This window comes from Sciurus vulgaris (assembly GCF_902686455.1).
Source record: "Sciurus vulgaris genome assembly, chromosome: 3".
Taxonomy (NCBI): domain Eukaryota; kingdom Metazoa; phylum Chordata; class Mammalia; order Rodentia; family Sciuridae; genus Sciurus; species Sciurus vulgaris.
This window is the reverse complement of record NC_136463.1, coordinates 90,443,080-90,562,138: the sequence shown is the minus strand read 5'-3', so window position 1 is coordinate 90,562,138 and position 119,059 is coordinate 90,443,080. Positions and strand designations below refer to the sequence as shown.

Here is a 119,059-nt window from a genome sequence, read left to right as displayed (position 1 = left end):
AACTTCATCATGGCAGCCCTAGGAAACTAATGCCACAGCTAAAAATTATTCTTTTAGGAGACACGGCAGATAAGCACCGCAGACAAGGATCAGCTCACCCGACTCCAGCCCAGCTGGCAGCTTCTCTGGTGTGATCTAGCTCAGCCCCGTCTCTGCACCCCTCACTCACCCCCACCTTGTTCTGTGTCAAGATGAGGACAAATCTGTAAACAGAAACAAAACCAAAGATTCTGTCTGGTTTTGCATAAAATAAATTCCATCTTGACCCAGCATGACAGAAGAAATGTTAAAAAAAAAAAAAAAGAGGTTCCCCCAGAGAGGCTCATTTGACTGGCAGCAGCAGGGAGCCTCTGAGCTGAAGTGACATCTTGGCCAAGTGTGGCCCAAGGCCCTGTGCTGCTGGACCCTGAGCCTGAGGAACCAGGGCCCAAGAGTGGGTGTGCCTGTTCACTGCCTGCCTTGGCTGAGGAGCCAGCCTGGGAATGCCCCCCACAACAGGTGCGATTGCTTGCCTGAGAGGGGTTTTCCCTGAGCACCTGTTAGACCTCACAAGCTGCTGGGAAGAAGACCTGCAAAAGGGTTTGTGATCACATGACCCAGATTTAGTTTGTGTTCCAAGAAGTGGCCAAGTCCAGCTTCACAGGCCGATGTCAGGTCCCATGCCCCAAAGCTGGAGAAGTGCCACAGCAGCTCTTTGGATTTAAGGAGATGATATTCTGAGGCGTTCTAGTTCCATGGTGCCCAGTGGCCAAAGATTAAAGAGGCTAGGAGATTCAAACACAGCGGTGGCCTTCTTTCTCCACAGAGGCATCCATTACAGCGTGCCCAGAAAAAAGGAGCTGGCAGCCAGAGTAGGGGCCCTAGGCAGGATTATATGTGAGTTTGAAACAGACTGGACAGTGGCTTCCCCTCTTCCATACCCTTCCCGCTGGTTCCTGGCAGGGAACAGTGCACAGCAAACGAAAGCAAGGTGCTAGCTTCAAGTGCGCCTGCCAGAGCCAGGAGAGGGCCTAGGGCATGCCAAACTTGCCCCTCAGCAGCCACTTCTCTATTCTTTCCAGTAAGAACTTCAGTTTATTGCTCTGAATGGATTTCTTACTGTGTTACACAGGTATGAAACTGTCATTGTTGGTCTCCATCTTGATGTCTCAGTGGCATTTGACACAGTTGATCTCCCACATTCCTGAAATATTTTCCTCTTGGCTTCCAGAACAACACACTTAGGGTTTCCCACATTAGTGGCCACTTCCTCTGCTAGACCTCGTCCTTGTCCCTGGCCCAAACCTCAGCACTCTTCCCTATGAGCTTACTTCTCAGGTAATCTTAGACTGTCCCTTGCATAATTTATAACAAGTCATAACCTTTTCCTTAAACTCCAAACTTGGGACAACCAACCACTTGGGTAATAGTTATTTAGTGCTGAGCAACAAATTACTCCCAAATTTAGCAGCTTGGAATTAATATTCCACAATTTCTGAGAGTTGGTAATCTGGGAACAGCTTAGCTGCATGGCTCTGGTCAGTAGACAGAGTCATTCAGAGACCAGAGAGGTTCCTCTTCCAAGCTCACAAACAGGGCTTTTCCAGGAGCCCTTGATTTCCCATCACATGGACCCCTCCCTAGGGTTGCTTGTGACAAGGCAGTTAACTCCCCCACAAGTGAGGGAGAAACTAAAACAGAAGTCTGTCTTTTCAACCTGATCTTGGAAGTGATATACCCCACTTTTTTACATATTCTGTTGGTCACAGACAACCCTGGGACAATGGAGAGTGCAGGGGTACTGCAGAGGCAGGAGGAAGGGACCACTGAGTCACCATAGAGATCTAGTTGATAGCTCATAATTAACATGTCCTAGCTCACAATCTCAAACCAGCCCAAACCTGCTCCCTCCCCGCCCCCTTTCTTTTCTTTTTTAGTACTGGGGATTGAACTCAGGGGCACTCAACCTCTGAGCCACATCCCCAGCCCTATTTTGTATTTAATTTAGAGACAGGGTCTCACTGAGCTGCTTAGGGCCTCGCTGTTACTGAGGTTGGCTTCTGGAGATCTTCCTGTCTCGGCCTCTCAGTCACTGGGATTACAGGCATGCACCACCATGCCTGGCTCTTCCCTGTCTTTATCTCAGTAAATGACAGCAACTTCACAGTAACTTAGGACCCAAAGCTCTAAGTCATCTTTGACTTGTCTCTCTCATGCCCTTGTTGAACCCATCAGCAAACTCTGTGCATTCTGCCTTCAAACACATCCCACATCCCAGCACTCTGACCCTCCCACTGCTGCCACTCCAGCCCGAACTGTCGCCACTTCTAACTTGCTTCATTGCACTTCTGCAGCATATTCTCCACACAGGAGCCAAAGTGCAGGTTTTTAAAATGTCACATCATGACCCCTCATGCCCTATTCAGATCAATGTGTTTGCTGCCCCTTTTAGCCAAGAAAACAGACCCAAACTCCCAAGGTGTGATGTAATCTGGCCCTGTGCACCCGTCCAGCTTGCTTTCCTGTTCCCTTCACTTAGCGTGCTGCTGCTGCACTGGCCTTTGCTGTCCTGCAGCACACTACCTGAACTCCCCGCTCAGGGCTTTACGTCGCCATTCTGTCTGTCCTTTCACAAGGCCTGCTGCCTCACTCTGTTCAGGTCTCTGCTCACGTCTTCAGCGCACAAGCCAACCCTTCCATCTGACGAGTGCCCTCTCCTCCCTTCCACAGGGTTTAGCCTTGGCTTCCCTCACTGTCAGCCCCATGAGGGCAAGGCTTTTCATGTGTTCTGCTCACGCCAGTCTCCCCAGTGCCTAGAGCAGTGCCTGGCACATAGCAGGCACTCGGTATCTATGGGTTAATGAATGAAATAGAAATATAAAGGGTTAGGGTTTAGTAATTCCAGCCTGAAGAAAAATCTGAATTATTTTGGTGGATTAGGGATGCTTGGGTGGAGAGTCCCAAAGTGAGGACATTCCATGTTGGTCCCAGAGCATTTGTGCACCTCTTTGGAGCACAGTACAAAGCATATAGGAAATTAACAAAATATATAATTAGTATCCTCTTTCCAGGGAGCTTATAATTTAGTGTAAGATCTTAACCTTTTCACTCCATCTGCTTGCTAAATTGTTAAAACCCACCATGTTACCCTCCTGCTTGAAACCCTTCAGTGACTCAACACTGCCCTGAAGATACAGCCTGAATTTCTTGCTAGAAATTTCTTTCATTTCTTGCCAATTCCTACTCTGGATAGTACTCCCTGCTGAAATGCTGGCTACTTCCCAAACATGCACTTTCTCTTGTTTTGGGGTTTCCTCTGCTTGTGACTCCCCTAGCACTCCTGCTGGTTCACTCTGCTGCAAAATGCACCCCCTGGCTCTCACTTCTTCAGTGGGCTCTTTTGGCTGGTGGTCTTGGGGTTCTCAGTGGGAAGATGAGCCCCAAAGTGCAAGTCCTTTTTAAGTGACTGCATGCATCACACTTGCTAATGTCCCACTGACCTAAGAAAGACATGGCTAAGTCGAGATGGAAAGGGTGGAGACATAAACATCACTTCTGAAGGAAGCAGCAGCATAATCACAGGGAAGAGGGGCAAGCATAGCAGATGGGAGAGTTACTGCAGTTCTCCGCAAGGCTTTCCGTGCTTCCCACTCCTTTGCAACTCCTACTTGTCTTCTGATTTTAATCCAGAAATCACATTCTCTGGGATGATTTTCCTGATCCTCAGAGCCTGAGTGAAAATGGTTTCTCAGAATAACTTATACTAATCATGGCACATCTCTAATGAATGCACAAATGGATTTATGATACGCATCAGCCCTCCCAGTCAAACCCTCCTCTGTGTTCTCCATTGTATGGCAGCATGTCTTCTCTATATGGCAGGAAGGTCATGGAAAAGGGGGTATTGTGTTTTTGCCTTATTGCTGAGTATGGTACCTGATACAAAGTAGGTACTTTAAAATGTCTATGAAATAAGGCACATAATAATAAAAATGGTGTAATCACCTTTAAAAAGGCATAATGTTCTGAGACCAGGGCTGTGTAACACTAAATACATTGCACTTTTTTTTTGGGGGGGGGGGTGGCTACTGGGGATTGAACTCAGGTGCTTTCCTGCTGAGCCATATCCCCAGCTCTTTTTATTTTAAGACAGGATCTAAGTTGCTTAGGGCCTCACTAAGTTGCTGAGGCTGGCCTCAAACTTCCGATCCTTCTGAGCTGCTGGGATTACAGGCATGTGCCACTGCGGCTAGCAATAGGATGCAAATCTTAATGAAGGACCTGACATAGCACAAAACTAAGGAAACTAACACTGAAGTGCTCCTCAGAACAGAGAAAAGAAAGTTAGCCACAGAAGCACCATTCTCCTTTTATTAGATTCACAATACTCTTTAAAGTCCATCCTCTACATTACAGTTTTTGTTATTAACACTCTTTGAAAGTAGACACATTCTGTCCTAAAGAGAAATGTCTTGTACTTGGTCCAGTCCTCAGGTCTGTGTCTGTGTCATTTAGTGGTAGCAACAAAACCCAGCATCTCAGATAAGCACTACAAAGGTTGGGAGGTCACCCACCAGGCCTTTCCTCCTTCCTCTTCACATACAGACACGTGTGGAGACACACACTATATATATTCATATATATAGACTTTTTTTTTTTTTACAAAAATAATGTAACAGTTTGCACAGCTCTATCAATCCTTTAAAATTACACAGGAACAATTTAGGCTTCAGTGTAATAATCTTTTTTACTTTGGATTAAAGTGGGAATTTTAGACCTAAAAATAATTTAAGATTGCTAAACAGAGGCCATATAGCATCAGAGACTGAATACATCCTAATCCTCATAAAACTAGAAATACATTGGTGTTATCCTTACCCTGGGTGCTATACATCCCCAGAGATTATTTTCATTTTAACTAAAATGCAAAAGCAAAATAGTGCATTAAAGTAATCCTCTACTCATTACATTAGCACACATATCAAATTAAACTAACTGCATGATCGTCTCTATGTAACAAAGCTCTACTTTTAGCATGTGCTCATCTCTACTTCATTAAATACAGTACCCAGCAGCAACTGCCAAAGAGGACAGCATGCTGCACGGCAAGAGAAAGGAGAACTTTACAGGCTGGTAACTTAGGCAACCTAAAGGAGAACCAATGACAAAACAAATCTTACAAGATATATGCAGAACTAATGTACAGTGACATTTAATGTACATTAAATGTACATTATCAGAAGGAGTACATTTAGGTTAGTCACATGGAAAAACAAATTGAAATTTTAGGCTTTCTCCTAGAATATTCTAAATGTTCATCAAAAGTTAGTTAGTGGGGCTGGGGATATAGCTCAGCTGGTAGGGTGCTTGCCTTGCATGCACAAGGCCCTAGGTTCAATCCTCAGCACCACACACACATACACAAAAAGTTAATCAGTATAATACAGATGACCACCAGATGATTGAATAAACAGAATATGGTCATGTAGGTAGTAATTTAAAAACACAGATTCTGGGACTAGAAGCTACCACCAAAATACCAGAAATTTGAATTAACAGATACTCTATTTTGCATACTTGATCCTAATAAATACAACCATTAAGTGTTTATACAGACTATGAATGCAAGTAATGGCCCAGAGGACAGTCACAGAGGAGAAAGAGATAAACTATCCCAGAAGAGTGAGGACAGAGCTCCTCCTGATTTCTGGTTTCCCCCATATACAAAGTCCATCTTTTGAGTCAGAAATCTTTCAACAACTCAAGTCCATTCCCTCTGCCCCACCAGGTACAAGAGAGCCTAAGCTTGGTGCTGCAGAGTCCTTTGGATGCTGGTGTGCCTCCTGATCTCAGCTCAGTTGGGCAGGGCCATCTGCTGTAAGGCCTTTCAGATTTTCCCAGCATTCCTTCCCACGGAAGCAGGCGGCAGTGCCTCTGAAGCCCCCACTGAGGTAATGCTGGGAGACTCAAAAGAAGGAGGTATCAGATGAGAAGGCACCTGCAAGTCTAAAGTCCTCTTTGGTGAGAACGCTGTACATCCGCTGAGGCAGAGCTTTGGAGTAAGGTGCAGGGCGTGGCACGGTGGTGCGCAAGATGAGTTCCCGGCCAGCAGGAGCAGGGAAGTCGGACACTGAGTTGTGCCTTCTTTCCTCTGGGCAGCCCGCTCTCTTCAGTTCCTCCTCTGGTGGAGCCATGGCTGCAGCCTTGAATAGAATCAAATGCTAAATTCAAAAGCAAGTCGAATGCTAGACTCAGGTACTTTTGAAGGACAGATGAAAAATGTGATATATACATAAAAATGTCCTACATTACTCAGTAATGTAGTCAGCTGTTATTATGATTGCTCAAAATATATAACACAGAAAATGCCAGAAGCTTGAAACACTGAATGAGCCGGTATTGGTAACAGGCAGAAAGGAAACGACCGCCAGGCAATCAATCTGCTTTGAAAAGTGAGGGCTATGCTCAGACATCTTATGAAAAGGAATTATGGAGCTGTGCCGGTTTCTATGTTTCTTCAAGCAATGACCCAAGTCCAAGTCAGAGACCTGAGTCTGTAAGGAGCTATTTTCTCTCCAGAGTCTGGAAAGAAGATTTTTATCTACACTTTCCATCAATTCTTTGTAAGCTTAACTCACCAAATGAAAACTGGGGACACGGTTTTGTTTGCTGGGTAGTTAATGCAGTCAATACAGGGGTGATAGAGGTCCATATAGCAATGGCCACAAGAGAGTAGCTCTCAAAGGCATCAATTTTTTCATTGTCATTGCACAAAATATATTAGAGCCTTTGTTTTTAACTCTGGTTACTATACTTTCATAGTACCATTGCTTTGGAAAAAGAGTAATTGTTTTGTCAATGGAAACATGAATTATGTTAAGCTAAACACCAGCAAGAAAGCTATGCCAAATCCAGACTGTTAGATGGTTAGTTTAAATGACCTTATGAAGTTAGAGGAATGGGAAGGAACAAGGAACTATGAGGGACAAAAGCTATTTTGTTACCTCATCAGAAGATTCAGTCAGCTTGAGAAAGAGTGAGAAAAGAAACAGTGATGAAAGGGAACAAGCAAGATGGTTTAAAAAGAGCTAGACAAGAGCTTTCCAAGATTATTTCAGAGACAGCATGCACTACATTAAGGAACATGATCCTATCAAAAGAATATTTAAGATGAATAAAGTCACACCACATACGACACACCTCGCTGTCAAATAGAGCAGACACATCTCACTACTCATGCATCTGATGGTTCAACAGATGACATAGGGTGTCATTTAATGAGGAAATGATTTAACAAAAACCTAGCTCTTTCTGAAGAATTAACTGCCTAAAAAAAGTGTGCACAGCTTGAAAGATAGATGTTCCAGTGAATGTGAATGTTCCAGATGATTGGTTGGTACATTTTTAAACTTGGCTCTTAAATATCTGGCTAAACTGCTGAAGTTTATTCATGTAAATTCTCATAATTGACACTTCATATCAATTTTACAAATAAATCAAGATTTTATTCTTTTAAAAAAATTGTGATGACATTTCACTGAGAATTCTATAGCCTATAATATGTATTTAAAATTTTTCTTTAAAATTAAAATTTTAGGGCTGGGAGATAGCTCAGTTGGTAGAGTGCTTGCCTTGCAAGCACAAGGCCCTGGGTTCAATCCCCAGCACTGCAAAAAAAAAAAAAATTGAAATTTTAATAAACTTAATTATAGGTATGGACATATTTAAATGGAATTCAGCATAAAATGATTGGATTTTTGCTTCAGTCTTGCTAAATCCAATCTTTTTTTTAAATGATCAAAGAGTTGCTATATGAGAAAATTCATAGTAATGGTTAATAAGGACACATATGCCTGTAAACTTCTGTATAGGCAGCTGATGAAAGATGTGAAAACCAACTCCACTGGTTTTCATGCCAGAGAGGAAAACAAAATAAAGCAAGCATCTATTGTTTTCTAGATGTTTAATTTAAAAGGAAACAGAATATTTGGTTTTTAACTTGAAATTATTAAATCTAGGGAGCAACTCCATAAATAATCTCAGTTGTTAGCTCTTGCTAACAATTCAGAGCAGAATATTTGAACATGATTTTGAATATTCTAACTAGATGTACTCCAGACCAACTCAGCAGGAATTATTCTATGTGTAGACCAATGAAATCTTTGCTTATGAGCACTACATTCTCTAAACTGAACTGGTTTGGTTTCCACTCCCAGGTCAGGGGAACCTGTATTTAGTGCACATCATAATACTTTAATAGTAGTATGCCCTGAGATAATAATCATTTTGGGAAGCCAGTACTTCTTAACAGTAACCAAGGCACTGTATAATTATAAAAACTTACTTTCACTAGCGGAGGTAATGATGATGATAATTTTTCAAACTGGGCTTCCTTTCTGTGCTGAAGCCTAAATTTCCATAGTCCTAAAAAATCTGCAATAATTGTCTTCCTTTCTAGGAAATCTCTAAAGTTAGATCTCTTCACCATTATTAGACTAGATTTACAATTCAGATTGAGTTATGAATCTGTTTTGAAGTACACAGGGTTTAAAGATGGTAAAACTGAACTGTAATTTGAAAGTAGGATGCTTTTGTTTCCCGTAGCATAGTTATGTCCAGTTTCTATAACAATGGATTTCAGACTTTTATTTTCTGAAATTTAGTTCCTAAGATGTACTTATCTTACTTAAATATGTAGGAAGCTTCTGAGTTCACTCAGAAGTCAGAATCATTGTCTCTTTAGCATCCAAACCCAATGCCCAGACTTCTCAGCAGCTGTGTCATCAGCCGCAGACAGGACTCAAAACGATGTCTTCCCAAGCAGAGGTCTGGTGAGATCACCATAGTCAGTAAGCAGTCTCACGTACCCTCTGAGCATTCACGAACAACTTGTGAATGATCCTGCCAGCATGTCCTCTTCCTGCCCCGGTGACTAACACTTCAGGCTGTTCCAACAGGCAACTCACAAACCTAGAAGAGAAAAGTGGTGAATGGATGCGGTACAGTGGCTCAGGGTACTGTTTGCATTGTCTCAGATGAATTTTGTTGACAAATCTTCAAATTGATATTGGTTAAACTCATTGAGGCTAGAGTGGAAATTTCACAGGCTAGACAGGACATTTAGAATTAAAATTGACAATCTTACTGCTCTTCTGTTTTCATACAAACTTTAAAAAGCTTACCCCTGTCAATGTAAGAAATATTAGCTGTTTCATACCAGAAATTTAGAAAATGCTACATTAAAGATCGGTATAAAGATTTTTAGACAATAGAAACCAAATTTTATTTATCTAGCAAAGCAATGATTCTTATTATTTTTGTTTTTTTAAAGGAATGTGTGTGAGCTTAAAAATCTATGTTTTTAGTGGGCAGAGCTACAGTTGTAAGCTGCGTGATAATGTGCAGGAAACACTGAATTTCCAAGCATGTCACAGTATATGGTGGAACTAACAGTTGAAGGCACAGAGCCACCAAGCAGCACTAGCTGCTCACTAATTCATACTGCTATTTTAGGAATGATTCCTTTGATTAGAGCTTGTTCTGCTCATTTAAAAGGAAGGATTTTCAAGATAAAGTAGGCTGAGAGAAATTTTCACTCAACAAAAGATACGAAATTCAAACAAGAACTTGTTAAAAGCTATAGCAAACGCCTTGTCACATATTTAGCATCAATGACTTTTCTTATGAAAAAGCTGTTTGAAAAATTTTAAATGTTGACAGGTTCAGACTTCTAGACAAGTTAATTTGGAAACACTGTCACATTAAAACAACAATGTGCTTTCAAGAAACATGGGCAGGAGATCCAAGATGGTGGACTAGAGGGAGGCTGCATTCCTTGTTGCTCTGTAACGCCGGATTTAAGCAGAGGATATCTGTTTCTCAGTGAGGCAGTTTTTGCTGCTTATCGATCCCCTGGTGTTTACCCATTTATCTGCTGTGATGACCTGCAGTCTGCCAGCATATCGACGCCTTTTTTGAGAGCAGATTGCTCACTGTCAGGCGTCTGTCATCCGCCATTTGCCTGCCTCTCGCCTGTCCATCGTCTGCCTTACTCCTATCCATCACCCAACGCTCGAGGTTCACCTCCCGATCGTCCGACAACAGTCAGCAAACTGCCAACTGCCAGTGGAGCACCAGCTGCCTACTGCTGCCTGGAAGTTCACTGTCACAGTACCTGCAGGTTTGATTACACATGGCTGCCACCATTTTGAGACAACAGCCAGGCCCCGTAGGACCCCTGGCCGGACTGACTGAGCCCCATCTCCAGGATCCCTCAGCTGGACCGATCACTCCCTGCCTCTGGGGCCCTCACATCGACTAACTGCTCCCTGCTGCCAGGACCCCCAGACCAACTGACTGCGCCCTATCACCGGGACCCCAGACGGACTGATTGCATCCGGCCTCCAGGATCCCACAACCACACCAAACACACGGGACCTCCAGGACCACTGCTGGTCCAACTGCATCCCGTCTCCAGGACCTCCAGCTGACCACGTCCACCCCTGAGCTGCAGCTCCCCATCTGCCAACACATTTCAAAGCCAGAGCAGCCATCTTGGATAATCCTGGAAGCCGTAGCTCTGATCTTTGGGTGGGGCAAATCCCATCTTGAGACGCCTGCTGGAGGCTTGAAGCTCATTGTCAGATACTTCTCATGCATCAGGCTACTGAACGCTGGGAGGATTCATTAGTATATGACTGTTATACAGTAGATTTTCTTTTTTCTCCTTTTTTTAAAAAATTTAAGTTTTTATTTCTTTACTTTTCTTGCTCTTTTCCTTTTTTTACCTGTTCCCTCAGAGTCTCTTTCTCCCTTTTTTGCATGCTAACATCCGATTTATTTTGATTACACTCTCACCCTATTTTCTAGAACTTCTGTATATTCTTTTCTTATCCCATTAACAGCCACATTCTACATCCCTCTGCATCCTCTTTGTCCTCCATTAGAAACTGCAGACCTTATTGCAAACCTGTTTGTTTTACCGAAGATAATATTTGAACTCACTTTGTTTATTATGACAATTTTGTTATTGTCCCCATAGGGGCTATTTGGTCTAGGATTGCATAGTGTCTGATTTGGGCACTGCTAATATTGATCTCCCCTTAAAGAAAGGGTTTTGGAAACCTATAGGGCCACTATAAGCTTATAGGGGGAAATCTGCAATACCCCAGATCTGCACTGCTAGAGGGGAAGATACATGAACAACATGAAAAAACAAGGGAAGAAAATGATCCAAACAAATCTAGATTCTAAAGTAATAGAATCCAATGACAGTATGTTAGAAGAAATGTCAGAAAAGGACTTCAGATTATACATGATTAAGATGATTCACGAAGCCAAGGATGAGATAAGAGAGCAAATGCAGGCAATGAATGATAATACCAATAAGCTGAAAGAGCACTTGCAGGAAGCAAAAGATCATTTCAACAAAGAGATAGAGATTCTCAAAAAAAAAAAAAAACAAACGGAAATCCTTGAAATGAAGGAGACAATAAACCAAATAAAAAATTCACCAACAGACTAGACCACTTGTTGGAAAGCATCACCAACAGACTAGACCACTTGGAAGACAGAACCTCAGACAATGAAGACAAAATATTTAATCTTAAAATAAAGTTGCCCAAACAGAGAAGATAGTAAGAAATCATGAGCAGAATCTCCAAGAACTATGGGACATCATGAAAAGACCAAATTTAAGAATTATTGGGATTGAGGAAGAGATACAAACCAAAGGAATGAACAACCTATTCAATGAAATAATAGCAGAAAATTTCCCAAACCTGAAGAATGAAATGGATAATCAAATACAAGAGGCTTACAGAACACCAAATGCACACAATCTCAACAGATCCACACCAAGGCACATTATAATGAAAATGCCTAACATTCAAAATAAAGATAGGATTTTGAAGGCCACGAGAGAAAAGCATGAGATTACATATAGGGGGAGACCAATACGGATAGCAGCCGACTTCTCAACCCAGACTCTAAAAGCTAGAAGGGCCTGGACCAACATATTTCAAGCTCTGAAAGAACATGGTTGCCAACCAAGAATCCTATACCCAGCAAAACTAACCTTCAGATTTGAAGATGAAATAAAATCCTTCCATGATAAACAAAAGTTAGAAGAATTTACAAATAGAAAGCCTGGACTACAGAATGTTCTCAACAAAATATTCCATGAGGAGGAAATGAAAAACAACAATGGAGGTCAGCAAAGGGAGGAACTGCCTTAGAGAAAAACCACTCAAAGGAGAAACCAAGCCAACTTAAAAACCAAAAATTAGCCAAATGACTGGGAATACAAATTATTTCTCAATAATAACCCTCAACGTTAATGGCCTAAACTCACCAATCAAAAGACACAGACTGGCAGAATGGATTAAAAAGAAAGACCCAACAATATGCTGCCTACAAGAGACTCATCTCATAGAAAAAGACATCCACAGACTAAAGGTGAAAGGATGGGAAAAAACCTACCACGCACATGGACTCAGTAAAAAAGCAGGGGTTTCCATCCTTATATCAGATAAAGTGGACTTCAAGCCAAAGTTAGTCAGAAGGGATAAAGAAGGACATTTCATACTGCTTAAGGGAACCATAAATCAGGAAGACATAACGATAGTAAATATTTATGCCCCAAACAATGGTGCATTCCTGTACATCAAACAAATCCTTCTCAATTTCAAGAATCACATAGACCACAACACAATAATTCTGGGCGACTTTAATGCACTGCTGTCACCACTAGATAGATGTTCCAAACAAAATCCAACCAAAGAAACCATAGAACTCAATAACACAATCAATAACCTAGACTTAATAGACATATATAGAATATTCCATCCATCAACGAGCGGATACACTTTCTTCTCAGCAGCACATGGAACCTTCTCGAAAATAGACCACATGTTATGCCACAAAGCAGCCCTTAGGAAATGCAAAAAAATAGAGATACTGCCTTGTGTTCTATCAGATCATAATGGACTGAGAGTAGAAATCAATGACAAAATAAAAAAGGGAAAGTACTCCAACACTTGGAGGCTAAGTAATATGCTATTAAACGAAACATGGATAACAAAAAACATCAGGGAGGAGATTAAAAAATTCTTAGAGGTCAATGAGAATGATGATACAACATATCAAAATCTCTGGGACACTATGAAAGCGGTACTAAAGAGGAAAATTCATTGCATGGAGCGCATTCCAGAAAAGAATGAAAAGTCAACAACTAAATGACCTAACATTACAGCTCAAAGCCCTAGAAAAAGAAGAACAGAATAACAGCAAAAGTAGTAGAAGACAGGAAATAATTAAAATCAGAGCTGAAATCAATGAAATTGAAACAAAAGAAACTATTCAAAAAATTGACAAAACAAAAAGTTGGTTCTTTGAGAAAGTAAACAAAATAGACAAACCCGCAGCCACACTAACAAAGAGAAGGAGAGAGAAGACTCAAATTATTAAAATACATAATGCAAAAGGAAATATCATGACAGACACCACTGAGATACAGAACATAATGAGAAGCTACTTTGAAAATCTGTATTCCAACAAAATAGAAAGTACCGAAGACATTGACAAATTTCTAGAGACATATGCTCCTCCCAAACTGAACCAAGAGGACATACACGATTTAAACAGATCAATATCAAGCAATGAAATAGAAGAAACCATTAAAAATCTACCATCCAATCCCAATGACGTACCTTACAGAAATAGAACAAGCAATTATGAAATTCATCTGGAAGTATAAGAAACCCAGAATAGCTAAAGCAATCCTTAGCAGGAAGAATCAAACAGGGGGTATTGCAATACCAGAACTTCAACTATACTACAAAGCAATAGTAACAAAAACGGCATGGTATTGGCACCAAAATAGAAAGGTAGATCAATGGTACAGAATAGAGGACATGGACACAAACCCAAAAATACAACTTTCTAATACTAGACAAAGATGCCAAAAATATGCAATGGAGAAAAGATAGCCTCTTCAACAAATGGTGCTGGGAAAACTGGAAATCCATATGCAACAGAATAAAACTAAACCCCTATCTTTCACCCTGCACAAAACTCAACTCAAAATGGATCAAGGACCTAGGACCTTGAAATCAGACCAGAGACCCTCATCTTATAGAAGAAAAAGTAGGTCCAAATCTTCACCTTGTTGGCTTAGGATCAGACTTCCTTAATAGGACTCCCATAGCACAAGAAATAAAAGCAAGAATCAACAACTGGGATAGATTCAAACTAAAAAGCTTTCTCTCAGCAAAGGAAACTATCAGCAATGCGAAGAGAGAGCCTACAGAGTGGGAGAATATCTTTGCCACTCATACTTCAGATAGAGCACAAATTTCCAGAATATATAAAGAACTCAGAAAACTCTACACCAAGAATACAAATAACCCAATCAACAAATGGGCTAAGGAAATGAACAGACACTTCACTGAAGAAGATCTACAAGCAATCAACAGATATATGAAAAAATGTTCACCATCTTTAGTAATAAGAGAAATGCAAATCAAAACTACACTAAGATTCCATCTCACCCCAATTAGAATAGCGATTATCAAGAATACAAGCAACAATAGGTGTTGGAGAGAATGTGGGGAAAAAGGTACACTCATACAATGCTGGTGGGGCTGCAAATTAGTGCAGCCACTCTGGAAAGCAGTGTGGAGATTCCTTAGAAAACTTGGAATGGACCTACCATTTGACCCAGCTATCCCACTCCTTGGCCTATACCCAAAGGACTTAAAATCAGCATACTACAGAGATATAGCCACGTCAATGTTCATAGCTGCTCAATTCACAATAGCCAGACTATGGAACCAACCTAGATGCCCTTCAATTGATGAATGGATAAAGAAACTGTGGTATATATATACAATAGAATATTACTCAGCCATAAAGAATAATAAAATTATGGCATTTGCAGGCAAATGGATGAAATTGGAGAATATCATGCTAAGTGAGATAAGCCAATCTCAAAAATCCAAAAGACGAATGATCTCACTGATAAGCGGATGATGACACGTAATGGGGGGTAGGAGGGGGGCAAGAATGGAGAAAGGAGGGACTGTATAGAGGAAAAAGAGAGGTGGGAGGGGTGGGGGGGAAGGAAAAAAATAACAGAATGAATCAAACATCATTACTCTATGTAAATGTATGAATATGCAAATGGTATGCTGTTACTCCCTGTATAAACAGAAACAACATGTATCCCATTTGTTTACAATAAAAACAAACAAACAAACAAACAAACAAAGAAACATGGGCAAAACATGGACACGAGCTTACAGTGATAGACTCTGCTGGTAAAAGAATTGAGTCTCATAAAACTGAGAGGCTGCCCCAATCATTTGCCTCATCTGGGACAAGCTCTCTTCACGATTTCAAAACATATTTGTAAGATACATAGGATATATGCCTTTGTTATGATAAGTATTGTTTAAAATAACTAGGAATAGAGAGCAGGTGTATAGTTCCAGAACACTGCGTGATGGTTGAGGAACAGGGACTGCTGAGAACCAAGTGTGGAGCACTATGAATAATGGAGTTAACAGTTCCACCACAGGAAACCTCAGGCACCACATCTCCAGAAGGAAAGGACCCTAGAAAAGAGAGGCTCTGCTAGACCAGTTCTGAAAGTGGGAGAAATGGAAACACCCGGCAGAAACTTGGAGCTGAGTTCAAACCCTAGGATGATTATTTCTCTCTCTAGTGAATGCTTGTTTCAAATAAAGTAGGAACACCACAAAAGAATCTCACTATTCTAAATTTTCAAAAGAGAATGGTGGCTAAAGGGACAAAACTGAGGTAAACAAATTGCAATTACCGTTCAAGATCTTCCTTTTCCTCCTCTTGTTCACATTTCTCAGTTCCAAATTTGGCTTTCAGGGACCGGGCTCTAGCAATTATAGCTTCCACATTAGTAATTTGATGAATGATCTCCTAACAGTGGAAAAGAGAGAGACATACATTGAAAAACAGCAAAAAGCAAAGTCATTTAAAAACATGTCTTTAAAATAATTATTGCCAAGTAAGATGAACATGTGGCAGGATTCTGAAACTACATTAAACTTACTTCCAATTTCTTGTCTTCTGGATTGGGGAAGTGCAAAACTTTACTGGAATGAGATATGATCTGCTTTATAATCTTCTTAACAGAAGAAATATTTTCCAGAGTTTCTGGTTTTAAAAAGATCAAAGTCATTGTTAAATAAATTAAGCCTAATATACTTCCATTTTAGAAAAGAAGTAACGACTCATCAAATAAGACATTTACCTTCTTCCTTTACCTTGAGTACAGCTGCATGAATCACACAAGGTAACAGGTGCCGAGCGAGGTCTGCAGGTTTCTGGAATGCTAGGTAGTGTAGCACCTGCAGGAGGCACAAAGTTACATGATGATCACTGCAGATGCCAAAGCATGAAGCAGCCACCTACCAAAGTACAGAATTCTCCACCTCAACCACATCCTGGCAGGAGAGAACAGCTCTCTTCTGTTGCTACCTACCACTACTCACCCAGGTAAGTACCACTCCCAAAGGTAAGCATGTTGTCACTGAAAACACTTAACTTCATCTTTAATAATACCAAATATTCTCAATTTTTTCCTGCTTCCAAGTCATACATGTGAATTAGGAAAACACAAGGAGAATGACACAGCATTTTCATTCTAGGATTTTTTTAAAGGAATATATAAAGGACACTAGTATTAAATATGTAAAATACTATTTTGTAACCTGCTTTTTTCAGTATTTCTAAATATTAATGACCTTCCCCAAATTGTTTTAGTTGTTTTGGTATTGAGTTTTTTCCCAAAATGAAACTGCTTTATTTTTTTCTCATTATAAAAACATGGAGAAGTATGTACAATACATGGACTCTACCTTTAAGCTACTTTTAACCAACAGTGGTAAAAACAAAGAAGTATAATTTTTTAAAGTAGCCTAACTGATAAAGGTCAGATTTCAAAAATAAATAAATACAGGAAGCATAATGTGGAAATTCTCCTTCCCCAAAACAACACATCTTTGTGTTTATCTTCCTAGACATGTTTCTATGCCCATTTAAACAGACATATGGATGCATATGGGATTTAGCACACTTATAGGTTTATACGCTACATGTACATGGATATAGGTTTTCAGCATATTTTTAAGGTTAAATAATTATCACTATTATCTAATTCCAGATAGTTCCACTAGATAATTTCATTATCTAAGTTTGTTCTGGAAGTAGTAGCCATTCCCTCCACCCTATCCCCATTCCCTGGCAACTACTTGTCTAACTTTCTGTCTCTTTGATTTCATACAAATGGAATAATGTGGTATATGACTTTTTTTCTGGCTTCTTTCACTTAGCATAATCTTTCTGAGGTTCTTCCATTGTTGCAACACATATCAGTACTTTGTGTTTATGGTTGAAGATTCCATTGTTTAGAGAGATCATTTTTCTTTCTCCATTCATCAGCTGATAGACACTTGTGTTTGTCTGATCTTTTGGTCATTATAAATAATATTGTTAACATTCATATACTCAACTTTCTTAGACTTTATCTGTCCTTTTCTTGTTACAGGATCCCATCTAGGGTATCATGTTACATTTTATAGTCATTTTTCTGGGCTCCTTGTGGCTATGACAGTTTTTCAGACTTTCCTTGTTGTTATCGACCTTGACAGTTTTGAGGAGATCAAGTTGGCTATTTCATAAAAAGTCCCTTAGTTGGGCTTTACCTGATATTTCTCTCATGATGAGTTACCTGTTTTGGGGAGGAAGACCAAAGCAGTAAAGTGCCATTCTCTTCATATCACATCAAGAGTGTGATATGTGGCTTATCCTTGTTGTTGATAACCTTCATTACCTGGCCAAGGTAGTGCTGTCAGGTTTATGCACTATAACTCTCTTCCTTTTGCACACTGCATTCCTTGGAAGAAGTCACTTTGTAAAGTTTGCACCTGGAGTACTCTACCTCCTTAAGATTGCTTAGAAATCTGCACAGACCTGTCTCTTCTAACTCATTTATTTATATCAGTATGACTCAAGGATATTTATTTTCTACTTGGACCTGTATTTGTTGCTCAAATTGCTCATGTGATGGCCACTGGGAGCTCTGTCAATTGGCTCCTGTGTCCCTTTAACATATCCTCAAAATTGTATGGAGTCTTTTTTTAAAGCTCTTTTGAAAACAGAATGTTTCTCATTTTGGGTTTATCTAATGTTCCCTCATAATTGGATTTATGTTATGCATTCCTGGACCAAACAGTACCCTAAGTAGTATTGGGTCTTTCAGAGCATTACAATTCTCATGTACATGATCTCCATCTGCTCTTTACTGGTGGTGATAGTGTGATCATCCTTTGAAAGTACTGTTCCATTTTGTCAGAATATAGCCACTATTTATTTCCTTGCAAAGCAGAAGCAATCTTAAGGAAAACACTTTAAAACCATGCAAGTATGGTGCTCTTCACCCAAACTTTCACTTAGACTTAAAAGTTAGTGATGACTCTTGCCTAAACCAATCATCACTATGCATATGGTTGTAAAATGAAGTTTCCAACTCCAACATATCCTCCACCTTTACCAGTTTTCTTTGTTCTACAAGAAATGCTCTCCCTTCTTCCCCATTTCTTTATATATATATTCAATGGTTTATAATTCATTATTGTCCTTAATTATTTGGCAAACTGCCCCAGATTAGCCAATAAGAGTCTCTTCAATCTAGCTCCTTATGAAATACCTCCCTCTTTTTTTTTTTTTTTTTGAGTACTTCCTTACTTTCTAGCAATATTCATATTCCAGGCTCATCTTATACCTTCCCTGCTCTACCCATAAAACCAGCAGTTTTCCCCACCCCCTACTTCATTACTGGAAATCAAACTCAAGGCCTCTTGCATGCTTGGCAAGCACTCTTACATTAAGCAATATTGGCCCTTATATTTATTTTGAGACAGGGTCTTTATAAGTTGCCCAGGCTGGTCTCAGACTTGTAATCTTCCTGCTTCAGTCTGCCTAGCTGGTATTACAGGTGTGTGGCACTGTGCCTACCTAACCAGTCATTTCTCTGAGAAAAAGCATGGTAACTTTTAATAAACAGTGTTTTAGATATCAACATATATGTACCCACTGTTAATGTGGTGCCAGTGCTTTTAGAAGAGATCTAGAAAACATGCTTGTATATCTACATATACCTAATTACATATTTGCATACACTCATATCTATCCTTATTTTAGAAACCTGTAAGTCTACATTAATACCTCCCAGTTCCAATTCATTGCCAATGGGTTCTTCCTTGCCTTTTTCAATCCCATATTTGCATCTCATTTTCACAGTGAGAATTGTGGCCTCCAATAGCACCAAGGTATTTAATTACTCATTTACTCTCTAATACATTGTTTCACTCATGTCATTACCCAAAAAAAAAAAAAAAAAAAAAAAAAAAAACAAACCTAGAAAAAGAAGGGTTCAAGATTTATTTGTGTCCTATCCCCTACCACATCCGTGGGTATACAAACATATCTTGGATGTCCATAGCTCACATGAATTAGATATTTTTCCTCCCACCTCAAGCCCCCTTCAGTGTGGTTATACTGTGCATGTGAAATACAGCTGAGTTAATTTGTCTCTGTTTGCTTTCAATTTTAGTATATTTCTCTTCTTCCTAACCTTATTATTTTAATATTTTAATACAAAGAACATTAACATTATTCTGTAAGTCAAAAGCATACAGAAAGTACACTCTTTTCTAAGTATCATTCCCTTTCATATTCCTTCTATTTTTTCTCCCTTCTAGGTAACTAACCTCAATATTTTTGTTTATCCCTACTGAATTTCTTCTTGCAAAGAATATATATGATTTCTTACTGCTCCTTATTTTACACAAAATGTAGCATACTATATATGTTCTTTTGTTCCCTTTTCTTTTAAAAACATATCCTAGAAACCATTTCCCATCAGTTAGTAGAGATCTCTGTGCCCCTGCCCTCCATTTTTTCACAGCTACATAGTATTCCATTATGTAGGTGAACTATGGTTTATTCAACAAAACGGTGTGACGTTTAGGTGGTCTGATATTTTACACTTTACAAGTAATGCAGAAATGAACAACTTATAAATGAACCTAGTACATTTGTATTTTTGTATTTTTAAAAGTACTGGGGTGGAAAAAAAAAAAGTACTGGGGTGGGCTGAGGGTATAGTTTAGTGGTAGAGCGCTTGCTTATTAGCACGTGCCAGTACAGCCCCAGCAAAGGGGGACGGAAAGGGGCTAAATTTGTAGGAGTGGGATTCCTAGGTAGATGAGTAGATTTTGTAAGATATGGCCAAATTCCCCGCTATGGGGGTTGTACCATTTTGTCTACTCATCAGCAATGTATGAGTGCCTGTTGCTGAATGGTCTAATAGAATTTGTTAAGCCTTAGAATTTTTGACAAACTGGTGTGTGAGAAATATTAATTTACTGAAGTTTTAATTTACATTGCTTTTATTATGAAGTAGAACATCTTTTGATAGGTAAGGGTAATTATTTTGGGTGAGTTATTTATTCATATTTCTAGTATTTTGGCCCTTTGTGATATGCAAATTTCTCCTAGTTTATAAATACCTGTTTATCATTTGCCATTTAACTTGTTTTTCTTTGTCATGCAAGAGTTTAATTTTATATAAATTTTAAATTTCAATGTGGATGTTAAAATCTAATCAGAAAACCTTTCCCTAGACCCAGGTTAGATTTCATCCATGTTTTCTTCTAGTACTCACATGATTTCATCTTTAGTCCATTCTTGAGTGTGGTGTGAGAGATATAATTTAACCTGTATTAACACCATTTATTAAGAAGGTAATTTTTGTCCCAGTGACTTGAGAAGCCATCTTTATCACATACTAAATTTCCATAAATATTTTTAGACTTTCTAAACTGTTTCATTGGGCTATACTATGTACCATTAACACATAATTTAAATATCAAGTATGCTTTAATATCTGGTAGGACTAGTATCTCCCCTACCCTCACATAGTTCTTCCTTTGCAATCTGTTCTCAGATAGTCTTGTATGTTTTTTAAAAATAATAATTCACCCACTTAAAGCAGAAAATTAAATGGTTTTAGGTATATTTAGAGTTGTACAACCATAATTAACTTTAGAATATTTTCATTACTCCAAAAAGAAACTGATTAGCAGTCACTATTAATGTCTGTTTTTCCAAATGAACATTAGTATAAACTTCTCTGTCTCCATAAGAAAGCCTCTTGACATTTTTTTTTTAAATTAGGAATGCACTAAATTTATAACTTAATTTAAGGAGAGCTGACCTTAATGATGTTGAGGCTTCCTAACTAAGAACAACAGGTATCTATTTGTTCAGATATATTTGGGTAGTGCTTCATTTTTCCTTCCTTCAGATTTCAAACCTTTTATTCCCTCTTGTAAAAAAATCTTCTGACTTATGCATATCAATCTAGTGAGTGCTGTATATTAGTTTTATATCCTGCTATCTTGGCAAATTCTTTTGTTAGATTTTTCTAGGTACGTACACTGTCACCTAGAGAGTTCCTCTAGGTAATTTTAAGTCTCTGCCTTCTATCTAATTACATTGGCTGCTACCTTTAGAATAATGTTTAATGGCAGTGGAGGTAACAGGCATCCTTGTTTCTTCCTTAGATCTCTGGGGTCTCCCCTTATCAGAGGGTTAAGGACCAAAGTTCGTATATATTTTATCAAAGATTTTTTCAGCACATATGAAGATAATGATATAAAGACCCATTAATGAAATGAATTATGTAAATAGACTTCCACATGATCATCCTTATATTCAGTCAACATGTATCATCTTCTAAACGTTCTATTAAGAATCTGTTCACTTGGGATTTTTGAATCAATTTTCTTAAGTATTACTGGCCTATTCTTTTAATATGCTATCTGTATCAGTTGATTAGCTACCAGTGTTAACAATTAGTAAAAATTTGGAAATTTCCTCCATTGCTATGTTTAAACAATTTATGCAGTGTTGGGACTATACGTGGTTTTTCAATATTTAGTTCAATTTCTTTTGGAAGCAATCTGGGCCTGGTGCTATTTTATGTGGTAGTTGATAACTGTTCTCTATTTCTTCTATGTAAACTGGTCTCTTTACATGCTGTCTGGTATACTCTATTTTCCTAGGAAATCATGCAATTTGACTTGGTTTTCAAATTTTTTATACAGAGAGATGTACAAAGCAGCTTTTAAAAACAAATATTTCCTCTATCAGTTATTTGTCCCTTTTGTCATTTATTTTGTATGTGTGCTTTTCTTGATTCAAATAGTTAATGGTTCATCTTTTTTTTTTTTTTTAATTTAGAAAGAACTAAGTTTGTTAAATCTGCTTTTCTGTTTTTGTTTTTGTATTTTTTCTTTAGGTTTTACTTTGTTGTTTTCTTAGGTTTTTGAGTAAGGAATTCATTTGTTTTAATTCATTTCTTTTTAGTAATTTACTATGTGGAGCAGGGAACCAAAACTTGACTTGTACATGCTAGGCCTCTGAGTTATATCCCACCTCTAAGTTATATCCCAGCTCTCTTTCTTTTGCTCTTATTGGTAAATATTTATTGTTTTTTTCTTTGCCGTCTAAAAAAATTTACTTTGATATTTGGAAGGGTTTACATTTTTATTCTAATGGATATCCTTGTCTTAATAACTTTTGCGATGCTCTTAATTCCTTTATACTTTTAAGTCCTTTATAATATAGTCTAACAATTTTAAATGGTATCCTCTGATTACCATCTATTTTCTGTGTAAGAATCAATGATTTTTCTATTTATTTCCTCTTTTAGTACCATTTTTTTAAGTTGTTTTCTATGTCCTCACCTTGAGTCTTAGCTCTAAATTAAATAAGTGACATGTTCACCATCAGTCCTTTGCTGAAGTTTTCTCAGTCATCTCTTAATTGCACAAGATTCATTCTTCTAGACTATATTATTCAATAAGGTTGTCAATGGACACATGTGGCCATTTAAAAATTCAGTTACTGTGATTTCAAGTATTCATGGAAGCCATGTGGCCAGAGGCTACCATTTTGGACAGCATAGATACAGAACATTTCTAATACAGAAAGTTCTGTATGACTGTACAGCTCTAGTGGATTCCTTAGGAAGGATTCAGTATGTAGTACTGAATATGCAAAAACTCAGGAAAACGTTTTTTACAGGTTTGGTAATAGTTAGATATTTTGGCTGGATATAAAATCCTTAGTTCACTCTTTTCCCTTAAATTTCTTGGAAAGGTTGCTCCACATTGCCTTTCTTTGTATGCTCCTTTTGAGAAATTTAATGTTCTTCTTTTATTTTTTTACCTGGAGATCCTGAAGATTTTTTAAAAATACAATCTAGTAGTTTTATAATGCTGTCTTTTGGATTTATTGCTTCTGGTCAGTTTCTCCCTGTCCCTAGTGAACCCTTTCAATATGTAGATTCAAATTTTCTGGGAAAATATTGTTTCTTAGGATTGTGATTTTTCTTCAAGAAAACTAATAAAATGAACATAAGGACACTGACAAAAATTGTTATATTCTAGCCTTTCATTTCACTTCTACTTTCTCTCCAACTCCTTTATCTCACTTTGATTCTCTTGGGCTGTTTTCTAGCTTTTTCTTAATGCCTTTGATTAAATATGAATCTATTCTTTCTAGTCCCCTATAATTGTCATTTTTGATATGATTGTCTTTTTCTTTTATCCCAAGTTAAATTAATTTAAGTTTCATTTCTTTGTGGTTTTTTTTTTTTTTTTTTTTGGGTCCATTTCTGCTCTTGAATTTAGTATTTCTTATTAAACATCCTCCATACTTGTTTGAAGTGTAATGGTATAATTTTCTTCTGCTTTGTGGCTGCTGAAATGATCTGCTTTGCATATTTTGTTTTTTAAAGTAGTTCTGTATGAACATGATCTGTTCTTTTCTTTTCTATTCCTGGCAATGTCAGTCAATTTAAAAATGCCCTCTTTGGCATGGCTTCTTTAATGGAAATGGGGTTGGGGAGGTTCATAGTCCTCTTTTTCTTTCATTTTTGCAGGATCCTTAATTTTTGCTTATTTTTTTATTTAATTTTTCAGTGGATGTCATTCCTTCTCTGTATACGGTCATGCATCTCTTAATGACAGGGATACGTTTTGAGAAATGCATCATTAGGCTCTTTCATTGTGTATGAACATCAGACTTGCACAAACCTAAATGGTATGTCAATAACTTGACAAGGCCTCTTGATGCAATCAAGAGACATGGTAAACATGAGACATATGAGGTTGCTACCTGTGTAACATGGCTATTTTACAGTAACTTTTATTTTTTTTAAGCTAGGAGTATACTAGCAAAGTACATACATCTGCAACACAGTGATCTATTATAAAGTACTGTTTGTAATTTATGTGCTATACTTTTACACATGGGCAGCATAATTGGTTTGGTATTAACACCACAAACACGAGAATAATAAATGCCTTGCACTACAGTGTTCTCATGGCTATTAACACTAAGTAATAGGTGTTTTTTGACCCCATTATTATCTTATGGGACCATATTGGTATATGTGATTCACTGATGACTAAAACAACATTATGTAGCATATGACTGATTCTCTCCAAGACTCCCCTTTCAGTCTTTTTTTTTGGGGGAGTGGTTCCAGGGACTGAACTCAAGATACTCAACCATTGAGCCATATCCCCAGTCGTTTTTTTTTTGTTTGTTTGTTTGGTATTTTATGTAGAGACAGGGACTCACTGAGTTGCTGAACACCTCACTGGCTGAGGCTGGCTCTGAATTCGTGATCCTCCTATCTCAGCCTCCTGAGCCTCTGGGATTACAGGCATGCACTACTGCGCCTGGCTTAGTCCTGTTATTTTTAAACCTCTTCCTTGTAGCCAGTGCTATAAGCTACCAAGTCCTACCTGGTTTTAGTGTTTTGGCACCTGATTTTAAATCTTTCTCTTTGGGAATGACGTTTAATTTCTGTTTATCTCTTGGCTCTTCTTCGTAAGACTCCCTGTCCCCACTTGCTATATTCACAGGCTTACAGCAGCAGGAACTCCACTGGAATTTGGTTTATTGCACCACTATTAATTTGAATGTTACTGTAATTTTTACCCCCTAGTAAGGCTGAAGGCATAGATTTATTTAATTGCTGAACTCATGGGTAGTGGAGGATGCAAGATGTGCAGGGCAAGCTGTTATCAGGCAGGTGCCACTATTCTCCAGAACCCCAAATATGTTTTAATGGTTTGCAAAGCACTCTCCTACATGGACAGACCATAACTTATTGAAGCCTCTATTTTTGGAAACTTTAGTTGTTTCATTAAAGAACTTTTTTAAAAAAAATTATTATAGTTGTTGATAGACCTTTATTTAATTTATTTATATGCAGTGCTGAGAATTGAACCCAATGTCTTACACATGCCAGGCAAGTACTCTACCTCTGAACCACAATTCCAACGCAAGAACTTTGTTGAACAGCATTCATACACATATATCTTTGTATGTTTCTCATTATATCCTTAATAATTTTTTGGTAGAAATGCTAGGTCAAAGGACATGCCCATATTTAGTATTTGATATATATTTTAATACAATATAATGGTAAGCATTTCATATAAACTCTGCCTTTTCATTGTTCCTCTTGCCACTAGTTCTAAACTTAAATGTGAATACAAGATATATGAAAAGGCTGATTGAATTTCAATGCTTTGCTTGTCACATGTGTCTAAAGCTGTGCCCATGATAAGTTTCTAAGATTCAAGAATAATAATGAGCATGTTAGTATTGGAGATCCAATACTTAGTTACCTTTTCTGCTTCACGTGTATCATCAAAGAGCCTTCTTTGCCTTCTAGCAGGAATTGGTTTAGCTGTTTCCCAGGCTTCTACCCACATATTGCTTGGAATCTTCATTCGGGCACTCAACTCTCCTTTTAGAATCACATCACCCTTTTCATCAATCACCTCCTCTTCAATGTAGTCCCGGGGTGAATACCATCTCACAAAATCTTCCAGAATACATCCTGGATTGGCTGCCTAAAATGAGGCACCAAATTCATCAAAATCAAATAAAAATCAACATTTACTTATAAGCTTGTTTGCAAAATCATACTTTCATGTACACACACACTTCTAAGTTTTAAAATCTAATAAGTCTGGGTGTCACTTTTAAAGGAGATTAGATGTTCAAGTGCCAAAGGCACTCTATTTTTTGCTATCTTGGTTTTATTGAGAAAGAAAATATTTTCAATTGATGTATTTGGAAAATCTTTATGTGAAGTGAAAATAATTTTATTAATCAGATTGTTTCATAACAGTTTAAAATTAGAACTGCTCCATACTTAGGTAAGAAGCAAACTGAAGTAAATTAAATAATACACATCATGATCAAAATAGCAATATAAAAGTTCTGATTTCTTCAATAAATCAATACTGGTTCTGTAATAAATATCACCTAACTTCAAACTCATTCTACTCAGCTATCAAACTCTTGTGCTTTATATAGCGGATTATCATCATATAAATTGCTTTTGTGCTATTAAGGAATTGAAATTCACACTATTTTTCAGGTTTCTGGAGCCAAATGTATTAAAAGTTTTATTTAGTGGGCAATTCTATAGAATTAATGATGATGTGTGCCAAAAATCTTGCAGAATCTACTTTCAAGCAAAAAATAAATAAAAATAAAAAAGACTTCACAGTGCTGTTGGTAAGTTTTCAAAATTGTCAATTGTACTGGAACACTAAGGAGAGGCATGAAAACCAACGTTATGAGAATGGTCTGGGCTAAATATGAAGAACAAAACTGTTGATTTTTCTCACTGGACTCAAGGGTTACCAGTCTGAGGATTCCTACGGCTTTAGGGAATCCTTCTGAGGAATCAGAGGAAGGTCAACTAACTCAACAATGTAAACTCCTAAGGGCTATATCACAGTCCATGGCAGCAAAGAACTGCTGAGAGGTGTAGTGGGTCAAGATTACTTCATGATAGTGATAGGATTCACATACAAAGATCTGGATCTTAACCAAGCAACACCATAGCCATTTGATTGGAGAGAACAACATTAATAAGAAAGTGATATTGAGTTCCTGCATTATGGATTGTTAAAGGTATTTTACCCAGAATTCTTCTTTCTGCTTGTCCTTACTATACCAGGCTGAAAATACAACTACTAAGAGAGGGTGGAGGCTTATTTTAGCTATGACTTGCTTCATAGATATGTTCTACAAGGGCAGGCTCCAAAATAGGTCCTGCCCTTGTGGAATTGTGAGGGGCCTTAGGCACAAATCAGTATTCATCTAACGCTCTGGAGAGCCTCCCAAGGGCCCCTAATACTAAGTCATTCCTATATGAAAAAGGCAACTCATTTATTTTAGACTGACTATGTATTTCCTTAAATACATTATCTTCTTTCCACATGGGGCACATTGGTAGGTTGGCTATTTGAAATACAATCTATTTTCTGATAAAAACAATGTTATGACAGATTTGCTGGTTCCCAGGTTAGTTCAAAGAGTTTAAGGAACCATGGTTTTGGTCATAATCAGTGCTAAAGTGTCTGTACAGAATTTTAACATGAAGGACCAGTATGTTTGTAGGGGGAAAAATTCTTATGGTTCCAATACAGAATCTCTTCCTGTACTTGCCGCTGTAAATGACACAGTAGCAGCACAAGGACAGATAACTAGAAGGCAGTTAGTGATAAGATGGAAAACAATAGCTGTGCAGGCTGCTATTTCCTGCTATGTGCACAAACCCTCAAGTAGTTCTACCCCTCACCTTTTCTTCCAGTACCGAGGATTTTTCCAGGGCCTTGAACATGCTGGATAAGTACTCTACCACTGAGCTACCCCCAGACCTTTTTGACACAGGCTCTTGCTAAGTTGCCCAGGCTGGCCTTGACCTTGTGATCCTCCTGCTTTAGCCTCCCAAATAGCTGGGATTATAGGTGTGTGTCATCATACCTGGCCAATTCCCTTCTGTTACATTTCTGGTTTTCTATCTGCCCTGAGAGACAGCTGGTTTCTCTTTATCCATTGTATCAACCTTTTTTTTTTTTTTCCTTGTCTCATGGCAGAATAAAAGATTTTCTATATCATTTTAATCTCCAAGGAAAACATACAGCCCTTTAGAGGTTTATTAAAGATTTTTTTTCCTTTTAGTAAAGATGTAGAATTTTCCACTGTGTTGTCACGTCAGCACTGAAGTAGTTTTAGATTTTGGAACATTTCAGATTTTTAGATTGAGACTGTTCCATTTGTGAGGGGACCTGCTATTGCTTTCAAATAACACATAACTAAAAAACTAAAGTCCTTTCTTCATTCCTGGGATTTTATACTAGTAAGCCATATTTCACTATGACCTGAATCCTGTGTGTTCCATATACAGGCCTAAACCTAAAATATTCTTTTCCAAGTAGCAAATACATACTCATCGAAAACATGGACTCTTCTGAGAAAACTTTCCTGACCCACTCAGCAGTCACCTTTTTGCCCTTGCCTTCTTATGAAAACTCATCACAATCATTTACACATCTCCCTTGACCTCAGACTGTTACTGAAGGTAAACACTATTTTCTTACTCATCTAATTACAGTGTGAAAAAAACAGTAAGCACCCAAAGGTGTGTTGAGTGAAGTGACCCACATCAAATCCTAAGGGCTTCCTAAAGTCTTGTATTAAATTGGCTGAACATACACAAAGGAAGAAAACATCCCAATACACACAGAGAAATGATTCAATTCTCAACTTTCCACTATTAATATCAGGTTGGTTATTTTCTTTTTTAAACTTAAGAAACAAGTTTGACTATGTCCTTGGGGGGATGGAGGGAGGGTGCTGTAACTATTAATGAAATCCAAGCATTTAAAAAAAACGACATTAGGGTTTCACAATACTTTGTAAAGTGACTTTCACAGTTTCATCCCAGAATAGCTCAAAATAGACCCCAGAGCTTTGCAAATCTGCCTCACCTTAAAAGACTCCATATCTGAGAGCAGACAGGCACTCTGCATGCGTGCTCGAAGGTGAGCCCCTTCTGCCGATGTACCTAATTTAGCTAAGACCTCAGACTGCTCTTCTAGCAGATCTTCTGTCATAGGTGCTGGTTCCTGTGAAGTACAAAAGGACAAAGCTCACGAACAGTTCTTTTTAGACAAAGAGTAACTATAAAAATAGAATAAATACAATTATTTCTGCCCTAGTAGTCACAAGATATGTATTTGAAAGAATTCAGAGAAATGCACAAAAATTTCAGAACCTACATAAAAAAGGTAAAAAGGATAAATATGACTTTCATGTCCCCACCCAAGATCATCAAGGTTTCCCTTAACCAAGTATTGGAAGCTAAAAGAGAAATTTGGGTCTATTGCACATTTTTATGACTATGATACAGAAATGAAGTTCTACTGATATGTCATCAACTAGTTGCAACAAGGTTTTTAAGTAACAGAAAAAATGGGAGTGACTTGCTCTACAGTGATTCCTCTCTGGTTATGGAATGTGAGCTTTTATTTTCTTTGCTCTATGATGAATATGTATCACTTAATTACCTGACAAGTACTAAGCAAGAATCTTGTGCTGATACTCAGGGTAATGGATAATCAGTAAGGACATGTGGCAGTGTTAGAAGTTTGGGCTCCAGAGATAACATGCCCATGCCTGAATTCTGGCTCTATGACCTTGGGTAATACTTAATTTTTTGGAGACTGGTAGTGAATAATAAATCCTGGTACATGCTCAAGAAATACTAACAATTAAAATACTTACAAACTTCATCCCCTTTCTCTTTGACAAAGGTAAACTATGCTTATTAAAATACCTAGTTACTTTTTTTTTAAAAAGTAACATACCTAGTTAAGTTCACAAATTACATGGATTTCTGCTGAAGCACTACACTTAAGAGCAGAGGTAGTCATTCCTTCTATTAAGAAGGTGATACTTTTAATTGTCTTATAGCCCTAAATTAGACGATGGGAAGGAAGAAAGCAGATGGTGAAAGGATACTGACTAACTCTTCCTACCTAGAAATCTCAGCCAAGTGAAACCAGAGAAGAACATGAAAAAGAGAATTAGCAGCATGAGGACCACATATTTTCATATATATTACTTGTGGATATGTTGAAAGTCTTCTCATATACATGATCTCATGTGATCAATGAGAGGGGATCAGGGTGTTTTACAGGTGATTGAGGTGTAGAGAAAAAGGCCTTGCCCAGTAGCAAACTGAAGAAAAGAATCCAATACATCTGTCTGACAAATGCATCTGTCTGACAATACATCTGTCTGACAAATGTCATGACTAGCATGGTTCTGATTCACTGGCTTAAGACTCCGAACCAGATTCCTCCTCTAGCTCTGTCTCTAGAATATTAGGTAAAATCTTTAAGCTTTTCTATCCATACATTTTAGGTCAATCTTCATCCACATGAATGGAACACAGGAGACTATTTGATTTCTTATGAAACAATGGAATATGAAGTCTATTATTATTTGAAGTGGGCAACTAATAGTCATGGTTGTCCAGAAAATAAAAAAGAGGAAATGCAAAATAACAAGGACATTATAAGAAAGAAAATTTAAAGGTCAGTACCTCTCATATATGGGTATAAAAATCCTTAAAAAAAAAAAAAAAATCAAATCGGGCCAGGCATAGTGGGACACACCTGTAAACCCAGTGACTAAGGAAGCTGAAGCAGGAGGATTTCAAGTTCAAGGTCAGTCTCAGTAATTCAGTGAGGACCCAAGCAACTTAGTGAGACCCTGCCTCAAAAAAGGATGTGGATCAGTGGTTAAGCACCCCTGGGTTCAATCCCTAGTACAAAAAAAAAAAAAAAAAAGTCCAGCTATAAGAAAATGGGAAATGCCTAAGTGGGCCTTATTCCAGGAATGTATTATTATTATTATTTTTTTGTATCGGGGGTTGAACTCAGGGGCACTTGACCACTGAGCCGCATCCTCAGCCCTATTTTTTATTTTATTTAGAGACAGTCTCAATGACTTGCTTGGGGCCTTGCTTATGCTGAGGCTGGCTTCAAACTCGAGATCCTCCTGCCTCAGCCTCCTGAACTGCTGGAATTATAGGTGTACACCACCACATCCAGCTGTAAGGATGTTTTAATCATCAAAAACCAATTGCTGCAATTCACCACATTAACAAATAAAGGAGAATAAAATATGGTCACCTTAATATACAGGAAAAGCATTAGATAAAATGAAATACTTATTCATGAATTCCTGGCAAACTAGGGATATAACTTTCATAATATGATATCTACATCAGATAGTCTCCATGATTATCACGCACTTTCCTTATAAGGTTGGAAGCAAGAAAAAGATATCTAGTATTCAACCCTAATACTGGAGGTCCTACTCACTGTAATAAGACAAGAATTAAAAATGAGAATTGAACGTCTTCATTACTAGATAACATGATTTTGAATACAGAAAATCCCAAGTACCCTAAAACTACTAAAAATAATAAATGAATGTATCGAAATTGCTAGATTAAAGGTCAAAACTCAAAAGTCAACTATATATATAAAGGAAAAAATTAGAAAATGAAAAAATTTTAAATACTACTAATAAGAGTTAAAAAACACATCTACTGTAAAGATAGGCAAGACCTTTACATTGAAAACTAAAACAGATGAAATAAAAGTTACTTTAATAAGATCAAAGAGTATTTCAAGGCCTCAATATTGCTAAAATGCCAATTCTCTATAAATGGATCTATAAACTCAATGCAATAAGAAAATTTATACTAGAAACTGACATGTTGATTCTCAACATAAAAATACAAAGGATCTTGAATAACCAACATAGTCTTGAAGAACAAAGGAGACTCATACTATCAGATAGAAAGGCCTATTATCAAGCTGCAATGATAATGACAGTATACTATCAGCACAAGCATAGAAAAACCAATGAAACATAATAGTCTAGAAACAGATGAACACATATAGTCACTTGACTTACAAAAAAAAAAAAAAAAACAAAACAAAAAAAAAAAACACTACTAGCCACTCACTGGGAAAAGCCAGATCTTTTTGCTAATGGTGATAGAGTAGTTTAAAACAATCTTAACCTCTTCCTCATACCAGATAGAGAATTAACTTGAAGTGAATCACAAACATAAATGCAATAGGGGAAACTTTAAAGTTTCCAGAAGAAAACATGAGAGAATATCTTTAGGACCTTGAGGTAAGTGAAGATTTAAATGGAACCCAAAAAGTACTATTCACATATGAAAAACTTCATTAAAATTAAGAACATCTATTCCAACAAAAATCATCAAAAAAGTGAAAAGACAAGCAACAGACTAGGAGAAAATATTTGTAATACAAATATCTAAGGACCCAGAACATATGAGAATTCCCACAAAGGAATAAGAAAAAATACATAAAAACAAAACAAAAAGACTCGATAGAGGCCTTGAGCAGGTACTACATCAAGAAGACATCCAAATAGGCAATAAGAATACAAAAAAATGTGTTCCATAATAATATTCATCAGGGAAGTATAAAAACATGAAGTATTATTTCATTCCCACCAGAAAGACAAAATTAAAATGGTTGTAAATATCATATGTTCAGAAGAGAGTTAACAGGAGGACTGGGACTGCTATCCTTGGAAAGGACTATTTGCAAAGTTGGCCCTTGACTAGCATCTGGGAACTTAGATTTTGGGAGGGTCCTCACCATTCCCAGAATTTGTAAAAATGGCTTACTATATCTAAATGGGTTGTGCAAACAAGATGGTTCATGTTGAACACCTGCTTTCCTTCCAAGAGTCTTGAGTTTTGGTATGTAGTAGGTGAAGGGTGCCTACGTGACCAGCCCCTAAAAAAAACCCTGTCCACCTGTTCTCTGGTAGACAACATTTCACACACGCAGTCACAACTCATTGTTGGAGGAAATAAGTACATCCTATGTGACTACACTGGCAAAAGATTCTTGGAAGCTTGTGCTTGATTTCCTTCAATTTTCATCACATGTGACTTTTCCCTTCGATTTTGCTTTATATCTTTTTGCTATTGTCAATTATAGCCATGAGCAGGACTACATGCTGAGCCCTATGAGTCCCCCCAGCAAATTGCTGAATCTGGGAGTGGGCTTGAAACCTGATACATCAAGCAGAAAGGATTATATAGAATAACCACACAACTATACATTGTTGGTGGGCATATAAATTAATTCAGTCACTTTAAGAGACTGTTTATAAATATTTACTAAAGCTAAAATACTTTAAAACATAAATAGGTAACTCAGAAAAAAGGATGGCCAAGAAATACAGTAAAAGATACTTAGTTTCATTAAAAATCAGGGAAATAAAATTTAAAATTTGGAATACTACTTTTGATCATCAAAACTGGCAAAAACTTATATTTATTTAAAAAATAAAATATAAGTAACATGAGAGTAAAATTGTATTGTAAAATTTGTTACTGAATTCCCAAGGTCTAGAATAGTGGTTGGTATACATTAGGTACTCCATACGTATTTTGAAGGGAAGAAAGTGAGGAAGGAAAGTTGGGGAGGGAAGAGTTGTTTCCTTACTCAGATACCACTGATGGAAGTGTAAAATGGGTACACCTTTTTAAAGAACTTGATCTATTTAACTAGCGATTCTATTTCTCATTACCTTAGTGGAACTTACATGTGAAAACATAATATATAAAAACTACAAAGATTTGTATTATAGCACTGCTTGTAACAGTAAACACTTTCAAATAACATGTGCTGTGATCAAGAATGGAATAAATTATAGTTTTTCTATGCCATGGAATATTATGAAACACCATGGAATACTGTATGGCAACTAAAAAGAAATGAAGTAGATCTACATGTAAGGACATGGAAAAATCTTCAAGACATGTTAGGTTAAACAAAAATGTGCATACCAATGAGCACGTTTAAAAACAAAATCCATAAAATTATGCATCATGAATGCATAAAAATAAATATAAGAAATAAAACCCAAATCAATAATAGCAGTTACTTTTATGGTTAGGAGTTGAATTAGTGGTGGTTTGCACTTTTTCTAGACTATTACTTATGCAAAAACAAACCAACAAAAACTATTGTTCTTCCTTAGATATTGCTATTCTAGATCCTAATGGTATAAAATAGCTTCAAATTACATGTTTGAATAGATTCAAAACTAACTGTATAATTGAAGAACTTTTATTTTTCTACATTTTTGGATTTTGTTCTTTAAACACATGAGTATCCAATAATCAATTTAACATACAACCTTGTGCATGATAAACTACTTTCTCCTTAAACTTCAAAATATCTTGCAATTTCAGAAATGGCAGACCTAAAATCCCCCAAAAGTTAATGTATATTTCAAACCTTACATCTTTAACATAGACTTTTTAAAGAATTTCCCCTACCCAAAACAATCATTTCCTTCTAGAATGAAGTTATAAAAATAACAACAAAAAGAAACTGAAAGAGCCAGCACATCCTACCTGAGTAACTGGAATGTAGAGAGGCTCTCCATTATGTAGCAGTGTAAGTTTCCCATGCTGATGGAGGCGTCCTTCTGGCTTTAAATTTGCCATTTCCTTAGGTCCTCCTTTTTTGCCACTCTCTTGTCCATTTCCCTTCAGTTCTTCAGTGTCACTTAGGCACTCAAAAAATTCTTCATCACTGTCACTCCAGGAATCCCAAGATTTCCCCACCTCTCCCTTTTCTTTATCTGTATCTTTACGATGGTCTGGCCCCAACTGGTCTGCAGCTTTCCCAGCATCCCCTGGATATGTGTTAGTTACATTTTTCCCCTCATCACGGGCCTTCTTTCTTTCAATACAACAATTTAACATCTTAAGAAAACAAATAACATTTACAGTTGAATTAGTTACAGAAAACTTAAAATCTAACCACTGCTTGAATACTTCATTTTTCATTCTCTACTTCTCAGGACCTTTTTGTGAACTGCACTAACTACAAGCAACCTATAGCAGCATGATGAAGACAGTCTATGACCTATTATTTTACTCAGCATTAGAATAAACTCCAACTATAGCAAGACCACATTTATATTCCATTACTGGGAAATCTTTACCTGTAGTTTCTGATGCAGTAAACAACATCTTAGATCTGGGGGTCCACTTGTTAACCTATCAAACAATGAGAAAAGAAAGTTTAATTTCAGGAAAATTGCTTCAGATATGTCTATTTTTATGTTACCATAAATTTTAGCTATATTGATAAGAAATCAAAACTAGATTCAAGTTCTAGAAGGCAAGCACATATGATTAAAAGATCAAATTTATTTTATACTCAATTCACCTATACCAACAACAAATATAATACTTGAATTGTAATAGCAAACTAATAATAGCTTTGAGATTAATTAGAAACTTAAAATGAGAAAAAGTCTCTAAATCCACCCCCTGAACTAGCATACAGTGTTTCATACCATATAAAGTAAATCAAGTCTGTGTAGTCAGTTTTCAATTATTATGGTGAATTCTCATAAAAAAACCCTCCATTTTGCCAGTGTGATTCTAGACTCCCTCTGGTTCTAAACTACTAGGTTCTTGACAATCAGCCAAAGATACTCCCTTATATTCAGTATGCCTCTGGATCTGTAGTAAGTTCCAGAATGAAACAGAACCAAGAGAGAATCCAAAGAATGACAGATGACTTAATAGTCAACATTTCTGGATCAATCACCATTACATATCACATCATTATTCCTCTTCCTTAGCATGGGTAAATAAACATTAACGTATGCCATACTGACATATATACTAAAATTTACTTGATTAAATGTCAGTATAAATTAAATAAAATTATAGGTAATGTTTAATGTCTGAACTTATAATGAACTCTAAAGACATTTTCTGTTCAGTAATAAATATATGTTCATTATAGAAAACTTAGGAATTACCAAAGAAGTATGAAGAATAAAATAACAATAATTTCTTACCTGGGAAAACTACTACTAACATTTAGCAGTATTTCTTTCCAATTCTTTTTTTACACATATATCAGCATAATCAAAAGCATTCTGTATACAGAATATTATACCTAATTACAAATATTATAATGCTTTGTTATTAAGGATTCTTGAAGCAAAATTTGTAATGGAGCAATAACTTTCTATTTTTATATTGTAGAAATAGAGAATTATTTATTCTTTATGTGGACATTTAGGTTGTATTGTTTTCTCCCTATAATAAATTTGCTGTAGTGAACACCTCTGATTGTAAGTCATGTCCTAGTTTCTTACAATTTTTTCTGGGCAGATTTCCTAAAAGGAGAAAATAGTCCAAAGTCAAGTGTTGGTTAACAAGCAAAAATTCTATGTAAACAACTGATAACTGAAATTATTACCCTGGAATCAAAAAGTTGTTTTCCCATCTGAAGCGCATTTCAAGAACAAATTCCTGCCAGAGGTGTGCCACCCCTTTTAAGCCTCCATGGTAGAAATTGATCATACAAAGACACAAAGCCAATTTGTATGTTAAACTGTCAGATGGTGCAGATTTGAACTGATTGTAGAGATTCTAAATTTAACAAAATGGAAACAAAGCAAAACTCATTAACAACATATTTATGTGCATAATCAAAAAGAGATTTTAATATTAAAATTAACTTTACAAAAACTAGTTTCTATCAAAATGTATCATGACTACTGCCTACATTGTTCCTATGCAGATCCATATTTTCAAGAGTTCCACTGAGATCCAAAAGTAAACCTATAGTTTAAGTGAAGTTAAAGTTACAGCTTTCATTTTCTTCTCTAGAATCTTTAAGATGCATTTCAAATTTCATGCACTGTTCTACAAATCTTTTAATTATAAAATGAGTACATACTTGTCAAAACAAAAACACAAAACTAGAACTGTATAAACTGAAAATATAAAAGGCTCTGCTTTTCCACTCCATAAAAATCTACTTTTCAAGAACTATTTAGTTTAATCTATATCTATACCTGTCATCTAAATGGTCTCATTTCTCAATTTCTCAGATAAAGAGAATATGAAAATTTTATTTCATTTGTTTCCAACTCACTGTCCAGTTTTGAAATATACACAATAATCTGTTGTAAAACTAATTAAATAATTTCACAAAAACGCTAAAATGATGGAAATCCCAGAATTAGGCACAGTATGTCTATGCTTTTTTCTCATTGTTTCTTGAAGTTCTAGCTACCAAATATGTACTTATGCCAATGTTCTACAAGAAACCACACTCTCCACTTAATTTTCCAAAGATGATTTTTAAAATAAAAAGATACTTAGGCTATCAAACTAGAAATATATCCAATTCCTATAAATTCAATGCATTTAAAATATTTTAATATTGAACTCTAACTTACATAGTCTTCACTCTCTGATGGAGGATTACTGTTGTCTACTGAAGTAGTTCCATCTAATGGTTTCTCAGAAGCAGCATCTGGGAATAAGAACTGGGGGCCAGCGGGGAAGGAAGGGAGATAATCACATAAGACCACATTTCCCATTTTGTTAATTTTTATAACTCATATAGACACTATCTGACTTTTCAGAGGCTTTGCCATTTAAAAATGGGAATGTTTTCATTCTACTGATTACTTGGGTCTATGTTCTCAAAAATTTTAAATATTTTCCACAACAATGCACCAGATTTCTGTGACTAGCCAACTTAAGAAATCAGGTATTTTTCCACAAAAGTAATCACCTGATTCTGTGGGAAGAACAATGCAAAAGCAAAATCTTTATACTGTGATTTCATACTTATCCACTGCTATTAAAAATTTTAACAGTATTAATACTATTAAATGCAAACAAAAATATTAAAGATTTAAAAATACGTATCTATTCATGAGGAAATGTAATAGTATTATCCACTGGTTTTCCTATATGAGATACTAAAGTATATTAAAGATCCATAACTATAGGACATATCCCTAGAAAATGAAAAGCAGCTACAACGGTAATGATCAATGTATTTTTTCCACATTTGTGTGTGTGTGTGTGTGTGCGCGCGCGCGTGCGTGTGTGCACGTGCAGTAGGTAGGTGATAAAAAAAATTCAGTGTGAAAGAAAACTGAGCTTTATAATTTGAATAAAACCTCTAAGAATATGTTCTTAAGGAAGCCTTTTCCTTTTTACTCCTTTTATTAGAGTTCATTTTTTAAAACTGACATTCAACAGAATTTTGAAAATTTGTGGAATGTGCTTAATGCTAATACTAGGCACATTTATAAACATTATCCTATTCTCATACCACTGTGAACTAAATATCACTGCCTATATTTTATAATGTACAAGCTAAAAATTTGGCTAAGAGTCTTCTTCAGGTAAATGGCAAGATGTCTACCAAGATTAACATCATGTTTCAAAGTCCAGTATTCTCTTTGTTAAACTACTCTTAAAATTTTCCCCAAGATTGTCTTAATGCATAAACTGCCAGAAGTATAATTATAATTACAATTACAATAAGACTAGCTATCATTTATCAAAGACCTATTAAATGCCAGGCAGTTGAAGGTCCTTTAATTTTCATGACAATCTCAAAGTTTTGCTAGCCTCATTTGATATGAGGAAACTAAAGTGATTATTAGAAGTTATATGGTAAGTCAGAATTAACCTCTGCCTATGTAGCTCCCAGGCTGAGCCCACTCCAACCACACTATGTCTAGGAGCCATCCTAACCCTCTACATTCTTTTGGTCCTCACTATAAAGATTTCCCTAGACTGTTGTCAAAGAAGCCTTTTGAAAACACATTTCTAATCATGTCGATCATCTGCTTAAAATAGTATTAAAATGTTAAGATAAAGTGTAGCCCTTCAGCATGGCAGGTTACCTGCTACTCTCCAGCCTCATCCCTGATCACTCCCAAGGAAATACCCTACAAAAAAACAACTATTGAACATGCTATTCTTCTGCTTTAAAAGTCTTCTTTAATTCAAGACTCAGTTCAAGCGTCCCTCTTCATGAAGCATTCCCTGATTCCCACTGCTCAGAGACAGATGTACCTCCTGTTGTACTGTCACTGCCCCTTTGCCTGATTTTACACATACCACATGGGATTGCAACTATTATTAACTTACTTTCTTCCCACTAATAAGTGAGAATTCTCCAGGGAGTTTGTTTTATTCATGTTACATTTCCAATCTAGTGCTTGCCACATAGAGGGGACTGAATATATATCGAACAAATGTTATACATAGAGACATACAAAAATAAAATAGTTACCAAAAGAATAGTATTGAGGACATCATTGTTTAATGGTGACTCTTCTATACCTCTGTGTTTTCGTATTTTCTTCTTTGCAGTGTGTACCATATTTGAAACTGATAATTTATGAATTGGAACTGGTGTTGGCTCTGTCAACTTTGACAACGCATGAGTTATATCTGCAATTTCTATAAAAAGAGTAGATATGAATACAAATTATGTTACCAACCTTAGCAGGTTAGAGCGATGAGCAAATCAATCAAGAGTATAGAATATTTCTTTTCTCTATAGTGTTATGTGGTCTCAGAATTACATTTAGTCCACATGGTCAGTTTTGTATGCAAGCATGAATTGCAAAAGTGTCATATAATTTATTTCTCCCTAGAAGACTTAATCTCTGAAACCCTGCTTTTCAAAATATCTTACATTTTTGGTGAATTTATTAAATGCCCTTAATGTATAACAGGCTCTAGATATAGCCTAGAAAAAAATGGCAGCTGTCTAGTTCATTGAAACTTACTTCTCCAACTTAATTCAAAGTAAGAAAAAATAGATGAAAAAAATCAGACAATGTGCTAAAGAAATTGGGTAAGATGTTTGGAATTATGTTGAAAAAGAAAAGTAGGTCACCTCTTCCTTCTTCCTCAAATGTGGATCGTCCAAGAATCTCATCAGTTGATTCCTTTCGGCGGCAAATTTTAAAAAATTCAGTGACAAAATCACCTATATAGAAAAAAAATGTTACTCACGTCTGCTACGTAACTGAAAGAGACCGGTCATATAAAGTACATGTCTTCTCATAAAAGCTATTAACTAAAACATAGTAGAAAAAGAAATCAGTTTTTCCCCCCAAAGAAAATTAAAATTAGTATTATTTCAAAACTAGTCTTATTCTTCCTTCTTGTCTCCCCACCAGGATATTGAAAAGTTTTTCCTTAGAATTCCTTCTAGAATGAAAGGGAAAAAAATTTTACCAAACAACATTAAGTATTTTTTATATGCTTCAACAAGACAAATACTGTCTACCTATCTTAATTATATAAGTAACAATATACTACGTGTATGCAGTTTTCTTTCTTTGTATCTCATAGAACTCTGAATCCATTAAAAAATACAAATTAAAAAGAAACTTTAAAAAAGATATGTTTCTAGTAAGGTATGGTAGTATATGCTTATAATCCCAGTGACTTGGGAGGCTAAGGTAGGAAAATCACAAATTCAAGGCCAGTCTCAGCAACTAAATGAGGCTCTAAACAATTTAGTGAGGCCCTGACTCAAAATTAAAAATTAAAAAAGGGCTGGGGATGTGGCTCAGTGGTAAAGGGACTCTGGGTTCAATCCCTAACCCCTCCCCCAAACAAAAGACATTTCTAGAGGATTAAGAAATCATTTGGGATAAATATTTTAGCTTCTGTTACATATTAATGCTATGCTTTGTGTCCTTGATATGAGAAGGTGGAAAGAGGTTTGATAAATTCTAAAGAGGTTTGATGAATTATGTTTACACCAAAAATTGAAGTTTAATGAGAATCTTTAGTAATAAAATAAGATATACATCTAAGTTTTAGAATTTACCAACTAGTTCTGAATAAATCTAGAACAATTTCCAGATATCTTCAGAAGGGCAGGAAAATTTTATTATCTAGTCATAAGTTAGTCAAAAAGGTAGGATGAAATCATGAAACAGTATTTTGAAATGAGAATACTTTCAATTCTAAGGTCATCTGAAATTATGCAAGTCAGAAGATGAGAAATACTAAAGTATAAGGAAACAATTTAGTAAGTAAATTTAATGAAATAATTCAATGATAAAACAACAGAAATCATTTATTGTACCATTACTGTATGACAGGCACTGTGTTAAGTGGGATACATATACCCATATGATTTGATTTGATCCTCCCAATAATCCTGTGAAGTCTACACTCCTGTTACCTATTTTATTGATGAGGATGCTGAGGCTTAAAAAGATTAAGAAAGTTGGTCAAACTGGTAGCACCAGGATGTGAACCTGTCTAACTCTGAAACTCTTCATATCAACTGTAAGGCCCCAAACTCACCAAGGGCAGGAAATTTTCTTCATTATTAGCACAAATGACAATTGCTAATTATCATCTGATGAACATCATATGATAAATGATAAAGAGCTCAACAAAGAATGCTTTCTAGAGAAATGCATTGTCATTAATAAATAAATATTTACTAACTCCATCAGTTGAATGGTAATATATAAGATGATATGCAGTTTAGGCACCATGATCAAAAAGAATAGAATATTTTCATTTGTACAAATATAAGGTGGAAAACATGGAAAGGTACATGGAGGAGAGGGATTAAGAAGACTTCAAAAAAGAGATGCACCTATAAAAAGGGAGAGAGAGACAATTCCAGACATGGAACCTGAAGAACAATTACTACTTTTTGAAGTACTCCAACTTATTTTAATTCACTTAATTCTTCAAATAACCCTGTGAGATACAAAAGGTATATTTACAACTCTTTTCCCATAAAATAATATAGGTTTGCAGATATGATACAATTCTACAGAATCGAAGGGGCTGTTATCAATGCTTTATCATCACACACCACAGGTCCAGAGGGACAACAAAAGAAAAAAAGGGATCTACTAACTAGGAGATGCAGACTGAGCCACTGAAGGAAGATAAGGAAGTAATATGAAGGAATAAGAAAAATTAAAACAGCGATATAATACTGGAGAATTCTGAGGTATAGATGCATTAAAACAGAAGGATAATCAGAAATCCTGCTACTGCTATTTAAAAAGGATTCAGTACTGTTAGCAAAGATTTTTTTCTACATGGTGTTAACTGAGGAAGTCATAATGTTAAAAAAATGTTTTTTGATAAGTGAAATAAAGTATAAAGAATGTATTCAGTACATTCTTTTGAAAAATGCTGGAATGTATTCAGTACATTTGGAAAATGTTCCTAATTTGGAAAATAGGTAGATTGATGGCATTTCAGAAAAGGAACATATTACATCTTACCTAGCAAACACTGAGGATTATCAGCTTTTCGAACTCTAACAGACCAATGGGGTGCTTGAATAGGATCCAAATCACTAGAATGCGAAATAATAAATACATCCTAATTATGACAATCTGCAAAAATCATGAAATTTTCAAAATACAGTCTAATGAAAACATTCTATAGAAGGAAAAGCAATTTGTTTTGCTTCTCTTAACCTACTGTTATTCAGAAATATGGCCATTTAAATAAGCTTTTAAAAAGTAAAATTTTAATAAATCAAGTTCTTAGATCAAAACAAAAAATTTGGATAAATGGAATACCAAAAATCAAAATGTTGAAATATATAAAAATGATTCTGAATAAACAATTTACACTAATAACCTAATGAGATAAATGCATTTTTAAAAGAATAAAAAAGGAATGACAAAAAAAAAGTATGCACAATTGTCTCAACCTGTTTATCATATCACTGTTTCACAAAAAAAAGAAAGAAAAAGAAAAAAAAAAAAAAGGCCAAAAAAAAAAAAATCTGTACAAAATCAAAAAGTACCCTGTTTTCTCACATAGATCACGGTGGGTCCATCTAATGGGACACTATGCAGCCATAAAAAATAGACTAATTGGCACAAAGGATATAAACTTTATAAAGATAAACATCAAGATATTGTCTATTTTATTAAATAGTAGGATTATAGTAGCTTTACTTTTTTTACACTTAAATAATCTAATTAAGAGCTTTCAACTTAATTTGACCATCAGCAAATACAACACATGTACTTCATTAAAAGAAAAAGTATCCTATTTCTTACTATTTTGCATCTAAAATGAGAAGATATTAAATTGCCTTCTTCTTTGGCTACATTCTTCCTGGAGAATGTCTGCTATAATTTTGAAGTCATTGCACACACAGAAGTAAAGAGCATCGATGTTTTATTATTGACAACATTTAACGATCAAATATTATTCTCATACATTCTGATGATCACCATGTCTTCAAAGTACTTATGAAATCCTTCTTATAAGAAAAATTCAAAAGAATTATACACTGAATCTTAGAGACATCTTTGCTAAAACACAGTGAGATTCAAGTTGTTCATTATTCTTAAACTAAGGAAAACCAGCAACCTAAAATGCTTCTCTAATCCATATTAACAGGTCCAAAAAATGGCTATTCATCAATAAATGGGCTAAGGAACTGAACAAACACTTCACAGAAGATATACAATTGATCAACAAATATATGAAAAAATGTTCAACATCTCTAGTAATTAGAGAAATGCAAATCAAAACTAGGATTTCATCTCACTCCAATCAGAATGGCAATGATCAAGAATACAGGCAATAATACATTAAGTGTTGTTGAGGATGTGGGAGGAAAAGGTACACATTGTTGGTGGGACTGCAAATTGGTGCAATTTGCAGTATGGAGACTCCTTAGAAAACTTGGAATAGAACCATCATTTGACCCAGCTATGCCACTCCTGAGTTCATACTCAGAAGGACTTAAAATCAGCATACCACAGTAGTGATGCAGCCACATCAATGTTTACAGCAGTTCAATTCACACTAGCAAAACTATGGAACCAACCTAGATGCCTTTCTACAGATGAATGGATAAAGAAAATGTGATACATATACACAATACTCAGCCTTAAAGAAGATTGAAATTATGGCATTTACAGTTAAATGGATGGAGCTGGAGAATATCATGCTAAGTGAAACAAGCCAATTCCAAAAAATCAAAGGCCAAATGTATTCTCTGATCTGTGGATGCTGATCCATAATGGGCAGGGGCTATCGAAGAATGGAGGAACTTTGAATTGGGCAGAGGGGAGTGAGGGAAGGGGAGGGGATGGGGGAAGGGGAAGGATGGTGGAGAGAGAGACATTATTACCCTATGTATTATTACACTACTGGTGTGACTCTGCATTGTTTTACAACTAGAGAAATGAGAAGTTGTACTCCATTTGTGTACAATGAGTTGAAGTGCATTCTGCTGTCATGTATAACTAATTAGAACAAATTTTAAAAAAGAATTTGAAAAAACTTAACCAACTTTATTAGAAATAAGTATTATAAAATGGAAAATAAATAACCACTTGGTAGTTAATTTATTCTGAAAGTTTTTAAGTGTACTTACGAGTAAACATCATTATCCACAATGATTCCTTCAGTCAGATGAGGCCATGTAGTTGCCAAATGGAGCTCACTTAAAATAAACAAAACATATCAAATGTTTTGATATTTATAGGTATATCCTCTGACTCAGTAATTCTACTTCTAGAAATATGTCCTTGGGAAATAACCAAGGATGTACATAGAAATATGTTAAAAGTGATGTTATGTATAATAAACAGAAAACAACTGGTTTAGCAAATGGCAGCACATCCACATGAAGTTAATATTTTGCAGATATAAAAATCATCATATATATACATAACCAAAAAGTATAAATAACTCAAATGTCCATTAACTGATGAATGGATAAACAAAATGTGGTATACAATATATCTATACTATGGCATATTTATGGCTATACAAACAATCAAGAACTGATTCAAGCCACAAGATGGATGTACCTCAGAAAAACCATACTAAGTAAAAAAAGCCAGATACAAAAGGTCACATATAGTATGACACCATTTATATGAAATATTCAGAATAGGTAAATCCATAGAGACAGAGTAGATTAGTGTTTCCTTAGAGATGGAGTGGCTGAAATGATTGAAGAGCAGATGATGGCAAAAGTTTTTTTTCCTTTTTTAGGTAATGAAAACATTCTGTCTGATTAATCAGTGATAATTGTTGCAAACTATAAATATCAGAGAACACTGAATTGTATACTCTAAATTGGTGAATTTTATGATAGGTGAATTCTATCTCAATTTTGAAAAATCACGTTATAGTCAGGAGTTGGAAAGCCTTTCTACAAAGGGCCAGAGATTAACTATTTTATGCTTTATAAGACAGGTACACTCTCCAATATATTCTTAGACTTTTTTTCTTTTATATTCCTTAAGAATACAAAAAACATTCTAAGCTCACTGGTCACACAAAACAAACTACCAGTCAGATTTGGCCCATAAGCCAGTCTGCCAAACTTATGATAGAAAAATACTGAATTTCAGAAAGTTTTCATGTAATATTATCAATTAAAGAAAATGGGTAGTTCCCTATTTTCAGTACTACATTCATCCCAGTAGCCTACTATATCAGAAAGTATGGTAAAATCAATATCAATATAAATTTTAAAAGTAAAGTAATCCTATAATTCAAATGACAGTATGAAATTCTCACCTAATAGGATCTTCACAGGCACCAAATGGTAACTTGCCAAACTCCAGGCCTCCAACTTCTCCTCCTACAAGGGCATCTATATCTAAACAAAATAAATATTTTTCCATTATTTGGCAAAAAATAGAGTAACAACAATCTAATCTAGTTAGGCTAAGCCCTTTGGAAGATAACAGCTTTAAAAGTACCTATAAAAGAGTACACAGAATACATTGTTTGCAAGTTAAAGCATGTTACAACACATAGGCAAATATTAAAGAAATCCCCTGAGAACAAGTAAAAAGATTTACTTATTTCCTACTGTGTTTCAATTCATGCATTCTCAATTTTACCAACCTGAAATATTCCTTAACTATTACTCAAGAGAATATTATTACTATACTTTTTTTATATATTCTGAGAAAGCTATTAACATAACCTAAAAAGAAAGAGTATCTGAGTATTAAAAAATGTAATCACCAACCTACATTCATCATTTTTGTTATCAATAATTTCTGAATAACAAATTAGTAGATCTGTCTTTATTAATAAAATATTTTGGTTGACAGTTGATGGAAATATTTGAAGTTCAGAAAAGAATCTCCTTTCTACTATGAATGCTCCCTGAGACCAGGGGAAAACTGAGGGTAAATCACCCTTCTCAGTTCCATTTCTCCTGAGGAACTAATAAATGCTTCCTCTTTTTTTTTTTGGTAGTTGTAGATGGACATCATGCCTTTAGTTGTTTATTTTTTTATATGGTGCTAAGGATCGAACCCAGTGCCTCGCATGTGCTACACAAGCACTCTGCCACCGCGCTACAGCCCCAGCCCCTAATGCTTCTTAAAAAGACATTAAAAGGATTTATTTCTCTGAAATAATACAGATGGTGGGTTTTAATTATTTATATTACAATACAGATTCCTAAAATTAAAGTCTTCCCAGATTTGCTTATCTTTGACAATTATCTATACCCTAAATTACTAAAATTAGTCATTAATATGGTTTAATTACTTGAGTCGGTATGTTTTCTCCAGCCAATTCATTCCACTTTCCCAACTAAAGTATGCTTACAATACATATCACAATGACTAGCTTTATTACAAGATGTGAATTTTTAAGAGCCTCAAAATTGCAAAAAAAATTACAAGAAGCATTTTTTATAAAATTAGTGTTAAAATATTACTAAAATATAACTGTACAAAAGTTTTAACTAAATTACCGATTGAGAATAAAAAATACAAGGAAATTTGAGTTTGACTAGGGTGTCAATGCAAACTTTGTCAACTTGTGACCACATGACATTAGGCCAGTAACTCACTGTTCTTTTTTTCTTTTGGTGGTGCTGAGGATTGAACCCAGGGCTTTGTGCATGCAAGGCAAGTACTCTACAACCTGAGATATCTCCCCAGCCCAACTCACTCTTCTTTAAGAGACATTTTCTAAGAAACATAATACCTACCTCATAGGTAAATGAGAATTACATAAAACATTATATTAAATGCCAAGCACAGCATCTAGCCACATTAAATGTCAGCCCCTTCCCCTTAGAAAAGAAATATGAAGAATTTATATGGTCTTCAATCCTCTGAGGTATTTATTATTTTTATTCCCAATTTTTAAAAATTGTCTTATTCATATTTGTGTCCTTGTTACAGACTGGCCTATACTGGCTAATTCTTAACGATTACTGAAAGAATTAACTACATCGATGAGTAAGCAAGTTGACTTTGAGTATATTTTTATAAAATGCCAAGTTAAAAGTAAAAATATTCTTTTATTTTCCTCTTAAATGTGTGTATATACATACATACTTTTCTTCTTTCCTTTACTTAGTACTCTTCAAACTATACTATGTAAGGTTTTCTGCCTGTTGGTTTATGAGGGTGGCTTCTCTCATACTCTAAAACAGACTTTTTTTTAACATTCACTACATAGTATTTTATAGCACTACATAGTAATTTATAGCACATGGGAGCTTTATAAAATAGCTTTTGAAGACAAACTGTCAAAGAGCAATGCTGTCTCTAGAAAATCTACAGAGTGTTAAAAGAAAAAAAATCATAAAGTAATAAAATCAGCAATATTTAAAATGAATTACAAGTCAGGTACAGTGGCACATTCTTATAATCTCAGCAATTCTGGAGGCTGAGGCAATAGGATTGCAAGTTCAAGACCAGTCTTGGCAACTTAGCAAGGACCTACACAACTTAGCAAGACCCTGTCTCAAAATAAAAATACATTAAAAAAATAAAGAGGGCTGGGAATGTAGCTCAGTGGTAAAGTATCTCTGGGTTCAATCTCAAGTACAAAAAAACCAATTACAAATATTTCCATGTAAAACAATGAAAGCATTGTTAAATGTTTTTAATTTCTGAATATATTTTCTTTCCCATTTATATTCGACAATTTAAATACAGTTCTAAATGATCTCACCTGGAGGTTGCTGAGGCCAAAAGTACTGCTGCCAATCCTGAAGCACATAGGTAAATCGAATAGCAATACTAACTGGAGGCAATGGAGTTAAAGGACATCCCTAGGAGATACATGAAAAGATAATAATATGTCAATGATGAGACCCTTCAACATCAAAATTTCAAACTTACAGAAGAGCTAAAATACTGCCCTTATGAAACCTAGCATATAATGTTAAACAATAGTATGCATAATCTTGTTGTTAAAAAGGAAAATTAAATCACCGAAATTATTAGACCAAAGGTGCAGAATTTAGGAAATCAAGAGGGAAACTGAGGAGTGGGATAACTGGGTCAAAAGGTGGGTCCATTCCAAGTTTTCTGAGGAACCTCCACACTGCTTTCCAGAGTGGCTGCACCAATTTGCAACCCCACCAGCAATGTACAAGTGTGCCTTTTTCCCCACATCCACATCAACACCTATTATTGCTTGTGTTCTTAAAAATATCCATTCTAATTAAAGTAAGATGAAATCTTAGAATTGTTTTAATTGGCATTTATCTAATTACTAGAGAAGTTGAACACTTTTTCACATATTTGTTCATCATCTGTTTATCTTCTTCTGTAAAGTGTCTGTCCAGTTCCTTGGCCAGTTTATTGATTGGGTTCTTTGTATTTTTGGTGTAAAGTTTTGTAAGTTCTTTATAAATTTTGGAGATTAATGCACTATCTGAAGTGCATATAGAAAAGATTTTCTCCCACTCTTTAGGCTCTCTTTTCACATTATTAATTGTATCCTATGCTGAGAAAAAGCTTAAAATTAGCATACTACAGTAACGCAGCCACAAAAATGTTTACAGCAGCTCAATTCACAATAGCTAGATTGTGGAACCAACGTAGATGCCCTTCAACAGATGAATGGATAAAGAAACTGTGGTATATATACACAATGGAATATTATTCAGTCATAATGAAGAATAAATTATGGCATTTGCAGGTAAATGGATAGAATTGGAGAATATCATGCTAAGTGAAATAAGCCAATCCCAAAAAACCAAATGCCAAATGTTTTCCCTGATAAGTGAATGATGATGCATAATTGGGGTGGGATAAGAGAAGAATGGAGGAACTTTAGATTATGTAGAGAGAAATGAGAGGGGGCAGGGGTATGAAAGATGGTGGAATGAGACAGACATCATTACCTTATGTATATGTATGATTACATGAATGGTGTGAATCTACATCGTCTACAACCATAGAATCGAAAAGTTGTACCCCATTTGTGTATAATGAATCAAAATGCAGTCTGTAAAACATAAAAAATAAAAAAAGAGGGAAGACCCTAACATAAGAACAGTACTGGCAAATGTTACAACTGATTTTAAAAAAAGGAAAAGTAAACTCTTCAAAGAATCACGTATATTTGTTTACATATTTGTGCATACAAGGATTTCTACAAGTTCTTCATATTGCTTCCACAAATGTTTTCATTTGATGAAAAGACTGTGTAGCTAAAGAAAAAAAGGGGGAAGGGGAAAAAAATGATTTAATGTGGGTGCACACCCATAGTCTCAGCTATTCAGGATGCTGAGACAGGAAGATTGCTTGAATCTAGGAGAGGGAGGTCCACAGAGGCAACAGTGAGAACCATTTCAAAAAAAAAAGCCAGGAAGTAAATTGCTTTAAAATAAAGTTGCTTACACTTCTACCAGGAAATGAAATTAAGCAAAATGATCTTTCAAAATACTTTTGACAGTTTGTTACTATTGATTTCAGATACTGAATGAGAAAAAAAAAATAACCACCTTTTAAATAAGGTAGGGGTGATCCAAGATGGCGGACTAGAGGGTGACTGCATTTCCAGTCACTCCAGAACCCAAGATTCAAGAAGGGGAGGCATTGAGAGACTCGGACTAAAACAGAACCACGGGGTGAGTCTCCCCCACTGGGTGAAGCTCAGCCTGGGCAGCAGGCCCAGATAGGAGCGGCTTATCAGAGCAGGGCAGGGCAGCTAGAGTCTTCCCCAGGTAGCCCTGCTCACACCAGCGGTGGGCTCCTTCCACATGGCCAGCTTCTTGGAGCAGGCCACCCAGTGAGAACCTTTCTGCACAGAGCCAGCTCCAAGTCCCGCCAGCGGCGAGCTCCGGCGCGCAGGCAGCTTCAGGGACCAGGACAGGGCAGCCAGGGACTTCCCGAAGCAGCCCGACTCCCTCCGGCAGGAGGTGCCTTTCAAGGCTAGCTCCTCGGAGCACACTGCCCAGTGAGAGCCTTTCTACACAGAGCCAACCACAAGTCCCGGAGCCAGCAGAGAGCTCCGACCCACAAGCAGCCTCTGGGACCAGGGCAGGGCAGCCAGAGACTTCTCCAGGCGGCCCTGCACCCTCCAGCCACAGGCTCTTTCCACAGGGTGATCCAAGATGGCAGACTAGAGGGTGTCTGCATCTCCAGTTGCTCCAGAACCCAGGATTCAAGAAGGGGAGGCATTGAGAGACTTGGACTAAAATAGAGCCACGGGATGAGTCTCCCCCACCGGGTGAAGCTCGGACTGGGCGGCAAGCCCGGAAAGGGGAGGCTTATCAGAGCAGGGCAGGGCAGCTAGAGTCTTCCCCAGGTAGCCCTGCTCACACCAGCGGTGGGCTCCTCCCACATGGCCAGCTTCTTGGAGCAGGCCACCCAGTGAGACCCTTTCTGCACAGAACCAGCTCCGGGTCCTACCAGCGGCAGCTCTGGCACGCAGGCAGCTTCAAGGACAAGGACAGGGCAGCCAGGGACTTCCCCAAGTACCCCGGCTCCCTCCGGCGGCAGGCTCCTTTCACGGCCAGCTTCTCGGAGCAGACCGCCCAGTGAAAGCCTTTTCGCACAGAGCCAGCTCCAAGCCCTGGAACCAGTAGTGGGCTAGGGGCAGCTTTCTTCAGAAGCACTGCATTATCAAGTTCCTCCAAGACTTCAGGCTACTGAAGGCTGGAAGGTGATACACTGGAAATCTATAGGGACATTATAAGCCAATAGAGGAAATCTGCAATATCTCAGAGTCCCACAGACATCTGACCAATATGAGAAAACAAGGGAAGAAAATGTCCCAAACAAAACTAGATACTGTATCAATAAAACCCAATGACAGCACAGCAGAAGAAATGTCAGAGAGGAAGTTCAGAATGTACATAATTAAAACAATCAGGGAAGCAAACGAGGAGATGAAAGAGCAAATGCAGGCACTGAAGGAGGAGATGAAAGAGCAAATGCAGGCATTAAATGATTGCACCAATCAACAGTTAAAAGAGCAAATATGGAAAGCAAGAGATCATTTCAATAAAGAGTTAGAGATATTGAAAAAAACCAAACAGAAATCCTTGAAATGAAGGGAACAATAAACCAAGTTAAAAACTCCATAGAAAGCATAACCAATAGGATAGAACACCTGGAAGACAGAACCTTAGATATTGAAGACAAAATATTTAATCTTGAAAACAAAGTTGACAAAACAGAAAAGATGGTAAGAAATCATGAACAGAATCTACCAGAATTATGGGATATCATGAAAAGGCCAAATTTAAGAATTATTGGGATTGAGGAAGGCTTAGAGAAACAAACCACAGGAATGAACAATCTATTCAATGAAATAATATCAAAAAATTTCCCAAATCTGAAGAATGAAATGGAAAACCAAGAACAAAAGGCTTCTAGGACTCCAAATATACAAAATTACAACAGACCCACACCAAGGCACATTATTATGAAAATACCTAACATACAAACTAAAGACAGAATTTTAAAGGCTGCGAGAGAAAAGAATCAAATTACATTCAGGGGGAAACCAATAAGAATATCAGCAGATTTTTCAATCCAGACCCTAAAAGCTAGAAGGGCCTGGAACAACATTTACCAAGCCCTGAAAGAAAATGGATGCCAACCAAGAATCTTATACCCAGAAAAACTTACTTTCAGAATTGACGACAAAATAAGATCCTTCCATGATAAACAAAAGCCAAAGGAATTTACAAAAAGAAAGCCGGCATTACAGAACATTGTCAGCAAAATATTCCATGAGGAAGAGATGAAAAACAATGATGCAAATCAGCAATGGGAGGAACTAGCCTAAAGGAATAGCCAAATAAAGGAGAAACCAAATCATGTCAAAAAACAAAAAAGAGTCAAATGACTGGGAATACAAATCATATCACAATAATAACCCTGTATGTTAATGGCCTAAACTCATCAATCAAAAGACATAGACTGGCAGAATGGATTAAAAAGAAAAATCCAACATTTGCTGCCTGCAAGAGACTCATCTCATAGAAAGAGATACACACAGACTAAAGGTGAAAGGATGGGAAAAAACATACCATGCACACGGACACAGCAAAAAAGCTGGAGTATCCATCCTCATTTCAGATAATGTGGACTTCAAGCCAAAACTAGTCAGAAGGGATAAAGAAGGACATTACATACTGCTTAAGGGAAGCATAAATCAGCAAGGCATAACAATCATAAATATCTATGCCCCGAACATTGGCTCATCCACGTACGTCAAACAAATCCTTCTCAATTCCAGAAATCAAATAGACCACAACACAATAATACTAGGTGATTTTAACACACTTCTCTCACCACTGGATAGATCTTGCAAACACAAATTGAATAAAGAAACCATAGATCTCAATAACACAATCAACAGTTTAGACTTAACCAACATATATAGAATATACCATCCAACAAAAAGCGAATACACTTTCTTCCAGCAGCACATGGATCCTTCTCTAAAATACACCATATTTTATGCCACAAAGCTACTGTTAGCAAATACAAGAAGATAGAGATACTACCTTGTACTCTATCAGATCATAATGGATTGAAATTAGAAATAAATGACAGAATAAAAAACAGAAACTCCTCCAATACCTGGAGATTAAATAATACACTATTATATGATGAATGAATAACAGAAGACATCTGGAGGGAAATAAAAAAATTCTTAGAAGTAAACGAGAACAAAGACACATCATATCAAAATCTCTGGGACACTATGAAAGCAGTACTTAGAGGAAGATTTATTTCATGGGGTGCATTCAACAAAAGAAGTAGAAATCAACAAATAAACGACCTAACACTACGGCTCAAATCCCTAGAAAAAGAAGAACAGAGCAACACCAAAAGTAGTAGAAGACAGGAAATAGTTAAAATCAGAGCCGAAGTCAATGAAATTGAAACAAAAGAAACAATCAGAAAAATTAACAAAATAAATAGTTGGTTCTTTGAAAAAATAAACAAAATTGATAAACCCTTAGCCACACTGACAAAGAGAAAGAGGGAGAAAACTCAAATTACTAAAATTTGAAATGAACAAGGAAATACCACAACAGACACGAGTGAAATACAAAACATAATTAGAAGCTATTTTGAAAATCTATACTCCACCAAAACAGAAAACCTCGAAGACATCAACAAGTTTCTAGAGACATGAATTACCTAAAGTGAACAAGGAGGACATACCCAACTTAAATAAATCAATTTCAAGCAATGAAATAGAAGAGGTCATCAAAAGCCTACCAACAAAGAAAAGTCCGGGACCAGATGGTTCTCAGTCGAGTTCTACAAAACCTTTAAAGAAGAGCTCATTCCAATACTTCTCAAAGTATTCCATAAAATAGAAGAGGAGGGAACCCTCCCAAACTCATTCTATGAAGCCAATATCACCCTGATACCTAAACCAGACAGAGACACATCAAAGAAAGAAAATATCAGACCAATATCCTTAATGAACATCGACGCAAAAATTCTCAACAAAATTTTAGCAAATCGCATACAAAAATATATTAAAAAGATAGTGCACCACAATCAAGTGGGTTTTATCCCAAGAATGCAAGGCTGGTTCAACATCCGGAAATCAATAAATGACATTCACCATATCAACAGACTAAAAGTTAAGAATCACATGATTATTTCAACAGATGCAGAAAAAGCATTTGATAAAATACAGCACCCCTTCATGCTCAAAACACTAGAAAAAATAGGGATAGTGGGAACATTCCTTAACATTGTAAAGGCCATCTACGCTAAGCCCATGGCCAATATCATTCTAAATGGTGAAAAACTGAAAGCATTCCCCCTAAAAACTGGAACAAGGCAGGGATGCCCTCTTTCACCACTTCTATTCAACATCGTCCTTGAAACTCTAGCCAGAGCAATTAGACAAACCAAAGAACTTAAAGGGATACGAATTGGAAAAGAAGAACTCAAACTATCCCTGTTCGCTGATGACATGATTATACATTTATAGGAACCTGGAAATTCCACCAGAAAACTTTTAGTACTCATAAGTGAATTCAATAAAGTAGCAGGTTACAAGATCAATGCTCATAAATCCAATGCACTTTTATACATAAGTGATGAATCTTCAGAAAGAGAAATTAGGAAAACTACCCCTTTCACAATAGCCTCGAAAAAAATAAAATACTTGGGAATCAATCTCACAAAAGAGGTGAAAGACCTCTACAATGAGAACTACAGAACACTAAAGAAAGAAATTAAACAAAACCTTAGAAGATGGAAAGATCTCCCATGTTCTTGGGTAGGCAGAATTAATATTGTCAAAATGGCCATACTACCTAAAGTGCTATACAGATTCAATGCAATTCCAATTAAAATCCCAATGACGTACCTTACAGAAATAGAGCAAGCAATTACGAACTTCATCTGGAAGTTTAAGAAACCCAGAATAGCTAAAGCAATCCTCAATATAAAGAGTGAAGCAGGGGGTATTGCAATACCAGATCTTCAACTCTATTACAAAGCAATAGTAACAAAAACGGCATGGTATTGGTACCAAAATAGACAGGTAGATCAATGGTACAGAATAGAGGACATGGACAGAAACCCGAATAAATACAATTTTCTCATACTAGACAAAGGGGCCAAAAATATGCAATGGAGAAAAGATAGCCTCTTCAACAAATGGTGCTGGGAAAACTGGAAAACCATATGCAACAGAATGAAATTAAACCCCTATCTCTCACCCTGCACAAAACTCAACTCAAAATGGATCAAGGACCTCGGAATCAGACCAGAGATCCTGCATATTATAGAAGAAAAAGTAGGTCCAAACCTTCAACTTGTTGGCTTAGGATCAGACTTCCTTAACAGGACTCCCATAGCACAAGAAATAAAAGCAAGACTCAACAACTGGGATAGATTCAAACTAAAAAGCTTTCTCTCAGCAAAGGATACTATCAGTAATGTGAAGAGACAGCCTACAGAGTGGGAGAATATCTTTGCCACTCATACTTCAGATAGAGTGCTAATTTCCAGAATCTATAAAGAACTCAAAAAACTCTACACAAAGAATACAAATAATACAATCAACAAATGGGCTAAGAAAACAGACACTTCACAGAAGAAGATGTACAAGCAATCAACAGATATATGAAAAATGTTCAACATCTCTAGTATGAAGAGAAATGCAAATCAAAACTACCCTACGATTCCATCTCACCCCAATTAGAATGGAGTTATCAAGAATACAAGCAACAATAGGTGTTGGCGAGGATGTGGGGATAAAGGTACACTTATACATTGCTGGTGGGGTTGCAAATTAGTGCATCTACTCTGGAAAGCAGTATGGAGATTCCTCAGAAAGCTTGGAATGGAACCACCATTTGACCCAGCTATTCCACTCCTTGGCCTATACCCAAAGGACTTAAAATCGGCATACTACAGATACAGCCACATCAATGTTCATTGCTGCTCAATTCACCATAGCCAGATTATGGAATCAACCTAGATGCCCTTCAGTTGATGAATGGATAAAGAAACTGTGGCATATATATACAATGGAATATTACTCCACCATGAAGAATGATAAAATTATGGCATTTGCAGGCAAATGGATGAAATTGGAGAATATCATGCTAAGTGAGATAAGCCAATCTCAAAAAGCTAAAAGACGAATGATCTCGCTGATAAGTGGGTGATGACACATAATGGGGGGTGGGAAGGGTTACTGTTAGGGTCAGAGTTAGGGTTAGGGAGGGTGGTAAGAATGGAGGAAGGAAGGACTGTATAGAGGGAAAAGAGGGGTGGGAGGGGTGGGGGGAAGGGAAAAAATAACAGAATGAATCAAACAACATTACCCTATGTAAATTTATGATTACACAAATGGTATGCTTTCACTCCATGTACAAATAGAGAAACAACATGTATCCCATTTGTTTACAATTAAATAAATAAATAAGGTAAAACTATTAAAGAGTGTATGACTAGCCAGGCATGGTGGCCTACAATCCCAGTGGCACAGGAGCTGAGGCAGGAGGATCACAAGTTCAAAGTCAGCCTCAGCAAAAGCGAGTTGCTAAGCAACTTAGTGAGACCCTGTCTCTACATAAGATACAAAAAAGGGCTGGGGATATGGCTTAGTGTTTGAGTGCCCCTGAGTTCAATCCCAGTACCAACACCACTGTCGCAAACAACCCCAGCAAAAAAAAAAAAAAAAAAAGTAAGACCAGGTTTGGGGAGATAATGTCTTTTTTCTTTTTAAATGAGAATAAACACAAATTAAAGCTAATCTGGAATATTTTGCTGGAATTTTGTATTAAAACAAACTAATGGTAACTTATGCAAAATTGATTATATTAATGAACCAGTTAACAAGACTTAGATTTATCTTTAAGTTCACTAAAAATCATAAAATTAATACCATCACCTAAATATCCTGTGATCTCAGCTTCTTTTCATAATGCTTAATGTACATTAGTGGAACTGGACTAAAATGAATATAAGAATCACTGAGGGATCTCTTGAAAATGGAGATGAATACCTTTCTCCATATGTAAGTATTTTACAGGTGTTGCTAATGCTGCTGGTCTGGAGACTTTAAGTAGCAAAGTAAAAAGTGACATTTAGCTCAGCAGCAGCATCTATAAATGTCACAGGTAGCTTTAACTAATTCAAACTCATACTGAAGTCATGTATGCCCCCACAAAAAATGAATCTAATTTTAGGTTGCTGTGTCCTAGACAAGCAGGGTAAGATTTTGACTGGTCAGGATATATATCATCTTTTTCGTCAGGCCCAGATATCAAATGAACCCATAATAAAAAGTGTAAACTGTCAAAGAAGCCGTAACAAGGTCAGTTTGACAACCTCTGCTCCAGTCACAAAACAATGTGGCTAAATACAAAGAGGCATCCAGAAAGAAACAGCTAGGATCAGACATGACCTAAATATCTCTGTGAACCCTAGAAAAGGTATAAAAAGCCCAAGGGGATAAGTGGAGTTCAAGGCATAAGCCTACTTAGCTATAGGTATGAAAGAAGGTAGTGACAGCATAAGATACAGACTGCATTAAAGGGAAGGAACCAAAGGATTCTACCCAGAATAAGGGAATTGCATGCTTCTTTGCTTAAGTCAGACACTGGGTAGGGCATTCCTGCTTGGTACAATGGCTATGGTATTAGAAGCTATGGACCTGGTAGTATGAGGGTGGGAAGGTGTACATTACCGTGTGACAGGGGGAAAAGCCACTTTCATACATGAACAAACCACCCAGGATTCTTAGGCTAGATATGAAATGCACCCAACATTACCACAAAGCAAGAGGCTCCAAACACCACTTTATGACCTGGTTCTGAACCAATAAGATCATCAGATGGATATGAGTGAAAGTAAAAAAAAATTAAAAAAACTTACTCAGAATGAGTCTACAAACAAAATGTCTCCAGAAATGAAAAAAAAAAAAAAAATGTAGTTTTAAAAGAGACAACTATCCAACTCAATAATCATGTTATAAAACCACGAAATGTAAGGAATCTGCAAGAACTAAGAATATTTAAATTGAAAAAGTTTACAAGTTTTTATATATCTAGAATGTGGTATTAAAAGTTGCCTTTTATGTGATTACAAATAGAAAAACTGGGTCCCTCAAAAAGAAGCCTATTCTAAGAATCAGATCTCAGTGACATGAAATAAACCACCTGTGAAGATGTGGCACGTCTGTGGCACGTAAACAGATGTTGTTTAACATCTGTTTAGTAATTTTTTTTTTTATGGTGCTGAAGATCGAACCCAGGGCCTCATGCATGCCTACTAAGCAAGCATCTATCATTGATCCACATCCCCAACCTAAAAAAATACTTTTCATAAAGACAGTAAAGATTACTCTTTAGTAAAAAAAAAAAAAAAAGTCACAGAGTAACTTTACATAGGAAATTTCAAAGTATTCAAACCAGGTATCAATTATTTTAAGTTCCATTCCTCTCAAATCGATTCTGAGAGAGGTTCCACATCAGAAGAGTGAATTTTGTTAAAATTCTGATAGACTAACAGATGATATAATAAGCTGATTAGGATCACTTTTGAAAGTAAAATCCATAAATCTAAGTCAGGCTCCACAGATCAAGGTAGTCCCTATTAAAACAGAGAAGCTGAACTATGTCAAGGGGTGACAAAAAAGATCTGAAAGTAACATTCATTAATGTTTTCTTAAGATGCAGGAATAAAGTAATATTTGCATCAGACCATAAATTTGACTTCAAAAGTTTAAAAATATTTAAAGATGTCTGATGAGAGAAAAGGAAAACTAATGGAGTTGAAATTAATACATACTTGACTTTTCCAAAAAAATTTTCAAAAATATTCCATGTAAATTAAGCAGTATTTATATATTTCAGAACCCAGAAAGTTTTTGAAAATTACATACATACATGGCATGCTCCAAAATATATGCTACTACAATTTTTATTTATTTATTTTTTTGGAGATAATCACAAGAAACTAACAGTAGTTATTTTGAGAAGAGAGGCGAGGACAAAGGAAGTTTTACTTTACTTAAATTTCCTAACCTGGTACATACATTTTTTAATGTCAAAGGGTTTATCTAGATGGTAGTCATCATACCACTACACTGAAAACACATTTTTCTTTTCTTTTTTTTAATTGGGGGGAGGGGAGAGAGTGTGCTAGGGATAAAACCCAGGGCCTTGCACATACTAGGCAAGTTCTGACACTAAGCCACATCTCCAGCTCAAATTCTAACCCTAAATGTTTTTATAACAAACAATATTTACTAAAAAGGAAATTTCAGTAATTTTTTCATTAAAAATTTTTAAAATCTTCAGAAAGGTTGGTGAACTAATATAATGAACACCTATATAACTTTCACCAAGTTCATTATTTATTAACACACATGTGCCACATCTATTTCCTACCACTCCAACAGCTGACATGGTTCTGTTGGAGTAGAGGATCTGACACTTGACGTGGTTCTGTTGAAAGATCATCTTCCCTCTTGGGGGCCACAGGTGTGGCATATTTCCATGTTCAGTTGCTTTTAATACTAATAATCAATATATCCTTAGATTCAGATTATAGAGAATACTGGGGAGATTTCATGGTGCTGGGATACAAAATAACAAAGTTTAATATTAATACTTAGATGAAATCATAAATAAGCAATTATGATTTGCTCAAATTTGTAAGGAGCCTGTGATTTCTTTAGTATACAAATTCTCTAGAAGTTATATATGAGAATGTATTCCTCTGAGCTTTGATGTGGTGTTTGGTCTTCACTGCTTTCTTAGTGTATATGATTAAGTTTGAGGATATTTTTCCCACTTAATAAAAAAATAAATAAGTTAATCATAAGTACAATTTGTATTCTTCTTATGTCTAGTTCTTTAAAGATCAAAATAGAGTTTTAGTCTGCCATTGAATACATGAAATAGAATAAATATTAACGATAAACTGATTCCTCTATTCTCTGTTAGTAATAACAAAAACTTTCCACTGTTAATAACTAACATTAGAGTTCTTGGAAAGGGTAACTTCTATAGAAACTTAATGATGTATTCTTTCAGGGAAATTAAAATTAAATGGAGCATGGTGCCCTCTACCTTGCTGGGAACTGTTTTTTTTTTTTTTTTTTTTTTTTTTTTAATTTAAACTATCATGCAGTAAGAACACGTTTCTTCAAAAAGATCATTAATTATACTCTTAAACCATGAAATGATGCAATCAATACCAAAGAAAAAAACATACAAAAAGATTCTGTGAATAATAAAGATTTAGATTCAGCCTCAGAACACTTGGTGTCTCTGTGTGCTGTTTCTCCACCACGCCAACGCCTCCCATCCACCTAGGACCCCCAACCGCTGCTAGGATTGGACTCCGGCACACATGCATGAATGATTTTTTTTGGCTGAACTTTTTAAAGTTGTAAGAATCATGATAGTTCATCTTTAGTAATACCTAAGGACAAGGACATTATCCTACACAACCATAACACAGAACACTCAAGTTTAACATTGATACTGTTTTCTAATAGACTGTTCATGTTAAAATTGTCTCAATTATCCCAAATCAGGTTCTTAATGGCTATGTTATTTTGCTCAAGTATTTAATCAAGAATCATGCATTGCATTTACCTATCATGCATCACTTATCTTTTAAACAGTTCCCACTTTTTATTTTTGCCTATCACAGACATTTAGAAGATACTGACATTTTTAAGAACCCAGATCAATTACTTTATAAAGTAGGACTCACTTTGAAATATGTCATGGTTTCCTCACATTAATTAATGGTAAACATTTTGGCAAGAATGCTACACAGGTGATGACGTATCCTGTTCAGTGTTATTATGTCAGAAAACACAGTTCGTTGTTTTAATTTTTTTTTTTTTTTTTTTTTTTTTTGTGGTGCTGGGGATTGAACCCCGAAGGGCCTTGTGCATGCAATGCAAGCACTCTATCAACTGAGCTATATCCCCAGCCCTTAATTAACATACATAGAACATTATTTGATGTCAATTTGTTAACCAAATTTGATCACTTATGTGAGATGGTGTCAACTTTAACAAAACACTAATTTTTCCTGAAGAGCAGCACAGGCAAGTCCTTCATATTTCTGTGTTTTTATAGAACACCAAAGACATATTCAGCACATCCCAGCTAGCCTTGCAACTCTCAGTCATAGAATATAAAAGAGAGTAAACCTAAAAATCAAATCAAGACTTGAAAAAAAAATTCAGGACCCAAAGGGAAAGCTCATAGTCAATGCCTCAAACAAGCAGCCACCTGAAGCCACTAAGCTGGGGAGACTGGCAATGACTCTCAGAGATCAAGGAATGGAACACAGGCAATAAACATTAACAGAATGAATAAACAAAATTAGTTCCTAATTGGGTGTTTTGTTTCTTTAAACATAGTACTTTGTTAGTCAATTATATTTTCTTATAATCAATTACATTATTGATAGTACAGAGCATGTTTCTATAAGCTCAAATTGCTATTACTTTTATCTGGCTCTGAAGTAAGACCGACAATATCAATGCCAACTCACAATCTTTGATTTGAAGATATCCAGTAGACCCGATAAATGAGTGTACTGATTTGGCACTTTTCGAAGATGAACCATTTCAAAATCAGTTCGAACACCAGGACCTTGACATTCTCCAACATACATTCTTCGCCATTTGTGATGAATTTGCACAAAGAGTGGTACTTGACTGCAGGTGATTAAATAGGAAGAAAATGCAAATCATTAAACACTGAATAATTCCAAAACCTTAAAATTTTCCTGTGTTATTTAAATCTCAAATGTTTAAAAGTAGATTCTGATTTACCATAAAGATACTTAAGGGTTTCTGTTCTCTTTATGCTAATAAACTGAGGAAACTATCTTCCAGTGGTACTTTAGTCAGAAACTTTTCTATTTTAACATGAGTAAAAGTCCTAAAAAGCAGCATGAAAAATTTGAGTGATTGTATATTAGTCTTTCCAAATTCATATTAAAACCTGATTCATGAATATTAAACAATACAAATTAAATCAACTTTGTGATAAAATATTTCTGTCATGTGGTATTGATCCTTACCATTCAGATTTCCATAACTGCAAAGTTGCCTACTCACTAAATTTATTTGTAATTCCAAAATCAGTACTCACAAAACATTCATTGATAGACATGTGCTGAACATCAAATTTTTGAGTCATCTAACATGCATATTCCCAGCTGAATTCAACTAAGGTAATGTTGTGCCTTCTTGTTTCACCCAAATGTAAATAAGTATCCTTTTCATGATCTATTTAAGTGCTACTTTTGTGTGTGTGTGTGCGTGTGTGTGTGCACACCCTTTTTGTTGGTGATTTCACTCTTTAAAATGACCCCCAGGCATAGTTCTGAAGGTAGTGCTCCTGTATACAAGAAAGCTGTGACGTATCTTTTAAAAAAATTTTTTAGTTGTATATGAACACTATACCTTTATTTTATTTACTTTTATGTGGTCCTGAGGATTGAATACAGTGTCTCATATGTGCTAGGCAAGCACTCTACCACCAAGTTACAACCCCAGCCCTGTGATAAGTCTTACATACAAAATCATGTGTTAGGTGAGTTTCACTCTGACAGAAGAATCTAGGACTATTGGCTGAGAGTTCAATCCTCCTGAACCAATAATATGTATTATAGCAGAACAATTCACAATAGCTAAGCAATGGAGCCAATCCAGGTGTCCTTCAACAGATGAACAGATAAAGAAATTGGGGTATATATACACAATGAAGTATGACTCACCCATAAAGAACGACTTTATGACATTTGCCAGTACATGGCTGGATCTGGAGACTATTATGCTAAGTGAAATAAGCCAATCCCCACCAAAAAACAAAGGTCAAATGTTTTTGCTGATATGTGGAAGCTAAACCATAATAAAAGGCAGGGGCAGGGAGTTTAGTAGATTAGACAAAAAGAAATGATGGGAAGGAGAGATAGGAATAGGACAGTAGAATGAATTTGATCTAATTTTTCTATGTACATCTATGAAAATACCTAAGTGAATCTCACCAAGAATGGGGTCCTAATTAGAATAAGATATAATCCATGCATGTATAATTTCATCAAAATGGAGTCTACTGTCATGTATAACTAAAAAGAATAAAAAATAAAAATAAACAGAAACAATCATAAAACAAGGTAATGTACTAACTGACAAAAATGTTGTGACCGAGGCTCACAAGAACCTAACTCTAATTTTCCCAGGAGCGATGGTTCAGGTTTTAATCATTCAGTGTGATGGTTTTATAAAACATAACTACCTTGAATAACAAGAACAGGCTATATAAATACATTCCCAAGTTAATACTGCTATGTTAGTAAATATTCTAGCCATTCTTTTCATTTAGAAATGAAAGGGGGAATAATTATTCCCTTAGGCTATACTGTGAAGTATATACACTCTAATACATTAATTTTTCTAGCAAGTTTACATTTAGTCTTTCAGTATATTTGATATGCAAATGAAATACAATTAAGCAAGTTTCATGTTCTTAAATACTTCCATTTTAAAGTAGGGTCTAAAAGCACTTAAAAATAAGTTTCTGAAAAGTTACTCTAAAAATTGTATAAATTTATCCTCAAAATTTAAAATTAGATACTGAGATACAATTTAATAAACTAAATTTGTGAAAGCAAAGCACAAAAATAATACAATTTAGTATTTGTTTCAAGTATACATTGAATATTTTAATATAATTCCCTTTAGAAATGACATTTTAAAAGGTTTTTATTAATTCTGTCCTTATATACCAAATTCCATTATAACAATATGCAAGTATATGTACTAATTCTCTTTTAGTAAAAAAGTATCATTTAATCATTTACCTTCATAAATTATGACTAAAAATAGTTTTCAGCTTATTGTCTAGGTTTATCAAAATGTCTACCTACCAGCCAGTGTTTCCCAAAGCAATAGAGACAGAACTCAGAAGAAGGTTGCACTTAGATTCACTGAGAACTGCATCACTGTGTGCAGCAGGGGCAATCACCACAAACTCACGTAGGCCATACCTTAAAGAAACAATCACTGCATTAAGTAGGAAATATCAAGATACAAAAATCTATTAATTGAAAAACACAAAATTCTCCCTATAGGGAACTGAAGTCAGATTTGCACTATAGGTACCCACCCGGTTTCTACTCACCCACCCAGGGCAATTGAACCTACAACCTCAATTTTCTTTAAGAAGCACTTCCATCATCTATCTACTAATCCTTCTATATTCTTTACAAATTAGAAGCAATTTGCTGGAATCACAAAGATCATTAAATGACATTTTTGCCTTAGAAGTTTTCAACATAAAAAAAGCACTGAAATCTTGCTTTAAATAACTGACAGCAAGTGTCCATCAATGTGGAAAGTAAAGTCTGATTACCTATATGGCAGGAAAATATCAGTTATGATGTACGTATACTGTCTAAAATGAGAACACAGTTACCAAGTATCCTAATTGAGAAATTCTTGTGTTCTTTTACTTGGTAACACACATTTCCCAGGAGTCACACAATTATCAGAAAATAGCTTATTCCTGCTACGGCATCCAAATAAATGAAAACATCTTAATTGCAAGTCATTTAAAACACAAAGTTGCTGCCAAACTTAAAAAAAAAAAAAAAAGAAAGCCAAGTTAGTGACTGTTCTTGCCTACTAAAAATTCATCTCCTAGCAATTCTTCATTTAATAATTTTTTAAAAATAAAATAATTGAGGAAATGCATTATTTGCCTAATTTACTTTAATCTCTGGACATGTAGAGTTATGAAGGCTTATTTTAATGAACATTTTCCTCAAGAAATACCCCAAAGGGCTGTAAGTCAACATTTTTTAAAAGTCTAATTCATAATCTGTTCATTGTTTAGATGAGCCTATGGCTTTGAGATGATTTGAGAGCATCTCTCAAGGGTTCTTCCATCAGGAGCTTGGTTCACAGTGTGGTAGGGTTGAAAGGTGGTGGGACCTTTGTGAAGTAGGGCCTATTGGAAGATCCCAAACTGATCCCTCCCTTCCACTTTGCTTCCTGTCTCTCCATGTAATCTTTCCCTCTCCTATGTGCTCCTGCCATTGTGGTGCCATCCAACCATAAGGTGATATGGTCAGGGAACCCTCACTGAACTGGCATTATGCTGCTGGACTTTCAGCCCCCAGACCCATGAGCCAAACAAGTCTCTTTATAAGTACCTAGCCTCAGTTAGTTCATTATAGCAAAGAAAAGCGGCAGACTTGGGCTGGGGCTGTAGCTCAATGACAGAGCTCTTCCCTAGCACGTGTGAGGCACTGCGTTTGATCCTCAGGATCACATAAAAATAAATAAAATAAAGCCATGCTGTCCATATACAACTACAAAAAATAAAAAAGAAAGAAAAATGGACTAATTCAGATGAAAAAACTTATTTTCATCTCCTCAGTTCACCTTTACCCTTCTACCCCTGAAATCACAAGTATGTAGACATAGCAACAAATAATTGAAGGGAACCCAGAGCAGTAAATTATAAGCTCTAAAGATCTTTAAAAATAGTTTTCTTCAAAGGTTCTTGGATGAAAACATGAATATTCCCCCATGCCATTCCCCACACTAGTGTGAAACCACTATTGATGGTTTCTTGGCATTTTTCCAGAAATGTCCTTCTGTCCATGACTATCCTATTTCCAAGTAAGATCATACTATATACGTTTGTGCCTCTTTTTTTTTAAAATTCATATTTATTGTAAACAAATGGGATACATCTTGTTTCTCTGTTTGTACATGAAGTGGAGGCATACCGTTTTTGTAATCATCATTTACCTAGGGTAATAGTTAATTCCCTCTTTATTATACTCTGTTTCTAGTTTTATGCTATTGTAATAACTATGCAATGAACTATTTCCACAAATATATTTGTAGAGTAAATTCTTAGAAGTTGATGGATATAAGGACATTTGCATTTTCAACAAACAAGTTATTACTGATATAATAACTGTTGCTATCCAGCTATCCAAATCAAACTCCTTTTTAGTTTTTTTTTTTTTTTTTTTTTGGTAATATGCCTTCTATTCCCTGTGCTTTGTTTCCTCTGTTTGGAATGCCCCCTGCCCCCACCAGTCATATACAGTCTCTATTGCCATCACTGAATATCCAAATCCTTTTTAAAAAAATTATCTCAAATACTACCCTCTCATCCTCATTATATATACTCTCTTCTTTGAATTTTAACATCTTTTTCCTGTTATTACAATCTTTAAAGTGTCAAGGTAAGTAATTGAGTAATTTCCTTTGTAGGTCTGTCTACTAGAGACCTAAGGTTAAACCCGCATCAAATCAACAAATATTAGTGGAGATGTTTAAAAAAAAAAAAAAAAAGGCAAAAGTATACAACTAGAATAGGCATTATTCCAAGGAAGATAAATGAATGGCAAATAAGCACATGAAAAGATGTTCAACATCACTAACCACTGGGGGAATGCAAATCAAAGCCATTATAAGACCAAAAAAGTAAGTCTCTTCAATAAATGGTGCTGAAACACACATTAGGATGACTATTGTCCAAAAGCAAAAAACAAAAAACAGAAAACAAGTGCTGACAATGATAGAGAATATGGAAAACTGGAACTTGTACTTTTGCTGGTAAAAATATAAAATGGTACAACTACTGTGGAAGACAGTATGACCATTATTTAAAAAATTTAACATGAATTATCATTTATTCTAGAAATTCTATTTCTGGGTATATATCCAAAAGATTCAAAAGTAGATACTCCCAGGCTTATAGCATGATATTTGCAATAGCTAAAACAGAAATGACCCAAATGTCCATAGACACAAGAATGGATAAACAAAGTGTAATATATTCATCCAATGAAATATTATTTAACCTTGAAACAGAATGAAATTCTGATACATGCTACAACATAAAAGAACCATGAAGACATTTTGTTAATGAAATGAGCCAATTACAAAAGGACAAATATTGTATGATTCTACTTATATGAAGTATCTAAAATAATCTAGTTCATGGAGATAGAAACAAACTCACATAACTGTGTTAATGATATTTGACAAAGGTACAAAGGCAATACATAGGAAAAAAGTAAGTCTTTTCAATAAATGGTGCTGAAACAACTGGACATCCACATGCAAAAAAACAATAAAACTAGACATGGAACTTATATTCTACAAAAAAACTAACAAAATGGATCACAGATGAAAAAGCAACACAAAATTATAAAACTCCCAGAAGATATCAAGAAAATATCTAGATGACTTGCTTTGTCAATGATTTTTCAGATGCAACACCAAAGACACAATCCATGAAAGAATGAATCAATAACTTGGACTTCAGGAAAATTAAAATTTCTGCTCTGCAAAAGACACTGTCAAGAGAATGAAAAGGCAACCACAGACTGGGAAAATGTTCACAAAAGACATACCAGAAAAGGACTATTGTCCAAAGTATATAATTTTTTAAAAAGATCTTCCTTAAAATTAAAAATAAGAATATAGCAGCTGAAGCTGGGCACAGCAGAGCACACCTGTAATCCCAGTGGCTCAGGAGGCTGAGACAGGAGAAACGAGAGTTCAAAGCCAGCCTCAACAAAAGACTGGCACTAAGCAACTCAAGGGAGACCCTGTCTCTAAATAAAATACAAAAATAGGGCTGGGGATGTGGCTCAGTGGTCGAGTGCCCCTGAGTTCAATCCCCAGTACCTCCCACCCCCCAAAAAAAGAATATAGCAGCTCAATTTGTAATAGCCAAGCTATGGAACCAACCTAGGTGCCCTTCAACGGGAGAATGGATAAATAAAATGTGGTATGTATACAAACGAAACATTGCTCAGCAAGAAGAACGAAATTACGGCATTTACTGGTAAATGTTTGGAACTGGAAAATATGCTAAGTGAAATAAGCCAGTCCCAAAAAATCAGAGGCAGAATGTTCTGGTATGTGAATGTAACCCACCACAAGGGAGGGGAATATTAGAAGTTCACTGGATTAGATAAAGGGGAATGAAGGGAAGGGAGGGGAGATGGGAATAGAAAAGACAATAGAATTAACTGAACCTATCTTTCCTATCCTCATACATAAATACACAAACAATATAAATCCACATCGTGTACAACCTCAGTAATGGAATCCTAACTGGAACATGTCATACTTATTTCATGTATGTATAATATTTCAAAATATACTCTACTGTCATGTAAAAAATTTTTTTTTAAAAAAGGGCTGGGGTTGTAGCCTAGTGGCACAGCACTTGCCTAGAATGTGAGACAACTGGGTTTGATTCTTAGCACCACATAAAAGTAAATAAATAAAATCAAGGTATTCTGCTCATCTACAACTAAAACATTTTAGTAAAAATAATGAACAATTCAATTAAAAAATAGATCAAAGACCTTAAACAGGCACCTCACCAAAGACATACAGATGGCAAATAAGCACATAGAAGGATGCTATACATCACATTGTGAGGAAAATGCAATTAGAAAGAGAAATCATTACACTTCTATCAGAATGGCCATAATCCAGAACTCCCAAACATCAGCAAATGTTGGTAACGATGTAGAGCAACAGGAACTCACTGCTAATAGAAATGCAAAATGGTACAGTTGCTTTGGAAGACAGTTTGGCAGTTTCTTACAAAACCACACATTCTTACCAAAATGATCATGTTCCTTGGTATCTACCCAAAGGAGTTGAAAACTAATGTGTACACATACACACACACACACAAACTGCATCTCACTCTATGCAGTTAAAAGTAGCTGTGCAGCAGACTGGCTTTGCTACTGAGAAATTTCTTCTACCAGATATACTCGTTTGTCACAAATTATGCCTTCCACAAAGTCCTAGGGCACAGAATTAATTCTGCAAACTTGTTTTCAACTATATTACAAAGATGGCTTTTATTTCAGTTTCTAATACCTTATTCCTAATTTCCATCTGAGGCCTCAACATGATAGCCTTTGCTGTTCATATTTCTGTCAACACTCTGTTCATGATCACATAAGTAATCGCTAAGAAACTCCAGGCTTTCTCTAGTCTTTTCTGGAGTCCTCATCAGAATCTTCATTAACATTCTGTTCACCACAATACAAGCTTTATAGTTGTTTTTCCAGATTCTTCCAGTTTCTTCCCTTATGTAATTCCAAAGTTACTTCCACATTTTCAGATTTTTTTTAGTAGTTCAGATGTTTTTTTAATAGTAATATTCTACTTCACTAGAACCAGTTTTCTAAGTCCATCTTGTGTTATTAAACAGAATATCTGAGACTGGCACTTAATAAAGAACAGATTTATTTCTCACAATTCTGGATACTGTAAATTCCAAGATTAAGGTGCCAGCATCTGGTGAGGGTGTATTGCTGTGCCAGAATAGGTAGAGAGCATCCATATGATGAGAGTGAGGGAGCACGTTAAGTCCAGGTCTCTTTTCCTCTTTTAATAAAGCCACTAACGTCACCATAGAAGCCCTACCTTCATGATCTCATCTGACCTTAATTACTTCTCAAAGACCCTGACTCCAAATAATGATCTATAGATTAATCTGGGGATTGTTTCCAACACATGAATTTTGGGGGATAAATTTGAACCACAGCACTAAGCAAAATAACTCAAACTAGGAGTTCAGATGTATTGATACAAGTAAAAATCTCACTATGATACTTTTTAATGAAAGAACGGTTTTATCTAATATATTATACATGTATACTAAATTTAAATATAAATGTTCCTTAACATGTCATCCTTCTACAAAGAAACGTAAGATAATAACCATTCATTTTTGGTGTTGTTTGAAAAAGCATTTTTTCTTGCTCCAATAAAGATCAAAGCAACAACTAAAGATTAAACAACATTTGACATGCATGTTGTTAATCTCACATAGGCAATCATAGCACCATACCACCTACTTTGAATGCAACCATTTTACAACCTTGATGTATTACTTTAGAAATATATTCAAAGTCTCTTCAAATAGTACAAAGAATATATGCATAAAATACTATTATCACCAAAAATGGTGGTGAAAAACAATGAATAAAAAACTATTTCTTAGACATAAATACTTAGTACCTATAAAATTCCTGGGAAGTTGGGAGTATTCAGTAAACAATTCCTATTTTTAACTGCATCTTGGGTGTTCTTTAGATATTGCAAAATGCATCTTTAACATAATCTACTCAGGTTAATTCTGGTAAAATCTAACAATTTACAGAATATAGCTCCATTCCCTCTCCTTTTTCTTTATGTAATATTTTCATATGCATTACATATATGTAACAAACCCAAAGTACAGTGCCATAAGTATTGCTTAAGAAATCTTATTTTTTTAAATTAAGAGAATATATCTTTTGAATGTATATATTTCCAATGATTCAAGTTACCATCTTTTTCCTTTAGTATCACCTACAAGGCAGGTCTGCCTGGAATAAATTCTTTCAGTGTTTATGTGACATCAATATTTGATCTTTATTTTTGAAAGTTTTTTGCTGTATATTGAATTCTTGGTTGACGGTTTTTTCTTTTAGCACTCAGAATACTTCAATTCCCTCTAGCCTCCACTGTTTCTAATGGATGTCAGTCAATATTATTGTCTTTTGGATGTAACAATTTTTCCAGTGCTGCTCAAGATTTTTGTCTTTTGGATTTAGAAGGGCCTACACCGTGCCTACGTGTGGTTTTCTTCACGTTTATCCTACTTGGGATTTACTGAGATTTCTGAGGGAAAGTTTTCCATCAAATTTGGGAAGTTTTCAGCTATTATTTCTTTGAATTTGCTTTTTCTTCTGGAATTCTCATTACTTGTATACTTTAGGACACTTAACATCGACCCACAGATCTCTGAAGTTCTGTTCATTTTTCTCTATACTTTTTTCTATTTTTTTTTTTTTTTTGGATTGAATAGTTTCTGTTAATCTTTCAAGTCTACCAACTTTTTCTCACTCGCTATCTCACATTTGCTTTTCAGCTCATCTGATGAAAGTTTATTTCAGTTATACTTCTCAAATCTACAACTTCCATTTGGTTCTTTATTACAGTTTCTGCTTAATGAAATTTCCTATTTGACTCATTATTAGTATATTTTTAATTATCTGAGTACTTTTTCCTTTAATACTTTGAATCTACTTATCATAACTGCTTTAAAATTATTGCTAAATCTGGTATCTGGGATCACTACTGTGAAAATGTGTTCTAGGTATGTTACCATAAAGTGATCTCATGAGGCTAAAAACCAAACTGTCAATAAGACTGCAGCAAATGGAGGACCAAGATAACTGCTGCTATCCAGATTATTCCTCCTTCTGCTTAGGAATGCTAACCAGACTACAGACTACAATCCTTCTATGCAGAGAATAAAATATATGCAGAGAATAATTTGGTAGATTAAAACAGCAACCAGATGGTTTTAACACACAATCGGTGACTTTTTTCCTTTCTCTTATTTTCCCCCCATAGGATAGGAGACTAGACAGGTGGGCACTCTAAGTGGGGAGATCTACCTGCTTTTGCTGCCACCTAAGCCTGCTTAAGTTTCACTTGAATAAATATTTGACAACCTACCAACCTAGATTGGTCTGCCTCTTTCTCTGGTCTGTGCTTTCTCTCTGCTTATGGAGGGTGGTTTGCAGTTCTGAGAAGGAGTTTCCCCAAACCTACAGAGTCAGTTTCTATTGACTACTTTTTCCCCTGTGGGTCACTCTTTCCTGTTTCACTGCATAGTTAGTAATTTGTAGTTGAAAACTGTACACTGAGATAATACTGTAGCAAAATCAGGTTCTATTTAACTTTTCCTAGTTTTTTAAAAATTTCTTTGTATTTAGGAACCTGTCTGGACCTGAATACAGACTGCTTCCCCAGCACTATACAGCCTCTGAGGTCTCTATTCAGTTGTTTTATTCTTACTTTTATTTGCTTGCCTGGGAACTATCCCTAGGAAGCATTCCTCGTCTTTCTAGCTTAGTGGTAAGCCAAAAATTGGGACAACACCTGAGCTCATTATGCTCTTACTTTCTGCTAGTGGATCTGTGTGTGTAGGTTAGGGAATGCATTCAAAGTCACAACCAGTTTTGATGTTTGGTCCTCTTGGGACTCTGATGCACATGTGTAGTTTCCCTGACATTTAAGGATGTGCAGAAAGTATATTTAAGCCCTTTTATGGCTCTCACACAGGATCTCCCCATTAAGTTTGTCACTAATGCTCCACCTGACTTGAATTGGGACGCAACCTTAGCCTAGCAAAGGTATAAGTCTTCCCTATTTGTTCCAACCCCCTTGGCCATTTTTAGTTGGCAAAATCACAAGTTTCTTACTCCCCAGTTAGAATCAAGTCTGCCCACCTTGCAACAGTGCCAGTGGTTTTCACAGCTAGCATCAATTAGAAAGCTAAAGTTCACTACACAGATAACAAAGAAGAGGAGAAAGTGACAGAAACAGTTCCAGGAAAAGGGGTTATAAATGGTTTGTTTGTTTGTTTGTTTATTTATTTATTTATTAGCAAGGAATAACCATCCACTTCATGACACCATTACGAGAAGTCCTCAGAATGGCAACCCTAAAAATAAATATTTTTTAAAAAGTTATAATTATTCAACTATACAGTTTACAAGACTGTGGATTGTTTCTTTATGTTGTTGATATTATTTCTACATGTAACCAAAGCGTGACTGCAGCTAAAGGCGAAAGACAAGGCTGAACAAAGGCAAAATCATGGAGACAAAATCTGTACTGTTAAATCCAGCCATCCTTTCAATGTAGTTTTCTACTCTAATTAGAGCCTCGCCAGACATCTACAGCTTTCATGCTTCTACTTTCTGTATTATTTTGTATTGCTACTATAACGAATTGCCACAGCCTTGGTAGTTTAAAACAACACAGATTTATTATCTTACAGTTCTACAGGTCAGAAATCTGACATAGATCTACCAGTCTAAAATCAGAGTCCTGGAAAAACTGTTCTTTCTGAAGGTAACAAAGAATTAATTCCTATATCTCCCCCTTTCTTTCTCTATACCCAGGGCTCCTATTATATATATGCTTTGGACACTTGACACTGACCCCACGGATCCCTCAAAAAAATTTTTTTTCTTTATTCTTTGGATTGGAGGATTTCTGTTAATCTTTCAAATATGCCAACTCTGGTATATTTGATACCTGGATGAATTTGAGGTTCTCTAGCAAAGAATACATTCCTTGTCTTTCCCAGGTTTTAGAGACTACCCTCATTCCTGGGCTACTGAAGCTCTTCCAAGCCAGTAACACCAGGTTGAGTTCTCATATCACTATTATACTGACTCTTCTGCCCCGCTTTCCCATTTTTAAGAATTCTCTGACTACATTGGGTCTTCTCATAATCCATGATAAATCTCCCTATTTCAAAGTCAGTTTGTTAACCCTAAATCCATCTGCTCCTTTGACTCCTTCTTCCCACTTAACCTATATTATTGGGTTCTGGGATTTAGGGTGTAGACACCTCTGGAAGTGGGAAAGGGAGAATTCACTGTCCTACCACAACTTCCTATTAAAACATTCCCTCAGAAGAGATCTCATAAATTTACATTTATGCATTCATTTCTGCTCTAGCTAAAGTGTTACTGCCCAGGTTACTTATGTTAATATTAGGAATACCAATCAAAAAAATAAATCTCATGATAGCTTTAGGAAACAAAACTTTAAAAGGTGTTTAAAGGGAGATGGAGAGGTATCCAAAAAATTACATCATTAAGATAAATTCCCTTATCTAGACCATAAAACTAATGATGTCAACATATCTTTTAAAAACCCTTTTTAAAAATGTCCTTTAAAAAGTTAAATAAACTTAAAGCTAATATGGGAGGTCCCTGATATAAAAACTGAAACTGGAAGATATCAAAACAGGTATAGGTCAATACATAAATTACAATTACCAAAACTGAACATTTGAAATAAATGTCAAAATTCTATTTTAAGTTTGATTTGAGATGGGGGTGTACCTTAGTGCAAAAATACTGGCTTAGAATGTGTGACACCCTGGGTTTAATTCCCTTGTATGGCAGTGGGGGAGCACTGGGAGGGATAATCTGAAAAATTTAAGTTCACTAAATACTTTGCTTCATTTTGACAGTCGACCTGATATAAATTAGTATTTTTTAAATAAAAACTATTCCATAGCAGTTTTCAAATTTTTACTGTTGTTACTATAATACGAACTTTAATTTAAAAAGAAAATATTTATAGGTGAAAACTTCTGTTGCTAAGAAATATGATACAATTTGTATCCTTGAAAATGTTAAGAACTGAATTTTAACAAGTACAATAAAATATATATTATATAAATATATGTATATATAAAACAGAATTATAAAATCTTTTTAAGATGCCTGATTACATTAGGCCCAAATGCTGAAGTACAGTAAAGGGGTGTTATTCCCAACCCTCTCTGCTGTACTCAGGCTTACCAAATTACTTGCAAGTTTTAAGTGCACTTAGGCATCATCACTCTACTAATGCTCTATTATTTAATGTTTATTAAATAATAAAAGGAAATACATATAATTTTAATATGCTTTATTTTCAAGTTATACTCAAATGCTTGTTGTCTTTCTAATCTTTTTAAAAGATCAAATGAGAAAAACCTGGAAGAAACTACCAGCAATATGGCAGATTGACATGACAAAGACCCCTCTTCCTGATATTTTTAAATACACAACTTGAACCTCAAAGAATAAAAAGGAGATTATTGGGTGACAGAAACAAAGAAGAAACTGAATGGCAGAAGAAAGCACACAAGGTGACTGAAGAATCTCAAAGGATTATCAGTTCTGGATATAGGGCATGACAGCTAAGGACTGGGAACTGGAATTTTTATAGAATAACCCTTTTAGCTGTTGAATGTCTGTTTCTATGACTCACAGAGGTGTCTACAAAACTATGTTGTGTGATGAACAGGGGGACTAAGAATGATGGAAGAAAGGTCTGCTTATTTCTGCAAATACCATGTTTTAGCCTAGCAGTCACAATGTGAATCTATAACTCTAAAATTGATAAGGTGTACCCAGCCCAGGGAAGGGGGTCTCTAAACACATATCCAGGCTGAGTCATGTCCAAGAATGTCCCAGTCTAATAATAAATATAAGTAAGTGTGGGAAGCCATCCTTATCTAGCAGAATCAGACAGAAGAAGCTCCTCCCAGTCTTGCTCCCTTTATCTGTGTGTCTATAAATAAAAGAGAGTTGGGTTACTCCATGTTGTTGTTGTTAGAGGCCAGAGCTGGTATGGCCATATGGCCAGACCTGTCAGGCCCCCTCTCATTTAAAAAGAGTATTGGCTCTTGTGTGTTTATTGAGTAGATAAGTTTTTGGGCAATGGATTGATGAACAGTCAATATCATCCTCCAGCAGTTAATACTTTTCTCATCCTCGCGGGATGTGGCAGAGAGGCCCTCCACAAATAAGGCTAGGCCTAAAAACTATGCTTCCAGAAGCACAATATCAGTCAGATGTTATCATCCACGACTGTGCCCTCTTATGTAGCAGTGATATTAGAAAGCTGTATATCTTTTAGGTAGGTCAACAGTCTCTCTACTATGACCTAAACACACTGGCTTCCCTCTGAATCATTTAAATTTATTCAAGTGTTGTTTGTATATGGACTTCGCACCAATTCAAATCAGTACAAATGTTGTAATGTTCTGAATGACCCCTCAGACAGATTAGTGTATATGAGGCAGTGAACACTGGAAGTGAGACTTCTGCTTAAAGAATCAAGAAAATGAAAACTTCAGGATCAGTTATTTTCAATGGCAAATTCTGGCAAACAATTTGTGCAATCAATTTTATACAATCTCTTTCAGAAAACAGAACACTTCCCAACTCACATTATAAGGCCAGAGAACTGATACCAAAAGCAAAGTATGAGAAAAGAATATAATAGATCAATATTCCTCATAAACATAGAAACAAAATTCTCAAAATTAATAGCATATCTAATCCAGCTCTGTGTATATATATATATATATACACAAATACAAATTATACTATGAAGAAATGGGGTTCATCTTCAGAATGCAAAGCTGGTTAAATATATATAAAATCATTTTTAATTACTATATTAAAACAATCTAAGGAAAAGCTGGGCCCAGTGGTATAGATATGTAATCTCAGCTACTCAGAAGGCTGAGGTGGAAGGATCACAGGTTTGGGACTGGCGTGGGCAACTTTGTGAGATCCTGTCTCAAAACAAAAAAATAAAAAGGCTAGAAATGTAGATCAGTGGTAGAGCACCCATTGTTTCAATCCTCAGTACTGAAAAAAAAAAAAAAACACACACACACACAAACAAAACCAAAAAAACAAAGAGAACAAAAAATAAAGGATAACAATGAATTAATATTAATTTAGACAGAAAAAGCATTTGATAAAAATTCAACATCCATTTAAAAAAAGAAATCAAAACCAAGCCTCTCAGCAAAGTAGAAGTAGAAGGAAACTATCTCAACCAGATAAAGAAAATTTATGAAAAGCCAACAACAAATATCACCATGGTAAAAGACTGATTGCTTTCTCCTGAAATCAAGAACAAGGCAAGACATTCAATATCACCACTCCTATTCAGTATTTTACTGGAGACTCTCTTCAGTGTTAAAAAAGCAGAGAGAAAGACACAAATGGAAAGTAAAAACTAGAACTATGTGGATTCACAGATGACACAATTATTTACATTGAAAATCCCAAAGAAATCACAAAACTCCTAGATTAATTGAGTTTAGCAAGGTCATAATCACACAAAGTAACACAAAAACTGGTCACATTCTTACAAAATAGCAATGAACAAATGGAAATGAAAAATTTTCAATACCACAATTTTTATTTATTTTAGTTAATTAATCAATTTGGGGTGGGTACTGGAGATTTAATCCTGGGGCTCTTTACCACTAAGCCACATCCCCATCCCTTTTTATTTTTTGGTGTTTTGTTGTTGTTTTTCAATCTTGAGACAAGGTCTCATTAATTTGCTTAGGACTTTGCTAAGTTGCTGAGGCTGGCCCTGAACTTGTGATCCTCTTGTCTCAGCCTTCTGAGCCACTGCGATTACAGGTATGTAACCACTGAACCCAACTATAATAGTTCCTTTCAAAAAGAGAATAATTAAGTATAAATCTAACAAAACATTTACAGAATCTATATACTGAAAACTAAAATACACTGATGAAAAAATCAAGGAAAACAAATAGGAAAGACCTATTATGTTCATAAAATAAAACAATCAGCATAGCAGAGATGTCAATTCTCACCAACTGATCTATAGATTTAAGGCTGTCCCAATCAAAACTCCCAGCAGAATATTTTGTAGACAAACCAATTCCAAAATGTAGAAGGAAAAGCAAAGAAACTAGAATAGCCACAACAACTTTGAAACAGGAAGCATAAAGTTGGATGATCCAATTTTAAGATCCTACTATAAAACTAAAGAAATCAAAAGTATCCAAACATATGCTCACACAAAAATGGCCAAATGCTTTTTCAGAAGAGTTCAAAAGGAATTTAAGAGAAAGGGTACATTTTTTAACAAATACAGTTGGATCAACTTAACATTCATGTGCAAAAAAAAAGAACTTTGACCTGAATGCCATATTTTGTACCAAAATTAACTTGAAAAGTAGAATAGATCTAAATATAAAATGTTAAACTTCTACGAATAAAATAAGAAGAATCAGCCAGGTGACCAAAGTTAACAACACCAGGAATTAAGTCACTGATAACATGTACCCTCTGATATCGTGATTAAAAGAAACCCATATCCCCAGTATAATCAAAGAAAAACATAAAATGAATCAAATTGAGGAAGATTCTATAAAATGCATGACCAATACTTTAAAATTGACAAGATGATGAAAAATAAGAGTGAGAAACTTTCACAAAGCAGAGACTAAGGAGACCTGACCAGTAAGTTCAAAGAGGCACCTTGGATTGGGTTCAGTAATAGAATATGAACATTAGTGGGACATTAGTTAAATGGACATTAGTTAAACAGAGCTTAGCAAATAACATACCAATGTTGGTCTCTCATTTTTGGCATATATATCAAGGTAACAAACTGTGAACAGTAGGGGAAATAAATGAGTGGCATATAAGAATTATCTGTAGTATTTGCAACTTTTCTGTAAAACTAATATTATACCACAAATTTTTGTCTTAATTTTTAAAAACAGGAGAAAGCTTTGTGACCCTGAATAAAGAATTTAGATACGCTGCCAAAAGCACAATCCATAACATTAAAAATTGAGGAACTAAACATAAAACTTAAAAAGCCTTTCTCTCTGGAAGATATCATTAAGAGAATGAAAAGAGCCGGGTCTAGGTCACACACCTGTTATTCCAGTGATTTGGGAGGCTAAGGCAGGAAGATTACAAGTTCTAAGCCAGCCTCAGCAATGTAGCAAGACCCTGTCTCAAAATAAAAAACAAGATGGGCTGGGGATGTAGGTCAGCAGTAAGCATCCCTGGGTTCAATCCCCAGCTCCCCCTGCCCAAAAGAGAGAGAGAGAGAGAGAGAATATGAAAATAATGAAAAGATAAGCTATGGTCTGAGAAAAAAATACTTGCAAATCACACGTTCTTAAAAAGGATTTATATCTAGAATATATAAAGAAATTTCAAAACTCCACAGTAAGAAAACAAATAATCCAATTTAAAAGTGTGTAAGAAAACGATCCAATTAAAAAGTGTGCAAAAGACCTGGACATTTCATCATAGAGAGTACATATAATGGACAATAAATACATGAATGATGTTCAAAATTAAAATTAGAATGAGATACTGCTATATACCTATTAGACCGGTTAAAATAAAAATGTTGACAATATTAAACACTGCTTAATGTAGAGCAACTGAAACTAATACATTGTTAATGTGAATACAAAGTGGTACAGGTAGTCTGGAAATTGTTTTGGCATTGTCTTATAAAGTTAAACATATATACTTAATGCATGACTTAGCAATCCCATTCTATATATTTACTCAAGTGCAAAGTGTATTTGTATACACAAAAGCCTGTGTACAAATATTTATAGCAGCTCTATTCATACTTGAAACATCTAGAAACAATCCTAATATCTTTCAATGCATGAATCAGTGAGTTATCAATTGGGGTACACCCTTATAATAAAATACTACTCAGCAGTAAAAAGGAACAAACTGTTGATACAAAGAATAATTTCAAAAAGGATTTCACAATACCATGTTGAGTCAAACAGTCAATCTCAAATGTTTATACATTACAAAAAACTTAAGTACAGTGACCAAAAATAGATCTGTGATTCCAAGAATAACAAGAATGTGTGTAAGGTGTGACTATTAAGTAACAAGAGGTATTTCTTAAGGGGTTAGAGAACTACTCTATATCCTAGTTGTGGTAGTAGTTAAAAAGAAATCTAGCAGGTGTGATGCCTGTAATCCCAGTCACTCAGGAGGCCTCAGCAACTTAGCAAGACCCTGTCTCAAAATAATAAATAAGAAGGACTGGGGATGTGGCTCAGTGGTTAAGTGCCTCTGGGTTCAACCCCCAGGACACCTCACCCACAAAAAAAAAAAAAAAAAAAAAAAAACACCCTATATATGTTAAAATTCAGGAAATATTCACTGCCTTCCCAAAAAAAGGTCAGTTTTACTGTATTTAAAAAAAAAAAAAAAATTTAATAAAAGTACAAAGTTTAAGAAGAAACCTAATAAGTGGTTTTCATTAAAACATAGAAAGACTTATTCATTCACCAAAGACAATGAGTCAAAAATAGTTTTGGGAAATGTCTAATAAAACATTAAACAGAAATTATATCTTAATGCTTACAACTACCCAAAAAGGTGTATATTTTTTATTATTCTGACATTAACAATGTGGAAACAAAGTCAAGAGAAATTAAGTAATGTCCCAAAGTTGCAAAGACAATAAATACCTTTAGCTAGAAATCAAACCTGTTCATCTAATTCAGACCTGCCCAACAGTAAGTGTTCAATTAAGGTGAATAAAGGCATGTGTACGTGGGTGCACAGCCCCTGCTGTCTTCTGATATATTTAGTCATGTTACATGTACATATTCACATTTTAGAAGACCAGAAAAGAATCTGGGAGGATTAAATAAAATGGGTAATTAACTGTATTTAATTTCCTTCTTTTAGTTGTTTAAACTCAATTATAAAAGATTGTACCAAAACAGGAATATTATCCAACTTATATGTACTTGCAAATAGTTCTTTTTTTTAAAATATGTTACATAGTGCATTCCCTACAGTAATTATAATGAAAAGAAAAAAGAAGCAGATATAATTTTCCCCTCCCTTAGAAATTACTCTTTAATTAAAAGGAAAAAAAAATCAAAGGACCAATTCACACCAAAAAGAAAAATGTTAAACCAGTATATAAACTTCCTTCAACTAGATTTCCTTTCTTGACCATATATTATGGTTTTGTGATACATTTTAAACCAACATTTTAAAGTTCAGAGACTCAATTAAAAAGATGAGAGACCTTGTAAATGTGATGTGCCTCTTAATGTATCACATTTAAACTTCCAACAATACATATTAAATTTTCTATGATACTTAAGGGTTCTATGTTAGTCATCAGAAGTATAGTTTGGCACAACTTTAGATTATGAAACATACTGTGCAGAAAAGGTATCAGCAGGCCTGTAACTGATATTCTTATACAAGGCTGCTAACAAGGTTGGCTCTTGACTAGAATCTGGATTTGGCAAGGGTTCTCACCATTCCTAGAACCGATAAAAGTTATTCACTGTGCCTAAATTGTTTATGCAAACAATGTGGTTTATATTCAACACCTGCTTTCCTTCTGGGAATCTGAAATTTTGGCATATACCAGTCAGAGATTGCATATATGATTAGTCTCTGATTTAAAATCTTGAGAAAAACCTCCAACAGGTTTCCCTGATAGACAAGGTTTCCTACAAGTTATCATGACTTGTTGCTGAGGAAATTGAGCATAACCTGTATGACTCCATTAGTAAAGGACTCTAAAAAGTACACATTTCCCACTGGACTTGGCCTCATGTCTTTTCCCTTTGTTGATTTTGCTTTGCACACTATTGCTGTAATATCAACTATAAGTAAAACTAGATGTTGAGTGTGTGAGTCCTCCTAATAAATCATTGAACCTGGAACATTCTTGGTGTCTCCCTGACACATACTAAAAGTCATCTGAATAAAATGTATACATACCATCTTACCAGGCAATGTGCTCTTGGAGGAAAGTCATTATTCATACATAGCAAATCTTGCATAGATTGTGGAATAGCATCTATAAAAATATTTGATAATGAAAAAGGATGTTCATGTTAAGGCAGATTTTATAATATTTTTTGAGGAAATATGTCTTATTAGCTTGTGTAGTTTTGCAATTGCTTGAAGATTTATATCTAGGGCCAGCTCTAAGATTTAAGGGGACGAAAATCTGTCTGTCCATCTGTCTCTCCCTTTCAAACAAAGCCAGCCCATAAAAAAAGACATACCATTCCTTTGTACATTTTTTTGCTTCCAAATCATTGTCTCAAACAATTCCTCACCCTTTCTAATCTGACCTTGTCTCTCCTTTTCTTCGAAATTCTACTTAGAGATCTGTCAACTCCACATTACCTCCCATAGGCAGCATTTTCTATCACCCTGACCTCTTAATCTTTTTGTAAAACCTCTATTCAGTGTCTCACTCCTAAACCATGTATCTTCCAGCAGCTGAATTGTAATTCATAATACATCAATTATCATTTATATTCATAAATACATAATAAATTAAAAACAAAAATATCTATGTTCATATACATACTTCCTTTTTTTGGATAGCTATAATTGTTTAGCAAATTTATACGTTGTTAATTGCTAAAAGAATAGGATAGCATTAATGACATGACACTATACCTAATCAAAAATAAGTAATTCTAAAACAACAAAAAAGTCAGTGTTCAAAATTTCTAACCTCTGATAACACAGTTTTAAGTGTGTAAATTAACTGAGCAATGATTTGCTTGTAACTTCCACATTATAGTTTTAATCACAACCAAACAAAAAGAAAACTGTATAGAACACATACACAAACAACAATGCCTTAACTATCTTAAATTCATTCATCTCTTATATCATGGTACCCTTCATCTGTTTAGTGTTCTCAGAAACACTGATTCTAAGTGTTCTTACTCTGTTTTTCCCTTCATATATAATCTTTTCTCAATGGAATTTAAAATTTCTCTGTCTTGAACAGTTTCCTTCATTAATCTGTGGAACACTAGACCCAAAAATTCCACGGTTATTATCAGATCTCCTGCTAATCACAAACATTTCCCTCTCCCCTTACTCCTGTACTATACATATTTGTATTCTGGTTTAATTATTTTATTTTGCTATATAAGTATCTTACATATATGTGATATGGTCAGTGTTCTTTGACTTAGTTTATGAATCTGAATGCAGACCTTATCTAATTGTTCTGTTTGTAGGAATAAATAAAATAGAAAAGGTAACATAACGCTATTCCTACACAAGAAAAGGCACAGATATATATATATATATATATATATATATATAATTTCCACCATTATTAGTTTCAATCACAACCAAATAAAAAGAATACTGTATAGTACATACACAAATCAACAATGTCTTAACTATTCAAATTCATTCATCTTCTCTTATACCATACCATTCATCAGAAATACTGATTCAAATTAAATTAAATCTCCACACTAAACCTCCAGGTGGTATTACTTCATTGAAAAAAATGAGGTGACTTAAGTTTAGAAAGGTCAAATAACTAGCAAGTAGAAAAATCAAAATTTTAATCCACAGTCTGACTTCAAAATCCAGAATATAATCAAAATACAACACTATCTAATCAATAGACAAATTCTTCTTTATTTGTAATCCTTCAAAGATTTAAGGGGACGAAAATCTGTCTGTCCATCTGTCTCTCCCTTTCAAACAAAGCCAGCCCATAAAAAAAGACATACCATTCCTTTGTTTGTACATTTTTTTGCTTCCAAATCATTGTCTCAAACAATTCCTCACCCTTTCTAATCTGACCTTGTCTCTCCTTTTCTTCGAAATTCTACTTAGAGATCTGTCAACTTGCCTAATTCTCTATAAAACTTCTGATCTCTCCTGACCAAGTGACCTTTTCTCCACTGAACTTTAGTAGAACTTCATCTATCCCTGGGATGCCATTTATCACTTTCTATCTCCTATTACTGTTACTTAAAGTTCTTATTTTCCCTACTGGGATGCACATTTCATTTAAGTTTGGGATTCAACAGGATTCACATGTTAGGTACTCAATAAACAGGTGCTGATTCAGTTAATTTTAGGATGAATGGCACTGTAATTCTTTCTCTACTTCAGATACAGTAACTCATACTATACTCAAATGTGAAACAACTTTGCAAACTGTAAATTATTTGAAAGTAGACTACTGCATTATGAGAACTAAATTAATGAAAAATTATAACTACTCTTAAAAGTTGATGTTTTTAAAATATGTTGTAAAAACTTACCTTCTAATATTTCATCCTTTCCTTCTTTATCAGTGGTCTCTTGTACAAGATAATGGTGAGTGACTGAGAACTTGAAGTCAGCAAAGGAAATTTCATCTGATTTCTCTTCCCATGTGCCAGAAGTAAATACACCCTGTATTTAATAATAAAATAGGAAAATATCCACTTAAAGTATTCAATAGTTTCTATTATATTTATTAAACCACCACAGTGATTTTCCGTTTCCTATCCATTTATCTAAAAGTTCCATCATATGACTCTCCTTCACATAATAAAAGAAACAAACAAAAAAAGCATAAATGATTTATGACAGTGGCTCTTTAAAAGCCTCCTAGGACCAACCTAGGTGCCCTTCAACTGCTGAATGTATAAAGAAAATGTGGTATATAAACACAAGGGAATATTATTCAGCCATAAAGATATTTGCCAGTAAATGAATGGATCTGGAGACTTTTATATGAAGTTAAATAAGCCAATCCCAAAAGGCCAAAGGTTAAATGTTTTCACTGATATATGGAAGTTAACCCACCAGGTGGGGGATAGAAGCTTAGTGGAGTAGACAAGAAGGGAAGGGAGGAGAGTTGGGAAAAGGAAAAGACGGTGGAATAAATCCGACATAACTTTCCTATGTACCTATATGGATGTGCCACAGTGAATCTCACCATTGTGTATATCCACAAAAAAATTAATTTAAAACATTAACTATGGAAAAAAATCTCCTAGGATATTAATTACCAAGTGACACATAAAAATTATATTTTTCAAATAATTTTCTTATGATCCCCTATATAAAAGCATGAATACACAGTAAATTCCATGCCTGTTAACATGTAAATAAGAATCTATTTACCAACAGCAGCTTTTTTTTTCATACCAATAGCAGAATTTCTACTGGTTACTTTTAAGTGAAAATGATTAAATTTTAAAAATTAGGAAAAATTACATGTTATTAAAATACATTTTAATAAAAATCTTATACCTGATAACATCTGTTTAGTGTTATTCAACACCAGAAATTGTTTCATAAAGCAGTTTTTATGATCAATTCCCCAATTTCTGAAGATGATCTATAAATTCAACATAACCATAATTAAAATTTCAGAAGACATTTTGTCACAATTGACAAAATGATTCTAAAACGAATATGAAAATTCAAAGGACCTAGAAGAACTAATTTTGATGAATAAGTACACTACCTGATTTTAGTATTTATTTGGCTATAGTAATTAAGACAGTACATTACTGGCATAAATACTGACCAATAGATCAATGAAACTATTCCAGAAATACATTCATACTTTTACTTAATTTTACAACAGAGGTGTCACAGAATTCAGTGGGGGAAAGGATGGTCTTTACAACAAATGGTACTTGAATAACTAGATATTCACAGGAAAGAAAGCATAGAATATTTTGGGATCCTGGGAACCTTGGGAACCCTGGGATAGACAAAGATTTCTTTAATAGTATTAAAAAAGGACCAACAAGGAAATTTAAAATTGAGAAAATAAACTTCATCAAAATAAAACCTTTGTTTACCAAAAGACACTTAAAATTAGAGAAACCATGGATTGAAGAAAAAACTCAAAATACATATCTGAAAAAGGAGTCACATGCAAGCTATATGAGGATAATTTTTTTAAATTAACTAATTCAATTTTTAAATGAGCAAAAGACTTGGACACTTGACAAAAGAAACTATGGATGACCCATAAACATATAATTTTGATGAATTATTAAATGATTATTCATTATCTGTAGTCATCAGTAAAATGCAAATTAAACCACAATGAGATAGCATTTCAGAGCCAATAAAATAACTAAAATAAAATCTGACAATGCCAAGTATCAGGAAGAATGTGGAGCAACTTGAAATCTCACATGTTGCTAGGAGGATAAAACGATAAAACCACTTTAGAAAACAGTTTGGTACTTTCTAATAAAATTGAACATGTAAATACCCCAATAACCAGCAGTTCTACTCCTAAGAATATACCCAAAATTATCAACGCATATGCTTACAAAATCATTCACAGAAGCTTTATTAATAGTTTAAAAATGCATATAATTTAAATATCAACTAACAGGATATTAAACTCATAAAATAAAAAGTTGATATGTGTAACAACACAAAGAGTATACACTGTATGATTCAATTTATACAAAACTTGAAGGCAAAATTAATAAATAGTGGAAGAAATTTAAATTGTGGTTACCTCTTGTGGAGAAAAAAGGAATCTTTCTAGAATATTTTGATTTGGATGGTAGTAAACAAACCATATACTGGAGTTCTGTACAGTTTACTGTGTGCAAATTATAACCTAACAAAAAAAAAATCAGTAATACAGTGCTTTATACAGTCCTTTAAAAAGAGGTAAGGAAATAGAAGGAAAAAAAAAAAAAAGGTTTTCATTTCCGAGAAAAATTTAAGAGGGAAAGGAAGATGCTCTTTTTTCCATGAGAAAAGAAAGAAGATAATGGCAATTATGAAGAACAACATAGTATTAAATGCCATCATAACTTGGACTTAACAATCCTTTATCTCTCAACCTACTATATAAACTTTAGGTAACTAAGATATATTCTAAACCAGGGCACAAGACCTCTGCAAGATGGAAGATCACTCACTGCCTTAGTTGAATCCTTCGCAATATATGAACTAGACTAGTTTCCCAGCTTTCCATCCATTTCCACATGGTTAACATCCTAAAATACAAATATGATTTTGTTTCTCCCTCCATTTAAAATACTTCAATGGTTTTAAACTCAGAAAGTCAAAGGTCATGTGCTGTCTCTCAAATGTGGAAGCTAGAGGGGAGAAAAGGGAAAAGAAAAGCTGGGAGATCTCATGAAAATTGAAGGAAGACCAGTAGATAAAGTGATCGGGGGAGGGAGCAGAGGAGGGAAAGGAGAATTACTGGGGAATGATACTGACTAAATTATATTGCTAAATTGTGTGCATGTACAAATATGTAATGATGAATCCCACTATTACATGTAATTATAATGTGCCAATAAAACAAAATGGGAAAAATACTTCAATGGCTTTGTATAACCTATGATAGGGGCTGCTCAGGTTTTTTAATCATGTATTCTATCAGTAAAATTTTTTGAGTTGCTGTTTGGTGGCACACGCCTGTCATCCCAGGAGCTCGAGAGGCTGAGGAAGGAGAACTGCAAGTTCAAAGCCAACCTCAGCAACTTAAGAGGCCCTAAGCAACTCAGCGACACCCTGTCTCTAAATAAAATACAAAAAAGGGCTGGGGATGTGCCTCAGTGGTTGTGTGCCCCTGAGTTCAATCCTTGGTACATACATGCATATAGTTTTTGAGTACATACATGCATATTTTTATTTCTAAGTTGTGTATCCCTGTGTTGGGAGAAATCCTAGTTCTTGGATGGCAGCAGTGAATGTCTCAAGTGTGTAAGGAAAACTTGCAGGGAGAAGCACTCCTACCTAGGAAAGTAAACAAATGCTCCAAGTTGACTCAGTGTTACCAAGGGAATCTGTATAGGAATTTGGTGGTCTGATCCCCGTGGCACATTGTAATTGGGCAAGAAACCTATAAAATGTATCGCTGTTCCCCCAATAAACGAGTTTGCAGGCTGCTCCCCACAAGCCTGCTTCCGCCCAACTCCTGGAGTCTGGACTCTTGACTCTGCGTCCTTACCAGCATCTGACCTAGCCTGGCACAAACTACATCCCTGTATTTAATAATTATGTATATTATACATAAAACAAATATTTAACCTTAAGAATTAAAGATGTAATATTACATTTGTGTAATAATACACAAATGTTCCATCACAAGCACCTTCAAGAAAGCCAGCTATTCAATAGTAGAATTACAAGCCTACACCTTACCAATTTTATTTCCTACAGCTATCTTCCATCTACTCTGTGCTACAATTATGCCTTAAGTCTTATATTTCCCCAGCAGTATGATTTCTCTTTCATACCTGTGGATAGGCATTTGTACTGCTCTTCTCTACTTCCTTCTTTTAGCATACTTTTATTCATTTTTCAAAATTCAATCTAAGGTTCATTTCTGTTTGATTATATCAAAGCAGCTAGTGATTCCTTCTCAGTATCTTGTTCAAATCACAAAAATTGCACCTTATTCTAATTATTTTTGTCTATTTTTTACCATATGTTGAAAAGCAAAATCTATATTCTTTGTATCTTTGCAGCCCAGTACTCACAGTACCTGCACATTTAATAATAAGTACTTTAGGAATTATCTTTTTTTTTTTTTCAGGATTCATAAAAGCCTCCCTAAGTTCCAAAGATACTAGGAGGTAAACAGTACATTTCCAATATATTACATATATTTATGACCTAGTCTAACAATTTGAAATAGCACATGCTCTCATCTGAAAGGTATTCCCCTATACTTTGAATATCTGAAACAACTGGACATCCACGTGCAAAAGAATAAAGCTGGACCCTTTCCTTATACTAGACAGAGAAATTAACTCAAAAAATGGATTGCAGGTGTAAACCTAAGAGCTAAAACAACAGTTATTATCAAGAAAGTAAAAGGACATCTCAAAACGATACATACTATAACAGAGAATGGGAAAAGTATTTGCAAATTATATATCTCATAGGGATTATATTCAAAATATATAAAGAATTCATAAAACTGAATAATAAACACCATTTAAAAACGGGCAAAGGATTTGAGTAGACATTTCTCCAAAGAAGATGTATATATAAATAAGAAATAAGAACAAGAAAAGGTATTCAACATCACCAGCCATCAGGAAAATGCAAATCTGTGGAGAGTGGTGAAAGGATGGGAGAGCAGTGACTGAAACTAGGGGTTCTCTAATGACCTCATGGCCGTGGCATATCCGGTGCCTGGGAATGTTTCTGTGCAAGGACACAGGATACTTAGCTGCCATGGCAATACCCTGCATGAGGAGGCTCTGTGCAAGAGTCCTATCAGCTCTGACCTTGATCTCAGGGACACAACTCCTGGGAAGGAACTCTTTCGCTAGACAACCACAATGTTTCAACAGCTCTGCTTCCCCAGTTCCTGCCTGTCTTATAGTAACTTTTAACAATGGACTTTCTTGAGAGCTACACAAAGCTCCTTACTGCACTTGGCAACTGTGGATTGCAACTACAGAAAAGCTACATGTCGTAGTTTCTATAACTTTTCTGAACAAAGAATAATGGTTGCATAGTCTTTAACCTGATAATGAGACATATAAATAAAGATTGCTGGTCTAACTTCAGATCTGCATCTCCATCAGAGAGCAGAGCTCCACCTGATTGAGCTGGCTCAATCTTCAAAATCTGAGTGAATCTTTATTTTCCAATCCCCCTCCACCCCTCACCAGACCCGAGAGTCTGGCTGCACTGGTCATGACACGAATGAAAACTACAATGAGATACCACTTTGTACCCATCACAATGGCTATAATAAAAAAGGTAAGAACAAGTATTGGTGAGGATGTAGAGATTCAGACCCTTACATTTGTAGTAGAAATGTACTACATGACCTAGAAATTCTACGACCACATAGACACTCAAATGAAATGAAAACATACATCCATACAAAAACTACCACATGAAAGTTAACAGCAGTATTATTCATAGTAACCGAAAGGTAGAAGCAACCTAAATTTCCCATAATAAACAAAAAAATTTTAAAATGTGCTATATCCATACAATGAAATAATTTTTCAGCAACAAATAGGAATGAAGTATGGATAAATGCTACAATATGGACAAACTTTGAAAACATGTTTAAAAAAAGCTAGACATAAAAGATCACATACCATATTATATGATTCCATTCATATGACCTCATCTGTATGTAGAACCTCATCTGTATGTGTGTGTATCTTACATGTGTGTATTTGAGGTAAAATATTAATCCAATTGCATATACCTGAAGTCATTACAAATATTTTTAAAAAGTAAGAATGGACTACAAATTCCTTGACTCTCAAGATAGGAATGAAGTAAGTACTACTAAGCCAAATAATACAGGTGTGCATACACACATACACACAAAACCTTATAACACTATGATGTATTAACCCCATTTTATAGATTAAAAAAAGATTAAGAGATTAAAAACCTTGCCTAACATTACGACACCACTAAGTGGTAAAGCTAGAATTTGATACACTATGACCCTGTTTTGTTCACTAGAGGCTAAAACATATATATTTACTATATAGTACTTAGATACTATAGATTCAATAGTTCATATAAGAACAAGATAAGCCCCGCACAGTGGTATACACCTATAATCCCAGAGACTAGAGAGGCTGAGGTAGAATTCCAAGTTCAAGGTCAGCCTCAGCAACTCAGTGGGGCCCTAAGAAAGTTAACAAGACCCTTTCTCAAAAAAAGAAATGAAAGGGGTTGGGGTAAAGCAGTGGTAAAGCACCCCTGGGTTCAATTCCCAGTATTTAAAAAAAAAAAAAAAAATGAGCAGTCAGTGAGATCAATGGATCAGAATTTAAGAAGATGGTTAGGTAAATGTCAAATAAGTCAGAAATGGGTCTGTACAGAAAATTGGATTTCAGCTTGCCTTCAGTATGGTAAAACTAATAAGGAAGAATAGACAAGGTGCTGGTGCAGGAAATTGGATACCAGATTTAGGGAACAAATACCCTTAATTAGCTGAAGCTTCCTATAGGGGAGCAGAAAAACAGAGAAGAGAACTGACCATGAAGACTAGATTATCAATTTAGGGTTAACCTTACAAACAAGGAGATTCACTGAAATCTTCTATGAAGGCTTATAAAATGATGACAGCATTAGAATTCCCCTGAGCACACTGGAAGGAGAGAAAAAAGAACTAGAAAAGGCAGAGAAGGTGAAAGCAAGAGGAGGAAACAAAAAAGACAGTGAGAAAGTAGTATATCCCAGTGATCATAAAAGGAGAGCTTTATCTGAGACCAGATTTCTTGGGTTCACAGAGTATTATTATTTTTTTTTTCCATTGCAAGATAGAACTGAGGGGCACTTAACCATTGAGCCACATTCCCCCATCCCTAGTACCTTTCATTTTGACACAGGCTCTTACCAAGTTGCTTAGGGCCTGCTATTTTGCTAAGGCTGGCCTTGAACTTGTGATCCTCCTGCCTCAGCCTCCCAGCCACTGGGATTAATTGTGCTCCACTGCACCTGGAATTCACGGAGTAGTTCTTATCACTTACTAACTTATTAATATTGGGCATATTGATTTTCTCTATGTGCCTCCATTTTCCATCTATGAAATGGGAAAAATAATAGTTCCTACTTCCTAGGATTGTTTTTGAGGATTGAGATGATACATATAAAGTGCTCACAAGTGCCCTGTATATAGTAAGTACCCAGTAAATATTAGATTTTTTGATATCAAAAATTCAGAAGTAATATGATCCAACAAAACTGAGTAGTTATTAGAAGAAAAAAGCCAAGAACTTGGAAAAATATTGCCAGGAGATGTTCCTCTTTTATTAGGTAGTATTTTTTTTTCCTGACATTTGGTTAAATTTGTTAAAAAAAAAAAAAAAAAAGTCACAATTTAAAACTAAATGAATGTAACTTAAGACAATCCTTGATTTACAAATGTTCTGCATGTATGAGCAGTTTTTAATGGAGAGGAATGTATTTTAAAATTAATATGGCAAAAATAAAACTGCAAGAAAAACTTGGAAAAGAAAATAATGGGGTCATATTTGTCCTGTACGATTTATAGTAATTAAAACAAAATGCTAGAGCTGGGGAAGTACTTCAGTGGTATAGCATTTGCCTAGAATGCATGAGGCCCTGGGTTTAATCCCCAGTACAGGGAAAAAAAAAAAAAAAAAGTATATTTACAGGAAGAGATAATATTCAGAATCCACAAATCCAGAAACAGACCCAAGTATATATGGAACTAATTAAATGATAAAGGGAAAAGTTAGGGAAAAGTTGGCTAACTATAGGAATAAAAGACCATTGTCTCACTTCAGTCACAAAAATTAATTCTAGGTAGATATGTAAATTTTAGAACAAAAATAAATCTCTTTAAAAGAATAAGTACTAAAAAAAAAAGAAATTTATAATCTTGAGGTACTAAGGTCCTTTCCTACACATAATATGAAATCTAGACTTCATAAAGTACCTAACTACTTAAAAATACAAACTTTGTTACTTTATACCATACACAAAAATTAAACTAAAGATCCAGTTTAAATATACAACTTAAAACTGTAAATCTCTTAAAGGTACACATGGAGGGAAAGTTCACTGACATTGGATTTCACAATGACTTATTGGACATGATACCAAAAACAGGTGACAAAAGAAAAAAGTAGATAAATTGAAATTAAGTTTTGTGTACCAAAGGATACTATGTATCTGCAGAGTGAAAAAGCAACCAACGGAATGGAAGAAAACCTTTGGAAATCACATATCAGATAAGGGATTAATATCCAATTGTTTATTCTTATATAAAGAATTCTACAACTCATCAACAAAAGCTAAATAAATAAATAAAAAATAAACAAAGGGCGGGGCTCAGTGGGGTACATGCCTATAATCCCAGTGGCTTGGGAGGCGGAGGCAGGAGGATCACAAATTCAAAGTCAGCCTCAGGAAAAGCAAGCCACTAAGCAATTCAGTGAGACCTTGTCTCTAAAAAAAATAAAAAATACGGCTGGGGATGTGGCTCAGTGTTCAAGTGTCTATGAGTTCAATTTCCAATACCCCCTCCAAAATAAATAAAGCACTTGAATAGACATTTCATTAAAGAAGATACACAGAAAAGCAATAAGCACAGGAAAAGATGCTCAACATTACTAATCAACTGGGAAATGCAAATCAAAACCACAATGGGATACTATTTGAAATCCATTAAGATGACTATTATTCAAAAACATCAGAAAATAAATGTGTTGTCCAGGATATGCATTGCCAGTAGGACTATAAAATGATGCCGCCACTATAGAAAACAACAGCAGCTCCTCAAGAAGTGAAAAGTATAATTACCATATGATCTAGCAATTCCACTTCTGGTATATACCCCCAAAGAACTGAAAAAGGAACTCAAACAATATTTGTACACCCCTGTTCATAGCAGCATTATTTCAAATAGTCAAAAAGCAGAAGCAATCCATGTCCATCAACAGATGAATGACTAGATTAAAAAAATGTATATACATACCATGGAACATTATTCAGCCTTTAAAAGGAATGAAATTCTGATTATGCTGCAATATAGATGAACCTTGAAAAATCATGCTTAATAAAACAAGCTAGTCACAAACAGGCAAATAGTGTATGATAGTGTATGATTCCTCTTACATGAGCTTGTTTTTCTTGACTTAGTAGAAAATTTTTGTTAGGGAATGATAAAAAGTTTTGGATATGGATGGTGATGATATTTGCACAACTGTGTATGAATGTATTTAATGTCACTGAACCATATACACTTAAAATGGTAACTCTTCTGTGATGTATTTTGCATAGTAAAAAACACATAAACTCTTAGGAAGTAAAAACACATTCGAATTAAAAGAAAAATGACAGACGGAGAAAAATATTTGCAAGAGATAGCACTCATAAAAACATTAAGAGTCCTTCAACAATTCAACAAGATAGCAGAAAATTGGTGAGTGTACATTATAAGCCATCAGAAAAGGGAACTGTAATGTCTAATAAACAAAAAAATGCTCACAAGTGCTCAGGAAATATGAAGATTAGGTAGTTTTAGTCCAACTTACTGGTAAAAATATAACGAAAATAAACAACGTTGGAGGATCAGGGCTCTGTTTTCTCCCCACACATTTGAGTGAGTGTAAATACATTTAATCATTTTGAAAGAAAACATGGCTACATTTCTTACATATAAAAATCACATTCCCTCTAAACTGTTTCTTATAGAACTTTTTAATACAGAAACATTCATACAAATATGCAAGGGTATACACAGCCATGCTTACTACTCTACCATAATACCTTAACTGCAAAAACTGAAAAGTAAATATTCTTAATAGTACTATACACAAACATTATGATATAGTCACTCAACGAACTATAGTGCAAACATTAAAATAATGATAGATGTTTTTGTCCTATCCTGGAGAAGTGCCAACAAGAATTAGTTTTTTTAAAGGCAGTTGTAATGAAAGAATATGATTATCTTTGTTAAAAATGTAATATGTATCAACTGAAGGGCATCTAGGTTGGTTCCACAATCTGGCTATTGTGAACTGAGGAGCTATGAACATTGATGTGGCTGCATCTTTGTAGTATGCCAATTTTAAGTCCTTTGGGTATAGGCCGAGGAGTGGGATAGCTGGGTCAAATGGTGGTTCATTCCAAACTTTCTGAGGAATCTCCACACTGCTTTCCAGAGTGGCTGCACTAATTTGCAACCCCACCAGCAATGTATGAGTGTACCTTTTTCCCCACATCCTCTCCAACACCTATTGTTGCTTGTGTTCTTGATAATCGCCATTCTAATTGGGGTGAGATGGAATCTTAGGATAGTTTTGATTTGCATTTCTCTTATTACTAGAGCTGTTGAACATTTTTTCATATATCTGTTGATTGCTTGTGTATCTTCTTCTGTGAAGTGTCTGCCCATTTCCTTAGCCCATTTGTTGATTGGATTATTTGTATTCTTCGTGTAGAGTTTTTTGAGTTCTTTATATATTCTGGAAATTAGTGCTCTATCTGAAGTATGAGTGGCAAAGATTTTTTCCCACTCTGTTGGCTCTCTCTTCACATTGCTGATAGTTTCCTTTGCTGAGAGAAAGCTTTTCAGTTTGAATCTATCCCAGTTATTGACTCTTGCTTTTATTTCTTGTGCTATGGGAGTCCTGTTAAGGAAGTCTGATCCTGGGCCGACATGTTGAAGATTTGGACCTACTTTTTCTTCTATAAGATGCAGGGTCTCTGGTCTGATTCTGAGGTCCTTGATCCATTGTGAGTTTAGTTTTGTGCAGGGTGAAAAATAAGGGTTTAGTTTCATTCTGCTGCATATGGATTTCCAGTTTTCCCAGCACCATTTGTTGAAGAGGCTATCTTTTCTCCATTGCATATTTTTGGCCCCTTTGTCTAGTAAGAGAAAATTGTATTTATTTGGGTTTGTGTCTGTGTCCTCTATTCTGTACCATTGATCTACATGTCTATTTTGGAAACTGTGATATATTTATACAATGGAATATTACTCAGCCATAAAGAATAATAAATTATGGCATTTGCAGCAAATGGATGAAACTGGAGAATATCATGCTACGTGAGATAAGCCAATCTCAAAAAACCAAAAGAAGAATGATCTCGCTGATAAGCAGATGATGACACATAATGGGGGGGAGGGGGCAAGAATGGAGGGAGGAGGGACTGTACAGAGGGAAAAGAGGGGTGGGAGGGGTGGGGGGAAAGGGAAAAAATAACATAATGAATCAAACAACATTACCCTATGTAAATGTCTGATTACACAAACGGTATGCCTTTGCTCCATGTACAGAGAAACAACATGTATCCTATTTGTTTACAATAAAAATATATTTTAAAAAAATGTAATATGTATACCCAGAATAGAACAAACTGTTAAAAGTTGTTAACTGTGGGAATTAGATGAGCAAAGAGGAAGTGATGATGCAGAGATTATCACTTTTTAAAAATATAAACTTCCTTTAGTTTGGTGACATTATTTTACAATTAAAGGTATTTAAAATTTTTCAAGTAAAATATTTGAGATTCAAAAGTAAAAACTGAAATAACAACAAAGGACAAGAAGAACAAAATTAACTTTAGGAAACTGACTCAACAAGAAAACCTCCTAGGCCTTTAGACAGACAGATCCCTGGTACAAAATATTTCTCCAAACTATGTAAAAGTGTTTACTTTTCTTACATTTCTCTGAAATATCACAAGCATTCTTTTAAAAACTTGAGGACTAAATGGTGAAAAGGAATTCCAGTACAAGAGCCCAAAAGCAGTTTAGAGGATTAATTTTAGTCATTTAGATAAGGAACTCTGTGCTTAGGAGAATAACAATGTCAATTTCATTTTTCTTTTTCCTTTAGTATTTTAGTAAAATACAAAACCAAAAATAATTTGTAATTTTTGTGAGAATATTTATTATCCAATTTTTTCCCCCAATGCTGGGGGATGGAACACAGTACCTCATGCGTGAGAGCAAATGCTACATCCCTTGCCCGTCAAACCTTTTAAATAAATTAATAAAACTTTTTTTTAATGATGGAGATTAGCATTACATTTGGCTATGGGAGTGAAGATGGGGTAGAAACCAGAAAAGAAGGAAAGAAGTAGGAAATTTTGGAGCATTGAACATTTAAGGGCTATCAAAATTTGAAGCTCTGGGCCTCAGGGCCAGGATAGCAGAAACCAGTAAAAATGGCTAAAGACAAAAACAAATTTCATCAACTAAAAAATTACTACTTCTGTATATAAGAGTAAAACTATGGCTTCTACACAGTCTTTCAGTCTCCATCACGCAAACTGTTCCAAAATTTCAAGTACAAGTAAGACTTTGGATATGTATTCTTGCCAAAACTAAATACATTAATTTTAAAAATAATAAAAACATACAAAAACATTTTACACAGTTTTTATTTCATCTGTTTCTGGGTCACTTCTTTGGGTACCTAATAAATGCTATGAACCATTTCCCAAGAAATATGCATATTCACATTCAAAATTAAGTCTGCATACAACTTAATGATATAAAAATGTCTGGGTTAAGAGCTCCCTTTATATATGGTGGTGATTCTTCTAGCCACCAAGGATTAAAAATCCTTTAAACCAGCTGAACTCTAATTTTAATAGTACTATAAAACCTAACTTCTACTGTAATTTTCTTAGATATCCGGTATGGATTAACTGCCTGAACAGCTATGAGTCTCTAGTTAAAACTTTCCTGGGAAAGGAACAGAAAGACTACTGACAACCAAGGGATGAAAAAACGACCATAGAGCAAAAGGAAAAGGACTCAACAATCTGGAAGTGAGGAAATGCTAAGGGAGAATGTTGTTTTGAGAAACACCAAATAAGGAAACAATTTCTGATACACAATAGGCACTTTCTAAATGAATGAATGAAAAAATGAATAGAACAAATAAATGAAAAAAGGAAATAGCTGAAAAGAACAGAGTCTTATAGCCCCAGAAGTAGGGCAAAAACTTTAATATGTTATGCTAACCTAGAAACACATTTAAATATTACTCCATATAGAAAAATGCAACTGAATTTCTAAACAACCACTTTTACAATTTTTTAGAAAAGGACTCATCCATAAGATGTAAGAATTGCAGTGCATATAAAATTAGAAAAAAAATCAAGTTACTAAATCAAAGTCAAAAGGAAAAAAAGGAGAAAATTAACTAATTCAAAGAGGGAAAAACTAAAAACTAAAACCAAAACAAAGAAAATACTTACAAAACTAAAAACAGAAAAATTAAACTACACAATTTACTTACTTTAAAATGTACCAGATGTAGAAAAAAAGACTTTCTACCTTTTGCATAATGCTTAAGAAAATGCCATCATCACTATACTTTAACAAAATCTCCAAGCAACCAAATATAATCTGTTAATGCTGTGTATCTTTTGCAAATGGAACATGACAAGTTCAAGGGGTTAATCATATATTCTGGGGAGACAATCAGCTGATGGTTGATTACTAATGACATACCAGGCAATGTGTCATATGTACTTAATAAATCAATCAGCAAATTAACTGTTATTATTAATGTTATATCCTCTGTATGTCAGACACCCCATTCAAAAAAAAAAGAAAAAAACGATAGAGTCATAGCACTGGAGATGTAACTGCCAAAATCCCCCATAAAATGATTATAGCTTTATTTCTTGTAGCATTTGTAATAACAAAATGTGATCTATACTAAACCAAGTAGTAAAATTTAAGTTAGAATGTCATTTAACGAAATTAAGTATTCATAAGTAGCTCACATATAAAAACTGATGTTTGTTATTTAGAATTATGTTGCAGAGAGATTTCATTACATAAAATAAGTGAGTAAAAGGTTTTGGCTAAGACTTTTAAGAAAAATATTTGCATAGTTCTATTTACTAGTTTTAGTGGTATATGCCTATGCCCCATATCAAATTTAAGTTCAACATGAAATTCGTGATGTGTATTAGGAACTTATCACACTGAAAATTTTACCAATCATATTTAGTTGTTGTGCTGTAACGAAATAACAAGCAAATCTTCCAAACAATGCCAAAGAAAAGAATTAGGAGATAGATCTAAAAATGTCTGCAGAGACCTCTCATCTGTCTTAAAACTAAACCCAAGCTTTCAGTCAGTATACTTTACATACACTACATAAAGCACCCCCATTCCCTCCAGCAAGGTGTTAGATTTTTAATTGCTAAATGCTGTAAGGATCAATGAATAATTTTTATTTGCAGGAGGTGTTAAGTAATTCTTCTTGTTTATATTCTCTTCTACAGCTTGTGGGCATATGTAAGAGAGAGGGCTAAAACTAAGGGTTAACACTAATTGGGAGAGTACAATGGCACAAAGCAAATAAACAAGCTAAACATTCATCACTATGCTATGCTGCCTCTAGATGATATCTCTTGTCATTTTATCTTAAAAAATAAAAATTCTGACAACACTAACACCAAAAACTCCCCAAACTTTAAAAGAAATAAAATCAAATGTCGATTATTTCCTCTGTACAATATCCAAAGATATTACAGACACCATAAATACTAAAGAAAAAATGGAGGAAAAACCAACATAAACTTATAATAAATAGTCCTATTCCTTAAACATCGTGAGCAGCTAAATGTTGCTTTCATTTTTATTCATTTCAGAAACACTGCCTTTCCATCAGTGACTGGCCCTGAACTTTCTGAAGTTTTCCCAAAAACTTCAGCATTAAAAAAAAAAAACTCAGGGCTGGGGACATAGCCCTGGGTTCGATCCCCAGCACCACAAAAAAAAACAAAAACAAAACAAAACAAAAAAACTCTACTCCTCACTTGAATGATCATAATACACCCAAATGTTCTGAGAGAATGGAAATAAAGGAGTCTCAATTATTTATAAAGTTTGTATCAATCCCAAGATTTGACTTATTGTTATAACTTGGTTTGAGAAGTTTTTCAAACTAGAGAAAACGTTTGGTTCAAATTTATTTTAAATGTATTGTACGAAGCCTAAGCACAGAAGTGTCATTTGAATGTGTGGAGCGGGTATGAAAAATCTGAATTCATTTCTATACTTTTTAAAGTTAATGATTCTTCCATGAATTTTTCAGAGGGGAAAGAGCCAGTCACTGACTACATCATTCTATTACCACCACTTCATGACATACCTAAATTTAACATTTCATAAAAAGTACTTTTAATTTTTACTAGCTGCATTGAACCATAAAATTATAAAGCTAAAAGGAATTTGAAAGTTTAATGCCCTTTCCTTCAAGCAGGATACTTATACCACTAAGATTTTTATTTATCTTATCAAGTCCAAGACACTAAAATCTAAAATCTGCCTTAGAAATCTTTTTTATTACTTGCTTTAAGTAGTGCTATGTTTACTTAAACTTCTGAAGTCAAAGACAAGACAGAATTAAGAAATCTGTAGGTTCTGAAGACAAGTGAGACTTAGGTTAAATTCTGTTTATACCAACTACTGGCACAACGGTTGGACAAATTGCCACATGAACTCAATGCTCATTTCTTATCCATAAAATTACTGAGGAAGCCGAAAGTATAAGTTAAAAAGGAAGGGTCTTGCAGTGTAGTTCAGTGGTAGAGCGTGTGTTTAGCATGTACCAAGACCTGGGTTCAAACCTGGCACCCCCCCATAAATATTAATTTAAAATGATAATACACTTGTTATATGTTAACATAAAGTTCTAGTTTCCAGAAAAAAATGTTAACCAGTAGCCTTATTTTACATTTTTGCAAAACTTTTTACTGTATAGTTTTTAAAAAGACAACAGGATCCTCCCATGTGCTTCTGCATTCAATATTTGCAATCCATTGTTTTGACTGAAATACTTACAGAAAGAAATTTTGGCCTGACAAACATAATGCAGTTGGAAAAGGCAGGGCCTTGACAACCCTTCAGAAGCTCTTAGGGACCAAGAGGAATTCTTTAGATCACACAATACAATTGCCGATCTAAGGGAACTCTAATCTGTGCACAACTCAGGTCCGTAGAATGAGAAACTTCACTGGATTTAGTCAACAGATAATAGAACTCAAGGCAATTCTAAAACTGAGGTGAAGAAATCTTGAAGGAAAGAAGTCAATAAGGGAGTAAACCCCCAAATCTGACTGCATGTGCAGTGGAGAGTAGTGGACATTTAAGTGCACTGCTGGCATCATTAAGAATGGGATGGAATTTTAAAGCAGCTAAAATAAGTGTTTGCTGAATCAAAAGAACAAAACCAAAAACTCTTCAGAGGAATCCAACAGAATATGAGTCATATGCATGAAAATTTATGCTGATGTAATTCCATAGGAACACAACAGAAATTTTATCAATGAAAATGTATGCTTACATAATGAAATACAGATTATACTTGGTCTTTACATTTCATTCATAATGTAAGCTTAACGTTTAAAAATTACTAGATATACAACCAAACACAAAAAGTCAAGCAAATAAAAAACTGGAAAATGTGACTTACTTTGAAGGAAGAATAAAAAGTCAACAGAAACCAATTCCAAGATGATCTAGGTAATACAACTGGCTTTTGACTAGCCATAAGAAATACATTAAAGAACTAAAGAAACATTTTCAAAACAAACTTTAATTGAAATAAGTAATCTTAAAAGAAACAAATTATAAGAACCAAATGGAAATTATAGACCTAAAAGGCACAATAACCAAATTGAAAAATATACCACACATGGACTCAACAGCAAGTTGAAGGTAACAGAAGAAAGAGTAAATGAACTCAAAATCATAAGAAATTATCCAAACTAAAATAGAGAGACAAAAAGACTGAGGTTAGCAGAATGGTAGAGACTACCTTTGAGGCAGTACTGAGGTCAAACATAAGTACAACTCAAGATGCAGAAAAAGAATAGAGGATGGGGCCAAAAAAATATTTGAATAAATAATTACCTTAATTTCTCCAATGTCATGAAACACACCCAAAGAAATCTTATCCAATATTAACCCCAAGCAGGAAAAACATGAAGAAAACACACCTACATATATCACTGTCAGAGAACATAAAGTTCTAATGATAAACTAATGAGAAAACCTGTAGAAGAAAACTAAGAGTACCTTTACAACCTGGCAAAACTATCTGATATAGTCCACGCTTTTATAGTTATGTCAAAATGCATTCTATTGCACGTGTAACTAAAAAGAACCAGTTTAAAGAAAAAAATGTGAGAAAAAATTAAAAGCATAATATAAAAAAAGAACTGCCACTCAGTAAAAACACAGCTTAATTTTTAAATGAACAAAGAATTTGAATAGACATCTCACAAAGGAAGGTATATAACTGCTACTAAGCAAATGAAAAATGTGGGCAATATCAATATTCATCACAGAAAAATTAAAACCAATGAAAAATACAAATAAAATCACAAACTACTTATCAAGTAGGATGATCAAAATGTACAGAGCGAAAACTGTTGATGAGAAGGTAGAGCAACCTAAACTTTCACGTATGACTATTGGGTGAATAAAATAGCACAAAAGCCTTTAGTGGTTTTTTTGTTTGTTTTTGTTTTTGTTTTGCAGTACTGGGGATTGAACTCAGGGCCTTGTGTTTGCGAGGCAAGCACTCTACCAGCTGAGCTATCTCCCCAGCCGAGCTATCTCCCCCAGCCCCTTTAGTGGTTTTTTATAAAGTATACACCAATCTTATGGTCCACCAATTCCACTTCTAAGTATTTACCCAAAAGAAACAAAAATGTAAATACACAAAAGACCTCCCATAAGAATTTTCTACTTTATTTATAACACTGTCAATAAGTAAAACAAAGGGCAGTAGATTCCTACAAAAGACTACTACATGGCAGTAAAATAAAATTAAATACTGATACATGGGACAATCTAGATAAATCTCAAAACACTATGATGAGTCAAAGAAGCTAGGTACAAAAACATATACTGCATGATAACCAAATATAGTAGGCCCTCCACAAGTACAGGTTCTGCATCTATAGATTCAACCAACTTTGGATCAAAAATATTTGAAAAAATTCATCTTTATTGAATGTGTACAGACATTTTCTTGGTCATTACTCCCTAAACAATACAGTGTAACAATTATTTACATTGTATTAGGTACTATATATTAAGTAATCTAGATATGATATAAAGTATACAGGAGAATGTCCATAGATTCTTGCAAATACTATACCATTTTATGTAAGAGACTTGGTCATCAGATTTTGGTATTTAAGAGGGTCATGAAATTGATCCCCCACAAAAACAGGACAACTGTATATGAAACTAGCACAAAGAAAAGTGATCTATGGTACATATAAAATAAACAGCAGATGCCTAGGGACATGGGGATTAATTGGAAAGGGTCACTAGAGATCTTTCGAGAGTGACAAAATGTCCTTTATCTTGGTAGGAGTGTGAATACATCAGTACAAGTGTTTGTTAAAACTAAGCAATTACAGTTTGTTTATTACAATTGTAGGTAAGTTCTGTTTTTAAGAACTATTTAAAAATCTTATAGGAGTAAGGAATTGAGCAGAGGTACTACAGAATAAGAAATGGCAGAGTATTATTGAAACTGAGTGATGGACTTATGGGGTTCATTACACTATTTTGTAAACTTTACATATTATTTGAAATTTTCCATAAAGTTTTTAAAACTTTTTAATTCCTCCTCAGTGGAAAGAGGATTAGTAATTGCTGTTCTTCACATAAATTAAAGTCTCTTATTAAGGCCTTATCTAGACTATCTTTTCCAAGACAAATAATCCCTGCCATTTATGCTTTCTTTAATCTTATCTGTAATAGTTTCTATAGCTCACTTTGAAATAGCTTGTGATTTCCATGTGTATTTATGTACTATCCAGTAGGAAGAAACCAGCTGCAACTAGTAACACTTCTTAAGTCTCTATGTGCTTAGTACTATGCTACTTACTGTAAACACATTAACAATTTAAATCCCAAATTGAATTTAGAATCTAGTATTTTAGTCTGATCTATTTACTTTTTTATTACTTCTCTCCTTCACTAGAATTTACCTTTAACAACAGCATGGGCCTTATTTTGTTCACTACTTCTTCCATCTGGCACATAGCAGTACAGTAAGTGCACATAAATCAAATAATTAAAGAAGATAATATTAGAGCTCATAAGTACCTGGTTCAACTCTCTTTCTGATAATGCAAATCAAAAATAAGCTATATCCAGCTTATTTTGCCTTTAATTTTATTAGAATATAATAATTGTCATGTATTTGTTTCAACTGGAATAGAGTAAATCAGTTTGAGCTTCACATTTTCTTTATTAAAAAATTTAAACAAAAAACACAATATAGTAAATCAATTTACATAATCAAAAAAAATCTTTAAATGATGTGTGATTTCTATAGGTAGTGTTACTTTTTCTGCTCATATTCATATGGATAAAGAAAACACCCCAATGTGGTTTTTTTCTTAATAGCCTTGAGTTCTGCATCACAAGCTAAAAACCCCTACAAATAATGAGACTTGAGTTCTTTACAGAGTGTAAATTGCAGTTAAACTATTACGGAGTTAATAAATAATAAAAAGAATGATTGATTTTACTTCAAATGAATTTAATGTGGTAAACACCTACATAAGTTAAGATAAAATTGTTAGATTCCTTCAGTAAATCCAACAAAAAACTAGGCTTGTTCTCAGAATACATTTTTTAAAATTTTTTTTAGATGTTGATAGACCTTTATCTCATTCATTTTTATATGTGGTGTTGAGAATTAAACCCAGTGCCTCACACATGCTAGACAAGTGCTCTACCACTGGGCCACAACCCCAGCCCCCAGAATACAGTCTTCAAGAAACATTTGAGTGTGGTTTGTGAGTAAAACTATCAATACTTTTGATTAGAATTAGAGTTCTACTTCAATATTGAATAATTTTTTCATTCTTTCGTAAAATTCTAAAAAACAATTAAAATGGGTGAGGAGGTGGTTATTGTTAGTGGTATCAAAATACAAAAATTTGGTAAAATATCTGTTAACTAACAGTATGTTATAAAACCAAAATTTTTCCTCATTAATTTTAAGGAAACTGAGTGTTTCCTCGTAAAACACCCTACACAAGAAGTTGGTAAGTGCAATTTTTCTGTGACCAACTAAAAAACTTTGAAAAAAGAATTCTAACATTCCAAGGGATAAGACAAATGAAAAGTAAACCTCTGATGAAACAAATAAAATCACTCACAAAGAATGACATCGTATATATATAAAGCTTTATTATTTAAAAATCAATTCATAAATGTCATATCATTTGCCACAAATTCTACAGATTTCTACAGATTATACGTAACTTTAAAATCAAATGTTTAATTCAAATGTGCCAAGTACAACTGAGAACTTAAAAACAGAGGTTTCAAAGTAAATACTAATTCAATGACATCAGCAAATAAATCTGACCTTTTCAAGTGGCCTTCCCAAAGAGTTTCCAATCAGTTTCCAGTCATTCAAGACTTCTTCAACTTTAGAAATAAACCTAGGACAGAGGAAAAAAAGGTTTCTCTAAATATGTAACTGCACATTTTTTTCCTATTATACAATTTCTTTTAAAAGGTAATTTTTATATTTTAACATTTTGATTATAAAAGGCTTATAAGTTTAATAGCCTGATTTATGAATATAGAATAAAAGCAGAAATAATCTTGTTTAGCTCAAGTTTTACACAGCTTCAAAGTCTTAACATTTTTTCTCAGTTCCACTCTACGAACAAGAGCATAAAAGCCAAAAACCCAATTTCCTATTTTGTGATGATCCTCATAACAATTATTTCCATATGAAAAACTAAATGATTTAATATTCAACTTCAGAATATTTTAAATATTTAACTAGGGAAGTGATCATTTTTCCATTCAAAACACTGTTTTCTCACCCCACCCTCCAAAATTCAAATTGCTTTTTCTAATTACCTTCAAGATATTAATTTCAAATTCAACAAGTCCAAAACTGCTCTGTCACTCTGACACTTCTTTATCTTCATTCTTTCAGGCAAGAAACTGCAGTTCCATATTTGATTCTCTCCACTCTCATACATATCAAATTCATTCATCTAAATCTCCTTTGAAATATCTTATAATTCTCCTTTCTAATTCTCCCTTTCCCTCCAGTCCTCAAATCACCACCCTAACAATGAATCAAGGCAAGATGCTCGCTTTCATTTTGCCTCACCTGGCCACTCTAAAATCAAGAGTCTGGCATTACTTTTTTAAGCATTGGTTCTTTTCTAAGTGTGGTTTCCTCATCAGCAGGATCTGCCTTACCTGGGATCAAGTTATAAAAGCAAATTTTAGGGTTCTACCTCAGACCTACAGAATCAGGGATTCTGAAATAGATCCAAGCAATCTGTGATTCTATTGCACACTAAAAATTGAAAATCACTGGTCAAAAGTATAGAACCTAGATTCCTTCACTTAACTCTGGAGGTTATCTACAACCTGGTCTCTCTCACCTTCCATATTAATCAATTGTTTCCTGACAACAGGAGATACTTCTTCAAGAAGTCAGAAAGGTTCATTCTCACCTGTTTGTCCTAGTCCGACGTCTAGCCCTTCTCATGTCAAACCAACCCACTCCCTATCTGTCTTGTCTATTTTGAGTCAAGGTCTGCTATGTTGCCCAGCTGGTCTTAATCTCCTGAGCTTCCCAATTAGCTGGGACTATAAGCACCAGCACCCAGGTTCTATTTCCTATTTTCAAATCGGTTAATTTCCTATCTTTTCTACAAATGTATCTCCAGCAATGTTGTAGTTCAAAACAATATCATCCCTATTTAAACTACTATTTTTATAGTTCAGTGCCAATTGGATTACATTTTAACTATTTGCAGTTTGGGTTCTTTTGTTTTTAAACATAAGGATGAAGTGGGGAGGGGGTGGTTCCCTTTGGTGCGACTCAGGACTCTGGAAACACTACCAGTTCAGCATAGTTTTGTCAGTGTGGTTGTCTTACTGACTGAGAGACGGGAACACTACAAGTCAAATCATTATTCCAGCAGGAACTTTTTTATATTTTCCTATGCCATCTAATTACATATTCACAAATTTTACCTCCCAATCAGAAAGTATGTAGATTTCAACAATCTAAATACTGACCTCAACACTGACAAAACTGAAGGGTTTCTGTGACACCGAACAAAACCTCAAACTAAGCTATCACTCCCCCACAAACCTGGCTTTCCACTAATTTCAATGGTACAACGGTTCCACTCACACAGCTGTTCCTCTGAGTTTGACTGGCACAGGAAGCCTGGGCACATTACCCACTGAAATGTTACAACCCAAATCAAAACGTTCCAAAGCCATATGCAGACTCTGTAAAAAGGTTATTCTAAAAGACAAGATGGAGATGGTGGGAGCGTAGCAGATGGACAACCATCAAACACTTGAGAAAGGCCTCATCCTGAAAATGGTATACCAATATTCACAGGAAGAAAAAAAGCAGCTGCGAGGTATATTGCTTATGATTAAATGAATTAAACAGAAATGAAAATAGGAATGGTAGTGGTAGTCTCGGAAATGATTTTTGCGTGTGGACAAAGGTGTAGTAAAAGTGGTATAAAAGTAAACAAAACTTTTTTCTAAAAGCCTGACAGTCAGGGTTCGGCCGACGGGGGCGGGCCGGGACTTGCCAGACTCGGGACGCGGAAGAGGTCTGTAGCTAACCAAAGAAGGGATGAGGCAAAGACTTGGAGCCCACGGCTTTTACTTTTCTCACAGAAGCGACGTCACACGTGTTATGTTTGGGGTAGGAAAGTGACCGGGGCAGGCCAGGGCCCAGGGTACTGGTGACCGGAGATGCGACTCACCTTTCCCATTCCGAGGCAGTGGTGAAGTCTGTGATTTCAAATACTTCGGACTCGGGCTGCGGGAAGGGGAAGAAAAGAAAGATACTGAGCTCCAGAGCGATGACGTGGAGACGCGAACTTAGTGACAGGGATGGTAGGAAAGAGAGAACTCACCTCACTGTCAGCCGCCATCTTGAGGCGCGCCGGGTCGGTCGCTGGGACTGCCGGGAAGAAGAGCGCAAGAGCGAGGGGCGGGGGCCGGTGAGCGACAGTGGGCGGAGCATCGTCTGGACCACGCCCCTGAGGCGCGGCCTTCTGCTGGTGAGTCCTCAGGCTGGAGAATGCTCTTTGTTCCCAGGGGAAGGAAGGCTTTAGCTTTCTCTTCCTGTCTTGATGGGTTAATGATATTTGAAAATTTCTTGTACTGTAAGTGATTACAGGAAAGTACCAGAAGAAAGATAGGACAAGGTCCTAGATTCATGTAGATAAGATTGTCTTAAAAAACCGAAAGCACATTGGGATTATTTTCATAATATATATAATATATATAATGTTTTTTGATTGCCAGGCACTGAAGTAGGTGATAAAATTCCACCAATTTCTGTCACCACACCCCCTAAAGAACTTATCCAGTTGGGTTAAGTGATGAAAAATCATCTGGTTTGAGGAAAGAACAACATGCCGTTCAATGAATGCTTCATTTTAAGCCATTGAGGAACAGAAGGAATGCCAGCTATAAGAATTCTATCTCATACATACTGAAATATTGCAAGTGAAATGATACTTTGTCTGAGATTTGCTTCAAAGTAATGGAAGGGGGAAATGAGTGGGGATGGGAGTGAAAAGATGTGAGTCAAAAATTGTTTAAGTCAGTAATATGTACGTGGGTGTTTATTATATTATTTTCTATACTTTGTTTTAGGTTTGAAGCTTTTTATAATTAAATTTTTTACAATTTAATCTTATTTAATGAAATTTGCAACCCACAGATAATCTGGAGGTGGTGGACTAGGAAATGCATCTTCAGTCATAAAAAGACTTAAAGTTAGGGACATAAAAGATATGGTGGTATAGACGGAGTAGATGAGAAAACTAAAGGTCAGACGAATTTTGACAACAATTATTGCCAGTGCCAAATCTTGCACTCCTGTCTCTTGGTGCTCCTCTAGTTTCTGTCCAGTACAAAAGTGAGGGGCTGAATTACTACTGCAGTAATCTATCCCAAGAGGTCTCAGTTTGCACTTTTATTCATTTACAAGCATTTATTAAATATCTATTACATGTCAGTCTCTATGCTAGCTTCCAGGAATGTGAAGATATATTGTGAATACAATCTCTGGCTTCTAGGAACTCAGGGCCTATTAGGAAAGCTGGAAATTTGCTGCATGAACAGGAAGAGGTACAATCTGTATCAGTATCACTATCAGCAACATAAAGGTCAAGGTAATCTTGACAAGGAGTATCTTAGAGGAGAGCTGAAGGATAGAAAGGAGGCAGCCAGGTTAGGGGTGGGAAAGGCTTTGAGCATGTCTAGAGATTGGAAGATAGGAAAATCTGCTCTGCCGAACTGAACAAGGGTCTTGTAACTAGAGCACAACCTCTGTGATGAAGTTGGAGAGAGAGAAATGGGCCAGCACAAATAGGGGCTTCTAGACCAGGGTTGAATTTTATTTGAAGTACAATGAAGGTCTAAAATGTTTTAAGCAAGAGTACAATGTGATCCAAATTACATTTTGCAAAAGTTTGGATACCTTGTGATTAATAGATGGGAAAGGAGCAAAAGAAGAAGTAGAAATAGCAGGAGAAAAATAATTCAAGAGAGATGGTGCTTAGGCTTTGAGGAGGGTGATGAGGTAAGGTAGGAGTTTTGGAGACAGGATTAACAGGCCTTGCTAATGGATTGAATTCAGGAATGAGGGAAATGTAGGAATCAATAATTTTCAAATTTCTAGCCTAAGCAACCATATGAGGGAAGGCTGTAAGGAGCATGGGGAAAAAAAAAAAAAAAAAAGAGTGCAGTCTGGCAGATGTTAAGCTTGACAAGCTTGTAAGATACTCCAGGGCAGTTATGGAGAAGAAAATCAGGTAAGGAATAGGACTCAGGCAAGACCTGGGGTGAAGGTATAAATTCATGAGCATTGGTATTTTCAATCACAAAAACAGGAGAGGTGATTTAAGAAAAGAATATAGAAAGTAAAGAAAAGACCCTTCACATTAAGCCCCGAAGAATTTTATATTTAGAGAATGGACAGCACCCAGCAAAAGATAAAGGAAATCAGAAAACTTGGAATGGAACCACCATTTGACCCAGCTATCCCACTCCTCGGTTTACAACCAAAGAACTTAAAATCAGCATACTACAGTGATGCAGCCACATCAATGTTTATAGCAGCTCAATTCACAGTAACACAACTATGGAACCAACCTAGATGCCTTCAACAGATGAATGAATAAAGAAACTTTGGTATATATACACAACAGAATATTACTCAGCCTTAAAGAAGAATAAAATTATGGTATTTGCAGGTCAATGGATGGAGCTGGAGAATATCATACTAAGCAAAATAAGTCAATCTCAAAAAACCAAAGGGCAAATGTTTTCTCTGATAAGCAGATGCTGACCCATAATGATGTGGGGGCGGGGGGTCTAGGGAAGAATGAAAGAACTTTGGATTAGGCAGAGGGGAGTGAGGGAAGGGGAGGGGGTGTGGAGGTGAGATGGGGGTATGAGATGGACATTTTTACCCTATATACATGTATGACTACCCTACAAGTGTGACTCACCATGTACAGCCAGAGGAATGAAAAGTTTTGCTCCATTTGTGTACAATGTGTCAAAATACATTCTGCTATCATGTATAACTAGCACAATTTTTTTTTAAAAGATAAAGGAAGGGAATGGCAAAAGAAATAGGAGAAGAACAAAGATGGCACAGAACCTGAGAGAGGAGACCATTCGTAAATGGTAGATAGGGACTACTGCTGAAAAAGCAAGTGAGAGGAATGTAAAGTCATGGATGATTGGTTGGTTCTTGGCTTTTTGTTTGTTCACCTTTCAGGCAGAGAACAATATACATGTTTGTATGCTGATTGAAATGGTCCAGTACAGAGATTAATGATGAAGGAGAGATGGGAGGGTTGAAGGAGACTGTTCTTAATAAAGTGAGAGGGAAGGAAGTCCACAGAGATGGTGATCACAGAACTCCAGGAAACACTACTCCCATGTGTCCTGAAATCTGACTATAGGCGCCCCCTACAGAGAACACCTTGTGAATAGCACCTCCTGGAGTTGTGCAGCAAGGGAGCAGGAGGAATTCAGAGCATGTGCAACAGGAGGAAATGAAGTATATGTAGTAAGGTCGACTCTTTTGGAGAAGAGCAAGGAGGAGAAAAAAACCTGGATACAAACAGGGAGATTCCTATGTATAAAAGGAAGAGTTACTAGTTCACTTTTTAAGATTCTCACCAAATGAAATAAATTCATGGCTTTTAGGATCAAACAGTTCTGGGTTCAGACATTTATTAACTGTATGACTTTGGGCAAATTACTTAACTCCTGAATCTGATTCTCATTAGAATGAGCTTTGTACCACCTAATACTAGATAGCAGACATTAAGTTCTATGTTCATATGTTCAACAGCACAATGTCCTGGCATTGAATAGATGATCAGTTATAGTAGTAGCATTATGATGACTGAGCCATGAAAAACAAAGTGTTGCTCACTTGCAAGACATGACTTTTCTCCCTCCTTTAAGTACATACCAAAATGAAAAACAAAAAAAATCACGAAGATTTTGCTGCATAAAGTTAAATTTTAGAAACTCTAGGAAGCAGCTCTACCAGGTTGCTAGGTGAAATTTTCTTCCAGGATATTTTTGGCTTCTCATCTTCTCCCTGGAGAAATTTTTAAAATAAGTTATTTGTTAAATCGAAGTGTGAAGCCAGGATGCTAATGATGTAAAATACCCAGGGGATTCACACTTTTATTAGATTTCCACTGGTTCACAAAGCAGAAAAGATTCTGTTTCTTCAGTATTAAGAGCTATTTTGCTCCATATCCAAAGGCAAGAGCTTTTCCTTGCAAGTGCATTTCCTCTCTGGTATAATTCAGTTATTTCAAGGTGTTACCAATAATGGCCATGGGGAGATATTTTGACACATAGGCAATTTAAGAGATTTGAAGTCTGGAAAAATCACCCTCAGCTTAGTCCTCAGAGAAATGTGGGAGCGTAGCGGTTTAATTAGGTCACAGTGATAGAGCAAACATTGTTTGTGAAAGGAGCAACAGCTGTGGGACTACACCATCTTCCTCTGTCTTGATGCCCCAGAGCAGAGAGAATCAGGAACTCTCCAAGATGCTGCCATGGAATAATTGCAATAGAAGGTACAGTTAGAAGAGGAAGACACTAAGAAAACAAGAAACTTCAAAGAGAAATTCTCTAAATAAAAATTATTAGCGTATTTTCATTCTGTCAGTCATATTTATCAAGAGTCGACTGTCATGGCACTGTGGTCAATCCTACGGAGGGATTCAAAGAATAATAATCCCTGCCTGCTGGGGTTTCACAGTCTGAGGACTGAGAGATAAGATGTAAGTAAGTATAATATGGTTTAGAAAGGGATGAGTGATGGTTTTCCAATTTCTTAAAGCTCTTTGTAAAAATCAATGGTAGAAAAATATTCTAGTGACTTTTCAGAATACACACGTAATATCTTGCATTCTAAAAATTAAGTCCACTATTTCTCAAATCAGAGAGCAGCCACTCAGGTGAGGGATCTCCAGAGAATTCCAAGAAAAATAATTCTGTCTCCATTCACTCACTATTTATCCAGTCATTCAGTAAATATTTGTTAAAAGCAGCTGCTATGTGCCAGCACTTTTCCAGAAACTGGGAAACAAAAATTTTAAAAAAGTTCCTGCCTTCAGGAAATTTAAAATATAAAGTGATTGAATTCTTCTAGGTGATAATAAATCAAGAACAACCAGTTCCAGTCCAGTAACTTGTCTGGCAGATTCACACAGGACAATGCTTGCTGACAGGTTGATTTAGTTTGCACAAGTTTTGTGTTTCTGTTTTTTAGATATTTTCATGAATCTTGAACCCAGAGATGGGAAATAAAATAACTGGAAAAAAAAAAGTCTTAAGAACTGAGTACAAGTTTACAGAACATGGATCTTCTACTAAGCATTCTGTCTGTGCACATATCTGTGTACAACTAGTGACTATTTTACACATGTGCATTCTTATTTAATCTCCAATCTTTCCTTGCTTGAGATGGTGAAGTATTCCCATTACAGATGGTTAATAAATGCAAAATCTTAGATCTAATCCTGGTCTTCTTTTGTGTCACACTGTTCTAAGTACCACCAACTACTTTCACAGCAATAACATCTCCCAGGGCGTGATGATCTTTTCCTTTGGATATTTTGAACATTCACTTTAGTCTAATATTCAAGAATTTCCATCTCTACAGCTTCTGCTATGTTTCTACGGTTAATCTTGTATCTTCCATTTATGTCTGTTCTTTGGAGATATTTATTATTGTATATCCCCAAAGATAGACCCTGGGAATCTGTGTTTTAACTTAGATTATTTAAGTATTATGCAAGTATGAGGAATGTCTTCTCGTTGTAAGAGGTTTAAATAATATGCATTAGATAAGTGACCTCCTTTACTGACCTTTCAATTGCAGTATCCCCAAGATACAATCACTGGACACCAGTTGTGTGAATGCTTTTAGATCTTTCCATAAGTGTTTACATGCATATCTGTAAACAGAGAAATATTTTTAATCTCATTTTTAATCAATGTATCTGTACAAATAAGATGGTATGTCACTCAATTCTCATAAGAGCCTATGAGATGGATACTGTTATCATACATCCCTAATTTACAGATGAGGAAGCTGATGCAGAAGGAAGATAGCTTGTCAACTCACACAGCTGTTCAGTGGTAGGGCTGACTCCTGGGCATATTCTCCAAACCTCCTCATCAGAACAAAATTTTACACTAGTAGGTTAAAAAACTTTTACTATGGAGAAAATTATAAAAATGGTAAGTAAACAATATAGTATAATAAAGTCCCATTCACCCATCATCTAGCTAATACTGTTAGTAGAAGCAATAAATAGTAAATGGTCTATGTGTCAAGTCATAGGAACCTGTTAAAAAATAATAGATCCATATTTTGAATTTTGGAATGCCATGCAGCAATATAAAAAAGGAAGAAAGAGATTTTTAAAATACATGGGTTCCAACTTATATATTTAAGTAAAAAAGTGAGTTGCTAAGTAATGTATGTAGATACAAACAGGGAGATTCCTATGTATAAAAGGAAGAGTTACTAGTTCACTTTTTAAGATTCTCACCAAATGAAATAAATTCATGGCTTTTAGGATCAAACAGTTCTGGGTTCAGACATTTATTAACTGTATGACTTTGGGCATACATTACTTAGATGATGGGTGAATGGGACTTTATTATACTATATTGTTTACTTACCATTTTTATAATTTTCTCCATAGTAAAAGTTTTTTAACCTACTAGTGTAAAATTTTGTTCTGCTGACACCTTCATGATCATGTATTAGAATAACTTGAGGATAACACTGAAATGGAAATGCTGGATTAAAGAGTATGTGCATTTTTAAATGTAGCAGATACCAACAGATTGTAATATACAAAATGTGCTTTACTAACTTACATACTCACTATCAGCATTCTAGAGTATTTCCCCCACAGCATTTAATGTTAACAACTTTTTGTAATTTTACCAATATGCTGAACCAAAAAACAGTGGTTTGATGTGTATTTCCCAAATTCCCAATGAGGTAAAACAATTTTACATGTGTGTTTTAGCCATTTGTATTTATTTCCTGTAAAGAGTTATTTCAAATATTTTGGTTGTTTTTCTGTGAAATTGTAAGAACGTGTGTTTTTATAAATTCTTTCCTGACGAAGCTGATGACCAATCATATTTGGGACCTGTGACCTCCATGTCATAGAGTGGAAGTCCTTCCTCTTCATGATGGCTTTCTGTGTTGCAAAATATGTTCATTAATAAAACCAGTAGCCATTCATTCAGAATAGCAGGAAATCCCCTAACTCTTAGAACTCAGTGATCTGCCTTTTCTCTCTTCTCAGCCCACTGAGATGTCCTATTTGTCATGCCTCTTTTCTTCTATTGCTTTTTCCTTCCACTGACAGTAAGGATTTTGTTCTTTAAAAGCAATAGATTCCTGAAAAATCGTCCACCTTTTCCCACAACTCTGTTGGAAGGGACAAATAGGTCATACTTAACATGCCAAAGATGCAGCTCAAATTCAAACCACTGCTGCCTCAGCAGAAAAGCTCTTTTTAAAACTTGAAAATCCTTTAATTCTTCTCTACTCAATACACACTGGGGTGGCCCAAGCATTCCAAAATTACTCATAGTGTTCTCTTACGGCTATCATTGGATTTGAAACTATAATTGTCATCACTTTCAAGCTTTTCATACAGCATCTCATATGACACTAATGTTTCCTGAAATTATTTCTCTTCCTCTCTACCCAACCAGAATGTAATAAAAATATAGCTCTGCTGAGAACCTGAGATTTTCCTCTAGTGAGCAAAATGCCCATGCATGAAATTCCACACTGTTTTAGAGCTCTCCTGGGCATATTTTCAGTTCTAGAAACATTTACTGAGAACCTTCTATATGTAAGACACAATGGAAGAAACATAATTAAAACACATTCTGGTCCTCCAGAAGCTAGAATCTAATGAAGAGATAAAATAACTCTAAAACAAGGATGGCTCTTAAGTGTCATAAGGGAGTACAAAATGACCTAGGAATAGAGTGGATTGGAGGGAGTATATTGGCTCACAGAGGCCAGCCCTGGGAGTAAAGCTGTGTGAGGGTGGGCTTTTGAACATTTTGACTACTGGAGAGAAGATTTGCCCACTGTTTTATGCTTTATTTCTTAGTTTTTCTATATAAATAAATTGTTTGTCTTATTTACTATTTTGGAATTCCAGGTTTTTAGAACCTGAGGGTATTTCTTAAGCACAGCTTTCATTTTATAAATGGAAAAACTAAGCCCAAATCACATAGCGAGACAACTTTGCGGGGGAGAGCTCAGTGATCCTAACTCCCATTCTAAGGCCCCTTTCATCAAAAATATTATCTTTGTTGTCTTCAGTAATTTATTTTATCTTTTCTTCTTTCTCTTGAAGTTATTAGTATCTTATAATGGGTGGAGGTTCAAAGGTATGTTTCAAAAGTAATTGCATTCAGTAGCCAAACAAATTGTGCATGAGAATACAAAGGATCATATCAAATCAGTCTTAAGTAATCAAAGTTGGGCCTAGGATCAAGTTTTACTAGTAATTTCAGGAATATAGTCAGTCAACAGGCACAGGCAAGCAGTGAGAGATCAGAGACACGAAGGACAGCTTCCAGGTCCTTCCTTCCTTCCTTATAAGACATATACATGCTCTCTATAATGAAACATTTCACTTTATAGTCATATGTGAATACGTGACATTTTTCTGGAAGCCATGCTTCTTAAATCCATGGATTTATCATAAGCCACCGTGCAATTGGGGGTATCCTGCAAAAAAGCATTTCATAGATAAGGACTATCCTCCTAGCAAATAATGTATTTGCCAGGAGGTCCATTTATCAAATGTTTACAATATTAAATCATTTACTTTTCTTTCTTTCTTTGAGCCCCCACCTCTATCCAGTAATGACAGAAAAATGGATCACAGACCAGCTGCCTCTCCTGCCCAATATTTATATAGTTAATAAAAAGTGATTTACACTGGTGATGGAACTGTAAACTGGTACAATCACTGTGGAAATTGGCTTGGAGGTTCCTCAAAAGACTAGGCATGAAACCACCAAATCACCCAGCTATACCACTCCTCCATATTTATTCTGAGGAATTAAAGCCATCTTACTACAGTGATACATGCATACCCATGTTTATAGCAGCACAATTCACAATAGCCAAACTATGGAATCAGCCTAGGGGTTCATCAATGGATGAATGGATAAAGAAAATGAAGATACATATACACAATGGAGTTTTATTCAGCCACAAAGAAAAATGAAATTAAGGCATTTGTTGGAAAATGAATGGAACTAAAGACCATCATGTTAAGCAAAGTAAGTCAAACTCAGAAGGCCAGGGGCCATATGTTTTCTCACATGTGCAGAAACTAGAAAGGAAAAAGGAAAAGAAAGGTAGGGTAGATCTAAAAATCAAATGGAGATCAGTAGAGGAAAGGGATGAAGGAATGAGAAACAGGGAGTGAAGGGAAAAGGGAGGGGGTACCATGCTGGGGAGTGATATTGGTCAAATCATATTGTGTGCATGTACAAATATGCAACAACAAATCCCATCAATATGTACAACTATAATGCATAAATAAAAAATGTGGAAAAAGAAGTGAATAGGCCCCATTTGTATGTATCTCCCATAACATTGCCAGATCATCATGGGAAAGAGGAAAAAAGCTTAAGCCTATAGTTTTCCATATTTAACTATAATCAAAATGAAGGAGAGATGAAAGTGTTAGAATTTTGGATCTAGATCATCTTTAATTATACTGTGTAAAAATGCTATCCATAATTGGTTTCTTTGAGCCAAATAAGTGACAGAGACCCTCAGGCAAACAGTCATTTCCCAAGTCCCTTTATTTCATTTTGCTTTGGTTTCCATAAAAATGTACTAATAAGAATGTCCTTCGACTAAAAGCATTTTTACAGTTATTTACATTTTTTTGCCTAGAACACTTCCACTTATTGATAGGTACTTATGGCAAACCAAGTACCAAATACTTTTACATTCATCTCTGTCTTCTATTCTTGTGCATTACAATCTTTTCTCCATAGAACTATTGATATGATCTTTTAAAAACTCAAATCAGATTTTATCATTTCCTTCAATAAAATGCTCTAATGGTTTCATGTTATACTTGGAATAAAGTTAAACTCTTTAATATGCGTGTTAGGCCCTTCAAAATTTGGTTTCTGCATATCTTCCTACCTGAAATCTAATACCATTTTCCTTCTTTCTGTAACTTGAGCATTTTATACTTATACACATCCCAGTGACTTTGCACCAGCTGCTCCCACTACCTAGAACTCTCTGACGGCTCATCAAAAGGAGGCTGCCTCTTTTATTGAAGTAATGAACCAAATGTCACCTCTTAGGGAGAGATAACATGAGCATGCCATCTGATAGTTCCTCTCTTACCATAACTGTGAGTCTCTATCTCTTTAATTTTTTCATAGCATTTATAACCATCTAACAATACCTTGACTATTTATTTATCTACCTCATTTGTTTAAAATTTCTCTGGTGCTGAGAGTAATGATTTGCAAAAAAAAAAAAAAAAAAAAAAAAAAAAAAAAAACATAAGATATGGTGTTGAATGAATGAATGGGTGAGCCCCTTCTTTACTTCAGGCACACTTTCAGGTAATCTCACCCAGTCCCATGGCCTGATCTCATCCATATATGTATGACTCTCAAACTTTTATTTCTCACCCAAATAGCACCCATTGAACTGCTTTATCCAGCTGCCTTACATAGTATCAATTCTTGGAAGACTAACAAGCACCTCATGCTTGAGTAGGTACAAATGTAACTCTTGGGGTTTTTTTTTTATTTATTTTCTTTTTTTGCCTCAAGTTTTCCTATACGGTTATCTGCATCTCAGTAAATGACATCCTAATTAATACATTTGGTTAAGTCTCAAATTTTAGAGTTGTCTTTGATTCCTTTCTGTCTCTCAACTTCTAATTTCAATCTCCTTAACATGTCCTGTTAATTCTATTTCCAAAATTCATTTCAAATTGTCTACTTTAGAACTGGAACAAAAATCACTACTTAGAAAACAATCCTTTTCCTAACTCACAAAAGAGCTAAACTGCACCAAACCACAAAGTGTGAATCAAACTAAGCTTAATGAGGAGGCATTCCTTCCAAAACAAGTGTACATATTAATTTTACACAGATTCATGTGTTCTAAAGACAAGTTGAAGTAATCTACCTAGTTTACAAATTCCCTGCCAAATACCCTGTATAACTCAGGGACTTAAAACTCCAACTATCCTTTCCTAATGCCCCTTTTGGAGACATTTCATTCCTTTACTCTACAAATCTAATAAATTCAGCTCCTTTTTCACAAGTAACATTTTTACTTGGTGGTCTGTATATGAAGACTTCAACAATTTCTCCCTCCCTCCTCATCCCTGTCACCTAGTCTACCTCCGGCATCTCTCTCTGGATTATCATTGATGTCTTCCCCACAGTCTCCCTGTTTTTCCCATTGCTCTTAACCAATATGTTCTCTTGATTGTGGCTCTTGCCCTGGGAAAATTTGTGTGTGTGTGTGTTGGGGGGAAGGGTTGGCCTATTTTTGTTTCATTGGTTTATGCTCTTACTTTATTATTTCCTTGCTTCTACCCATTTGGGTTTATGTCATTCTTTTTTTAATAGCTTCTTCAGATGGAATCTTTGAAGGCCAAAGGCTTCAACCCTTTATTCTCTTCCAATAAAGTTATTGAAGGTATAAATTTCTTTCTAAGCATTGCTTTTACTATATCCCACAAAGTTTGTTATGTGCATTTTTATTGTTATTCATTTCAAAATATTTTAAAATTTCTCTGGTGAATTCTTTGTTTCCTGGGTTTCCGTGAAGTGTTTATATAATTTCCAAATATTTGGGATTTTACTAGATGTCATATTATATACTTTAAAAATTTCAACATTTTGAAATTTATTGAGACCTGGTTATGACACAGAAAGTGATCTACCTTGATAACTATACCTAGTTCACTTGTAAATAATATATATTCTAGAGTTTGGGGGTCTAGAATTCTACATTTGTGTATTAGGTTAAAGTGATTGATAATGCTGTTTGGATATTCTTTGTCTCTATTTTTCCTTTATTTGTTTGCTTGTTTATTTATTTATTATTCCCCAGAGGGGGTGTTAAAATGTCCAGAGATAGTTGTGGAATTTTCATGTTTCGTCTCTTAATTCTGTCAATTTCATTCCACATTTATGATTTTTATGATTTTTTAAAAAGCTGAATCCTTTATCATTATGAAACACTTTGTCTCTGGAAATACTCTTTGTCTTGAAATCTATTTTATTTAGTGTTAATATAACCACACCAACTTTCTTTTGGTTGATGTCTTTATGGTGTACTTTTTGCCCTCTGTTCACTTTCAATCTATCTGTATTTGTATTGAAAATAGTCTCTTATCCAGCATATATGAGGGTATATGTATATATGTGTATTCTTCCTTATCCATTATGACAACCTTTACCTTTTAATTATAGTCAATATAATTATTTGTATGACTGAGTTGATGTTCAACATCTTACTATTTGTCTTCTATTTGCCCATCTATTCTTTGTTCCTTTTTACTTCTTTACCTTTAGGGTTAATTAAAAAATTTTTAGAATTGCATTTTAATTTATCTCTTTTTGGTTTGCTAGTTTTACCTCTGCATTATTTTTTATTAGTTATTCTAGAACTGAAACTATTCATTCTTCACTTTTCACTATTTATGTACATACACTGTATCACTTCTAATAAAATATAAGAACCTTCCAACTACTTAAGAACATTTACATCACTTTCCCTTTTATATTTACCCCCACATTTAGTGTTCTTCACACATTCTTATCATCTGGTGTCATTTCCCTTCACTCTGAAGAACTTCCTGTATACATTTTGTAGTGCAGATCTACTGGTGACAAGTATTTCCTGGTTTTATTTAGGTAAAAATGCTTCCTATTCAATGTCTTTCTTCTAAAAATTACTATAGACATTTTTAAATTTTTCAAAAAAATTGATATGAAAATACACAGTTTCCAAATTTCCCTCCCCTCAAAAACAGTTTACTTTCATCTTCTATTGATGCAATATACATCAAT

General features: G+C 35.2%; 1 protein-coding gene across 3 annotated transcripts; it reads right to left on the bottom strand.

Annotated features, from left to right (window-relative positions):
• Positions 1–4,336: 4,336 nt before the first annotated feature.
• On the bottom strand, positions 4,337–106,339 carry RAB3GAP1 (RAB3 GTPase activating protein catalytic subunit 1). 3 transcript variants are annotated; one of them, XM_079135620.1, is made up of 25 exons: positions 106,288–106,339; positions 106,135–106,190; positions 103,734–103,809; positions 83,163–83,295; positions 80,845–80,923; positions 63,553–63,672; positions 61,168–61,333; positions 47,861–47,960; positions 45,449–45,530; positions 44,292–44,360; positions 42,169–42,242; positions 39,792–39,884; positions 39,180–39,349; positions 37,318–37,407; positions 36,330–36,502; positions 35,053–35,107; positions 34,457–34,810; positions 28,956–29,093; positions 25,791–26,018; positions 16,268–16,364; positions 16,067–16,170; positions 15,818–15,933; positions 8,847–8,949; positions 6,984–7,004; positions 4,337–6,182 (listed from the first exon to the last, which is right to left on the bottom strand). In XM_079135620.1, the coding sequence occupies exons 1-25, from the start codon at positions 106,303–106,305 to the stop codon at positions 5,946–5,948; spliced, it is 2,952 nt and encodes a 983-aa protein (XP_078991746.1). In that variant the 5' UTR covers positions 106,306–106,339; the 3' UTR covers positions 4,337–5,945. The 3 variants fall into 3 exon arrangements, with proteins under 3 accessions (XP_078991746.1, XP_078991747.1, XP_078991748.1); XM_079135621.1 differs by lacking the exon at positions 6,984–7,004; XM_079135622.1 differs by lacking the exon at positions 44,292–44,360.
• Between the last annotated feature and the right edge of the window lie 12,720 nt (positions 106,340–119,059).

Bases quoted from the DNA above. Each gene is read 5' to 3' on its own strand.
- RAB3GAP1 (XM_079135620.1), bottom strand. The intron at 45,531-47,860 runs GTGAGATCATTT...TATTTTGTTTAG, and splicing joins TTGGCCTCAGCAACCTCCAG to ATATAGATGCCCTTGTAGGA. The intron at 44,361-45,448 runs GTGAGAATTTCA...GTTTATTTTAAG, and splicing joins GCCTGTGAAGATCCTATTAG to TGAGCTCCATTTGGCAACTA.